A 144,179-nucleotide genomic window follows, 5' to 3' on the forward strand; every position below is an offset into this window, starting at 1 on the left:
TATATCTAGACTCTGTGTTTGTAGCGTGAGTTGCTAACTACCGAGAATTTGGTGCTTGAATCTCTATGTGCTAGTCCATCCGTGATTTAAACAACTAGAGAGTAGGACACATCCCATTTTTTCCTTAGCTCCTCAACATAACTGGTACAGCATTCTAGTTCAAAAAACAAGCTTGCTCACTATTAAATGCTTGCAAGTGTCTTCAATCTGTTATGGGAAAAGATTACTTTATATATATATATATATATATATATATATATATATATATGAAATACATAAGATGGAATTAATGTGTTGATTAATACCATATTGCCTAAGAATCGCTACATTGATTATTGAAATATTTTCATTTTGTTCTGCTGCATTTTCTTAAATATTTTTCATCATATTTCAGTGTGTACTTGAGAGTTGGCATTACCTATATTTTGTCTTGTGCCTCCACGCCTCCATGGAAGTCCTCAATGCCATTTATTTCATTTGGAGTTTAGAAAATGACAACTCTTAAGTGGGGTGCAATTTGCCTATTACCTCTAAATAAGTCTTGTAGATAATACTGATAAAAATTATCCTAGAGTCTTCATGGACTATAACCATGGCCTGACCAATCATTTAAATATAAATATTATAACTTCTATTTGCCTTCCCATTTAGTATAGCACTTGATGTTGAGGAGAAAGAGCATTGGTGTAAGAGTCTTAAGACATAAGTTCAAAGCATAGGTTTTTTTTATGCACTAGACTTTACTAGTGTTGGACAAATGAAACAAACGAATCTTTGAAAACAATATTAATGCTTTTGCACACTTATTGGGAAAAGTTTTAGTTTTTCATAACTTAAGTTCAAAAGTTATATTAATCTCTTTCCAGGGGTCAGATATTATATAAAGCATGGAAGATGAGAAGACATGGACGGATCGTTCAGATACTAAAATCTATTTTTTTATTTTCTTCTGAATTTTAAGATGAGAACACCAAGACCTAAAAAGTTTTGTCAGGGTCACACTAGAGAGTGTCAGAACCAGGACTGGAATTTCATGTGTCTGGGTCCAATCCCAGTGTTTTCTACTTCTTTCTTAGTGGTTTCCTAAGCAATGTGCTGCCTCAATAGCAAAATTCAGTAAAGCTTTCATCTGGAAATATCTACAGCAGTATTTTGATTAAACAACTCTTCTTAGTGGAGCCAGTCATAATCTGCAACATTGACTTCTCCTCTCACAGGCTGAAGGAAATAGCTCAAAATGAAGTACATCTCAGCAGCCTCCTGAAGCAAAGCTAACCAAACTGTAACTGGAAACACAATATTCTATAACCTGGCAATTTAACTCTCTGGTTATTTCTCTTTCTCAATGACCAAATGGGTATAACTCAGTTTCTTGCAGGTCTTTTAACTATAAACCAACAGGGATTAGTATGTAACCTATTTTTATATGTATTTTTTTTTCACCTTGATCCTATTGATCTTAAAATCAAAGATTGTGGAATAAGTTTCTTCCATGGATCCAGGTAATAAAAATGTCAACAGGAGCATACTGCTTCAGAAACATGGTATCCCTTTAATTAATGTTGCCTTGTCCTCCTTTATTAGTCGATAGAAAGTATGAGCATCTCATTTTGTTCCTGTATTGAAGGAATTTACCAAGTTTTCAGTGCCTCTGATCTCAAATTTACCAAGAATTGAATAATTATTGTAGTGTCTTATCTATTTCTAATTGTTACATAATTTGTTGACTCAAAGTCTTAGAGATATAAATGATTTTAGATATTATTTGATTCATCTATTTTACAGATGAGGAAATCTATGTCCAGTGTTGTTTATATTTCAATGATTATTATTATTGTCATATCTCACACATTTACCATATTATCAAGACAAGTGCATTTCAAATTTAAATTTTTCTTCCCTGATAATGTCCAATGATTTATTAAACACATTTGGAATAAAATTATGTTTTGATAGAAAACTTCTAAAAAATTAAAGCATGTTACATATTTTACATAACCATTATGTTTATAAATTATCTGCACTTTTGTTATGGCTATTTTGAGGGATAAATGTAATATATTATTATTTTATTTTATAGATGATAACATAATCAAGTTAAATATTTTAAAATAAGTGCAATTATTTTAAATTTATATGTTCTCAAAAGTTTATTCCATAAAACATATACTTACATATAATGAAAAACCATTCTATGTATATGTGTATATACACACACACAACATGTATACACACAATGGTTTTGTTCATGACACACACGCACATAGTTATGTCATGGGCAAAGAAAAAAAAGGTTTAAAAACCTACAGAATAATGTTTCATCATTTAATTGTGAAAACCTGATCAGTTAATAACTCTGATTATTAGATCTCAATAAAAGTTGGATCACAGAGTTAATTATGATGGATGTAGGTATTATTTTTGTGTTCCTTTTTGAAGAAGACATGTTAGATAAAAGTTCCCCAAAGCTTTGTAAAGTACACACACACACACACTTCCCTAACTCCTTTAATTTTGGAACAGAATATTATATTCAGATTTCCTTCAAATCACAGGCTGCTCTGTGTGGCAAGTTCTAACAGAACTCAGTCAAGGTGAAATGCAGCCAGCTTTGGCTGCTAACAATGTATTCATACAGCATATGATCTCTGTCTGTTCAGGCTGCTTCTTGCTCTTGTCTCAGAATAAGAAAGGAGTGCTGCTTTCCTGGGGTATGCTATTTGAGAAAGAAAGTAACCTAACACTAACTGCAGGCGGGGTCAGAGTGATGTAACAGGAAGCTCTGATGTTTCCCTTCTGCTGCTGAGCACATACAATGTGACAACACTTCCAATCCACTCAGAACAACCCTCCCTCTCCAGCAGAGAGTATCACCTCCTGATTTAGGATCATCAGGCTCTGTTCACTGGACCTGACCCTGCCTGCAGGATTACATTGCAAAGCTTTCACTCTTCCCCACCTTGCCTGGGGGTAAATCTCTTCTGCGGAATCTCAGAAAATCAAATTCCATCCTAAGAATATTTCACCAAGAATTTCCTTAGAAGCTGTGCTGGGTAAGTACACTATTCAGAATAAATATATGTATCCTGAATAGTATTCTCATTTAGTTTGGCAATGTTCCTACTGTGGAATTTAATGACATTGAAATAATATTGAAACATATTCTCATTTATTTCACATTTTAAAGAAACTACAGTGTATTACTCCCAAATGTATACAAAATCTATTACTACTAGATGTTATTATGCACAGTGATATTCTAGAAGATAAATTTAGCAAGTAATAAAAATCTAAGTGGATTAAAAAGCATACTTCTAAACAAATATCTTAATCAGGGAACAATGCCTTTTAAAATTAGCTCTACTATTAGCTAAGCTTAAATTTTGACAGCTGGAAAACATTTTCCCCGCAGGAAGGGTCTTTAAACTTTTTATACAGTTAGTACTCTGAGAAGGGGGGGGAGAAGAATAACTACTTATGGGGTCTTGGAGTCTCTGCAAAATTGAACAAAATGGAGAATTAAAAAGAAAAGTAATCACTTTGGAATTATTATTATATGTGTCTTCTATTTGCCTTTTATTTGCACATATATCTCTGGCTATTGAACTAATAGAATTTTCACTGTTCATTGTGGCCAGATGTGCTTAAGTCTCTCTCTTACTAACCCTGAATTGTTTCCGCTGTATCTGATCAGGGGGTGGGCTACAAAAGAGAAAAAATCCCAGCTAGGATTAAGAAAATGTTATTTCCACATTAAGTATAATTTTACAACTCTTTAGCTAACAATGCATTGCTTCAATTTCTCTGGTATCTCTCTGCAAGCTTTTGGGGGGACGGCGTGAAATAGAGATAACTGTGAATAAAGAAAAGTGACAAAGTTTTTCCAAATAAGTATAGCAGATTATTAAACAGAGAAATTAAAGTGTGTATTTTTTAAAAAAGAATTTCCAGAAAAAAACTTAGAGTAATGTTGAGATGAAACATCTGTTAATGCTTCCTTCACCAGTACAGACTGTCCAGGACTATTAAGAAACTATTGCCTACTTAAGTGTTGGTATAGAGATGTCACAAATTTGTTACTAAGAAAAATTAGATGTCAGATTTGGGTTCAAATTATATTGATTGATATAATTTACTTATATAAAAATTAAGTGTCAGATTTGGGTTCAAATTATATTGATTGACATAATTTATCTGTGTCTATATTCTTTCTTACCTATGTAATTATACTGTGCAGAATGTCCTTCAGTGGAGAAATCCTGTACTTAATCACCCATAATCTGGCACATTAACAGTGTACAACAAACTTATTCTGAGTAACTCCCTCATAATTTTCTACTCAATTTTTCCACAAATTTCTCCAAATAATGGAAACTTCAATTAAGCCTTTTATTTTGTGATTCTTAAAAATATTGTGGCTGATTTCCTATCGCCTTTCAACCATTAACTGTTTTGAATGCCCTGACACATGTGTAGAATTAGAAAAAGTGTTTTTAGAATGTGACTTTGCAAATAGCCATTAGGTAATTAGGGAAGGAAATGAAAAGAACACATTAAATGCCTAACCCCATGCCATGGGTTAGTAATAAAAATTAAAATAGCATTATTTTTAATTTACATTATTTTCTTAGAAGGAGATATTATATTAATATAATATTTTTAATAAGGCACTCCCCACACATATCTAATTTTTATTTAATTGCTAACCAAAAACCCATAATTTTCTTCCATAACAATTAAATTTTTGTTAACTGTACTAATAGTGTGGTTTATAATTTTTATTTTCAGAAAATACTGTTGAGAAACACTAGGTAATGAATTTTGAAGGTCATTAGGCAAAGACATTATTTGAGAAAATAATTGAACATTTGAAATAAGAACTCATATTATTATATTCTAAATTTTGTTTTCTTTAATGATAAGAGAGTATCAGAGGATCAATGCATGCTTTCAGCCATAAAGAATTCACTTATTTTTCTAGATGCTATGGGATCGTAAAAGCAATGCAGAGTCTAAGGCCAGTTATAAATATGGAAAATGAAACATAGGGTTGAGAAATTGTAAGAATAATGTGAGTTAAAGTCTGTTTTACCTGCAATATTCAGTTATCTTTAAGAGATATGCTTTTGGTTACCACTACAAGGTCTTTCCCCCCCTAATATATATTAGCACATTCCAAAATATTGTTTTATTAAACTATGTAAAAATGTTAGAATATATAAAACTACTCATTCAATTTGAAAAAAAGATTGGGAAAACAGGAAAATAAAAAAGAAATTAGAATTGATTCTGTAGTTTTAAAAATGATGTTAAATGAATGACCACCGTGTATATACTTTACCTACTGGTGATGCCTAGGATACGTTTAAATGGAATCAACACCCTAGCATATTTATGAGAATCTTCACATTCATCGTATATATTTACCATTATTTTGTACACACCAAATTTATTTCAGTAAGAAATTCAAAATAATATTAAGACAAAAAAAGATGATTTTATATGCTTTATGCTAATGTGGATAAATTATTTGATAAACTCATAAAACTAATCAAACTTCTGTTAATAGTATTAGTATATATTTCTAACTTACATCATTTTTGTAACAACTATAACACTATGTTGCTTTCAACTTTTCTCTCCATGGTTAAAATTTGATAGTACCTTAATTTTTAAGAATTATCTTACAGATATTTATACAAAAATTAACAAAAAAAATTAAAGGATCAAAATATACATTCATGAAACAAAACTGATTTTATACTCTGTGTATGATTTTGAACACAGCTTGAAAAAATAATTCTGTTTTAGAGATATCATGATTACGATACCAACTTTTCAAAACACAAATATATTCAAAGGACATTATTTGAAGTCATTGGCTTTATTCTCTATCTTATCTTTGTTTCGTATTCAGAGATGCTATTAACCCCAAAACATAAGTTATATCATTGCAATGGTGTTAATGAAAGACACTCAGAGTCAAATTTGTAACACCTCTGTGTTCTTGACTCAATCAGACTATCAGAGAATACACTTAATATGAAAAGCCAGTACCCAGCTATATAAAACATTTGTCTGTATCTGGGTTTAAAGCCCACGCGTGAATCATAAACATTTATAATTTCTTAGGAAAGCTCTCTTTTTCTACCAAAGTACTTCTACCCTGCTGCATTATTAAATTATTTCAAAAAATCTGCTCATTTAATATAAGAAAATGTTTTGATGAAGTTATGGAAAATAAGAATGTACCAGAAACACAAGATCAGGGTTACATACCAACAAGATATTTCAATCATTTTCCCATTTATTCACATAAACAATCATTCCTATCCAAATTCCTTCATCAATAGCAGTTACACACCTCAAAGTATCTTGGGACTCCTGGGGGCGGGGTCAGGCAGTTAAACAACTGACTCTTGATTTCAGCTCAGGTCATGATCTCACAGTCATCAGAATGAGCACCGCATGGGGCTCTGCGCTGACAAAACGGAGCCTGCTTGGGATTTTCTCTCTCCCTTTTTATCTGCCCCTACTGCACTCTTTCTCTCTCAAAAATAAAATAAAATAAAATAAAATAAAATAAAATAAAATAAAACCTTAAGAATAAAAAGTATCTGGATGATTTTCACGCCTTTGATTTACCTCCCTGTAATTTGGTTCATAACTTGGAAGATGTATAGTCTTAATTAGTATAAAATCGAAGAAGTAAAAGGCAGACTGCATTTAATTGTACAGTTTGAAATGTAAATACTGAGCTAGTGTGATTTAGGAAGAACATATAATTAGATATATGATAATTAAGTCAACAAACCTATTTAAATAACAGGAAATATATTTTCATACATTATATTGCCATTTCGTTTAAACAGGAAAGTCTTCAATAAATCTAGATTATTATTTTTTCATGTCTAATTAGTATTATAATATTGTTCATTAAATCAGATTAATAAAATAATCTGCATTTTCCAGTATTTGTGTAATCTTAAATCTAATTGTTTTTACTTCAATAAATTATTTTACCAAAAAAATGAAGACATGAATTTAATTTTTAACAAAACAATAAAAGTCTTATTATTATTTAAAAATAAAGTAGAATCACTTACTGTGAACTGAGTTAGAGTCTATGTTTACTAGATTATTAGTACTAATTATCAGTTGATAAATTGCAAATATTTTCCAGAACCTGTTTCCTCCTTTTTTTACCTTTAAATTAGTTTGTTTACCTAGAAGAGACAGTTTTATACAGTATATTATCATTTGCAAAATAGTCAAAAGAGTGTATTCGTTTTTAAAATGTAAGACTTTTATCTTTTTATTACTTCATGCTTTTAATTAAATATATATATTTTTTACCTTGGTATCAAAAGGGCAAAAAACTCAACCCAACACAGACATAAATAAGTAAGCAAAATAAATAAATAAATAAATAAATAAATAACCAACCTATCTCTATGGTATCAAGGCTATACTATAGCTCAATGCTTTACTGAGGTTGTTGGATAGAGTCAAATTTTCAGAGACATCGTATTCCCCTTAACATGGGAATATATTTTTTAATTAAAAGATGCTAATATGGTATAAACTTTTATATAAATCTGTCATTATTTCCCTATTCAGGTTTAGGTTAATCTAAGCCCAACCAGGTTTCCATAAAACCATGGTGACTCCTGAACATGTCATTTGATCTATTAAATAACAGTGATACAGTGAAATGGCAACTATGTGGTTTATAAGAGTGCTGCTTCTCCTCACAGATTAGTCACATAGAGGTTTATTAGCATATTTGGGAGCACACCGGTGTTTTATCAATCAAAACTAAAATAAATTTGTTTTATATCCAAGTATCAATTTCATAAATTCTACAAATGAATATTAATTGAATCCATATCCATTGATTAACATGAGACCAAATGTTTGTTTAGATATTGATAGACCTCAATTTTGCTTCCTTTCCAAGGATAATATGAAGGGAAAATGGGAACTTTGGTAAGTACTAGAGAAGAATAAATTATGTTATAACTGAAAATAAGGAGGATTAAAGCTATGGGAAAAGATGTCATCAGTACAAAATGTGTTTTTCTGTTTTATTTTCTTGTTTTTTTTAACTCTAGTTGTTTTCAAATGTGAGGCAAAAGAGCAGACTTGATTTCACTTAGGTAATGGAAACCTAATATTAGACTTCCATGTTTAAATGTTTTATTAATCAGTCTACATATGTCTTTGAAAATTTATTTTCAATGAAGTTTTTTTTATTTCAAATCTTTCTTAAAATGTGCCAATATACTTTTTAGCTAAGGCAAAAAATATAACCTATGCATTTGTATTTTAGAAATGTAGTTATAATCACTGTTTGAAGCAACTGCCTGGAATGGAGTCTACTTCAGACAGTATTCATGTCATATACAGTTAGGACATTGCTACATTTGAAATCTGTTAAACATAATTTCATTAAACTCCCAGTTAACTAACTAAAATGTCTTGGAACTTGTCAGGTTTATTTTTGTAAATGTATATATTTATTGTCAGCTTAATCCTCTGGTCCTTGACATTATTAGATGAAGATACATTATTGAATGCACATATCTTAATATCCCTGAGGGAAAAATAACATCATTTATTATTATTGTTGTTGTTATTATTATTATTATTATTTTGCCTCAAATAGGAGTGTCAGCCTTCTCTGCTGCAGTACTCTCTCCCAATGTCAGCAGTGGGTGAATTTTTCCATACTGCACTTATACAAGAGAACCCCTTTTTAAAGGATGGCTTGCTCTGTTGAGATTATTTAGTTAATTTCTTTGAGGACTTGCTCTGTGCCATGTATATATATTGTTAGTTACTCATATATAAACTCATTTAGCCTTCCCCAAAGCCCCAAGAAATACTATTATCATTATTAGTATTAGTATTAGTATTTGCAGATAAGAAACATCAAAAACAAGAGAACTTTTAAGTAATGTGCCCAAGATCACATAACTATTCAAGTGGAGGTACCAGGAACTGAATCCTGGCAATCAGGCTCCAGAGCTCATGCTCTTAATCACTCTGCTTCCCTTTCCAATTGGTTGCTGGTATCTAGTCACCCCTAGTGTGAATGGATGCTGTTCCTAGAACCTTAGGTTTTAAGTGCAGATATATTGTGAGTTTTGTTCTAGTTTATCTCAATAAAGTGAATATCACAATTAATAAAGGAAGTCAGATAAATCTTTTGGTTTCCCAGTACATGTAAAAGTTATGGAAACAGTATAGTGCAATAGCATTATGTTTAAAAACAACATATATACCTTAATTAAAAAATACTTTACTGCTAAAATATACTAAACATCATCTGGAGGCTTGAGTGAGTTATAATCTTTCTGCTGCTGGAGGGTCTTGCTTTGATGATGATGGCTGCTGACTGATCAGGGTGGTGGTTGCTGAAGGTTGAGTGACTGTGGCAATTTCTTAAAATAAGTCAATGCAGTTTGCTGCATCCACTGACTCATGAATGATTTCTCTGTAGCATGAGATACTGTTTGATAGCATTGTACTATAGTAGAACTTCTTTCAAAATTGGAGTCAACTCTCAAACCCTGCAGCTGCTTTATCAATTAAGTTTATGTGCTATTCTAAATCCTTTGTTGTCATTTCAACATCTTCACAGCATCTTCATCAAGAATAGATTCCATTTCAAGAAACCACTTTCTTTGCTCATCCACAAAAAGCTCATCTGTTAAAGTTTTATAAGATTAGAGCAATTCCATCACATCCTCAGTCTCTACTTCTAATCCTCTTGCTATTTCTACTACATCTGCAGTCACTCCTCCACTGAAGTCTTGACTCCCTCAAAGTCATCCTTGAGGGTTGGAATCAACTTCTCCCAAACTCCTGTGAATGTTGATATTTTGACCTCTTCCCATGAATCATGAATGCTCTTAATGACATCTATAATGGTGAATCCTTTCCAGAAGGTTTTGGTTTGCTTTGCCTAGATCCATCAGAGGAATCACTATCCATGGCAGCTGTAGCTTTAGGGAATGTATTTCTTAAATAATGAGACTTGAAAATACTCCTTCATCCATGGGCTGCAGAATAGATGCTGTCTTAGCAGGCATGAGAACAATATTAATCTCATTGTACATCTCCATCAGAGGTCTTGGGTGACCAGATGCATCGTTAGTGAGCAGTAACATTTAGAAAGGAATCATTTTTTCTGAGTAGTAGTTCTCAACAGTAGGTTTAAAAAATTCAGTAAATGATGTTGTAAACAGATGTGCCATCATCCGAGTTTTATTGTTCTATTTTATAGAGCACAGACACAGTAGATTTAGTATAATTCTTAAGGACTCTAGCCTTTTTGGAATGGTAAACGAGCATTGGCTTCAACTTAAAGTCATCAGTTGCCTTAGCCCTTAACTAGAGAGTCAGTCTGTTCTTTGAAGCTTTGAAGCCAGGCATTGACTTTTCCTCTCTAGCTATGAAAGTCCTAGATGACATCTACCTGTAGGAGGCTGTTTTGTCTACATTTATAATCTGTTGTTCCATGTAACCACCTTCATTAATTATCTTAGCTAGATCTAGATAATTTGATGCAGTTTCTGTATCAGCAGTTGCTGCTTCACCTTGCACTTTTATATTACAGAGATGGCTTCTTTCCTTAAACCACATGAACCAACCTCTACTAGTTTGAAACTTCTTATTCAGCTTCTTCTCCTCTTTCAGCCATCATACAATTGAAGAGAGTTAGGATCTTGCTCTGGATTAGGCTTTGGCTTAAGGGAATGTTGTGGCTGGTTTGATCTTCTGTCCAGACCACTAAAACTTTTTCCACATCACCAATAAGACTCTCTAGCTTTCTCACTCTTTGTGTGTACCCTGGAGTAGCACTTTTAATTTCTTTCAGGAACTTTTCCTTTGCATCTACAACTTGGCTAACTGATGCAAGAAACCTGGCTTTTGACCTATCTCAGCTTTCAACGTATCTTCCTAAGTTTAATCAATTCTAGCTTTTGATTTAAAGTGAGAGACTTGTGACTTTTCCTTTCATTTGAACACCTAGAGGCCACTGTAGGATTATTAACTGGCCTAATTTCAATATAGTTATATCTCATGGAATAGGAAGGCCCATGGAAAGGGAGAGAGAAGGGGGAGCAGAGAGAATACACACACTTATTAAGTTCATCATTTTGTATGGGCATGGTCAGTGGTGCACAAAACACTTACTATTGGTAATAGGAAAGAACACTGATCCCAGATCACCATAACAATATAATAATAATGATGAAAACATTTGAAATATTGAATTACCAAAATGTGACATAGAGACAGGAAGTTAGCAAATGCTGTTGGACAAATGGTACTGATAAGCTTGGTACATGCAATGTTACCACAAACCATCAATTTATAAAAAATGCAATATCTGAGAAGCACAAGAAAATGAAGCACAATAAAATGAGATAAGCCTGTACATAGTAGGTAGAATTTGCAATTGGTAATTTCCCATCTTTCTGTATGCATTTCCTTCCACTATGTTCCTTCATCTATACTTGCTTAACCCTCACCTTCCTCTAAACCAAATGCCCAGTAGTTACTCTCTAGCCTCCAGTAGTCAAGAGTTGCTTGAAAAACAAAGATTTTGAAGAATTCTTTCTTCTTCAGAAAACCTCATGTTTGCTATTTAGCTTTCAAGCAATTGGATGTGACCCATACACATTATCTAGATAATCTCCTTTATTTAAAGTCAATTGATGGTAAATGTCAATCACATCTACAAAATAACTTTACAGAAACATCAAGGCTAATTTTTGATCCAACAACTGGCCACCATAGCCTGGCCAAGTTAACACATACAATTAAACATTGCAAGCAGTTAAGGGCATTCATCCATATTTGCTCTTTTTTCCCAAAAATTATTTAGGTTTTCGAATTTTGGAAACTCTTCAAACTTTCTGCTGGAATGATAGTTGGAATTACAATGAATTTATTAGTTGAATCAAAAATTAGTAATGTCTTAAAAATGTTAAGTCATCCAACTATGAGCAAGATAGAAATTCTCCAGTTACTCAGGGCTTTTTGTTTGTTTGTTTTTTTGGAAGGGGGTAGAATCTGATTTGGTTCTTTTTTTTTTTTTTTTTTTTTTGATTTGGTTCTAAATGTAGGTAGAAGAAATATTTAAAGCAATTATATTATAAATGAGGGAGACTAAAAGGATATAAGTTTTCTACATTCCACCCCCTCCTGCCATAATGGTAGCATGTTTTTCCCCTATATGGTTCACATAAGACCTTCCAAGATTGCTCATCCTTTTATGAAATTAAAGTCTGTTCTCTTTGCAGTATATTTTATCTGGGGAACTTTCCGTTCATATCAGAATTTAATACTGTCAGAGAACAGTTGTATTTTAAGTTATATGACTTCTTGCTATTAAGGAGTGCTAGGGTTAAACAGAATGATCCTCAGTTTAGCAAACACTCACAACGTGCCAGGCCCAATGCTAGATGTTAAAGGTAAGAAAGACAGGACCCCTGCTCTGGACAACATCAGCTCCACCTCAGTGCTGTGTAACAGTGCCGATTAAACTATAAACTCTTCATCTATACTGCTGGCCACCACTCTACTTTTCATCTTGTCATAAGATCAGGACTGAATGCCTGAGCTAGAATGTTTTGTAAAGTGACAAATCTTGATAAATCATATATTTTCTGTACATATTTATTATATTTGGGAAACCTTGGATTACAGATGAAACATTAAAAAAAAAAACCTGAAGTAAAAAACAGTCTAACGGATTCTACTTAGCTCACAATTGTATGTGCTTTGGCTAAGATATTCTGAAATCTCTTATTTTCAACTGCTTCTAATGTAATTTGGAACTTTCATACTTTAACAGAAAGATTTCCTTGTATCTAAATCAATTACAGATATCATGATTGGGTATCAGAAATTGTTTACTTTTAAGAGAGAAAGAATGTGGTTAAAGAAAGATATCCTTAAGAATAAAGCTTTGAAGCATGATTGGTTTCATTAATTTGAACAGGAAGGGCTTCAAATGAGATATGAGCAAGCGTTAAAGTCTAGAACAAACTGACAGGGGTAAAGTCCATAAAATGATTTTCCTAAATATTGTTTAATATTTTTATTAATTGAATTCCTCACATGAGTTAACTTCCTTAATTATACATTTTCCAAAAGGATTTCCTGTGCTGTGTTCCATGTTATCAGTTCAAAATTATTAGAAAACACTTACTGAGTCTTTTTGCTCATAAAATTAATACATGTCCATACTTAATGAACCAGATTCCAGCCTACTTCCTTCAAAATAAATACACCAAAGTTAACAAAGAGTTTATGTTTGAGTCATTGTATAACTCAAACACCCTTTAAAAACCCACTAATTATGTGATTCTTCAGATTAACTCTGAAAGCTGATTATTCACTAAATTCTCAAGTGTCATAAAAGACTACATATTTAAGGTTACAAAGTCTCAACTATATCACTTCTAGTATCATCCTTACCATTAAGGACTACATGTTCAAAACTTTTCATGTTACATAGCGCTTCTGAAGCTAGAGTCCTGAATAAGCTAAATAAATCTAGTTAATGGGTTTCGAACTTAGAAATAGGAGATTCCAGCTCATTGTGTCCTCAGAGGGTTTCATTAAGTATAACCACAATTTAGGTCTTGAAATAGCATCTGCTTTAAAAAAAAAAAAAAAAAAGATTAGATTTTTTAGATTAGATTAGAAATCTAAAAGATTAGATTTCTACATTTAGACAACATCCCACTCCTAATTACTCAAAATCATGTAGACTTCAAGGATAGTTCTCCATTCTGGCCTATGTTTTTGTTCCCAGTTATAACTGCATAGTTTTATAATCATGGAAGGGACACAACCTGTAAATATAATATGTGAGATTTTCTGTCTTTCCTATCAAATCCAACTTGAATAATTCTTTAGAATTAAATTTGTAGTAAACAACAAAGATCGTTGTGCATCATATTTATTGATACAAGATTATAATAGCAATTAATGAAAGAGTACTCATTTGAATGAACTAAGTAACTTTTTAAGTTTATTATATCTCCTTTACTCTTCATCACATACTCATCATTACAGCACCTGAATAAAAACAAAATGAATAAATAAATAATAAAATGTTAATCTTTATTACTGGTGGGCCTATAGTTCCTGGATTCCAGGCTTTAGTATTTCTTCTTTCTTCATCTCCAGGCAAATTTATTTCTTATTAAAGAAGTAAATTCTGATATCAACTGGCATAAAATTAAAGGAATGCAAGCAAATTATCTGAAACAAGATTAAAAATTATCTGTGGGTTTCTTTTAAAGAACATAGAATGCTCTTTTCTCAGAAATCCATTGCTGGCCTTTGCCAGATACAAACTTCCCTATAGCCTTTGCTCAGATACAAACTTTTTTTCTGAAACCTAACCTATTTAAACACAGCTACACCTACATGACCATAACCCTTTTGCTCATTGTCATTTATTTTTGTGTGTCCTAGCTTTTACCTAGAACACCAATCACATTGCAACAAATCATCAACTACAATTTACATATTTTCTGTTATTGTCCATTTTCTGTCCATTATCTCTAAGCTCTACAAGTACAAGCACTTCTTCCTGCTTTTTTTCCCCCACTAATATATCCTAAGCACCTAGGTAAGTGCCTACACAAAGTAGGTGCTTAAAAATTTCTTAACAAATGATTAATGAATGAATATGTTTCTTTATATCAGTCTCCACGGAAAACTAGAGACTCTACGTGATTTTGTCTGCAGTATCCAATAGATTCTAGAGCTGAAATTTTGAAGGTGTTGTAAACATATCCCATGGCCGAAGAGAAAATACTCAGAAACTAATTATCATTTTGTTATTCTTAGGTCAACCTAATATTTATTCCTCCACTGCCTTTGTAAAGGGAAATAAATTAGTAAAGATGCTTTTCTGTAACGTAGTTAGTGTTCAGGTTTCACTGAATTCCAAGGAGTGACCTCTCAAACTAGGGTAAATGAGAAGGTTGCTTGGTATTTTAGCACAAAATGTTGAAGCATTTCCCCAAATGGCCAAACAATGGCTGAATTTGGCAGAATTTCTTGTTGAAACTGGCAGACCTGCCAACTGTTGCCTCCCAACAAAAGTCCTACTCCATTACTTATTGCCTTTCTGGACAATAACACTAAAATGTCTATAGAAGGAGAAAAAAACGCAGCAGTGGAATTGAGAGAAAAGCAAATCAATCTTTTAAAAAAATACATATTGCAAAATAGAAATTCTGTTTAATTTACAAAAACTATACCGCGTTTGATAAGTGATGAGTTATGCACTTGAAAATCTACAATTTATCAACCTTTTAAGTGTTGATTTATAAATATTTAGAGATAACTCTAAAAAGAATGCCAACTGTCAATGCCCTTTCATCACTGTATAGCTTTTGAAACTTTCTAAATGTAAAACCAAAGGACTATTTTATAACGTGAAATACATATTTATCATTAAATTAAGACATGATTTGTTTGAGAGCATCATGATGGATTTTCACAAAATACATCTTCTGAATTGACTCGACTCACAAATTATAACAACACTTGTTTTTCTAATGTAGATTCTCCATGTGTTGAGATTCATATAGTAAATTTTATTTTCTTTTAAAACTGAGGGCTAGTCATTCATTCACCTAGAAATATCATAATTAGGTTTTTTCTTCTGAGCCCAGATATTCATATCATCTATGAAAATGATAATTTTCCTTTGAGAAAGACTGATTCTCAAATTATGCTCATAGTATTCAGAGAAAATATGTATATAAAATGTGTTGTAGTTATCTTACTGTCTTTCAACATATTATCTAATAACTCACTGACTGAACTTTAAACCACAAGCAACAAGACTATTTGGATTAAACAACTCTCCATTTTAAAGGAAGTCTTGCTCAAAACATAAAAGTAAATTGTCAAATAGCTTCTCGTTTCAACCATCCTTTCCTATGCTTTAACTCTTTGAACTTCCTGACACTGTTGGATATGGTCATTATCAAATAATGTACTTATAATAAAATTTTTATTACAAAACATAAGTGATAACAATGCCCTTTAATAAACTGTATTTTTTTAAGGACTAGCCAGCATTCAATTTATTTCTGGTATGTTTATAGATAGCACAGCAAACCAATATTCTGCAACACATTTTCTTTGTCCCATGTAGCTTAAAATAGACAAAATTAATAATAATAAAATAAAGCTCAGACCAACAGAGTGACAATTTTTAATCTAGATGAGCTTGATGAAAAGGTGGAAAAGGCACTTAAAAATAAACTTTATATCAATAAAAGCCCTGACAGAATTTTAAATTCAAGTACTTTGCACTAAATTAGAGTACAGGGCAGCCTGGCTGGCCCAGTTGGTAGAGAATGTGGCTCTTGATCTCAGGGTTATAAGTTTGAGACCAAGTTGGGTGTAGACAAAATAAAAATAAATTGTTAATAAATAAATAAATACTTTCAAAAACCAGAGTGTGCAAATGACTAATTTCTTACAGTGAGCAGACATACATCATATGTTTTGAAGCTAGTATCTGTCCTTACAATGACAAATAGATATTCCCAGTAGTCTTTTTTTCCCCCCAGTACTCTTATTCAGAAAGAAGCAGGGCCAAAATATTTGTTCTTTCTCATCTAGATTCAGCAGACACCACATATTGTTGAGAGCCTTTTCTAATAATGCTACCTTTAAGATGAAAAAGGCTGTTTTGAGGTTTGACTAATTGCCTGATGTAAAAAGTTGCTGTTGATTTAAAATAGTTTCACTAAATATTATAATTTGCTCTCCACTGCATAGTGGATTTGAATATATATCTTAATATTCATATATATTTTAGTAATTGTTAATCTCTTCTATCTGCTAGATCACCTTGACTGTGTTAAGTATCTCTATTCCAGGAGATTGATAGTAACACCAGAGACATACAATGTGAGCCTAAGCATAAAGGAATCTTAAATCAGTTTTGTAGTTCATGATGTTGTCCAAAACAAATGTTATTAACAGTTCCCTAATTAGTCCTATTTTAATGAATTCCCCTTTCTAACTGTCCTCACCTCACCTCTAACCTGTCCTCACCTTGGAGTAAATCCAGAACACTGCATTTTGTTACATGTCTGGTGACAATGTCTTTGGTAAATGGCAAGATGAAGGGTTTGGAGATTCACCCAGAAGTTGATGAAACAAGAAATGAAGAGAACAAGTTAGGAAGTGAAGGGCCAATCTGGAGAACAGAAAAAAAGAGAAGATTCAGAAAAATTTTCATTTACAGGATAAATATATATATGACTGTAGAATGTAATTAACTTAGTAATTATTGCTCACTGAGTAAAAGGAGTGAGAGACAGGATTTGAAAGTGAAATAAATTAGATCTAAAAACCAGGAGTGAAAAGGTAGGAAAAGAGAGAGGATAAAGGAGAGGCAATAAAAGAAGATAAATTGGTCCATTAAGATACATTTTATTTGCCAGAAAGTTTAGGAAATAAAAAATCCAGCACTGAACTGCACAAATTGAGATGTGGAGACACTTTGGATACAAGGCCATGGAGGAAAAGTTAGTATGCAAATGCCTTTCAGCTGCTTGGTCTAACAGTTAAGATAAGAAAACTTTATCTGCCCTTTTGTTTGGGAAATTGGATTGAGGGTTAAGCCTAGAAGTTATTCCTTCTGATAAGAGGTGAGGAGTGTTCATGAGAAGTTGTAAGAAGCAAACACCACCTCCTGGATGATAATTGTGTTCTAAAGCTTGGACCCAACTGCTCAAGACAATGACTGTACTTTAAGGGTACATAGAGTCTGACCTACTGGCAAGTCTTAGTCTGTCTAGGACACCTTCTCAAAAGGCAGCCCAGAAGTTGGGCTGTATCCATCATACCACATTTAAAGCAGCAGAACTGTTTGGTAAAATATAACCTTGGCTCATTCTAAACCTTCCAAATCAGGCTGAGATGGCTCAGCCTATAGAGAGAAGAGATGCTTACATGATCCCTGTGTGTCCTGAAAACAGTTTTCTCTTTAGTGAACTCCGGATATGATGAGAATTAAGGTATAAAAACACAATTAAGTTCAAATTTATAATAACAAAATAAAAGCATGAACATGACCCATGTTTTAAATCAAGTAATTCTCTTTCTGAATGAAATAACAAGCATTAATTCACATGAATTACACATAAATAACAAGACACATATATTACCTTCTCTTTTAATTTTGGCTTTCCTAATTATTAGTTTTGTGATTTAGGTGTATATTTTCCCTGTCTGAACCAACTTAACTTAATGGTCTTGAGAACCAGATAATAATCCAAAATACAACTTTACTGACCCTTTCCTCTTTCATTGGACTCGGGGATAAATACACATGCACACACATATATACATTAATTCAAGATATGCTCATCATTGGTGTTCCTTATTTTCCTCCATATCTGGAAAGTAACCTAAAATCAAATAGAATTCATATGCCTAAATCATATTTGTAAAAGTATGTGTTTAAATTGTGCATTGATTATGATTTAACTGTGAAATATTCCAAGGGGGTCTAATCTTAACAATATCTTGCCAAAAGGAAGTAAACTTTCAAATTGGATTAGTACTGGGGTGCCTGGGTGGCTCAGTAGCTTAAGCGACCAACTCTTGATTTGGCTCAGGTCATGATCTCACAATTCGTGAGTTTGAGCCCTACATAGGCCGCTGAGCTGATGACGTAGAGCCTACTTGGGATTCTCTCTCTCTCTCTCTCTCTCTCTCTCCCTCTCTCTCTGCCCCTACCCTGTTTGTCCTCTCTCTCTGTCTCTCTCACTCACAAAATAAGTAAAATAAACTTAAAAAAAATTAAAAATTGGATCAGTACTATGTGAGACAGCTGCTCTCCCACCTAGTGCCTTGACCTATCCCAAATATATTGCATTTTGATATTCTGATACGTAAATCCACAAAAAATGCATAATTACAGAGAAAGAAATCATATTCTTCATACTGTTCTACAAAAATGTTTTATAACTAAAAAAAACTTATACATATAGCTGATTATATATAGCACAAATATGTTGTTTAAGTCAATAAATTCCTGTATACCTGGAATCCAGCTTGTCCGTCATGTTCCTCTCCATTAGGTCACACTTACAGCCCCAGCAGTAAACCATTACCCAAACTTGTACTAATCATTCCTTTGCTTTACTTTATGGCTTTACCACATACATATGTGTTTCTAAGCAATGCGTTATTTTGTTTTACTTTTATGAAAGTGGAATCACTCTGAATATAGTCTTCAGAGATTGCTTCTTTCATTCAGCATTTTGGAGATGCAGCCCTATTAATGTATCTATGTAGCTGTGGTTCTTTCTTTTCACGGTTGCAGTGTTCTACTGTATGAATGTACCACAATGTATGTCCCTTTTCTCCTGCTGAGACATTTGGATTGCTTCCAACCATTTTACTATTGTAAACAATAAAGCAATGAACATATTTTTTACGAATCTCCTGGTACACATGTGTCTGAGTTTCTTCAGGGATTATAACTTACAAGTGGGGCTTTCAGGAATTTAGCAATTCAAATTGCTTGTACCAATTTATACTCTCATCAACAGTGTACGAAGTTTCCACTGCACCACATCCTTTCCAACACTTTGTATTACTGTCAAGATTTTAAATGGTTGCCAGTCTGGTGGGAGTAACTTAGTATCTCATTGTGGTTTTAATTTGCATTGTCCTGATTATGAATCACAGCAAATTTGTATGTAAAAAGAATTAAAATTTTTCTCAGAAACATTTGTTTTTAATTGGGTAGCAGTGACTTGATGTTGCAGAATTATGGTTAAGCCACTTTTGCTTATAATTATTTAAGAGAAGGACTATTTTGGGTTGGCTGGTCCAGGGAAAGGAAAAAGTGTTTTATAACTTTTAAAACTGGGAATGTATGAATAATATTTTTCACCATGAACAAGAACACAGACTGATAATGTGCAGAATTATATCTAACTCCCCATTTCCTTTATTCAAAAACCCCCATCAAAATATATATCAAAATCTCTTTTAAAAATAGAGGAAGAAAATGAGTAATTCCATTCAGATGCATGTGCACTTTTTCTTTAGTAGACTTTATTTTTTAAAAGCAGTTTTAGGTTCACAACAAAACTTAATGGAAGGAACAAAGATTACCTACACCCCCTGTCCCCACTCATGCACACCCTCCCTATCAACATACTGCACCATAGTATACTTGTTACAGTTGATGACCCTACAGTTGACACTTCATGATCACCCCAAATCCATACTTTACATTAGGGCGCACTCTTGGTGTTTAACATTCCACGACTTTGGACAAATGTATAATGACATGTGCTGTATGCTTTTTATAATCATTTGAATAGTTAAAATCATTTATGGAGCTACCATATCTTGAAAGAATTAGTGTCTCTCTTTCTACTGTGGTAAAATTATTTTTTACACATAAAAACATTATAGAAGGCATTGGAATTTTTGTCTTTCACGTAATCCTTCATTTTGGAGATGATTACCCTTTTATGCCCATCAGCTGAATTTAACCAATATATTTCTCCCCTGTTCTAATTTCCTCTTAAAAACATACTTAGGCTTGCATTTTTTTAGCTCAATTGTTGTGTTTCATCCTGGCATTATATAAAGAGGGTTTATCTATTATCCTTATTTGCTATATTTCTTTTCTGTGTTTTCAGGGTTTAGTTGATTTTGATTTCATTTTCTTCCTTTTTGAAAAAAAATATGTTTATTTATTCTCGAGAGATAGAGGGAGAGAGACAGAGTGTGAGTGGGGGAGGGGCACAGAAAGAGGGAGACACAACATCTGAAGCAGGCTCCAGGCTCTGAGCTGTCAGCATGGAGCCTCACGTGGGGCTTGAACCCATGAACCCAACTGTGAGATCGTGACCTAAGCTGAAGTCGGACACTCAACCAACTGAGCCACTCAAGTGCCCTCTTTGTATCTTTTCTTCTTGGATATTAATTAATCTTTGGTACTACAGATATGGATATTATGCAGAGGAAAGTGGAAGTAAGACTATGCTGACATTTATTATTAATAAGTACAACACATTTACTAATCAAAATTACCACATCAATAAATTTTCTGATAGCCAGAAGTGACTACTGACATATTTGTTCTTTTACTCACCCCAAATCACCAAAGGGTGAAAAGATTCTTTCATAGCATTTTCAGCTGGAATGAAAAATAAAATTTTTAGAACCATGCAGAAAAAAAAAACAGTAGTCCTTTCTATTTCATGTGCTACTTTATAGCAAGTTGGGAAAATTCTCAAAGTAAACTTCAACTTTGAACCTTCTGAATTCCATAGATATGCCAGTAAAGCCTGAGACTGACAAGAGTTTCTATTTTTTCCAAAATAGCTTGTAGAAACTCCAGATTCTAAAAATGTGCAATGTTTGTTGGTGTAAAAATACACATCTCCTTAATCAGACCAGATCATGATCCTAATTGGATCCTACACACTTTATAATAATATATAATAAATTATTAAAATATGTGAAGATGTAAACATTTACAAAGTAATACAAAAACGTTTTTTGAGTCATGAAAGATTTGATTGCGGAGATTGCTTTTAACATAGCTTTCTTAGTACTTTTGACTTTTCATGTAAAAATCCCTATGACTTCATAGAAATCCTTGGCAATAATTCAAAGATTATCCTTAGAAGTAGCAACAAATAGGGATGTCTGGGTGGCTCAGTTGGTTGAGCATCTGACTCTTGATTTCAGCTCAGGACATGATCCCAGAATCCTGCATTGGAACCCCATGTAGGGCTCCACGCTGAGCATGGAGCCTGCTTGAGATTTTCTCTCTCTCCCTTTCTCTCTCACTTTCTCTCTCTGTCTCTCCCCTCCTCTGCCCCTCTCCCCCTCTCATGTGCTTCCTCTCTCTCTCTCTAAACTAAAAAAAATTAAAAAAATTTTAAAAAGTAGCAACACATTGATGATCCATAAACTTAAGTTCAAAGTCCCTCAAATCACAATATGAACCATTGGAGGTACATAATTTGCAAACACAAATTTGACATCTTTGAAGTTCTATTAAGTCTAAATACCATGCAAATGCAAAGCAGGATAAACTCGATTATAGCTATATCTTGCCTTCAACATTAGTTTGAGTCTGGAAAGATGCATGTAAACTCCATTCATATACATTCTTTGTTTAGCAGTGGATGAATCTTACTTGTTGGTAATGTCCTATGTTTAAAGAAAGTTAAATGTTGTACTGTCATGATCTAGCCTCTGCCTCCCTCTTTGACAAGGTCTGTGACACTCTTTGCCCCTCATTCATTCCACTTCGATCACATGGGCCTACTTTTTATACTTTGAAACAGTTATGTCATTCCGTCCTCAGAACCATTCATCGAGTCATCCTGTCTTCTGGGAACAACCTTTCTCCTGAACATTCCAGAGCATCCACCTCTTCATACTGCTACGATCTTGAACAACAGGGACCATCCTCCATGTTTGTGCCTCTTAGAATCTCCATTCTTAAAAAATAAGGTGCCAAGAACAAAGTTCTTGATTACTTCTTGGTTAACATGGTGGCAACCTGGCAGCCTAAATGTGCCTGATACATCTCCTCCCAACTTCCCATTAAAGTTCAACATTTGAAATACAAGGTTTACGATTTTAACAAAAGAAGCACACTAGTATATAACTTTAAGTTAAAATCTCTAAAATCCCATTATTCACTAATAATATTAACAAATTCACAGGAATGTTCTCTTGTCATCCAGGGTTCTACGATGACACATCAACCACTTGTGATGCCACCTGTCAAATCTTTGGATGGCCCTACCTTCAGGTATTGCATACAGTCCAAAAGAACATTCAGCCCCTAATGAAAGTAACATGTTGGGTTTCCAGTGGAGTTGAGAATAATATGAACATGTTAATAATAGTAAGAAATATTTCACAGAATGATTCTTAATGTCAAATAACTTCTGAATAAAAGAAAACTTTGAAAGGTAGTCTAACAAAATACTGGTAAGGATAGACTTATGGACATCTGTCAAACTTATAAAGTCATTTCCTCAGGATCATCAGGTATGGATTTAGCCCTGAAGTTCTTATTTCCTTGACCAGAGAACTAGGGATGTTAAATTAATTTGAATGGGTCCAGCAGATATAGTAATATTAATAATCTGGTAGTATTTGCCACAAACATCACACACAAAGACACACATACACATACACATAATGTCTGCAGCTAAGCTTTTAATATTATAACTATACATATATATATGTTTCTATATATACAATAGAAAACAAGTTATGTTTAACGTTATAAAATAATAGAGCTAGGTTGCTCATTTGAACTAACTTTGGCCTGTAAAGTTCATTCTTTTGTGATTCACATAGTCACTGTTAGATTCCTATAAATGATTGTAAAACTTTCCTGTAATTGGAACATAAGAAGATATCATTTATAAATAAGGGAACAGGAAAATGGGGAAGTGGTATAAGCTGTTTTAAAGATTTAAGTTGTTCTAGAGACTATTTTTTTGAAGTCCCTGGTCAAATAGTTTCCATTTCAATCCTGGGCATTAATTACAAGTTTCAGGGGGCATTGGTGCTTCCAGAAAGATTACTGGTATAGATGGACTTGTCTTCTTATTTATATTTAGCATTATAGTTCCATGTCAGATAACATGGAACTGTTATTATGCAATTATTATTACACCTCACAACCCTCTTCCTGACAAAATTAAAGTGGTTTTCCTGTCCTAACTTATTTTTAGACTGCAAAGTATTTAACAATTAATCATGTTTCATCCTGATAAACTATAAGAACATTAATGAAAAAGGCTTCTAAATAATTTTATCTTGAATTCAAAGCTAAGTGACATAATTCCTTCTTCTGATTTTTAAATTCCGAAGTAATTCTGCTGGACCCAAAAATAGACTCTCTATAATTATTCTTTTTCCCACAGCATGTCTTTGGGAACTCATCATTGTTGTTCTGTCCTTTTATGTGTCAGCTTCCTCTGCACATTACATTTTATATGACTCACTGTTCCTTAAAACAAGGCTTGAATGCTCAAAATGCCTACTTACATCTGACAGCTGGATTTTTCTCCCTGAACTTTTTTATGTGAAGTGGAGCCAGATCAATTTTTATAAGCCCCAATTATGAAGACATATAGGAAAGAGCACAAAATGGAAGAAAATTCACTTAACTAGGCAAGAGCTGATCTTGACCTCTACCATCTGTGTGTACTAGTCATCTTCTTGTGAAAATTAAAAGTATTACACAATATTTTTCTGTCTTTCCAACTTATAAATTTTAACATGTATTGGATAGTGTGAAGGAGATAGATTGGAAATGGCTTGAAAATGAAAGGTACAAATATAAACTGTTTTCTGTTCATTAGATTGATCTCTGACTTGCAGAGTACTGGTAAGATTCTTTGTGAGCAGTCAATTGCCTCTTTTGTAGTTTTTAAAATTTTATTTCCAACAAGTACAGTTCAAGGTGAATGTGTGTTTATTTTTTTTTTTTTAATTTTTTTTTTAACGTTTATTTATTTTTGAGACAGAGAGAGACAGAGCACAAACGGGGGAGGGTCAGAGAGAGGGAGACACAGAATCTGAAACAGGCTCCAGGCTCTGAGCTCTCAGCACAGAGCCCGACGCGGGGCTCAAACTCACGGACCGCGAGATCATGACCTGAGCCGAAGTCGGCCGCTTAACTGACTGCGCCACCCAGGCGCCCCGGTGAATGTGTGTTTAAATTCCTGCAAGAAAGAGGCTGAATAATTGTCTCTGGGGAGATTAAAAAATATAACAGAGAATCAGAATTGCGGTTTGCCATCATATTAGTTTGACTCATATATGATTTAATTTTAACCTCATGAAAGCAGCACAGAAGTGAGACTTTGAAAATTCTTGGTCTTAGATCATCTACCATGGCTGTGGGATACGAGGCAAAAAGTCTCCTAAACTCCTACCTTCCAAATCTGTAAAATGAACGGGTTACACTATAAAACTTCTCAGGTCCATTGAGCTCTGAGATTTTGGAACCTCTGACCCTAATTATTCTGAATTAAAGATAGGAACTGGAGATAGAATACTATCTGAAGTTATTGGTAACAAATAAAGTGATTTGTAATAGCTCATTTCTAACTTTGAATATTTTTGCCCTGCTTTATTTAGATAATCATTGATTATACTCTGAAATATGACAGATGGTTAAGAGGTGGGAACGAGAAAAAAATAAGGAGAATATCTCTGGCTAGATTGAATTCAGGAAATAGAAGGATCTGTTTCCGGTTATCATTAAAATTTAATAATCTTCCTAAAAATTCTTTATGCCTCCAACATAGCAACAATATTAACTTTTAAATTTCTGACACTTTAATAGTCCACTTTCACATTGAAATCTTAATCCAACTAGCACTGAATCTCAGATATAATTTTTTCCTCCAAATTGATGGACAGTTGTACCAACACTTTGTATTAAATAGTTAATCTTTTCTATTACTGATTTGAAACTTAACTACATTGTTATATTTACTAAATTCTAGTAAAATTATTTTGGATTCAAAGGTCCATTTGTCTTGTTACTTGTTCAGTTAAACTTCAGAATTATTCATTACCTTGATTGTATACTCATTACCTTGATTTATAGATTATTTGGGAAACAATTAAACATCTTCATACATTTTAGTTTTGCATCTATTAAAACAAACGTCTATTTAGGGTGCCAGGGTGGCTCAGTCGGTTAAGTGTCTGACCTGCTCAGGTCATGATCTCACAGTCCGTGAGTTGGAGTCTGGCATCGGGCTCTGTGCTGACAGCTCAGAGCCTGGAGCCTGCTTCAGATTCTGTGTCTCCCTCTCTCTCTGCCCCTCCCCCTCTTGCGCTCTCTCTCTCAAAAATAAATAAATAAACAATAAAAAAATTGAAAAAATTATAATAAACATTTAAAAAAATTAAGAAAATCTTATTTTTCAGCAAATAGTTCAGAGAATCAGTAGTGAGTCAGTTTGATTAGAACAGTAGGAAGTAAATTAAGGTAAATCTGAAACTCAATGTTTGTAAACTGTATTAAAATATTCCAGAAAAATTATATCTTCAGTCTTTGGAACTATGCTCAATAGATCAACTCCATCCATGACTGTCTTACCATCCTTTGTAAGTTTTATTGCACACTATCCTGTTGCTCAGAGCCAAATATAGATAAACCAAATATAGATAATTTTTCTAAGAGATACGATTAAGGATCTATTATAAAAATAGGTATTAAGACATACAAAATATATTTTTAAATGTAATTTTTTAAAGAATCAAAAGATGTAATTTCTTTTTTTTTTAAATTTTTTTTTCCAACGTTTTTTATTTATTTTTGGGACAGAGAGAGACAGAGCATGAACGGGGGAGGGGCAGAGAGAGAGAGGGAGACACAGAATCTGAAAAAGGCTCCAGGCTCTGAGCTGTCAGCAGAGTCCAAGTTGGGGCATGAACCCATGAACTGTGAGATCGTGACCTGAGCCGTAGTCAGACACTTAATGACTGAGCCGCTCAGGTGCCCCTCAACAAAATGAATTCAGCCCAACTGATGAGGAACCTTTGCTATATATATACTTGTCATTTATGTTATCACATGCAAAATTGAGAATGAATCTAACACCCATCTCAAAATTCAGTGTTATTATGGATCAAGTGCCTTGGTGTCCTTTATGAATATGCTTTTCTGAAAACTCCTTGCTAATTCACTTTTTTTTTTTTTTATTTTTTTTTTTTCTTGCTAATTCACTTTTAACCAAACTGTCTTTTAGTGCCTAAAATTGTTCTATTTTGTATTGGTCCCTGAAATAGCCCTTTGATCTCCATAAAAAATTGTGTTCATATAAATTGCTTTAGAACATAGTAAACTTCATTGCAGATTTTCATAATGAAAAATTCAGGAGAGGTTGCTATGCTAGCAATGAAAACTTCAAATCACTTCAAATCAAATGGTAGACATCACCATTTTTAAAATGTCACTTGTCCTCTCAATATCATATCTACTTCCTGCCTCTCTCCATCTTTTTGGATCCACTCTGCCTTTATTCCTTCTGTTCATCACTCGTTTGCCTGATTCCTTTCCAGGAGGTACAATACTACATTTTCTTTTTTTTTTTTTTTTAATTTTTTTTAATGTTTATTTATTTTTGAGAGAGATAGAGACAGAACACGCGTGGGGGAGGGGTACAGAGAGAGGGAGACACAGAATCCGAAGCAGGCTCCAGGCTCCAAGCTGTCAGCACACAGCCCGATGCAGGGCTTGAACTCATGAGCTGTGAGATCATGACCTGACCCGAAGTCGGACGCTCAACCCACTGAGCCACCCAGGCACCCCATCAATACTACATTTTCTAATCCAGATTGGTGAAAAGGAGATTTCTTCTTATTTGAGCACCTGCTAACATTCATAGCCATGTGCCTGCTCTACTCCAACTGTTATTTTTACTATTATTTATTTATTAAGATTTTATTTATTTTATAAAGAATCTCTACACCCATTATGGGGCTCAAACTCACAACCCTGAGATTAAGAGTTGCATGCTCCACTGACTGAGACAGCCAGGCACCCCAGTGTCATTTTTAATGTATTTTATATATTAAAAAAAAACACAGTTATTTTCCTAAGAGGATTTCTGATGACAGTGCTAGAATAATCATTATTTAATATGTTATGATAATTTTCATACTTACTAATATTTAATTTAATAGATAAAAAATAAGTTGTTGAAATGTATAGGAATCATGCTATATGCAGTATAAATACGATAAATTTTAAAAAATCGTTTCCTTATCATTTGTTCCTTTTCACATTTGCTTTACATTAAATTACAGTTTAAGTCTTAATCATTTTTCTGACCACAGTACCCAGCATAATGGTTCTCAAACACAATATAGTTTTATTTACAGTAGAATTGCTTTCATCATTTAATATGTCTTACATATTAGACATATCACTTTAGACTAGTGATCTACAAACTGGGGTATGGATACCCCTAAGGGGTAGGCAGAAATAGCTTGTTTTACAGAAATCAATTCTAGATCTTTAACCTTCATTTGAACCCCATCCTAACCCTTGTCATTACAAAATTCCGAACGTCCAAGCTTTAGGCCAGTTCTTCATTTTTACCTCTCCTTTCTTATAGTCTTACTTCTTTACACACACATGCATTCTTTCACCTGTCTGAGTCTTACTACAAAGCATTTCTGCAAAGTGTAACAATCCCGTAGGCCACAAATGAGGATAGGCACAATGCAGACATTGGTTTTGCCAAGCCTCCTTCAAAATGAACTCCCCCCTCTCTTCATCTCATTAATTGATGTATTTATAATAAAGTTTTACTTTTTTTGTTTAAAAATCATGTATCAACATTTATAATACATTTACTATGATTTGATCTAGAGTATCAACTCTAGAGCCAAACTACCTGGTTCAAATCCTGAGTCAACCACTTTTTAATCACTTGGTAAAATTAATAAACCTACTTGTACCTCAGTTTCCTCACAGGTAAACCTAAGAAAAACATAATACCTACTATACATGTTTTTAATAATGTGATCATAAAGTCTGAAAACCTAAATATTACTTTTTTAACTATTATAATATAAATGAGAAAATAATTTATTATGTATAATTTATGTATCCAGACTTAGTGGTTTCTGTGTATATAAATATATAGATACAAGTAGAGAGAGAGGTATTTAGTACTTGGAATTTAGTAAACATTTAAAAAGTGTTAGTTACTATAATATCTACATCGTCATTATTTCTAAAAAAAAATTGTAATGGTAATGCAATCATGTAGGATTTTTAAAAACATTCATTGACAGTCATTTGGACAGGAATTTTAGTTTTTATTTTAGAGAGAAAGAGTGTGAAGGGGGGAGAGGGGCAGAGGGAGAGGGAGAGAGAATCTTAAGCAGCTGTCCCCACCCAATGTAGGGCTTGATCTCATGACCCTGGGATCAGAACTTGAGCCAAAATCAAGTCAGTTATTCAACACACTGAGACACCCAGGTGCCCCAGGAAATTTCACCAAGGTATGTATTTTGTTGCATAGAGGATTTTGAGCAGGGAAGACTTCATTGAAAATGTTCCTATGAAAAGATTAGGAGAAGTTTGCATAGTAGCCATGCAAACATGTCAAAGGAAAAGGAAAAACACCATGGTTCTTAAAATGTCACCTGCTCACTCAATGATCAGTTTTCTCTCTCTTTCTGGCTTAATTACAACAAGATTAACTGAATCTGGGGTAATGTGACTAGATACTATAGATCACACAGAAATGAGCTGTTGGTGCTGCTAGTAAGCAAATAAATATAAGGCTCTGTAAGCAATGCATTGAAACATACCAAAAAGGTTTCTCTTTTGTTGTTAAGGACAATAAATTATAAGGAGGTTAAGAAAGTTCCTTTACAACTGGGGCTTATAATTCTCTGTGTAATAATTTATATTTGCAATTTATGATCATTAACAAATAGCTTACTTTTATTATTTTTGATAATGATACATTTGCAAAAACATAAGAGGGTGCCATTAGATGCAGGAAAACTCCATAATCTTTTACCAAGATGCATTGACTCAGCAATCAGTTGAACAGAGAGTCCTGTATTGAAGGAATTTTTATGATATTCGAATCTTGTTCAGTGGGATAGTCCCATACTTATGATTAAGAATCAGGCCCTTCAGGCCAAATCGCAACCAGAGTCCATCAGACTTCAGATGAATTTTAATAGTGGATGGGGTGTGGATTTCCCCTATGTAGGAAAACCCCATGTTAAAAAAAAGAAAGCATCTCCCTGCCCTGACAACCAAAAACCTTGTTTGTTTCACTAAACTATTTTATTATTGTTTCATTTGTCTTCCATCCTATCTCCCAGGCCTTTCTTAAACTTCCTTTCAAAGCAAATTAGTTATCTTTTTATGGAATATATCAATTTTGACAAAATCTTTTCCTCTTCCTGAAATGTGCAAACCCTAGCTTGAATGTGACAAAGTAAAATTATCAATCAGATTAGGCCACTTCATTTATACCTATCAAGGTTATAAATGAGCTAGCTCTTAGCCAGTGCTTCCTAAACTGTCCATATTTATATATTTCTGAGGTTATCTCATTTTCTGTTTATGTTACTCCATCAGTCACAGTATACTTATAAATGCCAGATGGGCAAGTCCTCCACATTTTGTGGCTTGTTCCATTAATGTATAAGTCCTGCTAATGTTATATTTAATGATACATCTTTATATGTTTGCTAATTATTTAAAAAATGAAAAACATTTACATGTATCGCTTCCTGTAAAAGTGAGCAAATTTCTACCTAAAGTAGTGGGAAAATGCCTAGGACCTAGGAATTAAAAAAGGATGTGGCATATGAGGAAAGTACAGTTATTTATTGTATTTTACAGGAAATTCCTGCTGTGGCTAAAAGTTCTTTGCTCTCTCAAACTGCTGTAGATATAAGACAAAGGGAAACCCACACAAATCATTGTACCTTTTAATATGCTGAATCTAAAGTTTGCCTGCCATGAGAAACAGACTGTTAGAAACAGGCTCTGGATTTAAAGGAAACTAAAGCTGTGATTCATAAGCCTGGCAAATAGACCTGGCGACAATTAGTTAACTCCAACCAGCCTTTAGACCCATTTTTATTGTTTTAAACTGTTTTACATGACACCAAAACCTCCAGAAGAAAATTCAACATTTCTGTCAAATGTTTTGTCTACATGACCTGAAAGAGTAACAGAAATTTAAGTAACCAATAACTATCAATTCCAATTATAAAAAATTACCTCATTGGTCAGCTCCACATTTTAAAAACCAATTTGGCTATTGCTAAATGAGGCTTTCAGCAGGAGAGTCCCTCCTGATAAGAAAAAAAAAATGCCGTGCTGAATTTATTATTTTTTTATTATCACACAAATAGAGTAAAGTTGTTTTTCACATTTACTATATAGTTGGTAACAAATTCCAACTTCAAATCATTTGGGGATTCCACTTTATAGAGTGTGTTAATCTTAGTTACTTATTTCCAGAAGTTTATTAGTCCTTATTTACTCTCCATTTTTCCCAACCTCTTTGGCCATGCAATAAATGATCCAGAAAACAGTGCCCTGACACAGGCTGCCACACCACTGGGAGCACTAATACACATATACACATAAAATCACAACATACTTTAGAATTAATTTTCCCATCATAAGCATCAATTTTCTGAATCATAGCAGACTTTAGAATTTATGATTATTGCCAGGTCATAAAAATAGTCCTCAACATGAAGCGCCTGGGTGGCTCAGTCAGTTAAACATCCAACTCTTGATTTCGGCTCGGGTCGTGAGATCCAGCCCTATGTCAGGCTCCGCGCTAACAGGGGACACTTTCTCTTTCTTTCTCTCAAAATAAATAAACACTTAAAAAATATTTCTCAACATTATCCTATTAAGTCTTGTGTTTTCTTTGCAAAGGAGAAATAATATTGAATTCTTCTATAACATCTCAGATGCTACATGACATTTGATAGAATATCTGGTGGAAAATTATATACAAATAACCAACTGAGCCACCCAGGAACCCCTCACAAGATATATTAAATTAAAATCACAGACTGTCTTTTGGGTTTACATTTTGTAATGCCTGGTTTGGAAAGGTCTATATATCTGTAGCCAGAGAAAATTCTTCTATTACATTTTATTATTATTGTCTATTCCTGTCTTTGAAGATCAAATTTATCTTTGCATAATTTTATTAGTGAATCAAGGAATATCCACGTTTTCTCTGATAAGTCCTATCTATCATAATGTGAATTGTAATTTCTATTCTTTCTATAACTTGGAAGTCTTTGGTGCCATTTCTGGCCATAGAGCTTTAAAATGCCCTATTTTCACTATTCTAATACATTAGCTTTATTGTTCTATAGGACCAGAAGTATCCTTACAATTTTTTGATACAACCCCTACAGTTTTTAAATGAAAAACAGAGAAGCAGGCGAATAAAAAGATTGGTTAAAAGAAAGAAAATAGTAATCTGGTGTCACAACCAAAATAAAGACCTACTTCTCTTCAATATACTTATATTGACTATTCTATACGATGACTACAAACCACCTAATCATGCCGTTTAGAAGTTATCTATAAGCAACACTCCATTTTTCACAAAACTTAATTTTTCTCCATCTTCTTCTGGATGGTCTCTATATTGTCAACATGACACTAAGCATTCTCTGATATTTATTCTAGGATATTGTTAGATTTGATAAAACCATTTCACGATGCCCCCATTCACATTCTGTTAAATCTGAACTTTGGGGTTCATAACCACTCTAGTGTCCATTGAATTTGTCAAGTTATTTTCTAACTGGGGTCACATAATGTGCTGATGTACTGTAAACTTGAGGATAGTTGTTGCCTCAAGATCTCTCATGCAATTTTAATGCAAACTCTGTTCAAATAAGTAGCGCGATTGATATCTCTGTTGAAAAAAATTTGACCTGTCAAGTTTCTGAAACTGCTCTCCATATCCTGACATGATGAAAATGCTACTCAATTAACACACACATGTGCATAGAGACTTTGTGGCCACTGTGTCTTTTCCAGGTCTCTCAATGGCCATTTTATTGTATTTTTCTCTCTTTATGTGGCAACATATTTAGCACCAGGGCCTTAAGAAACTCATTAGGCAGTGAGTTTTTATATTGAAAAAGGATTGTGATAAAATATATTCTTCACAGAAGGTAAAACCAGACTCTTACCAGGGGCATCAAGCTGACTTCAAACATCGGTGGAATGGACAAAAGACTAAGCAGAGATTCTGTTCATTAAATGTAACTCATTTAAGTCATTTGGTTTTTAAATCTGCCTAAACCCATATGGAAATATATATTTTCTAAAAATGCTAATTTTTAACTGAAATCTCAGTAATAAAGAACACATGACCATTTGTGTATATAATTAGTTGTTCACATTTCATCTTGAAAATGCTGTTAGCTCAGTTCCCAGGGTTTTGCATATCCAGGATGATTTTCCTGAGACAGCATAGGGTAACAAATAGGAATTTGGGTTAGGGGACATGTTTCTAGTCTGTTCTTTGCCTCTGAGCAGCTGTGCTAATGTGGTCAAGACATTTCACTTCCCTGGTCCTGAGTGTCCTCATCTATAAATTAAAGGTTTTTGGACCTAACTGATCTTGTTTATATTGTGAAATGATGATATTTAAACAAAATAACAAACAAAAACTGCATATAATTGGTTCTCATCAAGTAACAGCTTTTGTTACTATTATGGTTATTATTATTAATGAAACCATTAGGTCCTTCTAACTTTAATTGCTGTGAATGGCATTGAGTTAAGTGTTTTGGCTGACAGTGTTCTGTTTTGAATTGTTTCAACAGTCTGTGTTTCACTAGAATTGTGTGCAAAAACATGGGTACTTACTGGGTGTATAATTAACGTCAAGATAAAATACTGAGCTAAAAGTATCTTCTATGATTAATTCTCCTAAACTGTCAACTGGTCACACATGTATGGCTTATCCAAAAGATACTTACTACATCATCTTCCAACTCACGTTACATACTTTATTGCTAATTCTGAAGAAAAAAAAAAAAGGTACTTCCTGGTATCAGAAAGATCTCAAATTGTATGTGATTGCTCATAAAATTAATAATTTCAAGGCAGAAGTTGCACAGTATTATTTAATATGGTCCATTTTTTTTTCTTGAAGAATACTCTAAAGCTCTTAATACAAGCAAAGAAACCAAGTTAAATGTAAAAGAATATTAAGGATTATTTATTTTACTATCCTAGTAAGAAAATGCTTCACAAACATGATCTTTTAGTGATGGTTTTGTTGGGTGGGAGGGGCAGAAGTGCTTCATATAAGCTTTAAAATAATACTAATAAATGTCAATATAGCCAGTGACTATTAGGGGGAGTGAAATATATCAGGTTCCAGAGGTAGTTCTGGTTAACAGTGTATGTTTAAGAGTAAGAGTCTCAGGTTAGAATCCTTGCTTACTTCATTAGTGAGATTACTTTGAGCTTTAATTTCCTTATCTGGAAAAAATAAGACAGAGAATATCATAATTTGTTACCTTCAGAATTGAATATGATAGTATGCTTATAATACCTAAGACAGTGTTTAGCGTGCAGTGAACAATAAATGGTAGCTATTACTATGTAAATTATTTTATAATCCTGATTTCAATACTTATAAATAACATCAGATTAAACCTTGGTTTATAGTAATTTATTTCCTACTATTTAGTTTTGATATTTTGGTAATAGATTATTGAATGCTACCTCATTGAATTCTTGACAATTTCTGCTTTCCTTTTATTAATTAGAGGAACCAGGATGAGATGCGTGGTCCAAACACCCTTCTTTCACCCACTTCCTACTACCCTCCACTGTTATCCCTATGCTTGAAAATATACTGAGGAATGTTGAATGTTGCTAAAGAAAGAAACAGGAGGTTGTTTTGTTTTGTTTTCTGAGACATAATCGATGATGAGGAAGACATAAAGACTCAGAGTATCGCATGGCACCTATACTTTATTGGAAATTTGAATTGGTTTGGAGATTCTAAGGACCTGAAGATGCAGACAACATTTTCATGAGAAAATTAGTAAAACTCTGGAAAGGACTTGTGCTGTCTTAGGGCCCAAGTGGCAATGGCAGCAGAGGATAAAGTTAGAGGTCATTTTCTACCATTTCTATATAGAACACAGAAGGACTATGGCACCTTGAGAAGTGAAGACTTTGAGAGGATTAGGTTATAGTCTTTGTGACATTATTGTCAAATTGAAGTAGTAAGACATGGCAAGATGAAGGTCACTGAAAGTGATTCTAAGGGCAGAGAGAATAGACAAAGTCAGAGTGCTAGGGAAAGAATGGTGTGGGTTGGTCCTATGAAAGAGACTGGCTTGCAAAGCATCCCCTTAGGGATTTCAAGAGACACTTGAGACTTTGCAGGATGCTGGAGGTCCAGTGTTCTAAGGTGCAGACAAAATCAGAAATTTGTGAGTTATTGATAACATGACTTGATATCCAGAGGCTTTTGGGGTCCAACAAGTTTTCAGTCACAAGAATAAGAGTTTATGTAGTCTTAGTCTCTATTTAGTCTTATTTGTAACTAAGATATTTCAATAGTATGGAACCAAGAGTAGGTTTCAAAGTGTTTGGATTTATGGAAATAATAAGTGAACTATGGGATTAGCTACTTGACTTTAAGTATCTTGTGGTTTCATGTGAATCATCCGGCAATAAACAAAGTGTGTGATATTTCCTAATAAAGTTATTTTCAGAAAGGAAAAAATGAGCATAGCTTCTTCCACATGGGAGGTCTTGCTACTGCTCTATATAACCCTAAGGATTAATCTGTTCATGGCTTAGATATTTATACCTAAGAACACAACATGTAAATTCTTGTTAAGTCCACAGTCACAAGTCAGCATTTAGTGGTTCAAGGGAAACTCAAATGGCTTTGAAACCCTTAACTCAATTGTTTCTTAAAACCCATGCAAAGCATTCAGTATTTGATATAAGTGTACTTATACTCCTAAACACATATTATTGATATACTTATGTGTAAATAATCTAAGATTACATATTATAAATGCTATTTCATTTCTTATCTGAACACTAGCCTTACCCCATACCTCTACTCACTTATAGCCCTCTCCTGTACATTTCAAAATTCTTTTTTCTTTTCCTCAAGATACCACTCAAATATATACACTCTTGAAAAGTAAATTCATATTGTTCATTATTTTCCTGCTGGAAGTACTTGACAAGAATCCATAGTTAGTTTCAACGTATTCTTTGAATAGATTTATTTTTTTATTTTTTATTTTTTTGCCCTGCCGAGCTCTTTGTAGTTCTTTGTAGGCAAACACATGAAAGTTGGCAAAGGCATCATGCTCTTTACCACAGGGACAGCTGCTTCTCCAGTACTAGTCCACTTTTTTTCTTTTAAAAGTTTTTGAAAAGAAGAAGCACTATAATTATGATCATTAGCCTATTTGAGCTCTACTTTCAACCAATTTCATTATAATGTTATCATTACATTTTGAGAAAATAGTTGTTCAATAAATACGACATTTTTCCAAGATATGCATTATGAACATTAAGTCATAATCTCATGAAAAAACTTTGATATCTTCTGTAACTAGTTCATTAGATGATTATTTTAATCGAACTGATTCTTGATACAAAAGACAAACTTCTGTCTTATATTCACTACCCTGGAAAGATATGATCTTTTACAAACATGAAATAACAGATTTGATTAACCTCAACCACTCCATGAAAATGATTTTTAATGTTCTTATTTTGAAAGCTCTCTCAGAAATGTTAGCATCTATTTCATTTTATAGATTTTGGAATCACAATTGAAGATTCAATGATCAGTAGAGGAAACAGAAGGTGAGTTGGCATATGAGCCTATCTCTGCTTCCAAAAAGATGAGCATGTGACTCTAGAACTAAGAGTTATTAATCACAGCATTTTCCAAACTACTATATTTTTTATTTTTTTGTAATTTTTTAAGTTTATTTTCTTTATTTTGAAACAGAGAGACAGAGAGACAGAGAGAGAGAGAGAGAGAGAGAGAGAGCATGGGAGGGGCAGAGAGAGAGAGAGGGAGACAGAGAGAATCCCAAGCAGGCTCTGCATTGTCAGCATGGAGCCTGATGCAGGGCTAGAACTCATAAACCATGAGATCATGACCTGAGCCAAGATCAAGAGTTAGACACTTAACTCACTAAGCAACCCAGGTGCCCCTAAACTGCTATATTTAATGCTTAATATTATGATATTCATCTTTATAATGCCTTCAGGCAGATGTCACAGATCCTTTTGAGATAAATTTATGCCTCTAGTTAAAACATTCTAAGGAAGGCCTTTTTAATGCATTTTAATTTAACCTCACATATAGTATTTTCTTAACACAAATTGTTCTTTTGCAATTAAAATATATTTCTTTGTTCTAAATTTTGAATAAATGAAATGGCCTATTCATCAATCAGAAAGTGTTTAAAATGAGATAATTTTTATAATACCATTTATAAAGCTCTTAGAAATTTTTCTCTAGGTTTCACTTTAGATTCAAGCTCTGAGAACCAACTAAAACCTAACTGTATTAGTCTTCTAGGGCTGCCATAAAAAAATAACAGACTGGGAGGCTTCACAAATTAATTTTCTCACAGTTCTGGATGCTGGAAGTTCAAGATTAAGGTGTTGGCTGCTTTGGTTTCTCTTTAGGCCCCCCTTTTGGGCTTGTAGATGTCCACCTTCTCACCGTGTCCTCACATGGCCTTTTCTCTGTGTGTACGCATCCCTGGTGTCTCTTCCAGTTCCCCACTTATGACCTCATTTAACCTTAATTACCTCCTTAATTGAGGGCCATATTTCCAAATATGGTCACCATTTGGATTAGGGCTTCAACATATAAATTTTTGGAAAAAAACAATTTAGTCCATAATACCAACAATTTCTAAGAAATTATTTCAAAGAAGGTGGAAGAGATAAGAATTATTTTAAAAATTTAGAATCTCTAAGTAAAAAGTAATCATCCATGTCTTCTATATGCCAATGACTCCAAAATTAAAATTGTTATGTATGAACTTCTTACACATCAGCCCTTCAAAATGAATTCTTCAGCCAAATATTTCATGAACTATTTATAATTGGAAACCCTTTTATGACTCAATGTCAAATTGATGCCAGAGACACTATTAGTTTCCTACCAGAGATACTATTAAATGCCACAGCAGTTTATGAAAATTTTTCTATATATTAGTATGCATACTTTTCGGATTTATACTCTTCCTCAGATTCTTCAAAAAGATTTCTCTTTCCTTGGTTCTTCAATGTTTTTCAATTATGCCCCTTTTCAAAATTTTTGTTTGTTTGCTGATCATTACATGAAAATAGATCTGCTTGTGGACATACACATTTTAAGAGGTGACCTTAGCTTGTTCTTTATTCTCTACGGTTTCACCAAAATCTCTTTCCTCTTTTTAGGTCAGGAATTTAAAGACAAGCCTGTAGGCCCTGATTTTAGCCAAATTCCCAACATTTAGGGGGCATTTATGTAAACATTTATCTAGATTTTTCTAATGTGGAATTGTCTCATACCCTATATCACATGTCTTGTTATCTGGAGCTCTTACACTTTGACAAGTAGAATTCATAAAAACCTCTTCTCCAGGAAGAAACAAATATATTGTCTCTATAGTGGCTCTTTGTTACTTCATTCCTTCCCTATAGGACTTGATTTGTTAGATTCACTCTTAACCAAAGAATTTATTGAGACAGCACCAATATCTACACCTAACCAAATCAATCCATCAACAAACAGATATATTTCATTTTCTGAGAAGTGGGATTCCTGAATGAATGGCAGGCAGTGGGAGGGGTGGAGAAAAGGGGTGGAGAGGGGAGATGTGTGTGGGGTGTACAAAAAGAATAGACTCATTTCTCTGGTTCCCTTAAAAAAACACCCACACTTACTAATTTCCTGATGAGTACAACTCTCAGTTCTATGAGCTTCAGAATTTGGTGCTGATGTGTGTGTGTTAACTTCTTATCTTTTGGGTAGGGGTTGGTTGTTTCTGAATCCAGCTTTATGTTAACTAGAATGCCTCAACTTTCCCAAACTCGCACTCTAATAACACAGGATAGAAAACAGACTGTTACTCTCCAAAATGAAATTTTTGCATAAGTAAATATTTACTATGCTGATGTCCCAATTTAGCTTTCCATTCCTCCTACTGGGTGACAATTATTGATATCCAATATTAAATTTGCCTTATAATAATACATAATAAGAACTTTTATTAAGTGCTTACTAATATGCCAGAAAGTGTTCTTAGCTCACTACATACTAATTTTTCATGTAATATATCAACCCAAATTGGATGTATTATCATTATCTCCATTGTATGCAGATATTGAGGTTATAGGGATCAAAGAATTTGCCTGTCACATAAATAAACAGTATAAATTTATATCAGAGCTCAACAAAATACAGACTTAATCAATGACTAACTCCAAAAAATAATCTTTCTCACTTCTCCCAAGATGTAAATGTGAACAAAGCAAACTCTGGGTTGCCTTCTGTGGTACTTTATATCTATTGAAACATAAATCAAAATTATTTTGTGTGTGTCAGTACACAAGTTATAGCTTCAATGAAAGATTATTTCAAGATCAGGCCAATGACAATGACTTTGCATAGTTTTTCTACTTCAGAATTGTTGAAGAGAAGAGTAATTTCCACATTTGCTGGAAACAGTCTACCTCAAACCTACTTTTGTTCTTTTGGTATATGAATGACAGTGTGTTAAATAATATTATAGTCCTATAAAATCTTCTTGCTTTCCTCTTACAGGAGGGGGCAGATAGGATTTAATTAACTGGTAAAAATATAACAATTATAGAGTAGTGATCAAATAGAGCAATTAATTTATAAGATTTAAAAAATAAGAGCTGACAATAATCACAAAAAATAATATATGATGTCAAGTAAAATGGAATGTTTGAATCTCTGAAATTTGAAATTCTGATATATAAATACTATGCCCATTTGATGTTCGTCCTTTTCTCCCTATCTTTTGTTACTTTTTGTGGCTCATATTTCTTCCCCTTCTGGACTATCTCTCAGTCTCTCTCTCTCTCTTTTTCTCCTTCCCTCTCCCTCTCTCTCACAGTTGCTTAGATCACAATAACATCTTCTTTATTGGTCCAGAGGAAAATCCTGGCCTTCTACTAAGATTAAATCCTGAATCAAAACAAATGAGTTTGAAAAGCTGATCCAGTGGAAGAGGGGGAAAAACCTTAATGTTTAAAACATTTTCCCAGGGGTTCCAGGACTATTCTCCTTCACAGTTTGGGAAACCAAGTCAATTAAAGGCATTCATATGTAAAACATTCCTTTACAAAGAGCTCACAGTGACTGTTACAGTCTTGGAGAGACTTTTACAGATTTGGAGAGACTTGGTATAGATTTTATATCTTTAACCAAGAATAATTATAAACATTTTATATGATCTGAATTAATTTATTTGTACACTCTTTAAAAATGTAATTGCTGCTTAATTTTTAGGAAAAAAATTAGGGAACATTAAATTCTGTATCTCTATGAAATGTTTTAGTTATGAACTGTATAAAGCATGGAGAAAGAGAGATCAGAATAAAAATGTTAAAGAAAACACTACACTTTTAATCTTATCTTTTTTCTTGGTCTACCTATTCTTATTCTTTAGCTATCACTGGAGTATAATCGCTTCATCCACTGTACAGTGATTAAAATACTTAATTTCTTTCACTGAAGTTTTTTGGTAACTTTTCTGAGATGAGAGAATTTGTAGATGAATTGCAACAAAATCCAAAAGTTGTTCTGGAAAAGCACAAGAGCAAAAATATAAAAATTGGATGCAGAAGGGAGTTTTTAAATTTTCACTTGTACGGAGCAAAGGACTCCAGTTCAAAGGTATACGAATTCATTTATTTATTTCTGCAGTAGGCCTTTGGGCTTCAGTATCATCCTGACTTTTTGAAAGGAAGATACACCATACATAATATAATTTTATGAGCATCATATTATTAGACATCTTTGGGGTATATTTTTAGATTCCCTTTTTCTAAATAATGCTTAAGATTGTTGACGTAACTCCTTTATTAACTAAGGCATTGAGAAGAAAAGAGGAAAAAAAAACTTATAGCTATAAGCAAAATCTCAAAATAAGTTTTCTAAGTATATCAATAAATATCAAAATAGCATTATTTTACCAACCATAATATTTTGTTGCATGTATACCTGAAATATATCAATGGGGAAAAGTTCCTTTTTTTTTTTTTTAGTTTGGCCTTTGATACTTAATGTATTTGCATTAACACATAAATAATAATAACAATATTTTCCCCTTAGAATAATAGAATTAAAGAACAAAAAAGAATTTAAGAATCTAGTCCAATACCCTTATTTTACAAACAAAACAAAACTGACACCACCAAAGTTAAATGGATTTGGTCAAATTATGTAGAGATTGTTTAGTAGCAGAAACCAAGACAACATATAGAGGTGAGAATATTAGGAACTTTAATGCACTATACACAAGAAGCCTTAGGTCACACCTGTTTGTTGCTAGAACCAGCTCTCACTCTGTTTCCTCTGTGATCCCCAGGTTTGGTCAAAATTAGAACCCTGGGATTACTCTCATTCAACCAGATGCTATTTGAATTTTTTAAAGCAACATTTTATTTAAATATATGCTTATTGCCAAAAAACCTTTAATATCAACCGGTATATATTTATATCTCACTCTATCTCAGCCCTCACTTTATACTCAAAGACCTCTCATTCTTTTATTTTTAAATTTGGATTTTTTTCTCTTAGAATATAAAAGTCTATGCTATCGCAAAATTCCAGGGCTAATAGGCAAAAACATACTACTAAACTTTTGAATATACACCATTTGAGAATTAGAAGAGGGGCACCTGGATGATGGTTAAGTGTCCGACTTCTGCTCAGGCTATGATCTCATGGTTTTTGGGTTCGGCCCTGCATCACGCCATGTGCTGACAGCTTGGAACCTGGAGCCTGCTACAGATTCTGTGTCTCCCTCTCTGCCCTTCCAACGCTTGCACTCTGTCTCCCTCTGTCTCTCAAAAATAAATAAATGTTCAAAAAAAATTTTTTAAGAATTAGAAAAAATAGTTCGTTTGAAAATGTTCACAACTTTTCCATTTTGATTGTCATAGTATATTTACCTACCAATTAAAAAACTTTTTTTTCAGAAGTATGAGAGAACACTTTTTTGACTAATTTAATAGTGCTTTTCTTTATTTTGCAAACGGATGGGACAGGGACACCTGGCTGGCTCAGTTGGGGGAGCCTGTAACTCTTGATCTCTGGGTCATGGGTTAGAGTTCCCTCTTGGGCATGGAGATTACTAAAAAAAATAAATAAACTAAAAACAAACAAACAAAAAACAAAATGGCTGGAACAAACCATCTTAACTTTTATTCTTTCTATGGACACATGAATTTTACTATGATCAGTTTTTGTAAATTATTAAAACAATGCTAATGATTGTAACTATGCACACATATTTGGTAATGGATAATATTTATTTATTCATTAAAAAGCTTAGTGAAGGTTACGACATTCCAGACAATGCCTGGAGACCTAAAGATTAGTAAGACAATGCCCTCAAATAGCACTCACATTTAGTGGGGAGGATAAAAAAATCAGACCTCACCAAGTCGAGTGTGATAATGTGCTATTAGAGGATGAGTAAAAAAGGAGCATTAGGCTATCAGTGGTGTAGGCATAACTTGGGGGGGAGACTCTGGAAGTAAGTTCAGAGTTTCTTAAGGATGGCCCAGCTAAAGTTAAGTCCTGAAAAGACAGTAATTAGATCCTTCGTAAAGAATTATTAGTATTGTTGTGTAAAATAGTTTATTTTTTCCAAAAGTCTACTCTTCTCACATTGGACTAAAAAATTTTTCAGTTGATTAGTTAACATGTGTGTTTAAGGATGTTGATTCCCATCACTCCTTCCCTGAGTAGGAAATAAAACAGGAAAATGGGTCTTATCTTCTAGTTTTGGCTTCCTCTCTTTCTCTCTTTCTCTTTTTCACACACCCACAACAGAAGAGGATCAAATCACATTTTTTTTTAAAGACTTATTTGGTTACTTATTTTAAGTATTAACCATAGCAGGGGCACCTGGGTGGCTCAGTCAGTTGAGCATCCAACTCAGTTAGGCTCAGTTCTTGATCACACGGTCTGTGAGGTCGAGCCTGGAGTAGGGCTCTGCACTGACAGCTTGGAGCCTGCTTGGGATTCTCTCTCTGTCTTTCAAAGTGGCTTTCAGAAAATTTAAATTACCTATGGGTTTCACATCATATTTCTTTGGAGATCACTGTTTTAAATATTTTGATTCAATTAAATTCTGTATAGTACAACAATCTATATATATTTTTTAAAGACCATCAAGTGGAGTGCCTGGGTGACTCAGTCAGTCAAGCATCTGACTCTTGATTTCAGCTCAGGTCATGATCTTGTGGTTCGTGAGATCAAGCCCCATGAAGCTCTGCACTGACAGCATGGAGCCTGCTTGGGATTCTCTCTCTCCCTCTATCTCTACCACTCCCCCACTTGCACATGTGCTCTCTCCCTTTCAAAATAAATAAATAAACATTAAAAAAAGTACTAACCACACCATTATAAACAATGGTCAGTTAAAACTCCATAGAAACCAACCAACCAACCACCATATTAGGTTCCCCTATACTTCCTCTTTTTTCCCCTCCTTTTTGTACCAACTGGTACCCCCTTTTATGCAAGGGCAGAATCCTCCTAAGATTTTCTTCATGATGAAGATATGTAGCAGAAAATTTCAGTTTCATTGTAAATTGAATATTCTGTACATCTCCACTAAAGAATTTATTCCCAACTCTTGAAAGTACATATTTTCTTACAAGTAATTGTCATTAAATAATAAGAACTAAATCAAAATTATGCAATTCTACAGAAAAAGAAAGTATTTTAAAAATCATTTTATTGTTTTTGTTTTTTTGCTGGGGATGGTGGTGGGTGGTCCAGAATCAAGCTTTCCCAATAAGAATGAAGTGATAAAGCTCAAATGAATCACAGCCCCATATTGGCAGTATTTTATATTAAAATAAAAGGCAACATTATGTTTTAAAACACAATAGTATATTTTATTTAATTAATAACAAATTATCAATTTAATTATTTCAATTATTTTTATTATATATGTATATATTTATTATTAAGTTTTAATTATTTTGGACAACAAGATAAACTTAATTAAGAGCTGCTGCAGACTTTTCTTTCTTTCCCCTTGAACCATTTATGATTTATATATGCACCATTTTATTTCCAACTAATAACCTCCTGCTATTTCTAGACAATGCCTCTGATACCTTCAGTTTCACTGGTTTCTTTATCAAAGAATTGATGAAGCAAATAAGAACCAAAAGTTGATAATGCAAAACCAAGTCTTTTTAGGGTATGTGTTTGTGATAAATCAAGAAAGACTTTTACTTCTTTGATAGTATTGTCCTGGGGATCTAAAAAGAAGATGTGAGAGACTTAATCACAGGTGTTTATTACCATTTTTAGATCAAAGGCCTAATATAGAAAAGAAAAGGCACCTCCTAACAGAGCAAGGGTCAGCAGTGTTATGTACAGAGCAAAGGCAGTTCTGATAAGACAAGTGCTTTTCGAAAGGGTGCCTTTTGTCACACTCTCTTGAATATTGTAATCCCATGTGTATGGTGACCGATAAAGTCCTTCTGCAAAGAAAGCTGACATTTGGCATTGTTTGTTAAATATCCATATATAATTTTACTCAAAATTACAAATCTTGTCACTGGGACCAATGAAAGCAAACCAAGGCATTCCCTTTCTGCTGCAAGGGAGAGAGAGATGACTTAAGTACTTATCACGTCCCAGATTGTAATAGGTGATTATGTGAGTTATTACATGTAACCCCCACAGTGTATTTAAGATATGTTGTATTATGCCCATCTGAAAGCTACAGAAACCCAGGTAGAGGTTGCAGTTTAGGTATCTGCCTACATTCTTAATTAGTAGATACTGCAGCTAGTATCCAAAACCAGAGATCCAAAAACCTGGGCTCTATGCCCTGCATTTTGCTTTCTGTTTTCCTGTCTTTTTTTTTCCCAATACAATTCCCCTACTGTTATTTAAAAGAAAAAAAATGTTATCTGCTGCGTAAAGCAGCCTACGGCTCAGATAGGTGTATTGACTCTTGCCCCAGAAGGGCTCATGTGAGTTTTCCAGCTATAGCCTCCATCCAGATGTCTGTCCAGTAGACTGTTTTTAACTTTTATTGACTTTCATCATCACTTTTTTTTTTTTCTCTGAGATTGCCAGGGTTATCACTGGTAAGAAAGACTCCCCGTGGGGAAACACGCCTCACTAGAAAGACAAACACACATAGTACTACAATCCAAGTTGCAATTTGAGAAATGGGCCTCAACAATGTATGAGATTCGTTTTGAAGTGACCAAGTCAGACCTCAGGATATTATGAATCTTTTCTTTTCCTCCAAAAGAAGAAGAAGAAAAAAAAGATCAACTTATTAGGTTCCTAGGGAACCATTCCATATGATTAACCTATTTTCCTTTTATTTTAACTTTTACTAAAAAACTATTAATTTTCTATAGTGATTTTTTTTCTCTTTATTAGGAAAAAGTCCTACTGTAGCAGACAGATTTTATACTTGACTTTTTGGGAAATCAACCCTTCTTTTGTTTCTTCAGCGTATTTTGCATTTACATGAAAATACATTGTCTTAAGATGCAGGGAGAGAGGGGGGCAGTCAGGTTATGAAAATGTTTTACTATTGTCATTAAGGCCTGTTACTCCATGTCAAGCGTGACAGGGCATTTTTTTCTTTAACACATCCTGGTCCAGTTAAGGCTGAGATTCAGAAAAAGTGCTTGACACAACAATTTAGCAGGAAAGAAAGCTATTTTAAAAGTCTTTTGGGAACATGTTTGTGAAACAGGAAAAAACATACCATTGAGTTGATAATAGCACCCCCGTAAAGGTTAGACTCACTGAAATGGATTTGCCATCTTTTTTCACAGGGAACGCGTTATTCTTAAGCAGCAGTTCTCACTTAGGCAAAGCTTAATTCAGCAAGGAGTTTCTTCCTGTGCAACTGCTTTTGCACTGGAAAATCTATTTTTAAATTACAACCCAGACTTAGTCACACCGGTAAATAATTAAAAATAAGCTTTGTTGGGTATGTCCAAAATGACAGCACTTTACAGAGCGCATCACGGGACTGTGTTCCTAGCAAATATCCAAATGGCCTATCCAGATTTCCACTCATTAAGTCCCCAAAGAACCTCCATTTCCTCACAGGTCTGCACCTTTGCCTTCCTTCACTCATACAACCCTTGCTTGTTCTGTACCTATGCCCTGTTTTTCCAGTCCCTTGTCCCAAGAAACCGTATCTCTACCCTCTATCAACACACATTCTTACTCTGAATTCCTTAAACACTGATGTTTTGAAATGTGCTCTAATTCAGTTCACATACACATCTCTTCGAATACACTGTCTCTTCCCTTCCTATGGTGACAGTCCTTCTGGATGAAATTTCATCATTTACTATTCTATGATATGATTATGGGTGTGAACTTTCTTTCAAGGTCCTCCCTTACTCATTTTGAGAACCATCTCGACAAAGACCCAGGCACTTTGTTCTTCAAAATGTCTCATCTGTATTCAGATATTTTCCCACCAACCCTTTTCCTCTGCTGTATCCCCTATATCAGTGATTGGAACTTACTCAGATATTCGTGTTAGAATTCTGAAAATCTGTTTAAGTGTTTTACACTCCCTAAATTCTCACATTCTCACAGATTAAATATTTTTAATATATCTGACAACTAAATATTCCTCTACATCCCCATTATTATTATTCTTAATTCTAGCCTTTATGATTATTTTCTTGCCTCTTTAGAAGTCACTACAGTATTCCAATTTGTCTATGTCTGCCCTTGTTGCCCTCTTTGAATTAATCCTCCTGCTTTCTAAATTTTTTTAATGTTTATTTATTTTTGAGAGAGACAGAATGTGAGTGGGGGACGGGCAGAGAGAGGGAGACACAGAATCTGAAGCAGGCTCCAGGCTCTGAGCTGTCAGCACAGAGCCCAATCCAGGGTTCGAACCCACGAACCAGGAGATCATGACCTGAGCTGAAGTCGGATGCCTAACCGACTGAGCTGCCCAGGTGCTCCATGCTTGCTAAAATGAAAATCTTATCACAGTGCTCTATTGCTTAAGACCCCTACTATCATTATTTATTTTTTGTAGTGGAGGTAGCAGATTTTTGGAATACATGTTATTCCTTCTCAGTTGGTACCCATGGTAGACATCACTGATGTATCAGTGCCTCTCACCAGGTTTAGCCTCAGACTTATCACTGCTTCTCAAGGTAGTCCTGCCTGCCACCGCAGCAAATCACAGCAGGCATCTCTAGCCTAAACTATCAGATAAAAACTCAAGAAAATACCATCTCTAATCTGTTTCCCTGTCTCCCTGGAAAGTCTCATCATTTATGTACCACTTTCAAGCACCTGGAGCTTCAAATTACTGATTTTTTTAAAACTCTACTGAAGTGTCATATTCTCTATGTCTCTCTCGCTTTCTCCACATGTGTGTGCATGCATACACACACTCACACATAAGCCACTCCCATGTAAGATGTGCCATTCCATCTGTCCAATCAGACACTAAAAAATATTTATTGAATACCTATAACACCTTATTATCCATATTTGTACATGAGTTTCTTCTCTTGTATGGTTTTAACCATCTCTAAGAGCAAAAACTATAACATTTCTGGATCCCCAGCACTTAATATTGCCTTTGGAATATACTAGGTTCTAAATAAATCTTTGAATGAATAAGTAAATAAATGAATATATTAAAAATTATTAAGACGGAACTGTTTCATGGTTGTTAGAAATAGAGATCCTATAAAGGAACAGATTTCAGTATTATCAACACTGTTTCTTCACAAAAATAATGGATAATGTAATCAATTTTAAATGAAATGTGCATTTACCTGAGACACATCCAATGATTTTTCTCTTTCCTTCCTCTGTCTCCCTTCCCCTCCTTCCCACTTCCTTCCTTCCTCTCTTCCTTTCTTTTTTCCATCCTTCCTAAACTTCTCTTTTACCTACTCATAGAAGGGAAATAGTTGAGATATAAGCTTTTTAACTTGGGTTAATTTCTAAGAATGGACTAAAGTTCATTACTTTTTCTTCTCTTTCTTGCTAATATTCCTGTTTGTTGTTTCTTTGTTATTATTGGTTGTAATGACACAATTTAAATATGTCACAAGTGGAATAAAACTATCTGCCTTTTTGTATATAAGCTGTCAGATTTCCCTGACTGTAAGAAAGTAAGACTGCAGAAATGTAAAGAAAAGAAATTACTGACAGGAGAAAAGAGATAAACAATTATAAATACTATTTAAACCTAATGAATATTTTCTAAGTTTATCACTTAGCTTTTGCCTCAATTATGTATAATGGTTATTTTTTATAAACTAAATTTTTTTTCTCAAAGGAAATATATTTTTGTGTATGAGTTGAGAAGTACTTTCTGAAAGCAAATTTCAAGGAAAATGTACTCTTCCTTATAAATCAAAACAGTTCTTAACATATAAAATAGAGTTAATGCATGCTCTGTAAATCAGGCAGGTTTTTTGTTCAGTGTGTTTGATTTTACAGTGTGAACATTATCTCTTGACAAAGGAGCGAGAGACAGGAAATTAGATGTCCCGCTCAGCACAAATCTTCCCTTATATACACATGCATTTTGTGTGGCATTTAATTTTTTAAAGAACAGCTTTATTAACATACAAATCACATGGACAAATCACAAAAAGGACCCTTGTACTCATTAGCAATCAGTCCCCATCATCACTCTCCCTTAGCCCCATGCAACCACTAATCTCTGTCTCCATATATTTGCCTGTGCTTCATATAAATGGAATCATACAATATGTGTCTTTTGTGATTGGCTTCTTTAACTTAGTGTAATGATTACAAGGTTTCTCCGTGTTATAGCATGTATTACTACTCCCTTCTTTTTATTGCTAGGTAATATTCTATTGTGTGGATATACAACATTTTGTTTATCCATCAATTGATAGACATTTGAGTTATTTGCACTTTTTGACGATCAAAAATGATATTGCTATGAACATTCAATTTTGGGACATATGTTTTCATTTCTGTCAGATATATATATGAGTGGAATTTTTGGATAATATGGTAATTCTATGTTTAACATTTTAGAGAACTGTTAAACTGTTTTCCAACCTGGCTGCATCATTTTACACTCCCATCAGCAAAGTTACAATTTCTCCACATCTTTCCTTTACATGTAATTGTCTTTTTATTATAGCTATCTTAGTGGGTATGAAGTGGTATCATTGTGGTTTTGAATTGCACTTCTGTAAAACTAATGATGTTGAGTATTTTTTTTTCGTATGTTTGTTGGTCATTGTATGTCTCTTTCTGTTTTTGTTTTTAAAGTTTATTTATTTTGAGAGAGAGAGAGAGAGAGAGAGAGAGAGAGAGCACATGAATGGGGGAAGGACAGAGAGAGAGGGAGAGAGAATCATAGCTGCCTCCACACTGCCAGCACAGCACCTGATACGGGGCTTGACCTCACAAACCGTGAGATCATGACCTGAGCTGAAATTAAGAGTCAAATGCTTAACCAACTGAGCGACCCAGGCACCCCCATTTGTATGTCTTATGTAGAAAAATATCTGTTCAGATCCTTTGCCCATTTTTTAGTTGGGTTATTCATCTTTTTATTATTGAAAATAAAAGTTTTTTTGTATATTTCAGATACAAATCCTTTATCAAATATGTGATTTTCAAATATTTTCTCCTATTTTGTGATTTGCTTCATTTTCTTGATGGTATCATTTGTATCACGAAAGTTTTTAATATTGATGTAGTCCCCATCTATTTTTTTGTTTCTTGTGCTTTTGGTATCATATGTATGGTATCAAATGTAAGAGTTGTATTTACTTTTTGAGCAAGCTATAAATATCTTGCCATAAGCACACACTAGTTGTGGATTATCCAAGAGTATGTACTGCTAAGTTATTTCAGATTTTTAAAAAAATCACTTCATGGATATATTTGGGGAGAAAAGTTTCCGAAGTCCTGTTGGCTGGGCTTGGTTTATGCTTTGGGAATGAATAACAATGTCCTGTTTTGTGAAAAGGAAAATAATCTATAGTTATTTAGATTACAGAATGGAGAAGAGTTTTAGGTCATCTTATTTTACAGTCAGGAAACTGAGGCCTAGGAAGCTCACTAACCTGGGAATATTCAGGCTTTGTAAGCTAAGCAAAATGCAAAATGGAACCTTCTTAGTAATCTTTCCACTGCACCAGCATTTCTGAAAATGTTAGTTAGAAATGTTTGGTTGAAAATATTTTGGAGACAAAATTCCAGATCAATTTTGTTTAGTCATAAAATGTAACTTACCGGTTACCTTGATGAGGAAGTTCACTATTGCAGCTGATTTCAGATATGGATAGATTCAAAGGCTCTAATAATGTCATAGGATTCCCCACTAATTTATAGCTTTCAGCTGATTGGTTCATTTTTTTAAAAAAAAGGTTTTTTCCATATGGTGGGAAGAATACATTAGGATAGCCTAATAATCATGCCCTACTTGCTTTGCAACCTCCAAGAAGAGAAAATCTTCCCTGATAACATTAAGAGAAAAGTCCCAGAGAGAATACTGATGATGTAGCTTGACTACATGTCTATGCCTAAACACACCAAAACCAGAGGATGATGCTAACCTGAACAGATTTCAGTGACTTCCTACCTCTGTGACCAGGAGGACAGACTCACCTGAACCAGAAGGAAGAGGTTCTCTACTGGAAAGAGGGGTTCATTTTATCAGGGGTAAAAGAGAGTTGTGCTGAATTAACAGATCATCAGAGTTCCTATGCTTCCCAAATGTTGAGATATGCTAGTAGGTATTGTATAAATTTGATTTTTTAAGAAAAATTGAAAGCCCCAAATGACAAAAATGCAACTCTGATGATGCGCTACTATGTTAACTTAAATTTCCAAGAGATTTCCACGTTTTCTGATTTTATTGCCTTTGGAAGAAAACATGTTTTCACATAGAATTTGACTCCTGACTTTGTGAAAGGAAAATAGGTATAAAACTCTTAGTCTAAAGAGCTGGAAAGATATGTTTTGTTTTTATGCTCTTTGAGCAAGCAATTCTTTCCATATTAGATCTCCTGGAGGGAGAGTGTTCCACCAAGTACAAAGCCTTTTTTTTTTCAGTCGCCCTCCTACCTTTTACTAATTGGACTGAGATTTGGCCACTTGCCTCTTTCAAATAAAAAGAAGGTGACCAAAATCACCGGAAAATGGCTAATCATGCCCACAATGGGAAAATTATTCCCATGAGTATGTACTTCAGAGTGTAAAATGAAGTCCCAAATTTAATCACAATTTTATCTGTCTTTATGGCTATTCAACTATTCAACCTGGAATGTTCATTAGATAAGCAACTAAGCATAATCTCTCTCTCTCTCTCTCTCTATATATATATATATATATAATTTTTTTTGGGGGGGGGGGGTTCCAATACAGTGTCAGTAGGGCTATTATAGTCAAATTAAACTCAAAGTTGGGAGATTTTATATCTTATTTTTAATTGCATTAGCATGTTATATTCTAAGTTGTGACTATTAGAGTGTATACAAACAATTTGTTAGACTTTTAGTTTATATAAGTTCAATATTAGGAAATATGTTGTTAACTAAATGAACATCATATTGGGAATATACTTGTTACCATTCACTTTATTTGTTATTTTCAAAACTGACTGAAATGACAATAAAACCAAACATATTATTTCTGAAAAAGATAAAAGAACTTGGGATGCATATGACCACCCTTTGAAATATTGGGTTAATTTTCAGTTATGATGCTATAGAAATTATAGCAAATAACTTAAAACATGTATAAACTTGGTTATGTTTTACAAATTTTATTGTGATATAATAATAGTTATGACAATATCTAACTTTACTGAGTTATAAAAAGTCTATGTACATTATCTCATTTTATTTTCACAACAGCTTTCTGGTTAAGGGTTTTTTTGCAAATGAAAAAATACTTATAGAAGTTTAACTTGAAAGTGTGACGATGAGTTGGGTTTTCAAATCAGCACTTGTAACCAGTACAACCACTGCCTCTACCTATCACAATTGTCCATTAGACTAATTATCAAATATCAGTTGGATGCTGTTTTTATTTCTTTTAATGTCTCCCTCAAAAAGGGAAAACTGTATCATTAGTCAGTAAGACAATATTTATCATATATATTTTCTTAGCACGTTGAATTTAATAGTTGTAGTAAAACCCAGAAGTCTCTTCAAAAATAAATGACTTTCTGGAGGTTTTTATTGACTTTTTAAAATTGGCTATTGGATGTGCTTTTATATACAGGGTCATTCATAAGACTTTGATGAATTAAGTGTAATAGTTTTTCTTACTATTTCATTGATTACCTTGTTGAATTTATGCATTGTTGAATCTTCCTTAACATGCCCTGTAATTTCTGGTGCTGTAAATTTTAAATTTAAAAGAAAATGTTTTTAATGTTTATTTATTTTTGAGAGAGAGAGAGAGAGAGACAGAGTGAGAGCAGGGGAGGGGCAGAGAGAAAGGGAGTCACAGAATCTGAAGCAGGCTCCAGGCTCTGAGCTGTTGGGGCTCGAACCCACAGACCGCAAGATCATGACCTAAGCTGAAGTTGGACACTTAACCAACTGAGCCACCCACGCGCCTCTTTAATTTTTTTTTTATGTAGATCATTTTCTGTTAAAGGCAAAAGAGATAAAAACCCAATGTATCCTAAATTCATAAATTGTTGGCTTCCAACCCAGGAACATTTAGTCTATTAAAATGTTGATGACAATAAGTGTAGCTTGACTTAGATGAACTAATCAGAACCCATTTCGAAAAGTGTGGCAAGGAGGCTTATGAAGTATGTTTGCTCTTCTAGTTTGATTCTCTGCAGTGGAGAAGACAGAACTAGACTTGCCCCAAATGGCCTTTCTAAAGCAAGAAGCTCTAAAATGTTGCAGTATATGTAGAGGTGAAATCAAGATGTACTTTTTTTTTTTATTTTTGGCTTAGATCTTTTTCCCTGAATTCTCATATAACAAAAGAAAAAAAATTATGTAGCCAAATGGTCTACTTTCCACTGTCTCAGATTCAAACTCAAACTCTTTTGGGCAACTTAGTAGGAGGATACGTAGAGAAAGCCTTCTTGAGCCAGAAAAGAAGTGTTAGGAATGACTTAGTTTCAAGGATATTTTGGATTTGGGTTAGTTTGAACAAAACCATTCCTCTATTCTAACCATGTTTGCCTTTTACATAAATTTGAAACCCTATCCAAGGCTCAAATTATTTTATCTTACTCTTTCATTTTACAAATGAGATATCTGGGAAGGTATGTAACTTGTTCAAGCTCATTGAATGACAACATATTGACTGAGCACTTCCAACTAACTTCCTGTCTTAAATGTTGGTGAAATTACCCCTCTTTAGAACCTTATGAATGAGTCCCGTGGACTGTGTTTAAAAGTAATGAACTAAACCACTAAAATCAGCATACGATTACTATTCTCCAACATCATAAATATTTTTATTGAGAAATCTTCGCTTACTCCCATCTTCCTACACAACTAGGTGAGAGTAGGTGCTCACTAATTAGGGTAAGATGACTAATTGAATGTCTACAAGTATTTCTTAATTTAAAATTACCTTACCAAAATGGCAAGTATGAGTTGTAAAGCTATTTACTAATGTAAGTTTTTTAAAAAGTAAAATATCCCAACTTAACTAAGAAAAAGAATTAAAAGAAGGAAATTGTGTGAGGAAAAATATAAATGTGTTTGATACACAAAACAGAAATGAAATATGAAAATTGGGTGGTTAGGTAAAATAACTGAATAAGCAACACAGAAATGTATCCTGCACTTTTTAAACCTTAATTATCCCAATAATGGCTCAATTCTCTAAGTCAGTATAGTGCAGGGCAAAGGGCCTGATTTAGAGTTGGAGATTCTGAGTACTTAGCCTGGGGTCAACCCTAAGCATCTGTGTGTCTTTGGCCAACTCACTAAGATATGAATGCTCTCATTCATTCTGTTGAGATTAACACTGGCATGACTAATTAAAATTATAGAGTAATAAAGATAATAACAATAGCTAATTCTTATTGGGTGTTTATTATGAGATGAGTTCTTTACATGTATCAGGTAATTTAACACTTAAAACAATCTGACAAGATGAGTTATGATAAAAATTCTAGGCAACATTGATTAAGCCACTCTTTGTATACTACTTTTCCTGTCAGGAAATAGGTTTAGTGAGTTGAAGTGTTGTAAGAACTATGTTTGAAGTGTTTGAAGCTGTGTCTCTCTGACTCCAGCACACATCTTTTAAATAAGTATGCAATATAAAAAAGGGAGCTAAAGATTAAGTACTCATTTTTCTAGTTAGGTAAACCAAGCAGAAAAGAATTGAAATACTTTTCTTAAAATCACATAACAATTTAGGAGCAGCTGGAAAGAAATATTCTATAGCTAATGTGATTGCCTTGCACTCTGATAAATGTATTTTAAAGTTAGGAAGAATGACTGGCCAGTTGTGAAGCAGAAAGTTACCACTTACATTTGACAGGAAAATGTAAGTTTTGATCAGGTAAGGATTTATGGTTAATTTTCTATCATGGCTGTAACATATTGCCACAAATTTAGTAGCTTAAAACAAAATACATTTATTATCTCACAGCTCCATAGGTCAGGAGTCCTGTGGGCTTGGCTAGGTTCTCTATTTCAAGTCTTACAAGGCCAAAATCAAGGAATTCTCTTCTGGAAGTTCCGAGAGAGAATCTACCTCCTGATTCATTCAGGTTGTACAGCTGGGGTGCCCATTTCTTTGCAGGCCTGTAGGCCTCTTTCTAGTCCTTGTATGTGGGTCCCTGGCAAAGCCATCATCTCTCTGTCATATCTCTTCTGCTTCCTTTTTATCTGTTGCATCTCTCTGACTATTCAACCTTCCTCTTCTACTTTGAAGTGCTCAAATGATTAGTTTAGTGTGGCAGAGTAATTCATGGTAATCTAGGATAATCTTCCCAGTTTAAGGTCCATAACCTTAAAATGACAGATTCTGGGGATTAGGGCATGGGAATAGTTGGGGGGTCATTATTCTGTCTACCACAGGATTCTTTTATCTGTACCACTGGTTCTCGACTCTAGCTGTATACTGGAATCACCTTAGACACTTGAAAAAAATGCTTATGCCTAGGCTCCAATCAAGATGAACTGAATCCAAATTTCTTGCAGTAGAATCCATACAGTGGTATTTTTTTAGGTGTCAGAAAAGTATAATATGCTTTATAGGACTAATAACATTCTCTAACACCAGTTTCTTCAACTTAATTAAATTCATTTTGTAAGCAATCCATTCAAAATACACTTTCTTTTCCATTTTTTTAAGTTTATTTATTTATTTAGAAATGAGTGAGGGAGGGGCAGAGAGAAAGGAATAGAGACAGAATCCCAACCAGGTTCCATGCTATCAGTGCAGAGCCTGACGAGGGCTCAATCCCACAAACTGTAAGATCATGACCTGAGCCAAAATCAAGAGTTGGACAGTTAACCAACTGAGCTACCCAGGCACCCAAAACACACTTTCTATGTATTCTTTTTATGGCTAGGTTTGGGAATTATAGAGGTATGTATAATGCATGTCCTACTCTTACCGTGCACACAATCTAGTGGCACAAACAGACACACACACAAAAGAATTACAACATAACAGGATGCATTTTATTTATTTTTTAATGACTATGTATTTGAGAGAGAGTGTGAGTGGGGGAGGAGCAGAGAGAGGGAGAGAATCCCAAGTAGGCTCTGCACTGCCAGTGCAGACCCTAATGCAGGGCTTGATCCCACAAACTGTGAGACCTGAGCTGAAATCAAGAGTCAGATGCTTAACTGACTGAGCCACCCAGGCACCCCTAGTATAGATGTAAAAAAAATTTTTTAATGTTTATTTATTTTTGAGAGACAAAGACAGAATGTGAGTGGGTTAGGGGCAGAGAGAGAGGGAGACACAGAATCCAAAGCAGGCTCCAGGCTCCAAGCTGTCAGCACAGAGCCTGATGTGGGGCTTGAACTCACAAGCTGTGAGAATATGACCTGAGCCGAAGTGGGATGCTTAACTGACTGAGCAGCCCAGGCACCCCCCCACCAGTGTACATTTTAAAATAGATATTTAAGTAATTTGCTCTGGGAGTTCTGAGACATTTCTTGTGCCTTGGAACATGGCAGAATATTTCTGCTTAATTTGTACTTGATAAGTTTTTTTGTTTTGTTTTGTTTGTTTGTTTGGTAAGCTCTACACCCAACATAGGGCTTGAACTCACAACTCCAAGATCAAGAGTTGCATGCTCCCCCAAATGAGCCAGCCAGTTACCCTCTTAGTAGTTATTTTTAAAATAATCTGGCAGGGGGGCACCTGGGTGGCTCAGTCGGTTAAGCGTCTGACTTCAGCTCACAGTCTGTGAGTTCAAGCTCCGCATTGGGCTCTGTGCTGACAGCTCAGAGCCTGGAGCCTGCTTCAGATTCTGTGTCTCCCTCTCTTTCTGTCCCTCCCCTGCCCATGCTCTGCCTCTGTCTCAAAAATAAATAAAAACATTAAAAAAAATAGTCTGGCAGGACCTAGAGACAGAGGAATGTAGATGTGTTCAGGTCTCAGCATGGTCTAATGAGAATGATGTATTAACATTGTGCTTCTCAAAATTTAATAGACCAATAATTTCCTTGAAGGCTTACACAAAATGCAGATTCCCAAGTTTTTCTCCAGAAGATACTGGGTCTATGGTGGGGCCTAGACATTCTGACATGTTCAAGAAGTTCCAGTAGTGATTCTGATGCAAATCATCCACGAACTCACAATTGGAGGAACAATGGTTCATGCTACATCAATGATTTGCTACCTGTTCATTCAATAGTTTAAAAAATTATGGAAGCTCCAAGTGAAATTATTTTTCTTTACAAACCATATAGTTTGACCTCCTTATATCACTAACAGATGTTTAGGAGAAAGAATCTTTCTGTTTTAATTTTCTTACTGCTTCATTTATTGAAAGTGTTAAGGACAGGCCAGGATAGGGGTAGGAAATTCAAACCTTATATTGTCATTTCTTTCTTAAATATTTGATTGTAAGTAAAGAAAGTAATTTGTAAAAATAATTCTAGCAGAAATTAGGTTTTGCCCAGAAATAAACAGTGAGGAGAAAATAAAAGGTAACCAGAATTCTTGTACTTTGACATTTTTCTTGAGTGGCACAATCTATTCTACATTGAATAAAATAACAGAAAGAAACTTCCATTTGCCATACAAGTATAGAATACTGGGGTTGAAGGAGAGTACTTATTCCCTATTTTGATTCAGAAATGTAACTTGTTGAATATGTCATATGGGAAAGACACGTACTAAATAGAAAATGCCTTACTTTGTTCACACAAAGGTTCAGGATGCTTCATGGCAATTGAGATATGTGTGGGAAATGCTTCTGTTAGCCTACTTTATAGTGACTGGATAAATAAGTGGAAAAAAAGAAAATGGCATAAGGCCCATAAAAATGCAAGATATGTTGGAAATGGAAGATTGGAAGTTAAAAGTTGTGGGGTTTTTTCTTAATCTTGAAGTGAACATATACTTTTAGTATCAGGGTTAGGCAACTCAACTAAAAATAAAAATCGTCATAAAGAAAATAAATTAATGAAATGTGCATATAGGAATATAAAAATTGAGAAAATAAAAAGTAGGTTTGCAAGGCACTACTATGCATTTAGAGGATTTAGGTTTTTGTGATAACTTAGTATTGATTAAGTCACACTGATTTATAAATTTTTTTATGTAGAATAAAACATGATTTCACACTGAAGTAAGCAAAAAAAGATTGGTTAAAAGTTTTGCACTTGGAAATGTAGATCCATGAAAAATGTCTTGTGGTACAGATCAATGGTAATTTTAGGAAATGAAACCAGGATGATATTACATAAAGCCCTAAGTGACTAGAAACCTATATTTCAAAAGTTCTTTGAAGTTTTACAACATTCTTCATTTCTTAATGTTCTTTTCTCTGATGAAATAAATCATTTTTAGATTATGTTGGTGATTTTTTGGCAAGAGGAATGAAGATCTTTTTATTGCATGTGTACACTAAAGAAAATTATTTTGTTTCTAGTAGTAGAACCAAATCTTCCACTTTGTTTAATTTTGGGAAGTGAAAATGAAATAGTACTGATAACATCCGTGAGGCTAGCAGTTAAAGAGAATGTCAGTTAACTACTAGCAGGATCATTATGATCACAAATCCACTTAAGAGTTCAAATTAGAGCTTTCTTAGTTTTAAATAAGTTCTTTTCCTACTACACAAACCTAAAGACACTTGGAAAAACCCACTAGCAGATTTAGTCATTTAACTGCACCCTTAATTACATACTTCATTTCTCCTTAGAATTGAATGGGAGCTACTACATCTCACAAGGCAACATGCAACTCAGTTGTCAGTAAATAATTTAACAAGATTTGAAAGAGATTTACAATGATTTGCTTAAAAGGTCTGGTCAGTTAATATCAAATGTATTTTAGCAAATGTAAATTTGGAGTAAGCTAAATATAGAAAAGAGAACCGCCCGCTGAATGAACATTGTAGAGGTAGCAGGCAAAGAACCATTGAGCTAAACTGAAGAATACAATTAAACATACTTCCGATGACAATCATGCCATTACATCTACCAACATGAGACTCAGTCTAAACTGACCTTCAGCTGTATCTGTAGGGGTGCTACCTGCATGCCCAGTCATGATCCTTCCATTATGGATCTACAGAACTTTTGGTGAAAGTGATCTTTCTTTCATAACTGCTGCTCCCCACGTGTGTCCGCTGGCAGGAAAATTTGATAGGTGTTTTGTCAGGTAGATGACTGAAATGAATTGGATCACCACACAAAATGGGCATTGTTAGACTTTATGGAGCGTACAGGAGTCCACCATGTGTTTGAAAAACTGCCACCCAACCTTGCTGCTGCATCCTTGATAAAACCAGAGGCCACAGACTGGCCGCTGGATTAGGAGTGCTACGAGTTTACACAGTGCAGAATACCCCCTGGTTACTAGTAGCACACGTTCCAGATCATTTAAGAATAGGGTGAAGAAGGAAACTATAAAAGTGGAATGATTTGCATTGGTAAATATTTCGTGAATTGAATAAAATCTTTAATTATCGGTGCCAGAATTATCTAGTGAACCCTAAAAGGAATTTCACTCAAATACTCTTTAGAACTCTGATTCTGAAGCCTATTAGATAAGCAACAAAAATAACTGCTCATGTTGTGTAAAAGTTTTTTCACATATATTGGGTTTGGCAAAATTCCAAATGTGTTTTTGAAGCTCTTTCCCCTTCCATTTTCCAGCTTATGTGCATTTTATAGTTCATTTAATCCTAACTCATGTATAAGTAATGAAAGCATTATTTCATAAAAATCTGGATTTACAAATAGAATAATATTTCTTTACATTCTTATTTGTATATTTCTGTTTTATATATATTTACTACAGAGAAATGTAAGCTACCAATGTTTTAAATTTGGCTTAACCTTTATAAAGACTTACAAAGCAGTAAATTACTGTTTATTCAGTATCTCAACAACCACAAAACTTGACAGATAAATAGTTTTGGGAACATTCTTTCATAAGAAAGTAAAAATGCTGATAGAGCAACATTTTTTTTTCTGATTTTCATTGTCAGTATGGATTCCAACACTATCTAAAGCCTTCTAATAGAAGAAATAGCAGTTAATTAATAGTTATGATTAGTTTCCTTGATTGCAAGTTTAAAATCCTAAAGTAGTTTATTGGCTTATTTTTTCATTCATTTACAGGAAATATAAATTAACCAAAGATACACGGATCAATCAGATATGGTTTCTGGCTTTGAAAAAAAACATATGAGCAAGGGAAATGGATATATGTAACTAAGACTAATAACACATTCCACGAAGTTATTAGATAAAGAAAGTTATTCAAAGGAAAATTAAACTGTGGTTTAATTTAAAAGTTTAGTATCTTAACCATCCTAGATGAATGGAAATTAACGTAAGTTTCTCCATATAATGGAAAACAGCAAATATTTGTGACAAAACTCAAATATATTGTAAGCAAAAGAGATTTAAAAAAATTAGAATAGCTTAATACAAATATCATTATAATAGAGGTATTTTCTTTGAAAATTTCTATTTCTCATGGAAATTATGCAGACTCATTAAAATAATATTAAATTACTACATCGATCAATATTTCAGGTCATGACCCCTGGATTTAAGAAATTCTTCAAGACAACATCAAATATGATCCGGGGGAAAATGTGATTTGAGTCTGGAGACAATTGTGTATGTAAGTATTGGAAAATTAGATTTTCTCATGGTAAAATGTAATAAAAACTAAAATATCAACTCATTAATTACTATATTGACAAAACTTTTATTCATTTTTTTCCTTGTTACAACATTTTTTAAAAATATCTAAAATTAATATAATGCCTCCTCATTTTTTAGTTATTTTTTTAAGAAGATCAACTAATAATAAAAACCCAGTATATCTGATAGAAGAGAAACGTTATTTGGAAGATTACTACAATTAAAAAGAAAAGCTGTCTACGTGAGTCATTGGTAAGGGCAAGCAATGACATAGATTCAAGTTGCTAGAAATTGGTGTGCTTTTGTTGCATGTGATTATAAAAATAATAATTTAATATGTGGAAAAACTTTTTATAATTCTTACTTTACCATTGGACCTATAATAAAAATCATGACAAGGTTCTTAACAAAATTAAGTATTAGTTCATAGCTTTCTGGCAAATATCTATTGATTGGATTTTTTAAATCTCTGTTGATAAATACTTCAGATACATTCACTTAAATAAACATTGTATTATGACTATATCATGATAATTTTTATCTCATAAAAGCACTGTCAAAGTAGGTTGCTCATGGACCTTACAGTGAGTAAGCAATCCCAGCAATGTTTGTCTTTAAGAATTAAGATGTTAGGGGGTGTTGTTTTAGAGGCCATTTTCATTAGCTCAGGATTGTATCTACCATTAGAAAAATTTCACAGAAATACTTTATGTAGTATTGTCCATTTCCTGTAACCTTATTTTAATATAGATAATTTAGGGAATATTTTAGTTCCCAATTAAAGGAAAAATAATTTCTATTAAATTATAAGGCCATTTTTGTGACGTATGGTTGTTGATTCTCAAGAAATTGGCCTGAGGAAAGTTTTTCCCCTTAAATTATTGAAGAGTCAGAAAATTAAAAATGAGGTTAATATATATAGGAGATAAAAGTGAGCTTTATGGTAAAATATTCTATCAAAATTTGTGCCTTTATGCTCTTGTGAAATTCTTTGTCTTGATACTTTAATTATTTTATTCCAATTTTGGTAAAAGCAAAGAAAGTAAGATGCTTTCTAATTACTTAAATTACTTATTATATGGTTTTAAAAAATTACCACTGAGTACCATATAAATTTATTTTATAAATATTGATTAATTATATTTCTTTCATTTTTATTTGCAGTTTGATTTATATTGTACAGCATATTTAATTTTGGCTTCAATGATGGAGAAAAAATGTATCCTGTATTTTCTGTTTATCTTGCCTTTTTTTATGGTAAGGATAAATACCTCTAATATATCTCTCTATTTATGATTATTTATTTTGACTTCCAATAAACCTATAATTAATAAACATTAATAACAACAAAATGACATATAGTTATTTGATGCATAAATTAAGTACATTTTTAATCAACAGAGCAATACTTTATTTTCTTTCAGTGTATCCTTTTAGGCTTTAATTCGCTAGGAGGCACTATAGGATGGTTGGGCAGTGAGGTGGGAGTGGGATGTTAAAGTGAGGAAGGTCCATAATAAAAATGTAAAAGATACCAGAGGAAGGTAATCGTCAGAGTTTGAAAGAAAAATGAAATGGCTCTATACTACATATATATTAAATAAAATACTTTCAACCAGACCTGTTGAGTATGTGTTAGATCTGTTTAAATGTAGATTCCAACCTGTTGGTTTTTCTCCCATTCTGCCAACTGATTGATTTACATTAACTGAAACCATGCACTGTTTTATGTTTTAATTTTTTAATGTTTTATTTTTGAGTGAGAGAGAGAGAGAGAGAGAGAGAGAGCGAGCATGAGTGGGGGAGGGGCAGAGTGAGAGGGGGACACAGAATAGGAAGCAGGCTCTAGGCTCTGAGCCCAACATGGGGCTCAAACCCACCAACAGTGAGATCATGACCTGAGCTGAGGTCAGATGCTTAACCGACTGAGTCACCCAGGCACCCCAACCATGCACTGTTTTCAATCAATTTCCTTATCCATTCATTCAAATGAGTATGAAGTGCCTGTTTTCTGATGGGCTTTATGCTAAATTTGGGGCAGTTGTATATGTGAGTGTGAGCACTCATGTGTGCCCTTGCATGCGGCTGCGGGGAAGGTGAGACTGGAGGTGGAGGGTAGACTAAGGATGACTACAAACCTATTGCCCTACCGGAGGGGCCATATTCCTTACACACACAATTGGATGTTTATTTACAGAAATATTTTGTTCACATTTTTCTCTCTCCCACATTAAAACAGGGACTGTACTCTTATCTCACTATATATATTAGAAACCGACAGATGTAATCTCATCTGATTCTGTGCCAGCACATAAATTTCCTGTGGTGTTTTCAAGCAAACCCCAAAAGAGGATTTAAACAAAGAAACTCAAGAAAAATATAGAAAACTTAAATGGGGGGGGGTGGGGGGAAACAAGCCTACATTCCTATCAGCATTTGTATTTGAAAACATTCTCCAGTCTAGGAGCAGTCCAAATCCTACACTTCTTAGATGTTATCTTAGGTAAATAGCCTAGAATTCAAGAAGCAGGACTCCTGTTTCTTCAGCTCCCTCCCTGCACTGAGCGTGCCAATGAACTGCACAGGCCAACTCTGGTTGCCTGCAGGTAATTCTGTATCAGATTACCAATCTGATTACTGTAATTTAAGGAATTGTGACCATTTTTCTTGAATTCATTCAGATAGTGCAAAGCTGTGTTTTTAAGAATAAAAATGATATTGATTTTATGCAATTCTATAAACTTCCTGAGAACAGGAGAAAAATACTAATTTTCTTAATGCTGTAAATTTACATTTATTGCTTGTGCAGCACAAATGCTGCACAAATCTTTATTAGGAAATTAAAACTAATCAAAGAATGAGAGAATAAATGTTAAATGGTGCTCAGGTGATAGTGAGGCTTGAGTGGTACCACACACTGAGGGAATATAACTACTTAGACTTTGGTAAATATGAATTCGGGCTAGAGAACAGAGAATCAAGTGTAAGGGAACAAAATAAGAGTAGAAAATTAATGCTTATGAATGATAATTAAAGGAAATAATGCAAAAGTGAAGAAGAAGTAAGGTTGAGGGAGGTTATACAGGCTTCATATTGCAAAACAGTAACAAAAAGTCATGCAGATATTAAAATGGAAGTGAAGCTTAAAATAGTACTACTAAATTGGAAGATCTTAAATATATATCTTGTCCAAAACGTTTATTGATGTACATACAGTAAAAATTCTATTTACCAATGACATAAATGAACTTCTCAATATTTTGATGATCAAAATCTGATAATAAAAATGGCCAACAGTTTTGAATATTTACCATGTGTCAAATACTTCCCGTTATTTTTTTTAAGTTTATTTTGAGAAAGAGAGAATGCATGTGTCAGAGCAGAGGAAAGGCAGAGAAAGAGAGGGAGAGAATCCCAAGCAGGCTCCATGTTGTCCGTACAGAGCCCGTAGAGGGGCTCAAACTCATGAACCCATGAGATCTTGACCTCAGTCCAAATTGAGAGTCAGTGTTTAACTGACTGAGCCACCCAGGCGCCCCATTCCCCTCTGTTATCTTGATACTATTTTATCCCATTAAAATTTTTTTTATTCCATTTTACAATAAGAAAGCAGAGCCTTAGGGACTTAAATATCTTGCCCATATTCACAGAGCAGGTGAAAAAGTAGAGGTGGATTTTCAATACAACTCTGTCTGTATTCCAGAGCTCACATCCTAGAGCCAGATCCTATAGGCTTCTGAGAACCGACTATAGCCTGTTTCCCAGAGCTGCCATTTACAGCTACTTGAGGTCACTTGAAATTAAACATGGTGGGGACATTTAAACCATGAAAATTAGCAAACAGTTCAAATCAGGGATTTTCCCCCCAGAACCAGTTAACCATGTAGCATATCACTGCAGCTACTCTTCTTCCACTGTGACAGACTGCCTCTGACAGACATTCTCACAATTCTTATTTTTTTTAAATCCCTTAGATTCTTGACATAGCAGAATCAGAAGAGAACATTGATGACTTAACTGAGATCGGTGTCTATACTAGAAATAAAATCATGACAGCTCAGTATGAATGTTACCAAAAAATTATGCAAGACCCTATTCAACAAACAGAAGGTAAACATGACTACTTAATTTTAAATGCCTTTGATACCCTTTTAAAAGAAAACTACTCCATTATATCATTTATGGGTTTCTTAGGTCCATTGTTAAAAATGGGTTAGTTAGCTTTCCTGTTACATATGCATTCTAACTTATGAAGAAATTTATGACATAATTTATCTTGCTCCTTTTTAAAAAATTCTAATTCAAACTATGTGCAACAGGAATATTTTTAGTAATGTTTTTTATGGTACAAAGATATTTAAAATATCAAATGTGTGTCTTTAATTAAATCAGTGACTTGATCTTCAGCTTACGTAATTTGTATTTCTCTTTCACAAGCTGCTTGATAGGAGCTTGCATAATAATTTTTTTGCATAATGCGTGCTTTGTATAATACATTTGGTCTAAGTGCTTCTGTTTCTATTAAGATATTCTTTAGATATTTTTATAACATTATTGAAGTCCTGCTAAGTGCCAGATATTTGCCTGGATTCTGAAGATACAAAGATGAGTAGCACAATTAGAGTTGCTAGATTTAGCAAAAACAAAATAAAAAATCAAGACCAAAAGCAGGCCATGTATTTTTATCTGGCACAGGTATATCTTCAAAATGTAAAACGTGAAACTCACAATGAAACATAGCAAAATGTAAAGACTTTAGATATTTCTTTTTTTTATTTTTTTAATGTTTATATTTACTTTTGAGACAGAGGGAGACAGAGCATGAGCGGGGGAGGGGCAAAGAGAGAGGGAGGCAGAATCCAAAGCAGGCTCCAGGCTCTCAGCTGTCAGCACAGACCCTGATTCGGGGCTAGAACTCGTCAACCGTGAGATCATGACCTGAGCTGAAGTCAGACGCACTGACTGAGCCATCCAGGCGCCCCTAGACTTTAGATATTTCTAAATTATCAGTGGATACAAAGATCTTTACATTTTTGGAAAAATATTTGATGGTATAATATATAATGTTTCTTATATAAATGAAATATTGACAGTAGGTTATTATTAGTATTTGTAACTGACAAAATGAACTTGCTTGTGAGAAAGAGAAAAAAGTGATTTTCCCACATTGGTCAACTTTTAGAACTTTTAGAATTGTAATGAACAATTCTTAATGAAAAATCTAATGGAACAATATAATTTGATAATCTTTGGAGAAGTATTTAGATAGATCTATCCAAACTTTTTTTAATGAGATATTTATTCAGTTAAAAATATCTTGGATATATACCAGACACTGACAAACTATCTGATATTATGTCACTAGGGGTTAAATTATCCAGTACACAAACTGCATACAAATTCTGTTAACTTATCTGACTTATCACTTTATTCCATTAAACTCCAAGTTTCAAGTTTCAAATTATTGAATTAACCCCTTCCAAATCGTGTAGATATATGTAAAAGTAGTCTTCAAATCTCATTGTTGAACAACAGGAATATCTTTATGAGTGTTTCATAATAAAATAATTTTGTGATACAATAATTTTAGAATCACCATGTAATAAATCCTCCTCTTGGAGCTTCATAATGCACTTTGTAATTTTAAATACTCTAGCAAGTCTTGCAAGAAAGAACTGTCTTCATTTCAACTTTATGCTTCCCAAATCTTTTGACCACAGAAACTCTTTTAATGGAATACCTACTCCTGTCTCACTCAAATGCCATACAACACATGTGAAAAATTCTGCCCCATGTAATCTATCATACTGCCAGTGTTATCATTAATTAGATGGGATCTTTTGGACAGGTGATAGGATCTGTTTGAGATGCTTTCTATCAGGGAATTCTTCTCTGTTAGGCCACAAAATGCATTTTATTTAGTAATATATGAATGTAGACTATTTAAATAAGTGAAAACCACAGGAGAAAAAAACAGAGATGAAATGAGTTATTTTTTAATAGAATTTAATAGAATTACTTACTTAATAATTTAATAGAATTACTTACACTTTCAGGCCAGTAGAATTTTTTTCTACCTTGATGAAGATTAGATTGAGTCTGAGATTGTGGCACAAATCCGTTAAAAAATAATAAACATCTCATGAAACATTTGGGCTTCTATCTATGAGTACTTGCCCGACTAGGTGAAAAATTATTTTCTTTAATTATAGACTGTTATAACATTGGACTATTGGTCATTTTATTTCTCCATCCCTTTTTAAAAAAAACTTATATTTGTTCACATAAGAGGATCTTTCTCTTCAGTTTACTAAAAGGAAAATATGAGAATGTTTACATTCTACTCCATTTGAAATGGAAAGGAAGGGAAGTAAGAGCTACAATTTGGTAGAGGGGCCTGAATATCTGTTAGGGTCAATACTGTGAAATAGGAAGTGTTAGAGTGTTCATTTGTTTATCTCAGAAAATACTAAAACCTTGCCCTAAGAACACACATTTTCCAATTTCTAATACTTTTAAAAAGTTTTAAGTATAGGGACACTAAGTAACTACCACCCTTATGGTTAAGGACAGCCATCAAAGACCACTTGATTTATTGAGTGAATAGCCACCTTTGAGAACTGGAATTAAATCTAAACTTTTCAGTACACTTTTATGGATATTTCTAAATTTAATTTGGCAATAAACCCAATAATGACTTGATGAAAAACTTACCAGCTATGGATTTTATATGGTCTTCATTTGCAGTTGGTAGTATGTATTTCATGTCAGTATTAGCCCACCAGTAAGACTTATGTCTTCATGTATAACTAAAGGGATTATTAATCACTGATTTTTATTCTTCTCTTAAGGCATTTACTGTAACAGAACCTGGGATGGGTGGTTATGCTGGAATGATGTTGCCGCAGGAACCGAATCAATGCAGCACTGCCCTGATTACTTTCAGGACTTTGATCCGTCAGGTAGAAACAGAGATTTATATACAGATCCACTTGACATTAAATAAACTCTAAATTAATCGCATTAATGTTTTCTTCTTTTCTTTTTAATTAAAGAAAAAGTTACAAAGATCTGTGACCAAGATGGAAACTGGTTTAGACATCCTGAGAGCAACAGGACATGGACAAATTATACCCAGTGTAATCTTAACACACACGAGAAAGTGAAGGTATGGAATAATTATGAACTGAAATGTTATTTACATGATCTACTTACAAAGTTAGTTACTGATAGGGTATTGGAGAAAATTTAGCTAGTGTTCCATTGTGTTGTAAAGCCTTTTTATAAACAATGGAGAAAAATCTTTGTGGAAATAATTATTCATTCTGTCATTACACAAAGGAAGCAATCCTCCTAGGTAATAGTGTATTTACAAGTCAATGTGTTGGTATTGGAGTTTCAAATTTCCCAAAGAAAACATATTTTAAAAGGGAAAGAAAAGGGAACATATTCATTGGTATTGGAATTTCTAGAACTAAGTTCAGGAATTGTGCTCAAGTAAACAAAGTAAGTCCAAAAGGGTGTACACAGCTCTATCTGTCCCTCAACAGAAGGCTGTCCTTCTGACTGGCTGCTAGGTTACTCACATTCCCACTTTTAACACAATACATTAAAGTCAAGGTTAGTCACAGTTTGTCACAACAATTAAGCTTTGATAGAAAGTGCCTGAATACATTTGCACAGGTGTGAATATACAGGCAGTTTGTCAGTGATTGGAACGGAGTCCTGATTTCTTGTTCCTATTCTTTACCAGCCATATGACCTCAGGCAAGCTTATAACCTCTCTCTGCCTCAGTTTCCTTGTATATAAAATGAAGATAACAATAAACCTAGCCTCAAGGTTTTCATAAGGATTGACTTAATACAAGGAAAATTCTTAGAAAACTCATGGGTATATAGTAAGCATTTGATAAATGTCAACTATCACTATACTTATAAATCATGTGTTCTTTGCTTATTCAGAGAAGATTTTAAAGAGAAGTATAAAAATATACAATAAAATGGTAAGTTACAAATAGAATACAGAAAAATAAAAAAACAAAGAGGAAGAGTGAAACCATGTGAAAAAACATATTTGTATAGATTAGAGGCTCCTATAATTGCTATATTGAGATTAGTCTTGGGGCTTCAAATTTGTTAAAGGAACAAGAAAAACCCAGTAGGAAAGAAAGCCTTATCTAAAATAAACAAAAATAATTAATAGCATTTAACATTCACAAAGTGATAGAGTAAAAACTGTCAATGTCCTTCAAAACATAAAATGCTACTTTCAAGTATTACAAAACCTAGATCAATAAAATTATTCCTTCCTAGGTTTAATATATGATTTCTAATTTTCTACATTAAGAGGACATACAATTTATAAACGTTGATGTCACTTGATAAATTTGCACAGATACTCTTTTTTCCAGATGTATTTAAGTATCTATTGGTTTGTAAGCTAAATGGCAATGCGAGCAGAACACATATTTTTAGAAATATAACTTGTTCTATTGATTTGAGCTTATACACATGTGGGATTATAGTATTGATAGGAATCTTAATTGTTTTTTTATTCATACCAATTGTAGACTGCACTGAATTTGTTTTACCTGACTATAATTGGACATGGATTATCTATTGCATCACTGCTTATCTCACTTGGCATATTCTTTTATTTCAAGTAAGTACATGTAAAATATTTTTTAATTTATCAATTGTCTTTGGTGAATGCAGTGCCTTGTGCATGTTTATGTCATGTGCTGATAAAATATAGGAATAGATGATTTATAATGTTTAAAATAAATTGAACATTTAGAATAATCTGAAATATATTGATCTTACCTTGACTTTATAAAATGTATAGAGCAGAGATTGATGAAATATCTGAAGCCTAAGTATGAAGTCATGTGGAAAGAAGAGAGCCAAAATCAATATGTAAATGTATCTGTATTTGTTTTGGAAACTATCAAATATTATAGAGCTTATTAACTGAATTTTCAACTTCTAGGTCAATGTTAGTGTCAGTATATGTGCTACATTACAGAAACCAATGGGAATGTGGCAATGGGAATAATACATATTATCTAATAATAATAATAACCTAAATATATTATGGTTCGGTTATATAGGTTTATTATATAGGTAGATTGCAGTTTGAATTTTACTTGAAATTTACTTCTTTTTGGGGGAAGGAGAGTCAACTCCAATTTCTTGATTTAGACAATCAACAAATGATTTTTTTAATTGATAGGAAAGTAAATATCAAAATTTGCATGCAGTATTTTATGCATTAAAATGGTTTTTATAACTTGATCACCACCAGTTAATTATAGAATGCAGTATGGAGAGTGAGTAGCTGTATTTCATGGTGGCTTTATCACCATTGTCATTATCTTCCTCTTTCTCCTCCAACAATTGTCTTGGAGCATTAGCAGCTTCAAAATCAGCTAGAGTAGTAGCATACCACAATAATCCAAATCTGGAAATTATCAAGCCCCTGGATGTAACAGAGCACCAGCTTTTGGCCCACAGTCCATCGAATATTCAGAGTGCATCGAAGAATATACAAACCAACCAACCATTGTCTCTCATGGGTTCAAAATCACAGGATGTAGAGATTGCATCAGAACTGTACTGGTATTTTTGGAAACCTGCGCCTTTTTTTTTTTTTAATTTTTTTTTTTTTTTTAGTGTTTTTTTATTTTTTGAGACAGAGAGAGACAGAGCGTGAGCAGGGGAGGGGCAGAGAGAGAGCGAGACACAGAATCCGAAGCAGGCCCCAGGCTCTGAGCTGTCAGCACAGAGCCCGACGCGGGGCTCGAACTCACAAACCATGAGATCATGACCTGAGCCAAAGTCAGAGGCTTAACCAACTGAGCCACCCAGGAGCCCCAACCTGCGCCTTTTTAAAAATCTTCAAGATTAGTTACTTTGAGGTATCCACATGGAAACTTTTTAATGGCACTTTTAATTTATAACATCTAGGCACGATTAGAAACTGACTTTAAAAAACTCCACTCTGAATAAAGCTAATTAAGCATTAATTAAAAGTCAGTTGAAAGGAATTTTTATCCTAAAATATGGAAAACACTTCTTAAAGAATTATATTTACTATACTATATTTTGCAACAAGTTACCAAAAGGTTTTTGAGAAAACCAACTGCCAGTTCTCAATGCATTTGTAATTAGTTAGGTCATATCAGATGCTTACATACAGCTTATTAAAACTTCATGTCTTTACTCATATATACTCTTAGCTTACACAAGATTTTTTAAATGAATACTATCTTTGGAGTAGGAAAAACTTTGTTATGATTGTATAATAGATTAAAAATATCTCTTCTAAAAATAGAAAATAAACCATTTTCCAAAGTGATAATTTTTACAGTCCTCTGGTCCATAGTGATATATAATTTATGCTAATTGACAAAGTGAAGCAATGTTGCTGATGCTAACAAACTTACTGGTAAAATATGGTAATAAATCTTGGTTAATATTTAGTGAATTTAAAACACAAAATAGGGGTGCCTGGGTGCCTCAGTCGGTTGAGCGTCCAACTTTGGCACAGGTCATGATCTCACAGTTCATGGGTTCAAGCCCCACATCAGGCTGTGTGCTCACCACTTGCTCAGAGCCCAGAGCCTGCTTCAGATTCTGTGTCTCCTCTCTCTGCCCCTCTCCCAAGCACGCTTTGTCTCATTTTGTTTCTCAAAAATAAATAAATGTAAAAAAAAACACACACACACAAAATAAAATTAAAATTTCAAATTCTCATTTAGTGTAATAAAATGACTAAATAGTTTCACAAAAATATAGTTCATATCCTTTCTAATTCTAAAGGCAAATCTTTACAATTTAAAAATACTACATTTTAAAATCTGACTGTCTTGGCTCTTGGAACTAAATGATATGGCTAATTGCTGTTAAGTTTATGCAGTACTCCTAGAACTCAGATTTTTAGTTCACGAAAATTACGTATCCTCCACACCATAACATACCAACACATGGAAAGGATTAATTTAAATATAACTAGTGGTGGGGCGCCTGGGTGGCTCCGTGGACTCTTAAGTGCCCAACTTCGGCTCAGGTCATGATCTCGCAGTTCGTGATTTTGAGCCCACATGGGGCTCTGTGCTGACAGCTCAGAGCCTGGAGCCTGCTTCGGATTCTGTGTCTCCTTCTCTCTCTCTGCCCCTCCCCCACTTGCAATCTCTCTCTCTCTCTCTCTCTCTCTCTCTCTCTCTCTCTCAAAAATAAATAAGCATTAAAAAAAATTTTAATGTAACTAGGGCCACCTGGGTGGCTCAGTTGGTTATGCCTCTGACTCTTGGTTTCAGCTCAGGTTATGACCTCATGGTTTCATGAGTTCAAGCTCCACATCACGCTCTGTGCTGACCTCATAGAGTGTGCTTGGAATTTTCTCTCTCCATCTCTGCCTCTCCCCCACTCAGGCTGTCTCTGCCTCTCAAAAATAAATAAACTTTAAAAAATTTTTAAAAAGTAACTAATATTAGCCAAGTTTCTTTTTTTTTAACATAAAACTTAACAATTATGACTGAATATAAAGGAGGTCAGCCTCTATCCTGAAGGCATAAAATAGGAATCATAAGAGCTGTTTAAGACTGTTTTACAAATCTTGGGGAAAAAAGGTATGACTGTTAAATATTTTTAACCTTAGGAAAAAGAATTCATTCCTTAATTAAAAACAAACTTGAGGTGCTCTGGTGGCTCAGTCAGTGAAGAGTCCTACTCTTGATTTCTTTTCAGGTCTTGATCTTGCCATTTGTGAGTTGGAGCCCCATGTTGGCTCTGTGCTGAGCATGGGGCCTACTTGGGATTCTCTCTTTCCCTCTCCTTCTTGTCCTCACATAAGTGCATGCACTCTTTCTCTCTCTCAAAAATAAATAAATAAACTTAAAAATATGAATTTTTAATTTTTTTATTAAAGTTTATTGATGTTGAGACAGAGAGAGGGAGAACAGGCTGAGAGAGCAGGATAGAGGATCTGAAGCAGACTTTGCACTGATAGCAGAGAGCCCCATGCAGGGCTTGAACTCATGAACCATGAGATCATGATCTGAGCTGAAGTGGTGGGACTGAGCCACCCAGGGACCCCCAAAATATGTATTCTTAAAACAAACTATAATCTTGAGAAACAAGATTTGCACTTAAATTTGCATTTTTTAAAAAATAAAAAAAAATTAAGCATGTTACTAATTCTTTTTTTTTTACTAATTCTTAAATAAAGAAAAGAATATATAAACCTGTAATTTTAATATCCTATTGAGCAATTTCTTAGATTTTTGTAGTTTTATTTCATATTAATTTGTTTTTACAGTTTTAATTGCAAAGTATTTTAACTATTTTTATAATTTAGCATTATATAATTCTTTCCATGTCCCTAAAGAGTTTTTAAAATTCTTCAGTTTATTATTTAGTTATTTACTTGGCTAAATAATATTCCATTGTGTAAGCTGACAAAAGTTTATTAAATTTCCCCATGTTTTAAATAGTAACATTACTTCCAATTTTTCCTATTAATTAAAAACACTGTAACAGACATTTTCAGCCATAACTTTTCCCATATTTGGCACTATTTTTTTAGGCTACATTCCCAGAGACTTGGGATTTTTTTGGTCAAAGAGTATATATCTTTGTATGGCTCTTCAAATACATCATCTCAAAAGTATCTGAATATCAATATGCTTGAAAAAAATTCATAATACATACCTCCTCCTAACTCAAAGCAGTTTTTCTCCCAGAGTGACCCATCTTCAAGATTACCACCACCAGCAATCTAGGTGAGTTAGGGGCAATCTGTGGCACCTTCTCAACTTTCTTCCTAATCATTCTTCCTCATACTCTGGATTTCACCTCCTAACAGCCCTCCAATGGATCCAGTTAGTTTATCTCTGCTGCCACCACCACCAACCTTGTCTTAACTAGCCTCAGGAAGTTCCCCTTTACCACCTTCATTGAATTCTAAACAATGCAAGCCAGAATATTTTCAAAGCTTAGATCAAATACAGATATGATTTTGTCATCCTTTGCTTTAAAAAGCTTAAACTTTCTGCTGTAATTTATATGAAATCAAAATCATTAATTGATCCTATAGTTGAATATCTTGCCTATCTTTCCACCCCAGCCTAATTAAATTTATTCATCTTTCAGATCAGAACTTGAACATCAATTCCTCAGTGAAATTTTCCTGAATTCCTTATTGTAGTATTTCTAAAACTGTGACTAGCTACAGCGCATGTGGAGTAAATTTTTAATTACCATTTAGGAGACCACCTGTCTCTGTAGATTTAAAACTAATACAACAGAGATCCTTCAGATTAAATAATCTTTTGTTTTTAATTTTGCTTATAATAAGCCAAAATATTCAAGCACATTAAATATCTGAATGACATGAAGTTAAGAAGAATAACAATTATATAGCATACCAAAATCTGTAGTCAAAAAGAGAACAATGGTCTCCTAGAATACCAAGTCTTATGGTCCCAAACAAATTTGAATTTAGCAAGGATGTAACTAAACTCCTACACTAATTCCATAAAGTCGAATGTAAAATTGACAAAGCTTTTGTGAGTCTATGATTTAGTTGACCAAATGCTTGCTGTGAATTAATGAGGAAGCAATGGGACTGCCAAGTGAAAACAATGCTACAAGCCAAATTATCCCAATAAATGAAAAGTATCCAATGCCAAATCTCTAATCAGAGCAGTCATTTACTCTGTCCATTATGAACTGACTTTGTAAAGGAAAGAGGGTGTTACAAGAATTGGCTTATTAGGATAGTAAAGCAATTGAAGAAAATAATGTTCACTGATCAGGGAGTCAACATATCAAAAATGGTAAGCCAGAAAAAGACAAAACATAGGGGGCACAATAGATGACTTCAAGAATATCAATTACTGTAATTAGGAATAGAGTTTATATAATAACAAAAAAAATTTTGAGTCAATTTATAAAAAAAATTCTAACAGCTAAACAAAATATAATGAACCCCAATTGACCTATTGACCTTCCTGTCACTCAGACAGAAATTAGATGTCAGTCTAATCAGAATTTTGAAATGGGGTATTCCCATACTTGGTTAGACCTAATGATCTGTAATGTTACTTCCAAACCCAAGTCTATGAATGAGGAGTAACTTACTAAAGAGGATTAGAATTAAAAAATTAATACTTTTAAAATCAAAATACATAATTTCAGTGTCAGGAAAGTTAGCATTTGTGAAAGTATTTTGCAAACTAAAAGCAATCTATACAGAAAAACTTTATTATTGATTAGGAATTGAAAGAAAATCTGGTTTAATATTTTTATATCTATATTTAGGTTCTCAAAAGAAAATTATCTTTAACCTTTATTTATTATTGAGAGATAGAGACAGAGCATGAGCATGGGAGGGGCAGAGAGAGGAGGAGACACAGAATCCAAAGCAGGCTCCAGGCTCTGAGCTGTTAGCACAGAGCCCGACGCGGGGCTCAACTCCCAGACGTGAGATCATGACCTGAGCCGAAGTCCCATGCGTAACCGACTGAGCCACCCAGGCGTCCCTATATTTAGGTATGATTTATTTAAAAATGCAAACACTATTGGAGGCGTTAAGTGGCCAACTTCGGCTCAGGTCATGATCTCACGGTTCATGAGTTTGAGCCCAGCATCGGGCTCTGTGCTGACAGCTCAGAGCCTGGAACCTGCTTCAGATTCTGTCTCCCTCTCTCTCTGCCCCTCCCCTGCTCATGCTCTGTCTCTGTCTCTCTCTCTCTCTCTCTCTCTCTCAAAAATAAATAAACATTAAAAAAAATTTTTTTTAATGCAAACACTATTCAACCAATACTCACGAGTAATTTTCATTTTTACTTGAAGTCTTAAAACTTAAAACTTCAGAGTTTATTTTCTCTATGGAAAAACATTTTTTAAAGCTGGAATTATGTATATATATGCTAAGTACTTTAGCTTTAAAGATACAATCTGTAGATTCATACTTCATTTTAAAAGAGAAGCCAGAAATTTTTTGTTGCCCCAAATATTGTCCTCATATTACAATGTAAATAGGCCTTATTTTTTTTTAGAAAGAAAGCAGATTTTTTAATCAAGAGCACTGTAAGCAATAAATCCATGTATCTCTTATTTGCTAAAAATGTCACTCTTATGAATGATATATAGCATGCTACATAGGCAAAACCTTGTCAAAGCCAATGAGTGTCTTGACAGTCTACAGAATTTGGTTGTTGTTGGCTTCTACATTAAAGAAAAATTAAGATTTTCAATTACATTGCTTATGCTAAAAGTTTATTTAAAAACTGCAATTAACTGTTCATTCTCTATAATGAACTAAAAAAGATATTAAAAAAAAATGGTGTGTGAAAATGAGAAATGTGTACTTGATTTCAGGTTTATGTTAGTTTTAATGGATAGTGTAATACAGTAATTACAAATATGGGATATATTCAAATCTTGCCATCAGCTCTTACTAATAGTGTGGATTTAGCCTGGTTCTGCTTTTCAGTAAGCGTCAGGGGTTTTGTTTGTTTGTTTGTTTGTTTGTTTTTGTAATGAGTCATAATGTTTAAAATACTGGGCAAAGAAACCTTACATGGTACCTGGCCTGTAGCAATCTCTCAATAAATGGTAAGAAAGAGGTACTAACTGTGTCATTGGACTGTATCCAACATGTAGGCATAGAGACTGATATATATAGTCATCTAATATTACCCTTATCTATTCTATTCTTTCAACAAATTAAAAAAAAATTTTTTTGAGAGAGCATACATGCAAGCGGGGGAGGGGCAGAGAGAGAGGGAGAGAGAGAATCTCAAGCAGGCTCCATACCCTCAAGGAACCTGACACAGGGCTTGACCTCACAACCGTGAGATCAAGACCTGAGCCCAAATCAAAAGTTGGTTGCCTGGGGCACCTAAGTGACTTGGTTAAACATCCAATTCTTGATTTCAGCTCAGGCCATAATCTCATGATTCATGAGATCTAGCCCCATATTGGGCTCTGTGCTGACACCATGGAGCCTGCTTGGGTTTCTCTCTCTCTCCTCTCTCTGCCTCTCCCCTGCTCTGTCTCCCTCAAAAATAATTAAATAAACTTCTAAAAATGTTAAACAACAAAAGAGTTGGTCACTTAATCAACCAAGCCATGCAGGTGCCCCATAACATTATCCCTATCTGATAGTAATCCAAAGTGGAAAAAGAAAAAAAAAAAAAAAAGCTACTGTGGAGGTACAAAGAGCTATGGGAAGACAGAGGAAGGAAAGACTCATTCTGACTCAGAATCAGAAGATTCCTGAGGTGATAATCTCACTTTAACACTGAAATAAGTGTTAAATGATGGGTAAAATTTCCACAAGTAAAAACTGTAAACAATCAGTGAAGAGATTAGCTGGTTTTAAGTAGTTAATTAAGTTATCCAGACTTCCTCCCAATTTGTGTTCTTTCTACTTGGCTTAGTAATGTTATTTGACTTTAATTACCTTTTAAAAATGGAGAGTTTAAACAAAATGAAGTAAAAGTACAAATTAATTTTTCTTTTTTAATTATACATTCTTAGGCTTTAGATAAAACGTGAAAACCCCCCTTCAAGTAAGACCCAGGTGTAGCATTCTACATACTTTTTCATATATCTAGACATCCTTCCTTACACAACAGCGTATAAGAGTATGTTCTCTCAACAGGCACCTTTAGTGTCAGAACCCACCTTTGTCACTCACCTGCAATGTAGCAAGTTCTTTCATTTCTGTAATCCTCAATCTCATATCTTTAAAATGCAAACTCTATAGGTATCTATATCACAGGTTTGGTATAAGGACTGACATAGTATATGTTCAGTGCTAAGTGCAGTGTCTAATTTGGAAACACTATTATTGGCATAGTTATCACTCTTTCTTATTGGTCCATTAAAAGATTTTTATATAAATTTTTAGCCCTGATAGGCCTATTATAACAATATGGGCACTTTAAAAACAAAATCGAAAGACACAATTTTTAGTTTTGTATGTATGACATTTATAAAGAAATTGTTATGTTCATGTAGAAAAATAAGTAAACGAGTGAAAGATTTTATAAGTAAAATATTAGTATAATCATATTAGAAAAACTTAAGTTAGTCAAAAATAAGTAAACTCTTTATGCCCACAAGATACCATCTAGCTTACTCAGTACTTGAAACCATATTAAAGAATGTCTAGACTTTTATTTTAGGACACTTCTACTATATATTCCTCAAAACAGTAAAAGCCACTATCCGTCAAAAACAACTATCCACTGAGCAACAAGTAGTGGAAAGAATATCATGAAGTTAGTCCTGTGAGAGCACAAATCATCTCTGCGTTTTTTAAAACCCATTCCAGGGGTTAGCACAAGACCTTGCTCATAGTAGGCACTTAATACATTTTTGAGAAATGAAAGGCATGAACTGACTTGGAAGCTTATTTCTAAGACTGACTTTCCCATGACTTATCTGTGACCTTCAACAAGTCCCTTGAGTTTGTCTGGCCTTCTTTGTCTCCATCGACAAAGAAATTAAAATTCCTTAAAATTCTAATCAGTAGAAGAATCTGTGTAAAACAATATAGGATACTTTGTAAGTAGGTTGAAGAAAGGTCAAAACCACCTCAGAAAATACTGAATTGAATGGTTAATTAAGCATGTTCAAATAGTCAAGAGCACTGGAAATTTAGCTTTCTTACCACCAACCTGGAAACATCCTATAGGAGTTGATGTTTCACATATATCATTGTTATGAAAAAGCTATCAATATCTCTTTTCTGCTTCTTAACTCAGTTCCTCCTGCTACAGTCATTTCTGCTTAGTCTTTGGTAGAGGTGACATTTTTTTTTTCTGTTTGTTAATTCAGAGGTACTGGCCCATCCTAATAAAAACCAAGAACCAAATAAAAAGTCAACTTAGGGTTCTGTTTGTTATTTTTTATTTACAGAAAGAAAAGAAAAAGTCTACCACTCAGGCATGCTTTAAATTAGAAACAGAGAACACGAAACACTATTTACCAGATATACTTCAGTTTTATATTAGAGCCAATTAAAGGAAAGAGAGTGAGAGATAAAAAGAAAGGGAACCGAAAGGGAGGGGAAGAGAGAGACAGAGCTTTGGGATTTGCCAAGCCCTGAGAGGCAATGACTCTTACTCATAATGATCCTTGGAAAAACAAAGCACAACCCTTTAGATAAAATAAATAAATAAACTTTACCAGAATTAGTTATAAATTATATTTTAATTAATGTTTAAAATTTGAGAGCATAGCAAATCTTGCTCTTACCCAGATAAAGGGCTCTGTCTTCTTGCACATAAAAGAGCATATATAACACTGACTTGTAGGGGGGAAAAAGTGGTACTTTTTTTTTTTTTTTGACATCTTAATTTTGCTGACATTTCAGACATTGATTCCAAGTAATTCCAAAGCCAAGTTGCACATTTGCAACACTATAGACAATGATGTCATTTCTAGGTAGTTGAGATAAGGCCCTAAATAAAATGCAGCAAAAAATCTATCCAGTCGATAGGCTAAAGCTTTCTTAATAAAATAATCCTTTAATGCTTATATTTATGTTCTTCAGGATAAATGATCCAGATCTCACCTTTTTTTCCTTAGATCATATCTGAATATATTCAATCAATATTGTGAACACTTATCTCACTTCCAGTTTCTTCATATATCTCTTGAAACTAGATAAAGTATCATTTTCTTCTGTAAGTTATAAACTTTCTCCTGAAAACTGTTCATGATTCCATCTTCAAGTCAGTTTTAAACAAAGCTAACTATTTAAAGAAATTCTACATAGGAACATAGACAAGAAAGAGTCTTACTCTACAAACCATAGCCTGATGTATTTGTCTTGGCAAATTAGAACTTTTCACTTACATAAGTTGTTTAAAATCTGGCAAACCTGCCCCGTCAGAGGTTTGACAATGACTGAGTTCGGAAACAGTCATCAAGTGGTCCCTGAGTAACATACTTCTCATTGCCTATCCAGAATCATCCTTGCTCTCTCAACTTTTTGGTACATTTCATTCAATGTAAGTTTGTTAGGCACTATGGTTCTGAGACATATTTTATTCTGCTGCATGTTTCCCAGGTGTCCTTCAGCTTAACATTGAATAATGGTTAATTAACCGCAGTATTTCAAGTAACATTTCATTAGGTCACATGCAGTCTATTTCCAAATTAGTGAATTTCAATCAATGTGCTGAAATCCATCTCCCTCAAACTAAACACAGTGAGAAGTGAAAACATTCCTACTCAGTAATGTGAGTCTTGGTTGGAAAGTTTTTTAAGTATGCCCATTGTAATTAAATAATAAAAGCATTGCATTTCCACATTAGAGTATCAGAGCTGAGTAAGGAGACAGTAGTACAAGAAGTAATAAATTTACTCTAACAAAAACCAGTTACACTATGACATAATTGCTATTACTGGTTTATGGAGAAGAGTCCCAGGTATAGAAATTAAAGTAAATTAACTGAATTAAATAATTTGGACTTATTGAAAACAGCAAACTTATTACTTGAGTTATAACTGAATGTTAAACATCACATATTTCTGTTATTATTTCTAATAAATATGTAACTTCTTTATAGGTATATTTAATCGATTTTGCTTGTGTAAGTTGAAACAAGCACTATTTAGGCATCACAAATTTTCATGGAAATAGAATGACAAATCATTCTAAGAAAACGAGTGATTCACTGCTTGATACAGTCATTTGAATGGGTTAAAAGTTAATAATTTGAGATAGAGAACATAAATAATGATTTGAGATAGAGAACCCCAAACTGATAATATTTTTTGCAATTTGGTTTTCCACTCTTGCAGGCATAGTTATTTTCCTAGACTGTACCCATGGATATGACTATATATTAGAAGAAAGCCAAAGTAAACCCTTTAAAGTATAGCATCTTTTTAGTAGTTAGGGAAAACAAAACCCAAAAATGACTGAACAGTATGCTGCTAACATTTGCTAATAGAACACTGAAATGTAACACAAAAGAGTATGAGCTTCAGAATCAAAAATCATTTAGTAAATTATACTCTTTAATTTTCTTCACCTTAGAATAGAAAAAAAACAATGTGGAGTCTTGCCTTATGCCTTTTTTCACCCGTCCTTTGTGCCCCTTAAAAACTCTAAGCTCAATTTTTTTTTTTTTGAACTTTGACTCAGAGTAACTTCTTAATCTCCTTGGAATGCTTTTCTCCCATATTCTTCTCCTGTTTCATTTCTATCTTGTGTCTCCCCTGACTCTGCCCCAGTCTTTATCTATTTCTTAATCCTATTTTAATTTCTAAAAAGGATATAACACTACCAGGAATTACGTGATGTAATTTATGTGTGAATTTACCCTCCACCTGAGTGACATCTGTATTATTCACAACTGTTTCTTCAATACCAAAAATATTACACAATATATTACTTATACATCAATAAATAGTTATAAGTGATTAAATGAATACTGAAAGAGACAGAAGCTTTATTATTTTCTCAAAATTCAAAATTCAAATTCAACAGATCACTTAATAGGATTGTGACCTGGAGCAACTTACTTCAATTTTATTAAAGGATAATGATATTTCAGAGGGTTATTACATCATATAATGAGTGTGAAGTACTTACCTCTGTGTCTATTCTAAAAGCTCAATAAATGGTGGCTGCCATTATTGCAAATTTTATCTCTAAAAGGGTCTTTTGGGGGAGTGTAAGAATCACAGTCATTCAGAAAGCCTGTTTCTTCTCTTGGTTTCCTGCCCGTTAGAAGAGCAGGAGGAACTCTTGCATGGGGCAGCTCACACATGAGAAAGCCTTCTGGCCACACAAAATGTGCACATCTGTTCCTTAGGCAGCCCATATTCATGTGTTATCTTAACTGAGCAACCTTGAAAGGCAGGGGCAAAGGAGAAGGGAGCATGATAGAGAAGAGCAACCATTTCCCTCCAGAAGGACTTTCATTGAGCACTTTGGTTGAAACACTCTTGTACTCTTCCTAATCTGATTAAATGGATTAGAAGCAGCCTCCAAAGAGATCTATTGATAGAGGTTATGTGTATTTTGTGTCATACCTATCCAGGTGAATCCATCAACTCAAGGTTCCCTTCAGTAGACAAAAAATAACCACACTGATTTTCCTTTTTTTTTTTAAAGTTTATTTATTTATTTTGAGAGAGAGACAGAGTGGGGGGAGGGCAGAGAGAGAGAAAGAGAGAGTGAATCCCAAGCAGGCTCCACACTGTTAGTGCGCAAAGCTCGATGCGGGGCTCGAACTCACAAACCATGAGATCATGACCTGAGCCAAAGTTGGACGCTTAACCAACAGAGTCACCCAGGTGCGCCGACTTTCCCTTGTAATACATGTATTGATTTCTGCCTGTTTCTTAGCTATGTTCAGATTAGCCTGGACTTTCCTCTCAGATACATGGTTAATGTTGTCTTGGGAAAAGAGCTGAGCATTAAGAAATTAAATTAGATACACTAGCATAAGAAAGCAGTACTTTTTAGACTGGGCTATTCTTATATTGTTTATATTTCCTCTTTCCCTTACTAGTTTTGCTCAGGATTAGTATTGAGTGAAAGTAGTTTGGAAATTTCTATCTTAGGTCAAAACCAAATGGGAAGCAAAGGCAACATATTTTGTTCATAGTGTGGCAGAACTTTGAATATGGGACAGCATAATACTTGGGGCCTGTATGATAATGAAAGCAGTCATTTGGAGGCAACTCTGGGAAGGATGAAATGCCTAGGAAGATAATTCAGGTTGCTTGGTCTCCTGCTCTTCATCACATGTAAATTATCTTTCTAATGCTAAATCCTTTTGCTTTGTAACAAAAAGATGGCAATTTTTGTTTCATTGTATTACTTAAAACATGGGCAGTTTTAGGTTACTAAAACTTGATGCTATTTTATTGTTTGTGAGAGAAAACCAACATTGGAGAACTTGAATAAAATCAGCCATATGACAACTGTGTTAAAAAAATAGCTAACTTAACATGGGTGAGATATTATGCTAAAAACACTAGACATGATTTATCTCACTCCACCTTTCATTCAACCTTATGAAGTATTGTTATCCCTATATTACAGATGCAGAAACCAGGGATTAGAGTTTTTAAATAATTTGCCCTAAATCATAATATCAGTAGGTAATACAGTCCAGATTCATTCTCAGGCCAGGTTTCAAAACCCACTCTGAAATATGTGTACTGACTTGATACGACCCGCTTCTAATTGTTCCAAAAGAGAACTGAGAGGCATAGTTAGATTACACACGAGGTATGATGATTTGTTGACACACTTACATCAACTGCCTCTAACACTCTGATTGTCAAATTGCACGTTGAAATAGATTCTGGGGCGCCTGGCTGGCTCAGTCAAATAAGCGTCCAACTCGATTTTGGCTCAGGTCATGAAATCATGGTTAGTGAGATCAAGCCTCTTGTCAGTCTCATCGCTAACACTGTAGAGTCTGCTTGGGATTCTCCCTCTCCCCCCATCTCTCTGCCTCTCCCCTGCTTGAGCTCTCTCTCTCTCTCTCTCTCTCCCCCCGTCTCTCTCAAAATAAATAAATAAACATTAAAAAATATACTCTAAAATAATCATATATAAGAATATGAAATGGAAACAATCCAAACCCACAAACCACATTTTGTATTCTGTGGCTATGCTAGGATAGGAAGAGATACTATAACATTAAAACAAAGAGTGTTTTGTGAAACATTCTCCAAGTGTATGAAACAATTGTTTTAATATTTTGAGTAAAAGAAGCACATTTTAAAATTTACAGTAGGTGAAATTGGTTGCATTTGAAAAAAAATACCTGAATATTTTTAGAGTTTTATTTAAAGAAACCAATGTGTTTACCAAGGATGTATTTTGGTTTTCATTTACCAATTGATTTTATTTGTACTGATGTACTTACATGTGTTAATGAATATGTTTAGAGAAAAACAATATGCAGCACTAGAAACATTTGAGCATTTTTACCACTAGGCCTTGATAGAAAGCATGTGTGGGACAGCATCTGTCTGCATTTAAGTTGCACAGAACCTGGAGGAAGAAATGGAAGAACCTAAAGCAATAGCTATAGGCTAATATTACAGATAGTTGGACATATTTACACAACACAAAGTGAATTTATTTTGCAGTGGTTCAGTTTAAGACAACAATATGGACAGCTAAACTGGATATCAGGGTTCATAAAACAAAGTATTTGGCTTGAATTCTATAGGGTGGATTATCTATGTTGCCCATATTATTTAGACGATTTTGTAAAACACTCAAAATAAGCTTTATGTCTCTGTACTGAAATGATTTCATGCATCCTCTTAAGTATTTGTTTGGTTTTTATATTAAATATTTTATTTATAATAGGAGTTCATTCTATTATTTCAAACTTTTACCCATCATATGGCTTTATTTGTGTTCTAAAGGAAGAAATGCAGTATCTCTCTTTATCACAGAGTAAGAGAATAAGAAGCTGTTCTTTTTGTTTGTTTTTGCTACTAGACTCAAAATAGCTACATCTTTAGAAGAGAATAGATGCAGGCAGCTCGTTTTTACGTCCTTAACTTTCAAACGAGATTGAGGTAGGAGCAGAGTCATCAGAAAGGAGGGAATTCTGAAAGGAACAGAGATACACACAATCATAGAGGAAAAAAGGAAGCTTAAGTGCACACAAAGAAAGTTTAAATTACTTTCAGCTAATTAGTTAGCATTCCATTTTATTTATTTTTAATCTTTGCACATGTGAATATTACGAATCCCAATAGTCATAATATAAATGCTGTGCATTTTATGTCCCTTAGCTTATCTTTTGGCTCTTCTATTACGAATTGTCATTTTTAAAAGCCTTCTTTAGTGTTTGTTTTCCTTCATTCCAACTTACTCTTTACAAACATTTCTTATTTTCTGTCTAAGCAAACCTTCCTAGTATTTTGGCCATAATTTGAAAACTATGAAATTTTGTGTTTATATATATGTCTTAACCAACGGACCCAAATATAAGTGCATTCAGCAGAAAGGGGCAAAATAGCCCAGCTAAGGAAAACATTTTATTTTTCCCATGATGGTAGCTGAGTTATTCAAATTCTGTTATGAAAAAAAAAAGTGTATATTTGCATGGGTGAGCAGTTTTTCTCTAAAAATAATTGGCACTGCACAGACACAGAATAAACTCAAGGAAGGCATTTTAAAATAAGACCATGTGGACATATTTTACATGTTCATAATGCTCATCATAGACGAGTGATCAATTACAAAATAAAAATAAAAATAAATACATAAATAAACTATACATAATATAAATGATCCTGAAAAGAATATTCTTTACTAGGTCTTTTCTCACGCTCATTAATTTTCTTCACTCTCCACGAACATAAAACACTTGTCACTGCTGTGGTATTTTATCAAAAGAGAGCCATCTTTGTATCAATGTTGACTTTACTTAAATAGTAACAGCAGTCATGCCACTTCTCTGTTAAAAAAAAACTTTTGGAAATTCTTCTTTCTATAGAATATCATCTATGCTCTGTTTTTTGGTCCCTGTCTACACCTCCCTACCTCACGCACTGCAAAGTCAAATCCAGGACTCTCGAATGTGAAAACACGAGCAGGTCTCAGCTGTTTCTATTCTGAAGGGTTCCAGCTGGATTTCACATACTTGTCACATATAACTGTCTTATGCTCAATGATTGACTTAAGAGCCATCTCATTCATGAAGACTTTTCATTGCCTCCCTCATAGCACCCACTTCTGTGGAAGGCATGTAAGTGAATACGGATTTGGATTGAATTCACTTCTAGACCCTTTAAAATACTAAAGCTATATATAAAGTCACAGATCTATAGCTGGAAGAAATTTCAGAGACAATATAGCTTAAACTTTGCATTTTTAAATATAGAAAACCTTGGCATCCCACCCTAACTATAGTATCCTGGGCACATAGTTTACTTAGGATAAGGTGATATAGTGATAAAATTAAGTTAAAATCTTCTTAAAGTTTCCAAAGTAGAAGTCATTAGTTTGTGTTCTATAGGATAGATTATCTAAATTGACCATATTAATTTCTGTAATGAAATCCTTCCTCATATCTTCCTACATTTGTGTTTAGTTTTGATATAGTTATTCAGTTTCAAAAGGATTCCTTTCTAGTAGTTTAAAACGTTACCCATAATAAACCCTCAAATAAATGCTTCTTGAAGAAGAAAGAACTTGAGTTGGTCTTTGAGCATAAGTAATTCAGTCATATGTGGACAATCTGGTAAAGTAGATGTGGATTCAATCTGAGGAATAGTATTTCCTGTCATTAATAATGACTTTTCCTAAAATTTATTTAATTTATTTAATTTTACATAGGAAGACCTCCAGTAAAAGGTGGTAATATTTTCATATCTCACATATGACTGGGCCAATTAGAAAAAAATTCAGTAGAGCTGAACAATCTCATTGATTGCTAAGTCTATATTTTTATCAGTTTATCTATTCTGAATACAGTGTTATCTTTCTCATGCTTGGTATGCATACTCACTACCACCACACAGAGGCTCTATAAACAGGACAACCACAATCATAAACAGGCTATATAAACAGGAAAACCTATGTGGTATAGTGAAAAGAGCATTATCTGTGTGAGAATCTGACAGACCCAAAGTTTTCAAATTAATTAGTTGTAGGATTTTTTAATCCATTATCTAACTTCACTGAATCTCAGTTTCTACATTTTTCAGAATAAATTAAAATATTAACCATGGTAAGAGATTAATAGAAGAAATTTATGTAGAGGTCCTGTATAGGCAAATTTCCTGTTCCTATGTGTGTCTCCCCATACTGAAGCAACTCATTTGTCTCTGTTTTAAAGCATTATAGGTTTTCCCTAATTAAGATTTTATTGAGTGAATCTTGGGGAGAAAAAAGAATTTTTCCATATTTGGAGCAGCTGCTATGAACTGTGAATGTATCTCATTTGAACTATTATTAAAAAAAATAAAATATGTGATTTCTCTTGCCTTTTAGGAGCCTAAGTTGCCAAAGGATTACCTTGCACAAAAATCTATTTTTCTCCTTTGTTTGTAACTCTGTTGTAACAATCATTCATCTCACTGCAGTGGCCAACAACCAGGCTTTAGTGGCCACAAATCCTGTAAGTAAAATGAGATTGTATCCTTAGGTTCAAAGGTTAGAGGGAAAGAAATGTGAACAGTGGTGGGTGCGTGGGTGGGGGGGTGTCCTGATATATGTAAGTGTGTATAAATACATATGTGTGTGTGTGTGTGTGTGTGTGTGTGTGTGTGTACACACACAAAATAGGGTCTGGCATATGGAGATATAGGTAAATATAGGTATATATGTATATAGGTATATAGGTAAATATAGGTATATATGTATATAGGTATATAGGTAAATATAGGTATATATGTATATAGATGTATATAGGTAAATACATCTCAATCTTTCCCAGGTTATAAAAGTTGACTATCAAAAGGAAGAATACATTTCTATGCTTAAATTATTTATATATAGGATACATATACATATCATATATAAACTATATATATATATATATATATATATATATATATAGTTTACCTCATTTTATGCTTAGGGTCTTGCTGCTAGTGGGACATAAGAATTTATGACCACATAACATCTACTCAGTTGAATTTTAAAAATTAATCAAAGCAAATAATTGTGTAGTTAGAAAAAACAAGACATGGTAATAGAAAAATTCCTATCCTACATTTGGGATCAGGCTGACTTTAAATAGTTGATAAAACTAGAGGAAAATGACTTATACATTAAACTTCTTTACATTAAATTTTTAAAGGACTCTACTAAGTCTTCATTATCTAGGCAAATATTTATAAATTGTTTCTCTATAACACCTTTGGAAGTACAATTTTTTTCTTTAAAAAAATTTTTATTGAAGTACAGTTTCCACACAATGTTACATTAGTTTTAGGTGTATAACATAGTGATTCAACAACACTATATGCTTTTCTCACCACAAGTGTAGCTCTCACCTGTCGCTGTACATCACTATTACAATACCATTGACTATATTTTCTATGCTATACCTTTCATTCCCATGACTTATTCATTCCATAGGATGGAAGCCTGTGCCTCCCAACTCCCTTCACCCATTTTGCCCATCTCCCGGCTCTCCTACTTTCCATCTCTAGTAACAATAGCTTGTTCTCTGTATTTATGGGTCTGTTTCTGGAAACACAATTTTTAGGATGAGTATCAAAAGATACACAGAAATAAGCACAGAGACTGTCATAATATAAAAGCCATATTTTAAAACATAAACGCAAGTTTACTTATACAAATGCACACATTTTATGTAAACTATATGTACATGTGAGCTATATTTAAATCAAAGTATCTCCAAAAATAACAAACATATATTCAAGTATTTAAAATCATCTGCTTTTGTAATGTTTGTAGAATCCATACTACAGTTTTGGATATGGATTTTTGGAGGAGTGGATATGTATTGTGTATATAAAGTGTTTTTTTAAAGATTAAGTTATCTAGTTACTGAAATCAGGGAAGGGAAGGAATTTCCACTCAATGGGCCAATAAACAATACTCTCCTATGTGTTTTATGTCTGTATTGGGGTTATTTCCAAAATGCTAAGATTCCCTGCATTGTTTGCACATATGTATCCGGATTGCTTCATCTTGTATATGTTCCACTCTAACATCACTGGGTGAGGAAACACACTGGGATATAATTAACAATATAAAAAAACTGGCTACTGGGCTATCATTTAAGAGTGAATTTCTCTAGAGCAAAGAGATTAGGAGTTTTGTCAAGAAGCTGCAGAGCAAGAGATGATAAATCTTACATTTAGATATGAGGATATTGTATTTAATGTGCAAATTGCAAGCTATAATATAGTTGTTCTTCATGTATTCTTGGAAAATTTATTGTTTGTTTATGTCAGCAATGCCCTTCATAAAAATATGTTTGTGAAGCATGTTTTAAGTCTTTTTATCATGGTGGCTGATAGATTTCTATTTTTAAGGGAAGTTAGTAGTAAGAAGCCCAATTAGATGTGCATATCTAAAAACTATAACAGGTAAAAAATTTGAAGCTGAAGTCCATTATTTCTATAGAATATAATTGAATAGCTCATTATTACCTTTGAGAAGACTTGTTAATATAATGTTGTGTTTGACATCAAGATACTTTATTTAAAATTTAATGTTATGCATTCTGCCAATGTATTTAATGGGAGATGAAGTTTTATCAATGTCCTTCAGGTAGAAAGCATTGTGTATAATCATGAAAACAAAATTAGAATTGTAAGACTTGTGTTCAGGGTGTAACCTGGGTTGATATTATATGAATATTAGCAAATCACTTAACTTCTCTCAGTTTTCTATCCATGAGATATGTGCCTAGTGATAAATTGTGTCACACAGCATTAAAGATTAAATAAAACAATATATAAAAAATACTTTAAGCTACCTAATATGCAAATGTTATGATTACTATTCTATGTTAACAAAGTATTTATTTTCCATGTATTTCACTTCCAGCTTTCTTTTTAGTGAAAAAAATATTTATATCAAAAATAATGATAATTGCCACTAAATATTTATTGAACAGATAATTAGGAGCTCATGAGAGTGACTGGCCGTATATTTCTGGGAGAGCTTTAAATTTATTCTCCTTTCTAAGAGAGTAAAATATATCTCTTCCTTCTTCATATTTACCCTGTATTTGAACCTTCCTCTTCCTATCCCTAAGAATAGAGAAGAGAAAGTGGAGATCTCAGAAGAGGAAGGAAATCATATTTTTTTCTTCTTTTTACTTACATGAAATCCTCAACCTCATTTATGAATAAGATAAAATATGGCTTGCTAGATTATTATTCACTAAGTAGTTGCATTAATAGCAGTTATATGCAAGACTTTGAATTGTTGGGCACTTTTCACGAAAAAGCGTATTTGGAAAATACACATCCACTAAATGTAATAAATTTGGAATTTACACATTTCTTGGGATGTATATCATTATATATCTTTAGAGTCAGTGGCTAAAAACTTTTGAGGCACAGTTAGATCAGGATGAAGACTGGCATTTTACAGTCTTAATCATTAGCGCATGAGATTTTGTGTAGAGGAGAGAAAATTCCATATTTCTGTATAACTAAGTTAAACTAGACTATTGCTTTACATGTGAATTCATAAATACTGATCACTTTCTTCTTTCTTTTTTTCTCACAGATTAGTTGTAAAGTATCTCAGTTCATTCATCTTTACCTGATGGGCTGTAACTACTTTTGGATGCTTTGTGAAGGCATTTACCTACACACACTCATTGTGGTGGCTGTGTTTGCGGAAAAGCAGCACTTGATGTGGTATTATTTGCTTGGCTGGGGTAAGTGCCATTACAGGTATGTGCTGCCTCACCTTTCAAGAAAGCTCTTGGAAGATGCAGAGTTCCTCTGAAATACAATTTTCCTTATTATTAATCATTCTTAAACAACATCAGGCAACTAACCTTTGATTATTGCTGTAAGTTGAAATATTTTTAAAAGTACCACTGACTCATTGTTTTCAGTAGTCAAAAGGTCAATAATACAATGTTGTTGTTTTTTTTTCTATTTAATATTCCAATGTGTATCTTGGCTGAATAAGCAGTGGCTAACACAATAGAATTGGAATCATGAATTAGGGATCTAGTCTTTGTATTATTCTGAATCTCCTTATTCCTATGTGCAAAATGAGGGCATTGGGCTTAACCAGCTTTGAAGTTCCACTCTGAAAAAGTTTGTTTTTTAAAAAATATCATTTTATTGTAAGGGTAGAGGGATCAGTTATTGAATAAAGGCACACAAAAGATCTATTTTTCCACACAATCTTCTGACATGGTATCATTCACAAAGCAAATAATGATACACTTTTAGCATATTTTCTTATCTTTTTCTTCTTATTTTTAAGTTTTTTTTTTAAATTCTGGTTAGTTAACATACAGTGTTATATTAGTTACAGGTGTACAATATCGTGAGTCAACAATTCCATATATCACCCAGTGTTCATCATGAAAAGTGCACTCCTTAATCCCCATCACCTACTTAAACCCACCTCCCCTCTGGTAATCATCGGTTTGTTCTCTGTAATTAAAAGCCTGTTTCTTGATTTGTGCTTCTAGCATGTTTTTATTTTTTTTTTAAAGTCACATTTAGGGGCGCCTGGGTGGCGCAGTCGGTTAAGCGTCCGACTTCAGCCAGGTCACGATCTCGCGGTCCGTGAGTTCGAGCCCCGCGTCAGGCTCTGGGCTGATGGCTCAGAGCCTGGAGCCTGATTCCGATTCTGTGTCTCCCTCTCTCTCTGCCCCTCCCCCGTTCATGCTCTGTCTCTCTCTGTCCCAAAAATAAATAAAAAAAATAAAAAAATAAAAAAATAAAGTCACATTTATTTTATTTATTTATCCTGAAAGAGAGAGAGAGAGAGAGTGCAAGCAGGGAAGAGGCAGAGAGAGATGGAGAGAGAGACTCCCAAGCAGGCTCTGTGCTTTCAGTACAGATCCTGCCACAGGTCTTGAACTCACAAACCATAAGGTCATGTCCTGAACCAAAAACAAGAGATAGACACTTAACTGACTGAGCCACCCAGGTGCCCCCTAGCATATTTTTAAAAATAAGTAGAATAATGCAAAATATATAATGCTTAAAATGAATTCAATTGGGCTAGTTTCCGGAAACATAACTGAAATTATACTTCCCTATCATATATCAATCTGCCTATCTATCCGGCCAGACAACAAATAGACACTGATAGATGGAGGTATGTACACACACACACACACACACACACACTCTTTAGTATATTCAGTATATTTAGTAAGGTTACCTTTATAAAACATTTTTTCATTTCATTTTGGAAAAATTTGATTTAGAATGGTAAAAACAAATATCTGATATATATAATCTTTCTCTTTTTCTTCACCTCATCAGTCTCAACTTCTTCCCACATCTGACTATCTACTAAGTATTGGCCAATTCCATATCATAGAAAATATATATGAATTCTTTGGGCTCCTCGGTGGCTTAGTCAGTTGAGCATCTGATTCTTGTTTTCAGATCCTGTCATGATCTCATGGTTTTTGGGTTCAAGTCCCATGTCAGGCTCTGAGCTGACTGTTCAAGGAGCCTGCTTGGGATTCTCTCTGTCTACCTTTCCCCCACTTGCACTCCCTCTCTCAAAATAAGTAAAGAAGTAACTTACAAAAAGAAAATCTATTGAATTCTTCTAAGTCTTGGGGCTTAGGCAGTAAAATTATGGACTTAGGCTCTGAAGTCCATGGATTCAAAATGACTTCTATTAGAAGAAACCACACACACACACACACACACACACACACACACACCCCTGAATATATAAATAACAAATACTTCATAATATTTATTCAATAAACATATAGTGACCAGTTACGTTTGTTCCGAGAGTACTCGGAGTTTCATATTTTATGACACATTTTAGAAATTCCATCTACAGAGAAAGTTGCTTGTTTATTTTCTTTTCATTTGATATTTACAGGATTTCCACTGATCCCTGCTTGTATACATGCTGTTGCGAGAAGCTTATATTACAATGACAAGTAAGATAATCTCTCTTTCTGATTTCTATTGGAACTAAGTAAAATAAAAGTCTTCAACATAATTTTCCTGTTTTTTCCCCAAGCTGCTGGATCAGTTCTGATACCCATCTCCTCTATATTATCCATGGTCCAATTTGTGCTGCTTTACTGGTATGTAATTAAAATTTTCCTTTTTTCATGATGTTCATATTTCAACTTTATTTCCTGAATCATTTGGCCTATGATATCTTTCAAGATCCTGGGGGAAATAATGACATGTTCACAGTGTCTAATTGAAGACAGTGTAATAAAGGTGTTGTATGTGAAGTGAAGGCAGGGACAGAACAGGAGGTAATTCCTAAGGGATGGCCAGGCACCCAGGACTGGCAGTGGGAAGCTGTTAATGGGGCTAGACCCCAAGAGGGGTCAGAACAGTGTTACCGGATTTAGACCATCGCTAGGAGGAGTGGCCCAACAGGAGGTCTCGATTTGAGTGGAAGAACACAGCCACTGCCAAAACCACAGCCTGGTAGGGAAGAAGAAGGAGGAAGAAATACCAAAACTTCTCTTTTCCTATGCTCTGATTTCTTGGTTCTTCCCTTTGGCGAAGTGCAGCAAATATCAGAGAGCAAGAAAGCTTGAACGATGATGCAATCTTTAGAGGTGCCTCTGAGTTTCCTGGGGCACAGAGCAGAAGAGAAGGGCAGAGGGTATAGACGATGTGAGTAGGAATGGCAAATGGGAAAAACCCACACACCTTTGTTGGTAGTAAGAGTAATAGTCCCATAGAGAAAAGACTTTAATTTGGAAAAAGAGAGTATTGGTTAAACTATTGTTTTATTATTATAATGATCATCACTTAATATGAATACACCAATTGGACATTTTTAAGTGTGGTTACAATGAAACAGAAGTCACATTCAATGCTTTTATTACATTGTTTCAATAGGGAAATAAATTAATCCAGATTAACATACTTTTTTTCATATAGCATTAGAGACCAGAATGTAATTACACTCTCTGGGATGGTAATTACAACTGATACTCAATTATATATAAAAAGATAAAGGTGGTATGTTTCTCAGCCAAAATTCAGAGCTTCCTAAACCTTGTTTTCAAATGCTTTGTTTTAGACAAATATTCTTCTATTATTTTACTATATTTGCTAGCTGTAGGTTAGTATATTATTATGTTTGAACACTGTTCAAGCAATTGTCAAAAACAAGTCACAATTAAGAGGGAAACTTCTGGAGGCTGAAGGCCTGGGCTTGAACTCCTTTTCCACCTTTGACCGGCTGTATGACCCCAGGCAATTAAACTAATTACATTGTGTCTCAAGTCCTTCACTGGTAAAATAAAGAATATTATAGTAGTGATTTTTAAATCCTTTTAACAAAGAGTTAAATGAGGTAATACATATACAGTAATTAGCCTGGCATGTATAAAGCACATTAACAAATGTCAAACCTCTGATTTGTGCCTGGCCACATAAGACAGCCAGTTCAAAAATCAACACGTGGAATTTATTATATCATTTATGGAAATTTTAATATACTGTAATGTAGACTCTAGTGAGAATTTCATAGGCAGAAACATTTCCTTCCCTTCTGCCCTGCACCTACTGGGGACATGCACGACACACTGTGTTTAAGTTGTACCTTGAGATATCCTAGTATTCTTTGAAAGAGCCTGCACCGAAACCTAGTTCTACCACATCTGGCTGGGTATCTCAGGGCAAGTTCTGCTTTGTTTTGTTTTGTTTTGTTTTGTATTTAACCTCTCAGTGCATTTGTTGTCTCTTCCGTGATTAGGGAATAATAAGAACGGATACCTCATAGGTTATTGTAAGAATTATATGAGATGCATCCTGCTAACCCAGTGCCTACAATACAAAAAAAAAAAAAAAAAAAAAAGTACAAACAAAAAAACAAAACATAACAAAAAACTGTCCCAAGAAAATGCTTTAAAAAGTTTCTTGTAACTTCTACATAATACTCTGATTCTGTTCTGAGGAGAGTTAGAAGAAATAAGACACGTTTTGGGGCCACCCAGGAGCTTACAGAACATAAGGCAAAATTTATTACAAGAGATCTGACTATTCTGCAAAGGGGTATTAATTCAAATGCTTAAATCAGAGAGGTTCAGGAAATAAGTAAAGGAACCTTAGCAAATGAAAAATGTAATCGTAACTAACAAAATCCTTAGAAAAGCCTCTCCACATCAATTTTGGGAGGGAAGAGTAGATGGTACAGCTAGGGTAGAATATCACACAGAAATATAACCCATCTACTCTGTAGGAAAGGAAGTGAAAATCCACATTATTTGCATAAAACAGTTTCCATTTTCTTGGCTTAACAAAACAGCAGGAGCCTATTTTTCTACCAGGATAAATTGTTCTGTCTGTTTAATTTCGAGGGCTCCTCACTGGTTCTGGCCAATTCCAAGGTCTTGGGAGGGGACTTAGCAATTGTTTATATGGTCACATGCTTAAGTACATTTTTTATAAATAAAATATTTCAACCTCAATCGGTTTCTTTCCACTCAGACTTCCCCTGTCACATTTCCCCTTGAGCTGGGTGGAATTCAAGTGGCTACAGCACTTTTGAGATCCTGCCAAAGGGAAGCTGAGAGGGGATACATTTAATTTGTGTTTAGTGAGAGATATTTAAGTCCGTTCAGTACATAGTTAAGTGATTGCTGGCTGTTCTACTATCGGAATGGCTTGCAGGAATCCTCCAACAGCTACGGTGCTGATGCACCCTGTTTCCCAGGGTGGTACCGTGATATGAAAATGTCCTGTTGTGCACACCAGCTATGTCATCTTTATGCATATTGGGGTAAAAACAAGTTTCTTTTCTTTACCTTAACTAGTTTTGCGCTAAGATACATGAGATTTAGACCTGGTTCGTCTGAAATGGAAGATTCTTGTTCTATTCTTATTCAAAATAAATGGGAGTATTTGCAGAAAATAAAGTAGGGTGACTTTCTAGTTTCCCATTTCACATTTTAAATTAGATTTGCCATTTTGGAGAAGCAGTTTGCAGTTAGAAATTTTCATTTAATGGACACCTAAATTGCAGCATTTCTACTGATTTTATAATTTATGATTTTCTCTGTAAGGATTATAAAATATTTTATATTCTAAATTTATAAGCAGATAAAGGGCATTATTATATTTTCTTCTACGGACTGGTACTGATTTCCATTTAATCAACACTTTTAAACAACAATGAGTATTTAGGAAGGGAATATATTAAGAAGGGTGGAATAACAGCTGATGTGTTGATTTGTCATGTTTCCTTCTTACACCTGTTGAAATGGCTTATTCTGCTTTTGTCTTTAGCAGAGATATTCCTGTGTCTATAACTCATGTTACTTTTCATAGATGTGTTTCCATCAGGATTGTAGTGAGCTGTATATCTTTGGAGCATATGTTCCATTAGATTCTCTAAGAATAGTAGTAGGATATTTTTATGCCCAGTTATTTTCATAACACATGCCTCAAATCAGCAAAAGCATTTGTTCACTGTTTTCTGTATTAAATGAGATACTATAATTACTATTCCAACTTATTAAAGTATGCAGACATAAAGTATGTATGTATGTAGCTTAAAAGTTTTAGATTATTAAAGCACAGATACTAGAAGTCAGGGTGAAGAAAAAGGAAAGAGAACATAGCATAATAGCATAAGAGTCCTGAGGGGCTCTTCTGGAGTTAATGCCATTAATCCTATGGAAGGCATAAATATGGGCACAGAGAAAAATAGTCAAGTGTAAAAGATTTTGACTTAAATGAAGATAAGAAAGTGGTATTCAACCTGAGAGAGAGAGAGAGAGAGAGAGAGAGAGCAAAAGAGAGAGATATATTAAAGTAGAACTCTGTCCATTGCCTGAGTAACTTAGTTATCCTTGCTGTATTTTGATGTTTTATGTCTCCCTTTCAAAAAGAATGTTTTGTCTTGGGGAAAGTTGTTAACACACAGCAAATATGTAATTACAGAAAGAAATTAACAAAAGTCCCTGTGGGATGCCAAAATTATTTTATCTCTAGGATTATCTGGGTTGAACATCAGCTGATTTAGTGTGTGACCAGCCTCCTCAGAATGATAAAAAAGCTTACGATACTATACTGGGGAGTTATGAAGATTATTGCTACAAAAAGAAACACAGGAAGAAGGAACCAAAAAGATGAAAATGGTTATTTTATGGTAGAATATGTATTTGGAAAGTTCCAGTATGGACAGTGATACAGAGGAGACACTTTAAAAAATTAGCATTTGTCATAAACAATTATTTCCTTTGAGCTGAAAATGTTGAAAAGATTTAGTTTTTGGACCACAGTGAAATTTTAAAAAATTACATAAGAAAATGAATTGATAAAAACTCTCATATATTATTTAACTGAAGGTGTTCTACACTAATTCTGCCGTAATTTTATTTTTCTAAAGTCTAGGCCCATTAAAGTTGATGTACTTGTTAAATTAATAAATCACAATTGTAGAAATACAAGTTAATATATTGGACATATATTCTTGGTAGTAGAACATATTCTTGTACGTTGAAAATAATCTAAGATTGGGACTCCTGGGTGGCTCAGTCAGTTAAGCATCTGACTTGGTCTCAGGTCATGATCTCATGGTTTATGAGTTCAAGCCCAACGTCAGGTTCTGTGCTGACAGCTTAGAGCCTAGCGTCTGCAGATTTTGTATCTCCCTCTCTCTCTGCCTCTCCCCTGCTTGCACTCTGTCTCTGTCTCTCTCTCAAAAATAAACATTAAAAAAAAATAAAGAAAAGAATCTAAGATTTATAAATTCAAGGATCCTTCAAAAATGCTTCTTAATATTAAATATGAAATAATTTTCATGATGTCATTTTATTTTTTTAGGTGAATCTTTTTTTTCTATTAAACATTGTACGTGTTCTCATCACCAAGTTAAAAGTTACTCACCAAGCAGAATCCAATCTCTACATGAAAGCTGTCAGAGCTACACTTATCCTGGTGCCATTACTTGGCATTGAATTTGTGCTGCTTCCGTGGAGACCTGAAGGAAGGATTGCAGAGGAGATATATGATTACATCATGCACATCCTTATGCATTATCAGGTATGGTGCTCTTGAATCAGGAAGGCAGCTTGTGAAATTTGGTATTAAATTGCATGTGGCTTTGGTTTTAGTCTTAACTGTGTACGTAGCAAGTTGGTTACAAATAATGTATCTTTTCCATCTGGAGTCAGAAAATTCTATTTTTCTTTTACAGGGTCTTTTGGTTTCTACAATTTTCTGCTTCTTTAATGGAGAGGTATGGTGATTGTTTTTATTCCTTTTATCATTTTATATTTGCAATGTATCTTTTCCTTAAAAAGAGAGAGAGAGAATCACACATTCCCTAGGAACAACTCCTTCAAATTCCATTTTGATCAGGAAAAAGAACCACAGGATCTCTTTTCATGGATGTAACTCTTCTACCCAAAAGCTTGGGTCATACTGGAGTTCAAGAGTAGGGCAAAATCAGCCTCACTTTAAAAGAGTCTATCATTTACTTTGATTTATCTAGTCTTTCACCTACCATTTGAACAAATCTTTTTTAAGTCTGGCCTTTGTCCTAGGTCCAGTGCTAGGCAATCCACACCCTCATAAAACATACACTGTAATATGAAATAGAATTGACTCATTTTCATTTCCCCCCTTTCTCTCTTTTTTTGTTTTGCCTAGCTCACAATGTGGTCTTTGAAAATAGTTTTCTGGTGGTTACAAAAAGATTTAAAAAAAAATTAAACTCTCAGTTATGCAGGGAGGACATGCAGTAAGTTAGAAAACTTCGGAGAAGAGAATGCTCTAATTTGTAACATGGCAACATGCTCTTGGATATTTCAACATTTTTATCCTAGGCTTCCCTAAGTGGAAAGTTTCAGGTGTTTTACAAACTGGTACCATATTTCTTATGCATATGAATGGTGTTATGGCTCAGTGGTTTGAGCTATATTGATTTAGCTCTTTATCTGTTTTTAATCTACCGGACAAGTTTTAATCTGTTAGAGGACTGGAAAACTCAGCAAAATTAGAAATCTAGAGAGCCACCGAGTGAGACTCAAATACTTGGTAACTGTGAAGCTTATCACAAAGCTTCAGATGGGAACCATGTCAACCAGTTGGTATAACTTTATGAGAACTATTCCTACAAATAAATCAACATTGGAAATCATGTACATGTCATGAAAATCTATAAAATATTGGTTTTCTTTGCTTAACAAGAATTTATTTCTTTCTCAGCAAATAATGAAATTTCATGTTTGATTTTATCAAATTGATTTTTAAAAATTTTTATTTCACTTAATTATTTATATTGGAGTGTAGAACTGTCAAACATGGGAGGCTATATTTCATATCTTTAGGTGGTGCTTCCATGGTGCTTCTGCTATATAGTAGACAATGGTGACTCTTTCTGAAGTAGATGAGAAGCATAGATAGAATATGAAATTAGGAAAAATAGAGAAATCATTTGTTTTGATAATATAATTCAAATAGCATTGATTATGTACCTCTATAAATTTATGACTGCATAAACTGAATTAGACAATCCTATTTGCTGCCAATATAGGATTTTACAGTTAAAGGTAGATGAGAAAGAAATAGACAACAGGCCAAAGAACATGCATGGAATATGAACAATACACCTCTGCATCTGCAGAGACATGACATGTTATTCTAAAGGGTAATTTTTAAGTGTACAAAACATAATCACTAGTAGAATATTTTGTGATAGGAAGCAGTGTAGAATAAAAGCACAGACACAGCAATGCATTTAAACCCCCAAGATTCTACTTTGTTCCTGGCTATAATAATTTGGGCAATATTCTGAACCTTCTGGAGTCTTGGTGTCTACTTTATTAAAGGAGTTAAAAAAAAAAAAAAAAGCAAGTTCCTTACACAAGTCTCACAAAGATTAGTGTAGGCTAGGAATCTAAAATTTTATCACCATGCCCCACCCTCAACAGATTATCAGTACATTATAGATTCCTTATTAGATCTTTCAAGTCATTTATTTTCAAAAATATATATACACGTAGGAGCATTAATCATTTTGGAATCAATCTCAAATTGGCCTTTTTATTTGGAAAGGTTGCCCAGGGAATATCTAAACTAATGCCTAACAATCTTGTTGCACTCTTTCTGTGTAAGCAAAAGAGACAGAGACCTTGATCTTCTGCCATGTCCTAAAACTGAGAAAATTTTGGCAGCAAAAAATTACAATAATACAAAATCTTTGAGCCTAGTTGTTGCCAAATCCTTTGGTTCTTTACAACATCTCCAATATCTGTCCCCTTTTCTTCATCTCTCAAAATGCAGTCTCTATTTGTGGATGACTCATTTCTCATCTTAGGAAATACTACAATCCCTCCTTTTTTGTCCTTTTGCCTCTTAGTTTTTCCCACTCTCATAACATGATGACACAGCTGCCAAATTCATTTTGTGTTGTTCCAACTATGTCATGTACTTCTTAAAATCACTTGCTCCAGCTTAAATCTCCTTCTTGCTTTCCACGGGAGGTCAAATAGCTTCCTTTTAGCTTAGTCTTTATCTTTTTCTTTTCTTTCTTTCTTTTTAAGTAACAATTTTATGTATTTTTTTATCCAAAATATTCCTATTTGCATTTCTCACTAAATAATGGTGGCTTGACAAATTATCAGGCCACATTCATCTCATCTCTAGCCCACTCAGACAAAATGTGCACTGTTAGCACAAACTAGAGCTCTTGTCATTAGAAGGGCCCTCCCTTGCCTCAGGAGTAAATCAAACAATACCTGAGAGTATTTTTATAAAGTGAACAAAAAGATTTATCGATAATAATCAAACCTACATTCTTTAATGAAAACTAGGTAGCATTTTTATATGAAGCTCTATTAAATATTTTTTAATTGATTTCGGTTAAGGAGTTATAGCTTCCTTATGAAGCGCTAATGGGCATATAATGTTGTAAGGTTATATTCTAAACAGTGGGGTTTACTATTTATATAATACTCATGTGTAAGGCAATAAAAAACATTTTCATATCTTTAACGCCTTCCCTTCCAATGTCAATTCTCCTTGTTATCTCTTCCCATCATAATTTTTTCATTAAAAGTGTACTAAGAGTGGTCACTTTAATGTTCTGTTGAATAGATGTGATATATATTAGAGGAAGCAGATGAAAAACTTAAGTCCTTATAGAGAATAATATAAACAAAAGGAAGTCTACAAGGCCCATAGGTCTTTAATTAGGTTCACTTTTTAACTTCAGTAAAAATGTCCCCACAGTTCAGGAAATTGACCTTTCATGGCTTTTCTGATGATTTAGTTGCAAGGAAGAAATAGGGTGATGATTGTAATCAAAGCAGATATTTCAAGAGCAAACAGATATTTCAAAAGGCATCTTGGCTGTTGGAATTTAATTTAAGCTTTCATTTTTAAAAAAGTTATACATTCACAGCTATGATATTTCTTCTTGTCAACTTCTTCCCAACATTTATGTAGAATCTTTTGTATATAGCTACCTTCCATTTGCTTTCAAACAGAAACTATATAGGAAAGGTATTCAGTCAATCCATCATTTAGTAGCAAAGGGAAGAGAAATGAATTTAGCATAAAATAAGGATCAAAACCAATTCCCATCAGGAATATCTAGATAATCTGCCCGTCATTTTTGTTGTAAATCTTTGAATATTTAAAAGGCACATTCTAAAACCATTTTCATCTGTTGTTTGCTTATGCTCTTGAAGACATTATGTATGCAGATATTATTTAAAATTACTTTATTTTTTAAGTGTTATTTATTTTTGAGAGACAGACAGAGTGCAAGCAGGAGAGGGGCAGAGAGAGAGGGAGACAAAGAATCATAAGCAGGCTCCAGGCTCTGAGGTGTTAGCACAGAGCCCAACACAGATCTCGAACCCACAAGTTGGATGCTTAACCAAAAGGTGACAGATATTTACCCACCCAGGTGCCCCTATTTTAAATTGCTTTAATTTAAATATGCTATTTGGAGAATTAAGAAAGACATTACTAAACCATGAGGGAAACAAAATATGATTTTTTTTGCAAGATAAATATATTCATTGTCCCATAAAGGCTTTTATTTCTTTATTTGTGTACGAATATAAATTATTCCTTTCCGACATAGTTAATATATATAAAGAAATAAACTTGAAAGTCCTGAAGAATATATATAAAGAAATAAACTGGAAAGTCCTGAGGTTGTGAATTTCATAAAATACAATTTTTAAAACCAATTTATTGCATTTCTAATTACATAATTTTTAAATTCTACAATAGAGCTACCCGAAATTTTAGTAACTCATTTGGAATTCTAAAGAAACCCATTGACTTTAGGGAGTCCCTGGGTGGCTCAGTCAGTTAAGCAGCCAATTCTTGTTTTTGGCTCAGGTCATGATTTTCATGGTTCATGAGTTCAAGCTTCACATCAAGTTTTGTGCTGACACTGCTGAGCCTGTTTAGGATTCAGTCTCTCCCTCTCTCTCTGCACCCCCCACCCCCGGCTCATGCTCTCTCTCTCTCTTTCTCTCTCAAATAAATAAATAAAACTAAAAAAAAGAAACGGTTTGACTTTCTATTTGTGTCTTCTGTTTTTCTACATGCTAAAACATAAAGTGAGACAGTAAAACTTTATGTCCATTTTAAGTGACAGAGAACAGGAGACTCAAAGGACTTTGAAGTATCCCACTGAGTTCTCTCATTAAAAGATCTCCTGGGAATAGCTATTAGTAATAGATTGTTCATAATTTGGAGAAGTTTTCTTGATCTATTATATAAAACAATGAAGACTTAACTAAGCCATCCTATTTTAAAGTTTAATATTAATTTTTACACATGATTACAGTGAATGAAAAGTTGGGGAATTTTATATATTAGCAGAAAGTTAAACAATTATTGCATGAGTATGTTTCTAGTACATGGATGACTGGAAAGTTGTTTTCAGTGATGCTCAAATTCCCTGTGAGGAAGCAAAGGGTCAAAGAGCAGTAGATAGTGTGGGGAAGACAGTTCAAAGCTACACATGTTTTGGACAGATCTGGATTAGGTCACAGGGATGTGGCTAATACACTCGTAACCTAGGAGCAGAGTCCCACACCAGTGTGCCCAATCATCAGACACCTGGAAACATCCAGGTTGCCAAACTGGAGATGTATTTGAATATTCTCATTTCCACTCACTGATTCAGTATGAAGAAAATCACCTTTGTGTCTCATGTTCGATTCAAACCTAGGTCACTATATATGGCCTACAAGTCCTGATCTCTAGCTTTAGAGAAGAAGGAAGCCAGTTAACATCAAATTCATCCAGTCAGAGGGAGATCCAAAAACAAAAAAAAGTGGAGTGGTAACATTCCTAAACGTTTTCACAGGCTCATCTCATTTGTCATTACCTGTTGAACGCTTTCTTCCCTCTGGCTAGTAAGCCTCAGGAGGACAAAAACACTGATCTTTTTTTTCCAGAATGTAGCACAATACCTGGCATGTGTTAATCACTCCGTAAAAACTAGTTGCTGCTGCTGTTGATGATGATGATGATGATGATTTATATTCCCTGTTTCCCTAACTTCTTTTTCTTTTATACTTCCTCTCTTCTTTTATACTCTTACTAATTATCTTCTCATTCTATTATTTAAGATACTGATATAAAAGTAAATGTTACACACGCAATCTTACAAAAGGGGGTCTGGATTAACTACTTGTTTGACCATAATACATTCATATGCATTATTAAAGCTTCAAAGATAAGGCATGAAAAAAATATCGAGGGAATCTAAAATAAAGAGCAAGGCAACGAATTTCCTAACTGTAAATTTCCTAATGTTTCCAATTTAATGTTTTAATTAAAAAAAAGCAATATTATTCACTAATTAACATCAATGCTTTTGGTTTTTCTAAAGTTTTACATAAATTATTATATTTTACTTTTAAATACAGTATCTTTATTTCAGATAATGGATTGCTCTTGTCCTTTCTGTTTCTTTTTGATTGATAGGTTCAAGCAATTCTGAAAAGAAACTGGAATCAATATAAAATCCAATTTGGAAACAGCTTCTCCCATTCAGATGCTCTTCGCAGTGCGTCTTACACAGTGTCAACAATCAGTGATGGTACAGGATACAGTCATGACTGTCCCAGTGAACACTTAAATGGAAAAAGCATCCACGATATTGAAAATGTTGTCTTAAAACCAGAAAAGTTATATGATTGATTATAGAGGGAATACTGTTTAACTATTTTGGGTCACTCCTAACTCAAGGACTTGGATCCATGACTTTACAACCAGAAGACTTCAGTATAAAATGAATTTCTTGAATACCACAAAGAAACGCCTCACATCAATTCAGTAGTATTTTGTTAAATGTTTAACAACTAGCCCTTTGGGAGGGGAAAAAAACCCTTGATTTGTAATGTTTTTCCAGTTTCTATGGTGTATTCCCACCAGGGCTAATTTCGGTCTACCAATCTGACATCACCGAGTGTGAAACTGGGAAAAGATGAGGACAGTCAACTCTTGTAGGCTGGTGTGTGCCAGCTCTAGTACACCACTGCACGAATTCACATGTGAATAAGACTGTAAAGTTCATATACGCATCGGGCGTGATTCTACTCTTGTTGGCTAAACAGGCCTAGCTGAGGCCTATAGACTTAGAGGGAAAATTAACTTTTCATTTGTTTGTTTTAAAAATCTTCATCCCATATTCATTGGTGCAGTTGATTTTTTTTTTAACCAAGTAGGTATTCTAACCCTTTTTGTATTTACCCTTTCAAATGGACTGCATAAAGAGGTAATTATTTCTGTTGGCTTACCCACTTCTCCCCAAGAAAAGCAATAGAGTAGAATTGCTATTGGCTACTCATTGGCTGATACATCACAGTTATATCCAATGTCATATCTGTTTTTGAGGTTTGACGAATAGTATGTCAGACATACAATCCTACTTTGGCATCATCAGGGGGATATCTTGGTTGATATTACAAAACATCCTTGTCAGCTACTTTCCTATCTTACTACACAAGTGGGAGGGAATCAGTTTCCCTGTATCTGTAAATAGAAACTTTGCCCCTTCCATTTCTACTGTGTAGACAAACTGGCAATTATTTTACATGAAGGAAATCAGTGAAGGATTTCTTATTTTCTTGGAAGTTTGTAAAAAAAAATTTGTTATGAAAAATAAGCTTGTAAATACTCTGTTATTCTATTTTATAGTCTGAAATCAAATGTGTACAACCTAGGTAAGTTTTTAAAAAAACAAATACATAATGTAACAATGTATGCATGTTAATATCTGATACTGTGTCTGGGCTGATTTTATAATAAAATAGAGTCTGGAATTCTATATTTGGTAAATATTTTAAAGACAACCAGATGCCAGCATCAGAAGTTTGTTTGAGAACCAAGAGAACAGAAATATCTATGATAAGATATAAAATATTTATTTAAAAAAATCAAGCCATTGTTTTATTATATTAGCTTAGGTGATGCTTTCATACCTTAATAATAGGTATGTTTGACATATTTCTCCTTTTATTTTGACGATGAACTTGCATTCTAATCCAGTAACGTTAATGGATTCCTATCGTAAAAAATGCCAATCTGCCATTCTTATGGTTTTCACACCATTAAAAATATTACTTTTCTGACGCTTACTGCATAAACATTTATGGCTTTGGGAGTGTTCAGACTTTTTAAAAAATTAGAGGAATAGAATATATATACATATATATCATCACAATGCTTTATTAGAGCTACTATGATAATATGATACTAGAAATCAGTGAAAGACTTGAATACATCAGTGAAGAAGAATTGTCAGAACATTTCGGGAGTAATTAAATTAAGATGGAAGAAAGCCTTGCTAATGAATTAAAGTGACATTTAAATGGGATTCAGTTGTTCCCCTAATGTTATTTTCCACTGGAATTTCTGAAAAACAAAAATGCCTTCAATTAGTAAAATTCAATTTGAGGAGGACAAGTTACTATGCATATGTGCTTTTCTAGTGTGTCAATTTGCTTAAAATGGATTAAACTAATGACTGAGTAATCATAGATTCTTTCTTAACTGTCAATAGATTGTGAGTTCTGAAGTCATTTGTAATTGTCCAGGAAAATTATCTAAATTAGTAAGAACTAACAGATTAAATGGCTTGGTCAATATAGTTATAATTCATCTGTACACATGCAAAGATTTTGTCGTTTGTTTCTAAATCTATGGATTTTACAGCAAGCTGTCACAGGAAGGAATGCAGGCTGTTCTCGACTTGCCACTGTCTAAATAATACAAAAATTCCTTTAAATAAACTCACTTTTTAGCTACTTATTCTTCAAAGATTCAAATCCTTTGCTTCATACTGCTCACATATTTCCACATTCTTCCAGACAAACTGTCAAGTCTCAACCATAAATGACAGTAGAAAATTCTGTCAAATTCTCCATCAGCATTACAGTAAAAATTTTACTGTCATTTTCCAGTGTTTCTTTTATTCTGTTTTTTTATCATATTAAATTTAGATCAGATTTCTTTTATGGCTCACAATTGTTTAGTGCACAGTTTTTAGATGAAGGCATCCAATAATTACTCAGTTTTGTAGCCATATTTTCTTACAAGTAGTATTTTCAAATATTAGACTTCTCTAAAGCTGAAGTGATAACTAGGATCTCCTTTATATCTTACTTATAAAGAAAAGATAAAACAAATACTTTTTAAAACCAAATTTTTGGGGTAGCTAAACACTAATTTGGGGAATTTCTACCTTTCAGAATACAGATCTGCTACTTTTCTGTAAGTACTTGTGTAAGTCAGATTTTAATTAAAAAATTCTAGTTTGTCCTTTTTCATTTTCTAAAGTTATTTTCCAGTGAATTCATTCATAAAATATCCATTCTGGAATTTGGTGTTTGCTCAAATGTAACGCAGTGTGTACATAGTATTAGTGGTAGGTGTAGTGCTGTATTTATTGGCTTAATAATTTTAAGTGTGAACTTCATTGTCTTTTGGTTTTAACCTGCTAATAGAAACCACCACTTCTTTTATCTGTAAGTCACAAACGAGATATTTTGATCAATTAAAATAAGTCATATTATATCTACTTAATGTACATCTCTATTTTTTGATTGTATGAAAATATTAAAGTTATGAGTTAAAGTTGATTTTCACGCATGTGTACTGAAGTGTTGAATAATTTATACACATAACTGTTTATAGCAGTCAGTGGAATACTACTAAAATCAATGACTATATCTCTTTTGCCCTCTTTAAAATCTACAATAAACCAGTAAAACATCCCATAAACCAATTTTTTAAATATTATGAATTTGAAAAAAATTGTGAATTTGTTTTTCAAGCTAGAAAACTCTAAAGAAATAAAATTCTAAATAAGTATTCAAATTCCTTTCTAGGCTGAAAGAAGTTTGGAAAGGATGCCCAGAAAGAGGAAAATGTACAGGAATTTCTCTCCTTTCTCCATTATGTTCCATTGTGTAGTTTTGTATTGAACAGAGGAAAGAAAAAGAAGGAAAATAACTATTTAGGGATAATTTTAAAAGGGGGAATAATCATGACTCACAAATATAAAATGAAAACGTGTCCCAGATTTTGGTTAGTTCTTTCATTATTGACGGAACAATATATCACAATTCATGGAAAAATTCAAGTATCACGTGTATAGAAGAATATAAGATATGTTGAAATGAGTTTATAAATAGATGCTCTATTCTTATGGCAATAATCAGTTACGTTCTATTGAATAACTAGTATGTATTTCTATAATAGAGAATAAATGTACATCATTATCAATTTTATGCAACTAACAAATCTGTAAAATAGCTCAAAATAATGAAAGGTAGAGATAACCTAAAAGGATGCATGAGAAAGTACTAGAAAAGGCACTTCACTGACTCTAACATGTATCTTGACTATATAATGAGAAAGCAATATGTTGCACATGCAATAAGTACAATAAATATTTGTATGTATGTACATATATACATATATATAAAGAGAGATGAGGGTGTCTGGGTGGCTCATTCGGTTAAGTCTCTGACTCTTGATTTCAGCTCAGGTCATGATCCCACGTTTTGTGGGATTGAGACCTGCGTCAGGCTCTGTGCTGACAGTGTAGAGCCTGCTTGGGATTCTCACTCTCTCCTTCTCTCTATGTTCCTCCCAAGCTCATGTGCACAGCCTCTTCCTCTCCCTCTCTCTCGCTCTCAAAATAAATAAATACACTTAAAGTAAAAAAGGGGTGAGATGATAGCTATGGACACCCCTTGAATGCTATTCTAAGCAGTAGGAGAATTCAGAAATATAACAACACACAAAGTAAATGTGCACAGATACATATTTCCCATGTACACATATAACAACCAGGTAAACGCCCCAGTAGGGTAAAAAGGAGCAAATTTGTAATAGCATCAAGAGAAGGTAAAATAAATAGGGACAACTTAAATAAGAAATGAGTGAAATACATTTCAATACTACGAACAATCACAATAGAAGACATCAATCAGTTCATGGAAAAATACATGATGTTCTTGAAGAAGAAGATCACCATAAAGATGTCAATTTTCCCCTAAAAACTACATTGTAAGTATATATGATCCAAATAAAAATAATGGTAGTTAATTATTTTGAGACCAGACATGATGATTCTAAATTTCATAAATAGTCATGAAAGCTCTAAACAAGTGTGTGTGTGTGGGGGGGGGGGGGTAGAAAGGAGATAAGCCTTGACATATTTTGTAACCTAACAGTTAAAACAGTGGTAATATCACATGATAAAAAGAGAGAATGGGGGAGAAGAAGTGTCTAGGTCACTCTTTTTAATATTTTGCTGGAGACAGAGCCAAAAATGATAATCCAAACAGGGAGTAAAATGACATTATCACCCAGAAAATCATGAATTCATTCTGTCTTACTCTCTCTTCTTTACAAGCATGCCATCCCTGGAATACCAAACGTAAGAAATGGGCTTATTAACAAGTTACATAACTGGTAGGGTTGCTGTCTTGTCTTTAAAAAGGCAAATGTGTTGAAATCATCACCTGGCAAGTATAGATGTCTGTACAAAAAAACCATCCTTGTTAATTTTTGACTGGGAAAGAAGTGAAGATGCCAGTTGTCTCTTTCAAGCTACAAGTAAAAGCCTAGAATTTCACTGATATTAGATTCAGGGATGCTGAACCATCCCTCTGGAAAATCTAGGAGTACTAAAACCCCAAGGAACACCCCTTAGCCTACACTTACAGCAAAGTTGAATGGATATTCTATCGTTTCTAAATTCCATCTACATTCTTTTCCTTCAGACCTCAGCTGGAAGGCATTTCTCTGGCTTGCTGAATTCCCAAATATTTTTATCATGTAATTTTATTTTAAGAAGTTTCTTAAACATTTTTTCTATTTCATTTTGTCCTTTTTGGGGAGCCTGGGTGGCTCAATCGGTTGAGCGTCCAACTTCAGCTCAGGTCATGATCTCACTGTTGGTGGGTTTGAGTCCCGTGTCGGGCTCTGCACTGACAGCTCAGAGCCTGGAGCCTATTTCGGATTCTGTCTCCCTCTCTCTCTGCACCTGCCCCCTCGCACTGTGTCTGTCTCTTGAAAATAAATAAATGTTTTTAAAAAAATGTCTTTTCAACTTTCCTTTGATCTCTTTAATTTAAAAAAAAATTATTTTATTTATTTTTTAAAGTAGGCTCCACACCTAGTGTGGGCTTGAACTCATGACCCCAAGATCAAGAGTTGTATGCTCTAACTGAGCCAGCCAGGCACCCCTCCCTTGACCTCTTTATCTTAGCTCAGGCTATATATTATATTCTATCCCATTATTGTCAAAAATTTTCTGGACACACATTTATATATCTAATCCCCAGTCTGTTATTGTCTATTTCATGTCTTAGTCTTCTCAGGCTCCATAATAAAAATACAACAGACAGAGTGGCTTAATCAACAGAAATTTATTTCCCACAGTTCTACAGGTTGAGAATTCCAAGATCATAGTGCCAGCAAGGTACCAAGATCAAAGTTTCATTCTGAAGCCTCTTCTTGAGGCTTGTAGACAGCTGCCATCTTGCTGTGCACTTATGAGACTTCTTTGGGCAAGTGGAGAGAAAATGAGAGAGCAATATATCTTTCTACTTAAAGGAATACTAATCATATTAGATCGGGGCCCCACTTTTATGACCTCATTTAACCTTAATTACTTCTTTGGAGGTCCAATCTTCAAAAATGGGGGTTAGAGCTTCAATATTAATTTGGGGGGGGGACACAAACATTCAATGCATAACACTCCTTTATTTCATCACAAGGTCTGTATACTACTCAATACCTCATAATAAAGGAAACAAAATACAACAACAAAACTAAAATTTACACTTGCCCTGTAAATCAGATAATGCTTCCTTTTCTGAAATAGGACTTCTGTAAAAGTTATCTTATTGCCTAAGTCTAGTTCCAGAAAGTTGTTGATGGCTATCTTCTTGATCTGCTTTCTTCATAGGATATCATCCAGTTTCCTCACAAACTTCTTCCTCCTTAAAGTTCATTTAGGTCACTTTAGCCTTTTATTTCTTCATGCTCATGTCACAAATGCAGCCAGAGTCATTTTTCTCCTTTTGATTTTGTGTCCAAGAAGCTTGCCCAGCTGTGTCTGTCTTTTAGTTTTAGTGTTATTTACTCCCACAAAGTTTTGGTAAGAATGCTTTTCATCTCCAATAATATACAAAGAGCTACTTTTTTTTTAATGTTTATTTATTTATTTTGAGAGAGAAAGAGAGTGATCAGGGGAGGGGCAGAGAGAGAGGAAGACAGAGAATCCCAAGCAGGCTCCTCACTGTCGGTACAGAGCCCGATGTGGGGCCTCAACTCATGAACTGTGAGATCATGACCTCAGCCAATATCAAAAGTCAGATGCTTAGGGGCGCCTGGGTGGCTCAGAAGGTTGAGCGTCCGACTTCTGCGCAGGTCATGATCTCAGAGTTCATGAATTTGAGTCCCGTGTCAGGCTCTGGGCTGACAACTCAGAGCCTGGAGCCTGCTTCAGATTCCTTGTCTCCCTCTGTCTCTGCCCCTCCCACCCTCATGCCGTGTCTCTTTCTCTGTCTCAAAAATAAATAAACATTAGAAAATTAACAAAAACAAAGTCAGATGTTTAACCGACTGAGTCACCTGGGTGCCCCACACAGAGCACTTTCTACAGAACACCTGTTTGATCCAGGTCTACACACCCAGGACACTTTTCCAGACTGCAATTTACCTTCTGGCATATGCTCCATAAATTTAGGCTAACCATATATTCCAGTTTTCTGAAGCATCTAGGTTTGTTGCTTGTTGTCCTGGTATCTATTTCAGTTTAGCATTTGCAAGACTGGCCTTAGATTCATGAGAAAGGGGCTCTGTTCTTGTCCTGGCACTTTAGAGACCCCAACTCTGGTCTTATTTCCATGTGAGAGGGGGTTATCTGAGGCAAGAAAACATGTCTACCTGGAGCTTAACTCTCCCCTTCTAACCATGTCCTGGGCATCTTGGGACCCCAGAGCTTCCAGCCCAAATGGTTTATGCTCATACCTGGGAACTATACAAGTCTTTTGGCTGCATTCCCCTTTCTGATGATGGACCATACCTCCTCTGTGCCCATCTCTCATCTCAAGGAGTGGCCCTAGGATCATTGTTTATACTGAGAAGTGAATAGACTCAATATGCAGGCTGAAGGGTGAATTTGCATCTGCATGAGAGGCCCTGCCAGTGTTAGGAGGGGCTGGGGATGGACAGAAAGAGCCTTCTGAGGCCTGGGGCCAGCTCACCCAATATCAGCATGTCCTCATACAAAACTCCAAGGATTCTGAGAATTATGACATCTAATTTGAAACTAATCTTCTTGGGTGTTTTGAAAATTTATTTATAAAAATAGAAAGAGAAAGCTACTGAGTAGTTTTGTGGCTTCCTTTGTATACTTGAAATATGTCAAATATATGGGCTTCAATTTGTACGCTTGCCTCAGGCTCCACAGATATTAAGGAAGAGTCTGAGACATTTTCCTAGATAAACATCTCTTGGTTTGGATAATGAATTATATGTTCCCTAATTCACTTCTACTCTAAACCTTCCCTGACCCCAACTGAAAAGTACTTATTAAATGGTTAAGACTTTTTTCTTTTTTTTCCCCAAAGATCTATTTCATGCTTTTATTATGTATACTAAAGCCCACAATTATCTGCCATTTTCAATAATTCACAGTTCAATAATTCTTGGCAATAACCATGAAAACAACTAGCGTTACTAGTGTTATTCTAACAACTCTATTGATCAAATATTATACCTCATGGTCCTGTCAAGCATGGGCCATTCCTGAAAGTAACTAGCAATCTTTACCTTTTATTTGTTAAGTGTAATTGCAATAGGATTCCTTCAGAAGTCATAAGCTTTGGGGCACCTGGGTGGCTTAGTTGGTTGAGCATCTGACTTTCGATTTTGGCTCAGGTCATGATCTCATGGTTCCTGGGATCAAGCTCTGCATAAGGCTCTGCATTGACAGTGCAGAGCCTGCTTGGGATTTTCTCTCTCTCCCTCTCTCTGTCTCTCTTCCCTCCCCTGCTTCCTCTCTCTCTCTCTCTCTCTCTCTCTCTCTCTCATGATAAATAAGTAAGCATTAAAAAAAAGAGAAGTCACAGCTTTTTTCACGGATAGATTTTTAAAACCAGCTTCACTGTTGTTCTAAAGAACATTTAAGTTATTTATTTCCTGGAATTAACCTAATAATAAATATCTACTGTCCTTCCAAACATGGCCTTATGCATCAGAGTTTTGGGGCAGTTGTTCTTTCTCTGGAGACAGTGGTTCTCATGAAGAAGCCCCTCGCTGAAAGCATCCTCACACTCTCTCCTGCACAGAAGCTCTATCTGGCTTTCTCCTCTTTGCTTTTATTCAACTCTCCAAATATAAAGATTATGTATGATAAATAGAAACTAACATAAAACACTGGTTTCCCCCCCCCCTTTGTCCTATAAAAATGCAGTCAGTTCTGTTTCACAGTAGACTGAGACTTGCCCTGTCTTCCATCTTTCTTAAATTTTCTATCTGCAGCTGCCAACAGACATTTCTCTACCCATCACAAAAGCTGAAGGAGAAAACTCAGCACTGTCTACCACTAAAACACTTTGGTCAATTCCTGCTGCTACTGATCTTTTGCAGATATTTCTATCCCACTAAGATGCTCCTGAATTCTTCCTACCTGATAGTCTGCTTTGTGCCTTCTCACAGCCAGCCTCTGGCTTCCCGAATTGCTGTCACATTTGCAGATGTTTATGTTCTTCTACTTTCTTTTCCTCTATTCTACCTGCCCAGGTGTGTTACCCCCTTTCCCTGTTTTACACTGGCTCTTCTATATTGAGAGCTTGGGACAGGGTAGGCACTCAATAAATATTCATTCCTTTTCCTTCATCTATTAAAAACTATATTTGAATCAGTAGGGCAAATGTAATCCTCAGATAATTAAACTGAGCATTTGAAAATTTATGTTAATGTCTCTCTGTTTCCATATTATAAAGTTAAGACTAGAAATAGGAGTCAATATTTGATACCAGAAACAGTATCAAGCTATTCATACCAATAAGAAACAACATAGAAGAAAATAATTTATAGGAAAGCCCATCAGAAGACCTTTTATTGCCCTTTAATAATCAGGGTAAGGGGGAAGAATTTGTCAAATAAAAGGAGCTAAAAGGCAAAGACAAGTCTTTGAAATAATGGCTTCTGAAATAAGGGATTGGCACAAATTCCTATTGTACAATGTCCCATCTACAAAATAACAGCATGTTCCTTTCTTGACAGTCTATTGTCTCTTCTGTCTCATGATGAAAGTAGATTTATCCTTTTATACTCTGATTATTTCCTGTTTGAGTAGTCTGTCATCAGTGGATAAAATAGAAAGGATCCCTTCTTGTTCTTTTTATTCAATGGATACCACCATTCAGCTATCTCAAATGGTGGGCAGGCCAGGTCTCATTGGCTCCCTGCCTCTCTGCAGCTATGCCAGTGAGGCCAGAATGCAGAACCAGAAATGTGGAACTAAGTGGAAGTTAAGGCCCTGAACTGTGCTCCATGACCTTGACTTGTTTATGTGATCTTTGAATATCCATTTCCTCAAAGGAGCTAGCAGTGAAAACACAAAGAGCTGAAAATTCACTGTTTCTAAGAGGTTCTAAGGAATCATGGGAGGTGTCAATTAATACATAAAGTGACAGGTAAAGATTGGCAGGGTGTGTGGAAAAAAATTTTAAATTATAATGAATACAAAGGTTTTGTATGATTAAGCAGGAAAATATGTAGCACTGTTGGTAATTTCCAGTAAACTATTAGATCAGCTATGCTTTCACTGTCACAGGTGTTAGACCACGAGGTGCCCTGGGGGAGAACAATTTATTCTATGGCTTCCAGAACACATTTGATTCATATCCTGTCTCCTATGTTGTTTTACAATGTATCATATTTATTATATGACAAAATAAGCATTTTTTTGGATACACTGCAAATCACCCATCTTATAAGGCTTCTTTTCTCCTAGGGGGTTGTGGATAGAATTCAGGAGATCCATGGATTTAGATGCACAGAAAGTTCATGCTTGTATTTTCATTAACTGCAGGCTGAAATTCAATATATCCTTCCTTTATGAATATAGGAGAAAACCACAACAGTATTAGCAATAACTATGACTTCGTCACCAATATAAATCATAGATATGGATATCATTATATCAAATCATGATTGTTGCAGAAGTCTGGAAATAACATTTTTGATCACCAATATTTTAAAGCTGCGATCATTATTAGACTTACTCATTAGGTAAATGCATTTAATAAAGAAGTACATGTATAGTTGTATCACAAATTTGTTTTTAATATTTGGATAAAAGAATTGTAATATAACCTATTTCCTTGGTAAACTGTGTATTTTATTTTGGATATTTAAAAATATTATTCTGACAAAAGATCCATAGGCTTCACCATACTGCCAAAGGAGTGAAAGATACACAAAGTAGTGAAAAGCCATAGTTTAGAAGAACGGTGGTTCTCAAAGTTGAGTGTGCATCAGAATTCCCTGTAGAGCTTGTTAAAACACTGATTATGGAGTCCCATCCCCAGAGAATGATTCAGCCAGTCTGGGGGGACCTGAGAACTTGATTTTAGAACAGGTTCCCAAGTGATGATGATGCAGCTGGTCCAGGGACCACACTTTGTAAGTGACTGCAATAGCATTGCTTGGAAGAAAAAAATGGGTGGCTCTTAAAATCAAAGCCTAGAATTGTTTTTAAAAATCATATGGATGTTTGGAAATGCAAGCTGGTGCAGCCACTCTGGAAAACACTATGGAAGTTCCTCAAAAAACTAAAAATAGAACTACCCTACAGCCCAGAAATTGCACTACTAGGCATTTATCCAAGGAATACAGGTGTGCTGTTTCAAAGGGACACATGCACCCCCATGTTTATAGCAGCACTATCAACAAGAGCCAAAGTATGGAAAGAGCCCAAATGTCCATCGATGGATGAATGGATAAAGAAGATGTGGTATATATGTATATATGTATATATGTATATATATACATATATATATACACAATGGAGTATTACTCGGCAGTCAAAAGACTGAAATCTTGCCATTTGCATCTACTTGGATGGAACTGGAGGGTATTATGCTAAGCGAAATTAGTCAGAGAAAGACAAAAATCATATGACTTCACTCATATGAGGACTTTAAGAGACAAAACAGATGAACATAAGGGAAGGGAAACAAAATAATATAAAAACAGGGAGGGGGACAAAACAGAAGAGAGTCATAAATATGGAGAACAAACTGAGGGTTACTGGAGGGGTTGTGGGAGGGGGGATGGGCTAAATGGGTAGGGGCACTAAGGAATCTACTCCTGGAATCATTCTTGCACTATATGCTAATTAATTTGGATGTAAATTTAAAAAAATAAAAAAATAAAACAAGTTTAAAACAAATCATACGGATGTTGGCAAGTAATCATTCAGAAGAACTTGAAATTGATACCCATTAAAAAGAAATGCTCAAATGTTTGTGGTTTTGTTGTTGGTTTTTTTTGTTTTTTGGTTGTTTTTTTTTTTTTTTTTTTTTTTTTTGCTAACAGAGCACAGCAAATCCATTGTATAAAGATTTATGTCTTGAACAGTTGGTCTCTACACATAATGATATAAATCAAAAGAAAACATCAACACCATTATCAAAGATGAACACACTTTTACCTTAAGGAAAGAAATTTGCAAGCTGTCAGGATGCTGTATTCAAGAAACCAAACCAGACTAAATGTGTCTAGTTTTGATATTTTCAAGTGTACATCCCTCAAAACTCAGGGTCTCTAAGTGTGCCATGCATGTGAAGTCTCACTTCCCAAGTGAAGAATGAATCACTGTAACAATAGACAAATCCTTCTATTTCTTTTATACCTCCTCAGGTCACTTTTCAGAAACCTGTCCAAGATAGGATATTTTCAAATACAATTGTGTCGCTGTTGAAATGATAAATAGTGAAGGGATCTTTCCATCTAGAAAAGATTTAAATTTGGAAGGTTGATTTTGCATTTATAATTCAGTTAGTCTTGCTCCAAATTAGAATAGTTGCCTCCGGAGTTTTAATTTCCTCTTGAGTGTGTCTATTTCTTCTCAGGCAAAAGTATTTAAAATATGTATGGTGATAAACCTCTCGTCGTATAGCCTCTCCTCCTTGTGACTGTGGATTTTTAATTAACATTAGCTCCTGGGTTATATTTGTGTTAATGGATTCTATTATACATTCAGCAACCCTTCCTAGCAGAAGGAAGAAATAGATCCACAGACAAGAGTTGAAAGGAAAAAAAATGATAAGGTGACTGTGAATCAATGCATGTGGTATTCTCTGCATGCTATGTTCTAGAAATTGATGTCCAGCTCAGAATTCTAACATCATTCCATCCTCCTGGACCCAGGGAGTGTACATAATTTCGTTGCTTACACAACCATTCAATTCAAGCTTAGCTTCCATTTTAAAAGGTAATATTTGAGCACAGAGGGAACCAACATGATAAAAAGTATGGGGACCAGCATTAATGTCTATTAGGTAAAAGGAAAGGTGGACATTCAAACAATATGCCCGGGATGACAGGCAGTTGTCAGAGCTTATGGTGGAGCAACATTGCTAAATATGTGAGATAATCAGCAAACAAATAAGTTTAGTAAATTTAAATAAGTCCTGCCAAATTTGGCTGCAGGCATTTAGAATTTGAGAATTCCAAATAACAAGGCACTTAGATTTCTCAGAGGATAAGGCCTGGATCATTCCACTGTTAAACATTGTTTTTTTCTACTGACAAAAGAAATGGCAGGGAGAGTGATTGAAATACAGAAAAGAAAAAGATTTCTTAGTTTCTTTTTTTTAATCAAAATAAACGAAAGCTTTCATTAGTATCCAAGATCTCTAAAACATTCCAAGATGTATTCTAGTTCAGAGAAGCAGCAGCTGAGGAAGTGTTAGAACCATTATCATCTCTAATATTTTCAAGTGTAGAAGGAAGGATGAACCCTTATTAGGTAGTTAATGATAACAGCCAATCACATGGTTACTTTGATATTGTTCTCTATCATGTGAAAAGCAAAAAAAAAAAAAAAAAAAAAAAAAAAAAAAGTGACATAGCTCTGAAACTTACGTTACTAACTACTTCTTTAACTATCATTTCATGTTTCCCATTTTCTTGTCCATGGCATCAGTGTTTTAGAGCCATGGCTTTAAGTTAAACAAAGAGAGAAAAAACTCAGTGTGTCTATCAGGAAGGGAGAAAATTTTAGTTTTGGTGAAAATATTTTGGAATGATAAATGCATACAATTTTAATAAATCTAATAAAAAGTATTGATACCCCTAAAGGGATTTTATATTATAGTAGCCCTATGTGAACTTGTAAACTGAGGCTCCCAAGTTACTGAACTTGGGAACAAGTATATACCTAAGGGGTTTCAGAAAATCAGTTGCTTTGCTTTTCTGAATGGCTGGTAATAATTTATGGGAAATGAAAAAAAAAAATCAAATCAGAAGATGGAGGAAATGGTGAGGAGAAGTTTTGAAGGAGAGCAGGCTGGGTCATGTAATGTCTAGTTGCACAGGATTCTGAGTTAGAAAGGCCAATGTGCAAATGTTAGTTCTATTATGTTCTACCTTATCCAAGTTGCTCAAATTCCTATGTTTCTTTTGCTCCTCAGCAAGAAGGCAAAAATAATAATTTTCAGGATTTTGTATAAATTAAAGTAGTTAAGATATTTATAATGTCTAGTGGGCTACTAAGAAATGGAAGACATTTCAGTGAATGTAGTTTTAGGATTAGGTTTGTTAAACAGCTACTATGTATTACAAGTTTTGCTACTTTGTTATATTAATAATTGCTATTTATCAAAATTCTACCTGCCAAACTCTTCCTGGCTATTTCTTACATATTAGTTCATTTCCTTTTCATTCCTAACTATGTAAGGCAGGTATTATAATCCCTGGTTTGCTTATTATGGAATTGAAAAGAAATTAAGACATTTGTCTTAAGACCTCTGAGGCTGTAAGTGGGAAAGTAAAGGATTATATCTGGATCCAGACTTTCATGCTGTTAACAACTGGATGTGTCATTCATTTTAAAGATTAATAGTTAAAAATGTGGAGAAGGTTTGTGTTTCTAAATGATAAATTAAAAAGTTCACTTATATAATTTCCATTGTATCCAGTAATTTTAGATAATGATGGTGGCTACTGATAATGAGTGTTTGGTGGGGATGATTGGGAGAATTTTCTATTGGATTTTCATTTCAAGTAACCAATATTTAGTTGAAACCATAGTAACCATTTTGATTGAAATCCCCATTTGACTCATATCTTTGATTCATGAAAAAGAGGTTATAAACCAGTTGGTGATAGATGCCATATAATGAAATACTTTTTTGATAGAATTACCATTGCTAGAGAGAAGATTGCAATGTAAAGCCAAAGAGTAACCATGATGGTCTGCTATTTTTTTTTTAATGTTTATTTATTTTTGAGACAGTCAGAGTGTGAGTGGGGCAGGGGTAGAAAGAGGGAGACACAGAATCCAAAGCTGGCTCCAGGTTCTGAGCTGTCAGGACAGAGCCCTATGCGGGGCTCAAACTCACAGACTGCGAGACCACAACCCGAGCCAAAGTCATACACTTAACTGACTGAGCCACCCAGGCACCCCCATAATGGTCTACTCTTAATGAAATACTTTTTTGGAAAAATTACTGATAGTGTAAAAGTTTCCTTATTTCACCGCAATGTATGTTGTGATATATACCATTTGTGTCCCAAGCACAACCACACTGGAAGATCTTTGAAAAATGCTTATTGAATGAATGAATGAATTAAAATCTTTTTACTGCTCTTATCAGGGGCATCAATATCCTCTTACTCCTCAGTCTCTGCAGAATTTGCTACACTCTCCTCTTCATCTTCTAAGACATCTTTGATTTTTTTTCCCCTACCTACTTTTATGATCATTTTTTTCTCTGTCACCTTTACTAACTATCCTCTTCTAACCATCTCTTAAATGCAAGTAATTTACTGGTTGCCCTTGATTACTTTCTCCAATCATACTCGCTCTCTCTGGGTGATCCCAATCAATGTTATGGCTTCAACTGTCACATTTATATTGAAGAAACAGAAGTAGGGAAGAGAAGGGGGGAAGTTGAAAAAGAAAGGAGGGAAGTAAGGGAGGGAGGGAGGAATGGATAGAGGGAAGGAGGGAGGGACACTGGCTCTGGAAATATCAATATAACTCACAATCATCCCATATCAACATGTCTAAAATAGAATTACTCACTAATCCTATTAATCCTGATCTTTCCCAGTACAGTAAAACCTTGGTTTGCGAGCATAATTCATGCTGGAAACATGCTTGCAATCCAAAGCACTTGTATATCAAAGGCAATTTCCCCATAAGAAATAATGGAAACTCAGATGACTTGTTGCACAACCCAAAAATATTCATATAAAAATTATTACAATACTGTAATATAATACAAAATAATAAATAAAATACAAAATATAAAAAAATAAACACATTAACCTGCACTTCCCTTTGAAAACTTTTGCAGCTAGTGTGAGGGAGATGAAAGAGGAGGGTTATTGTGTAGGATGACTTTCACTATCACTAATGGAATCACTGCTATCTATTGGCTCAATGGGATCTTTTTCTTTCTGTGCAACTTTAACAAGGACCCTATCCAATGACGCTTGCTTTTGTCTCCTTTTGAGGATTTCACGCAAATGTGACATTGCATTGTCGTTAAACAAATTCATCACTTGTACTTCTACAGCCTTATTGGGGTGGTGCTTTTCTACAAAATTTTGCACTGTTTCTCACATTTTACACATCTCACTAATCTCATTTGAAGTGAGGGATTTCTCTGCCTTTTTCTCCTTCTCCTCTACAGACGAGATGCAAATGTAAACATAAAATCTTGCAATTTTGGCCACTCACATACCTCATTTGTAATTCCTGATTATTTCCTTCTTAACTTCCACTGTAATCATCTCCTTCTTCTTACCACCTTTCTTTTCAACCTTTTTCTGCATGAGGGCCATTGTATACACTAGCACAGATGTTGACTATAGTACAGTATTTATAAATTCTTGTCATATACTGTATTTAAGGTAACTGGCAATAAGGCAGTAGAGGAAAGGGTCTATATCTGCGGGCACCCTGACCTAGAATGAAGCAAAGCATTCCTAAGCTTCGTCTTGTATTGAAAAGCAAAGGATTGTCCATAGGTGCTTTGAAGTGACAAAAAATATACACTAGTTCCAGTTGTGGGCACCTTCCAACATTCTGAAAAATCACTGATTTCTGCCAAACATGGTGGCCTGATACTGAGCATCCGAGCATGGAAGACGATCACCCACAATCCCTCAGAGAGAGAGTAAGAGAGAGAGAGAGACCATTGGCTCAGTTGTGGTCACGTGATATTTGGCATCGTGTACTGCTCATATTGCATGACACTGCTAATTTATTAGAAATGCTCATCTTGTGGAACACTCACAGAACAAGTTACTCCCAATCCAAGATTTTACTGTATTCTGTATTTAATGAGCATTGTGACATTCTGACTTTGATTAAGCTCAATTTTTTAAAATGTTTATTACTTTGAGAGAGAGTGTGTTCATGAGCAGGAGAAGGGCAGGGAGAGAGGGAGAGAAAGAATCCCAAGCATCCCTGAACTGTCAGTTCACAAACAGGGAGATCATGGCCTGAGCCAAAATCAAGAATTGGATACTTAACCAACCAAGCCACCCAGGCGCCCCTTGCTTAAGCTCAAATTTTACGAATCCTCAAACACACCCCCTTTTCCTGGCTATATATGTTCAATCAATCTCCATTACCTATCAATTTGTTTTCACCAATGTCTCAGTAATATCATTGTTTTCCATTGCCTTAGTTCAGTTTCTTAAAATCTTTCAGTTGGAGGATTATTTCTTCCTCCTATATAACTTCCTCCTGCTGATCTCTCCTCATTTTGGGCAATTATCCATATGCTGCTCCCAACAGTTAATATTCTTTACCCAGAACAAGTCAGACCATTTCATTTTTCTACCTAAGACCTTGACTTACCATTACCTGTGGTATAAAGTTCAAAATCTTTCATACAGAGCATTAAGTCTCTTGTAAACCAGGTGCAAGTTATTTCTCTACCCATCTTGCCTCTCTTCTCCATGGTTTTGAGGCAAGCACACAGACTTTCTCCTCGTTCTCTGAACACACAACATGCTTTCAGAACATTGTGCCCTGAATACCCTACCCCACCTCCTCCTCTTGGCAAATTCCCACTCATAATTCATGGCCAGTTGAGATGTATCTCATCCATGGCCTTTCCTCATTCCCTCAGGCAAGTAGTTGTTCTGTTTTCTTCTCCCAAAGGACTCATGTTCACATAGTGATTATATCAGTGGTTACAACTATCATAGTAATTGGTTTTGGTATCTGCCTTCTTCACTATATTGTTTTATTCCTCTGTGCCTCCATCTCTAATATAATAAATGTACCATAATTTAAATTTATGCATGCATAGTTACATGCCAAAATTTCACTCAAGTATCCTTTTAAATTTAATCCATATCTCCTTCCAGTGTAATGATTTACACTAGTTCAAAATTTTGATAAACCCTAATGTGTTAATTATTTAAAATAAATAATTTATTTAAACACCTTATGTTTTTTATAATGATGATCACTAATATAATCTGCATACCACCTTACAAGCATGTGTAGATTTGTCAATATGAATTCCATCTCTTACCCTAGGTTTGCCACTTAGTCTTAGTGCTGCAGGCCTTCATGACTGATCATTAGTTATGGTCTCTCTTGCTCTAAGTCTACAAATTACAGTCTATCCATATATATATATTTTAATATATATATTTAAATATGATTTGGCTTGAAGACTGTAAGTATGTTATAATTGTGCTATAGAGAATAAATATCCCCCAAAGAAGAATCCACTGCCTTCTCTGAGAGAATAAAATCTATGGCTGAGTGATGAAAATTTGTGTAAGACATTGAGGGTATTTCAATGATCTGCTTGACTTCCTTGCAAGGGTAAAGGATATATTCAGCAACACTGAAGTTTACTAAGAACTATTGTAATCAACTTCTATTCAATGGCAATTGCAATATTGTACATAATTTGTTATCATGGTCTTTTAAATTCACTCATTCTTCCAACACGTATTTATTCAATTCCTATAGTGTGCGAGAGATGCAGTTAGTGGTAAACAATCACAGACAGCTCACAAGCCTCACAACACTTACAGTCTTCCATCATCAGGTCTCCAGTGGCCAAGAGGTTTGCAAAGCATTGTTACTAAACATGATTCATAAAAAATTTCTATAATAAATTATAGATGAAAAGAGAAATCAGTATGCTATGTATAATGAAAAAAAGAAGTTACAGAATTTAGTAGCTAAAACAGCTGATAAATAAGTAGGATGTGAAAGTTTCAAAGAGTATACAGGAGAGATTGGGAAAATATTATTTATGCAATACGCCACCAAATTTTCTAAGCTGAAGAAAGTGCCAATTTCACAAATTCAGCAAACCATATCAGAAGTGTGGAAAAGGAAAAGGACTTTCTTTATCTTAGTCTTTGCCCCCAAATAATAAGTGTTTCATAATAGTATGAATGTACATGTAAAACACAGCCCAGAACTGTACTACCGAAGCCCTTAAACAAAAGTGTAGATTTCAAGTCAGTTCCAGTGAACAGGATCATCATGCCCTTTCACCCTAAAGTTGGTATTGTTTTGCCTACTGATATGCATTTAGGTATACAGATGAGAAAGAAGAGTGAGGTGGAAAAACAAATGTTCTTAATATGAGCATCATGAACGAGCTTTCGGACATGAAATTATTTGAAGCATTTTTTAATGGAGAAAGAGTCAATAACATTCATCAGATCCTCCAAGGGACCTATAATTACCCAAAAGTTTAAGAACTCAAAAAGCAGGAGAGAGAAAAAGAGAGAGAAAATGAGAACAGAAATGAAATAATCCCAAGGCAGTAATTAAGAGTACTTTGGAGGCCCCCAATTAAAAGAAAAAAAGTTGAAAGAATTCTGAAATAAAACAGGATATGTTAAAAACTTAATTACTTCTCAAAAATGTTGCTATTTTGTTTAGTATTTGGAACAGAGATAAAGAGACAATGGAAACAGAGAAACTTCCCCTATTATTTAGACGTTTTAGTGTTTGCTACAAATGATTTTTGGGAAAGCACTTTTAGATCTACAGCTATCAAAATCATCTTAATCAAGACTGGTCTTTGGTTTATTCATATAAATTTTACATTGAATTCTGTTCTTAAGGATGCCTGAAATTGTGGTTTGTATTCCTTATTATTATTTGATTTACTACTGAAGAAAACTTATTGTATGCAGATCAATAAGATGTTTCAGAAACAAAAGCAAAGAGATCAAAAGCCAAATATACCCATTTCACCTTGACCTTACTTTTCCAAATGATTAAAGCAGTGTTAGTCGAATTAAATGCAGTGAACGTCTACATACACAGATTGTGAAAGAACGGTGTTTGAATACAGCGTATGTGCCATCCTTTTCAGAGCCTTGAGAGTTTACTTAATAAATGAATTACAGCTCTTCTTTACTGAAGTCACTTCCTGATAAACAGCCAACATGAAGAAATAAATATAAGGCGGTTTGTGAATTCCAGGCTGCTTGGCTAGTCATAATCGGTGTGTTGTTATCTTGGCTCGAGGACAATAATCATAATTTCTTTCCTCTAAATAGCTGAATTCAATCCAACTCAGAATGTCATAAGTTTATGCATCTGTTATAACGAAAATTAAGATTAGTGAAGACGACCAATGCCACTGGAATAACTTTTTTAAAAGACCTTTCCTTCCCCTATTCCTCCTTCTTGTTTCATCAAATTGGAATAACTCCCAATTTTAAAGGACTCACAGACTGAATTGTACTTTCCCAGCCACTGTTTGTCCAGTGAGTTAAACAAACACATACGTAGTCAGAAAACATCTCTCCTTTTGTATATGTGGCTTTTTATGTGTATTAAGATAATATCGTTATTCTTTGCTTAAATCTATGATTATCATATCTTTATAAATATATCTATGTATTAGAGGTATAGATTGCTTTGAGTAGTATAGACATTTTAACAATGTTTATTCTTGCAATCCATGAGCATGGAATGCTTTTCCATTTCTTTGTGTCCTCCTCAATTTCTTTCATGAGTGTTCTATAGTTTTCAGAGTAATGTACATTTATAGTGGATGACAATTTCTAAGACATGGTTAAGTGATGTGATAATGATTATGATCAACAATTTTTGTTCAAGAACTGATTAGATTTGAACAAATAAAAATTGTTGATCTTTATATTGTTCATTTTTCCAAATATTATTAATTCAATAATATAAATTAAAATCATATTTACATCATTAGTTACTATTCAAAATGGTCAATGATCCCCGGGATTCTTAAAATTATTCAATTTGTTAACAGAAATTGAAGAAAAAGGCAAGTATGTGCCGAAGTAGAGAGAAAGAGAAAAGTCATATAGATCAGGAAGAATCTGAGGACCTTGAGGCCCTCAGCAATGAGCTTGGAAGTTCAAGAATAAGAGAATCTGCAAGTTAGGTGGAGAATTTTTATCAAGAACAAAAGAGCATTGATTTGAATAAAAACTACGTGATGTGACTAAAACTTTCACTAGGGATTATCCTATTGAGTAGACAAAAGAGGACAAATGAAATTAATTTTTTTCTCAGAGGAATACAGAAGAATATTTTGCAAGATTTTGATTATGAAGAGTGAGAGGAGAGGAGATGGGGAAGACTGAAAATCGTGCCCAAGGGCCTGGAAAGATGATGGTTGAAGTCATTCAAGAGAAGGAATAGTGAGAGAACATTTAAAGGAAAACAGATGGTCTAAGGTCAAACATGATAATAGCCATAGTAGAGAGGTTATTAATGCAAATTTTGAAATTATAACATTGTGTAGTACATTTTGTGTCACCAATGTTTTCATGTGAATGTTACCTCATTTGACTTGATAGACAAGAAGAATGGCCATGCAAAAGCAAGAAGAAAAGATGAGGTCACCCAAACGATAAATTATAATTTGGACTGTTAGGAAAGATTAGAAAATAGCTAATGCCATTTATTTAATGCTACCCTATGTCCTTGACATGTTAGGTTTTCCAAAATCTGGGGGGTTTTTTGTTTTTTTTGTTTTTTTTTTTAATTTTTTTAACGTTTATTTAGAGACAGAGAGAGACAGAGCATGAACAGGGGAGGGGCAGAGAGAGAGGGAGACACAGAATCTGAAACAGGCTCCAGGCTCTGAGCTGTCAGCACAGAGCCCGACGCGGGGCTCGAACTCACGAACCGTGAGATCATGACCTGAGCCGAAGTCGGACGCTTAACCAAGCCAGCCAGGCGCCCCCCAAAATCTGTTTTTTTAACCTTCACAATAAATTTTCAGACAGTCACTGTGGATCCATTTTGCAGAAGAGGAAACTGAGATTCACAGAGTTCTTGCAACTTGCCCAAGATCACATAATTAGGAAACAACAGAACTAGCATTCATCCCAGATGTGACTGGCTAGAAACGTAATTTATTAAGAAATCCTGGATCAATAAAAGCTGAGGGACCTTTCTGAAATAATGACAACAAAATAAAATTTCCTGGCTACTCATTTGCCATTCAACACTGTGATTTTAAATTAAAAAGTAAATGAATAAAAAATAATCCATAGATAGTTATTAAAAAAATTTTAACTGTGTATGACAGAATTTAACTAGACCTATTGTGGTGATCATTTTGCAATATACACAAATATTGAATAATTATGTTATACACCTGAAAGAAATATAATATGTCAATCATAGCTCAATTTAAAAAAGTAATCTATAAATCCTATGAATGAAGGAAAAGATAAAGTTAGGTGAATACATTTATTGAGTGTGTTCTATCAGGTACTTTACATCATTACCTTCACAGTTTCCCTGATTTTACAATTTCATTCCCTCACTTGTTCTTGTATTACCTAGGGGCTCAACAACAGAAGTAGGATACATGGTGTACATATTTCCCTTCCCACAGATGGATGGAAGTGAGAATAATAGCAGCTGACATTAACTGTGTGTAGTGCTTCTATATACCAGGACTATTCTAAGCACTTTACACATATTAACACAGGTAGTCTTCACAATGACATAATGAAGGGAGTACATTATGATCTTCGTTTTATCAATGAGTGAAAGAAGGTTCAGGGTAATTAAGGAGGTTCCAGAAGTTTTCAAAGATAAAGAGGCAACAGATCCAGGATTTGGATGGAGGTCCTCTACCTTTGCAGCCTCTGCTGTTAGGTGATACATTGTACTGACTTTGCACAAGTTAACAAAGGACATTTAGTGCCCCTACCATGGTTCCAGAAACCTGCAGAGGTCTGGAGTAGAAAAAACAATGTTCACCATTAAAAACAAACAAACAGAAAATAAAAACAGGTAAGAAGCTGCATTTCTGACTGCGATCCAGTCCCTACCAACAAAATGAAACAAAACAAATACATAACACAGAACAACTTACATATGTTTATGCTTATTATTTTACAAGTTTTTAGATACATGGAAGAAAAGAGATTTCACAAATATCATAACAAAGAGCAGTTAAATTAAGAACATAGATAACTCCTGTGTATTTTTTCATATCCAGCATTGAAATGCCAAGAAAGACTCTGAGAATGTCTAATTTTAAACAATCAAAGGGTGAACATACCTGAATATTCAGACAAACAGAAGAGGAGAAGAGGACGATGCTCTTTTGTTCCCTGGTATAATATGAAGAATTTATTTCTTAAAAATATGAATATCAGTGAAATTAATACTAGCCATAATTAATCATATAAAGTAATTCCAGGATCTTTTTTTCTCATTCTGAAGGCAAAGATATGTGGTTTTATGCTTAACTCTATACTTCTTTATCAACTGATGCTTCTTCCTTGTGTTGCAATAATGATATAAAAATTTTGAATCATAATTTTACTTAGGCATAAATAAAAACCTTAAAAAAGTGATACAATCCTTATAAAAACTGTTTCTGCTAAATATAGACTGGAAGAATTGAAACATGCTACCTGACATTGGATTTTTGTTGAAAATTACACTTAGGGTCCAAATATCGGACAAAGAAATACTGCATACGTCACCCCATTCAGTTCTGTAAAGTTAGACATTCTGAAAAGTTCCTCTGATGCCATTAATTCTATATACAAATTCTCCTTCCCCCTCCTACCCTTTGCACACAGCCACTACACAAAGCAAATTCCATGATAGCATCCTTATTCCCAACTGTCAGAATTTAAGAAAAAATATTTTCTTATCATTAATAATATGGTTGTCAAGATAATATTAAAAAAAATCAGTTGAGAAGGCTAAAAATAGTATCTATATCTAATGTGAGGGTGGGGGTTGGATCTCTTTCTCTATCTCCTAAAATCTACTATGGGTTTAGAGATCTTACATTGTGTCAGTATCAAATTTTGAAAGTAATGCCAAGAAGATCTCTCATACTCTCTGCTAAATTCCTTAAAAAATTAAATCATTTGCCTAATTTAATTTATAAATTAATTGACACTTTTATAATGTATTACTCTCAAGATTCTATTTGAAAAGCCATAATTTGTGGGTTAAATGAATAATTTTTTTTCTTTTTTTTTTTTTTTTTTATATATTTCTCACTGTATGCATATACATTTTGTTTATCCATTCATCAGTTGAGGCCATTTGGGTTGTTTCCACTTTTTGGTTATTATGAATAATGCTGCTGTGAACATTTATGTACAAGTTTTTGTGCGAACACATGTTTCCAATTCTCTTGGTTATATTCTTAGGAGTGGCTAATGTTTCCTTTATCTTTACTTTATTTTATTTTTGGGACAGAGAGAGACAGAGCATGAACGGGGGAGGGGCAGAGAGAGAGGGAGACACAGAATCGGAAACAGGCTCCAGGCTCCGAGCCATCAGCCCAGAGCCTGACGCGGGGCTCGAACTCACGGACCGTGAGATCGTGACCTGGCTGAAGTCGGACGCTTAACCGACTGCGCCACCCAGGCGCCCCAATGAATAATTAAATCATGTCCTACAGGTGTGTTTCATTGTGGTTAATCCTTTTACTAAAGATCTGAGGAAAAACGAAGGCCTTTCCTGATATAACCCATTTATTGACTGACTCTTTGTGAATCAGGACAAATATCATTTCCTCAGAACAGCCTTCCCAAACTTTCTCTATAACATATTCTCTCATCCCTCTTCTCCATTGAGTTAATCTTCATTCTACTAGCCTGTTTGGTTTATTTTCTTAAATTATTTTCATCTTTTCATTTATTTGCTTACAAATTAACGGTTTGTTTGCTTCCATGAAAATGTAGGCTCTATAATGCCAAGGATATTTTATCCTTGCTGACTGCTATCTCCCCAGTGCCTGGAGATAGACGCTCAGTAAATATTGCTTGAACAAATGAATTCAATCATGGAAATATTAATGATTGGCGATGATGATATGGAATATTTTTGTTTTAGGTATGCAATGTTATTCTTGTTTGCTGATGTTGCCACAATTATCTACCTGTTATTTTCAGTTTTACTAGCTATTGGAGGCAACTTATAATGATGTGTCAGTCAAGTAACGTGTGTGTAAGCATACTAAAGATTAATATGACAGATGGAGTTATTCCAGTGGTAAGGTTAAACTATTTATCTATCTACACATTTATTGACTCAACAAACATTTATTGAGTACTTCACATCAGTCAACTTGCTAGGTGCTGAAGATACAGTATGGATAAAATAAACAGAAATATATATAGTGTGTACCATCACAAAGCTTGTGATATGTTTGTGGAGACGTTGAACATAACACAAAAAATACCTAAAATTATATATTTTTTATAAAAGTAGTAATATGTAATATCTCACCCAGCCTAAGAAAAGAGGAAGACAGGATGGTAAGGCTTCCCTGGGGAAGTCACATTTAGAGGGAGCTCCAAGGCAGACAAACAAGCAGGTGCAGTTAAGGAGATTATTCCCAGAGGAGTGACCTAGATTTGGAAAATCAGTTAAATGTGATACCTACTTTACTACACTACATTTACTACATACCTGTACTATATTAAAATTTTGTCCTCAACATGGTTATGCATAGCTACAAATACATTATAGGGAATTAAAATAATTTATCAGTGGTATCTTCCAACTAGCCTATAAAAGTAAAAAGTTTAGAAGTATGACTTAGAACTCTTTTGACCTAATTGTATTACAATGATTTTATAGCCAAAGACTCATTTAATGGTATCCTTTTAGAACACCCAGCATAATTTTACAAGCAGGAGTTTTCCACTCTTTTCAGAAATGTATCTATTTTTCATTTTCATGAAGGGACAATATTGACATCTGAAATTCCCACAAAATTATAGGGAGTCAGAGATCCTCATTAGGACTGGGTAGTTTATCAAATCCAAACTCATTAAAACAGAGAGTAGAATAGTAGAATGGTCATTACCAGGAGTTCTGGGGTACAGAAATTGAGGAGATGTTTAGGATACAAACTTGCAAACAGTAGATAAAGTTCTGGAGATGTAATGTACAGCACAGTGATTACATACAACAATACTGTATTATAAACTCAAAGCTGGTAAGAGCCTATATCTTAATTGTTCCCACCATAAAAAGAAATGATAATTATGTAAAGTGGTTGCGTGTTAGCTAATGCTACAGTGGGAATCCTAGTGCAATACAGAACTATATTGAATCAACTCAGGTACATCTTAAACTTAGGCAATGTTATGTGCTAATTATATTTCAATACTTGATTTTTTAAAGATGGATCAGTTTATCAAGAATAATCAGTTGGATAGCAATGGTTTAAGAAGATAGACACTGCCTACTTTATGTAAGTCTCTGAATGCAAATTGCCAAAAAGGACAATGGCCTGGCATGGTGACTTTAATGGGTTCTTTCCCTTTGAATCTACTCCTTTTCTCATAACCAAATGGTTCCAAGCAATCAGGAAGTTAATTTTGGCTTTAGGAAACTTCTTTTTGTTCCCTGACCAAGAGGAAAGACTTTTAATAAAAAAATAAATATTTTGGGAACAAAATAATATTTTTACTATTCCTAATTATGATTTAAAGTGAACAAGTACATGCTCATTTAATACAAATAATATGGAGTTCTAAATACTTAACTTTCACTCTGAAGTATAGAGAAAAGTGAAAGTAAAACTTTCAAATGTTGCTTTTTGGTCTGATGTATTAAAATGTAAGAGCATTCTTATCTAAAGAAATAAAAAACCTGAAAATACACTATGATTCATTAAGTATAGGTAACATTTTTCTAACACATAGGAGTATATTTCTTTTCAGTTTAAGTGCGGTCACCATTACAACACAAGAAAACACAGAACTAACTCAAATATTTTAATATCCAAGAATGTAACACAGATTTTTATAAGGAAGATATGGTTCTCTTAAAGGCAGAAGCATCCCATTCCCATTCATATTGGCTAAATGTAATATAAAGTGCTGGTTACTTCAAAAAGTCTCACGTGTTATTTAAAAAAACAAGCCAGATCCCTTATAGTACAGTAGAAGGGAAATAAACTTAAGGACTAGTATAATTATAGGATTCCTTTCCTTTTTGTCTTCTAAAGATGACATTGGAAGAAATCTGAAAATCACAGTTTTACTCAAAAAAAGTGTACATATCCCTCTAAATTGTGTAAGAATATTTTTCCTCCTGAGAATACTTTGGCTAGCTTATTTTCCTCATCCTTTATGTTACACGGAAATAGAGGCTTCATAATTTTTGGTTTCCTTTTGGTTTGGAACATTAGGGCACTTTGCAAAGATTCACAGCTGGCCAATTTTTCCCTAGCTTAATGAATATTCATCACCATTTGCAAAGATAGAATGACAAGGAAAACCCAGTTCTCTTAATATATAACAGAGTCTGGCCCACTCCTAATGATTGCTTCCTGTTTTTGAACACTGAATTACTCTAGTAGGGAATTAATGAAAGAAAACTTCTCTGTAAAAGAGGAAAAAAATTTAAAAATTAAAAAAAACAGTTGGAGGAGTAGGAATTGGTGTGATTATAAAAAGCATTCAAGAAGTTTAATCTCAAAAATGTTTACTGTTTCAGTTACTATTCCACTTGCTCTGCAATTGTGTTGTAACTCACAAATACAACTTATTGCATTAATATTAGTATGTGTTCATCTTAATTCACTTGAATGAATTCTGAAGTAGACTAAAAGAATGGTCACTTTGAACTTCAATACAAAAAACTACTACAGTGTTATACTATTAATTATTGAAAATAAAACATGCTTCATTGTCAAAACCCTCAGATCTTAATGACATTGAAGATCCTTTTTTAAAATTAAAAAAAAATAAAATAAAATAAAATTTTTTTAAGTTTATTTATTTTGAGAGAGAGAGAGAGGGAGGGAGGGGCAAGAGAGAGGAAGAGAGAGAATCCCAAGCAGGCTCCTTGCTGTCAGTGCAGAGCCCAACACAGGCTCTATCTCATGAACCATAAGATCATGACCTGAGCTGAAATCAAGAGTCGGACATTTAACCAATTGAGCCACCCAGGCACCTGGACACTGAAGTCCTTATTTGCGTAATGTAGTAGAGTCTTTTTCAAATAAATTATGATTACTGGAGTGACATCAGGAGATTTTTAAAACACCAAACATGTGGATATTGTATCTAACATCATTCAATTTTTAGGTTAAGAGTATTACTGAATTCAGAAAAAAAAAAAGCTCATAAAAACCTCTATTGCAGTAATGTAAAGTACAGTTTCATTTAAAATAAAACAAAAAAGTAAAACAACACAAAAACAAGTACTCACAAGAAAAAGCAATTTCTCATTTTATTTCTTTGCCTTTTTCTCATAAGGTCTTTTTTCTTTTATATTTGAAAATTGTTGAAAGTAAAGAATCATTATAAAATTGTATAATATACAATAATAACAGAAAACATTAAATGTGGAAACATTCCCTAGTGGGATATTGGTTCACCTAAAACATACAAAGTATAGTATACATGAAAAAGGAAAATAATAGGAACATTTAAAAGTTTATTTAAAATCTTACTAGATTATTATTGAAAGGAATTACATAAAATGAAGCAAACTGTGTAATTATTGATATAAAAGACAAATATTTAAATCAGATATCATTCTAACTAAAAACCAATATATTTTCATGTTCTTATCATCTCAAACTATTAAATAATAATTCTACACATAACTCTACTCCCTGGTGATTCTTTCACCGTGTTATAAGGCTGCTAAGTTTAAAACACACACACACGCGCGCGCGCGCGCGCGCACACACACACACACACACACACACACTCACACACAAGGTCTTTAGACTTTCCTGAATACTACAACAACAAACTATTTTTATTCAGACACTTTATATGGGAGAAAGCTATTTTTAGGATGAATCACATCCTGGTCTTCAAAAACAATGGGATAAAACTGGGTACTAAATACAGGGGCAATATTTCCACTGTGAAAGGAAATGTGTGTGTGTGTGTGTGTGTGTGTGTGTGTGTGTGTGTGTGTGTGTGTGCATGCACATGTGCCTGCACACATCTCTCCAAAAAACTATCTATAATTGAATCCACTATATATTTTGTAATCCATTTTATCACATGAATACTTTGGTTTTAAATGATTCCAAATTATTCATTTTTACTTGCTTCTCCTGGGTTCTTCAACAAATAACATTATATTAGTTATTAATGTCTGTATTTTGTTTTTAAAGTAGAGTTATTATTGCCAAATAAAGGATTATTAGGTTTACCTACTGTGTACCTATTTGTCCTCCTGAGTAACACTGAAATTTCCCTTCAAATCTTACAGAAATGTGTCCTTTACCAAAGGAAAATGGAATTCCTGTAAATCCAATGGTCTAGGACAGCTTGCAAACAGATGGGAGAGTCCTGCTGCTTTTGAACTTTTGCCACACAGAGTTAGTATACACAGAAAAGCACTCTTCCATGGTCACTTGTTTGTGTTTTCTCTAAATGGAGGTGTTGGTGTCCGGATGCATATTCTAAATGATCTTTTTGCTTTTTAAAAAAATACAAAGAAGTCCTGCCAAATAAAAAGTCTAAAAATAATACACATCGTAGTGAATGGGTATCTGTTTCTAATAACAACATGACATCTATAATATTTACCTATTTTTTCCTAGTAACAGAAAAAATTAGAAATTACTATGAAAGTTGTGAATGAAAAGAAACTTAAGAACAGTATTTTTGTTTGCTTCAGGTCAATATTTAACTTTCATTTAAAATTATTTTGCAATGTTAAAAATATAGTTCTGAAATTAACAGAAAATATGAATACACTATGTGATGCTCTACAGAAAATTTAGGCATCAAGTATAAAAGATTTTCATTCCAGTTGGAAATGTTTTTTCTAATGGCTAGATATTAGAAGTGGAAATTGTAAGAAGTATTTTTAGAGTACATATATCCTTAATTCACCAACTAAATTGTAGTGCTATTATACTTGAACATTTCATGCTTAAACATACTTTTTATAAATGCACTGTTATTAAAATTGAAATTCCCTTTTTGAAACAACATACAGATTTTGGTTTTGTCATTTGAAAATCTTAATTACATGGCCATTATCCAGATAATTAGCAAAAGCACTGCAGACTTGGTTAAAATAAAATATTAGAAACAAATTTGTTATATACTACAATATTACTTTTTTCAAAATCTCAGAACTTTGTTATAATAGCTAAAAAGAAAACAAAATTTCCTTAGAGAAACTAGTGAATCTAAAATATACTGTGATATGCTTTTTGAATATAGAGATGAAATTAGACAATGACCTTAGGAGGTTTCTTTTTGGTACTGAAGTGTTTAAAATAACATTTCTTAAACAAAACTTTCAACCATGATATCGGTATATAAGCCTATTGTTCTCAATGAACAAAGGATTGGGTAAAGATGATCTTCAATAATCAATTCTCCTAATTGAGCAATGTTGATTCTTGATCTTTATACCAGTAAGATTTAGAAGTGCTGCTTTACTGGGCACAATACACCTTGATTAAATTTAAGACAGAAGAATGTAAACAAATATAATTAGAAAGCATGGAATGTGGGGCACCTGGGTGGCTCAGTTGGTTAAATGTCCAACTTCGGCTCAGGTCATGATCTCATGGTTCATGGGTTCAAGCCCCGTGTCGGACTTTGTGCTGACAGCTCAGAGCCTGGAGCCTGCTACAGATTCTTTGTCTCCCTCTCTCTCTCCCCCTCCCCTGCTTGTGCTGGCTCTCTCTCTCTCTCTCTCTCTCAAAGGTAAATAAACATTAAAAAAAAACATTAAAAAAAAAGCATGGAAATGTGACTCAAATAATTAAGAAGCTAAATTGTGTACGGCCAAAGGAAACATGTGTTTATGAGGAAAAAGGAAATGATAATTTCATTTTGTAGGAGAAATTTTCTCTCCTGCCTAAAGCGCTTCAAAAAATGAGAAACAGAGACATTGGGGATGGGTAGGAAAGTGCTCATAATGTGTATTTTTTTTAGAGTGGACTTCTGATTTTGCCCCTGTGCAAATGTGACTATGTGGCAGAAATTCTTCAAATTCTCTGCGTTGGCAACTTTCTGACAGGCTTGCAGGGTAGATGAGGTTTTGCGGCACCTACTTCCTCTAAGGATGAGGCCACAACTCAGAGAATCCTTCTGCCATTGCAACAGCAAAAGAATTGTGTTCCTTTTGGCTATAATGGTCACCCCAGTCACTACCATTCAAGTGCAAAATTGTATGCTTTGTTGGAGTACTAAAAATTTTTAATCTATGTTGGGGTAAGTAATATTTGTACATTTGTTTAATAAAAATCACTTGAGAGCCTAGGATACTATCCTATCCCTGTCCTTGAACAGTTCAAACTCATGTAAAATTGTTGCAGTTTCATCACATAGGAAAAAGGCAGTGGAACTAAGATGGCTAGGTTATGAATACATCATACTGAACTTTGTTTAATTTTTTTAATGTTTATTTTCGAGAGAGAGAGAGAGAGAGAGAGAGAGAGGCAGAGTGGGAGCAGGTGAGGGGCAGAGAGAGGAGTCACAGGCTCCAGGCTCCGAACTGTCAGCACAGAGCCCGACATGGGGTTCGAACCCATGGACTACAAGATCATGACCTGAGCAAAAGCTGGATGCTTAACTGACTGAGCCACCCCAGCACCCCCATCATATTGACCTTTAAATGCCATGCTACAACCTTTGGCAATAAAAAGAAAATGTCAAAAGATCTGAGTTCCAACAGGACAAATCTGATAGCCATGTAAAGTCTCATTCCGATTCTGAGCATAACAAAATATCTTTACCTAGAAGGAATGCTATCTAAGACTTCAGAATCCATTCCCAACATCCTTTTAAAGCTATTGTGCATCTTTTGTGGACTTATTCTGTCTCTAATTCTGGCCTTCTGTGACTCTCATTTTGGTTCTGATTCTTAGACCCTGCTCTTGGCCTTTGTTCTCCTTGTTGAAACCTTACTGGCTCTGCCTCTTGTCCATATGACTTGCTCATGTTCATGTTGGCTTGGGTTATCTGAGAGAAGTAATGGCTATATTGCTGCCTGGTAGTTCCCTTCTTTGGGTGTTATTTCCTTCAGGTGATGTGTAGTTATACTGCAGGGAATTATTTCAAAGATTAAAATGTGATAAGGAGGGTAAAAACAATATTGTTTTCATACTTTTTATTTGTTTTATTGGCTACTGTCCCTGCTACAGAGACAGTTGATTAGTTTCTTGGGTCTACATTTCTCCACAGCTAACTGGTGCACCCACCCTCCCTGGTTCTTTGAGGTATACCCTTCCTCTCCTCTCAGACCCTTTTATCAAGTTCAGGTTTCTGTCTGGGCTGCACTTTGCTGCCCTCTTCTGCTCTACAGTCATCATAGTTTTGATCTGGCAGAAACGAATCTCTCTAAAATTAACTCTGTTCAGGTTCTACTATTGCCACCTTTTATATTCCTGCCTACAGTAATAGTTGCTATTTCTATTATATTTAGCAGGCTGAATATATACAATTACAGGGCAAAGCCCTGTATTTGTCTACCTTTTAATTAATGGTAGCAATAAAAGTTAACCTATTTCCATGATCATTTCAAATCTGTCCCAAATTCCAGAAGTGATCTATAATTTAATCAGGATTCAAGATAAAAGCATAAATAGGTACATAATAATTATTATAAACATATTAAGTTTCTTATTTGGGGGTTGCACAAAAAAAATCCTAAAATGCCATAGATATATTTGTCCATTCATCCACTCAACAGATATTTATGTTTATTACTATCCTGTAGAATGTATAATTTATTCTTTCATTTAACCAACAAAAAGCAAAATGACAAGAGAGTTAGGTGAAAAAACTGTAGAGGACAGTGAAGTAATTGTGCCTACAGAAGTCAGACTAAACTCCATCCTGAATACCTGCAGTGCATTACCAAGGAAGCAGAGAAGATATAAAGACAGGATAAAAACATTTTAGGCAGAGACAATGGCAAATTCAAAGACACAAAGTCATGTCATTGAAAGAAATTACTTCTTCATGACTATTACATAAAAAATATTCTTAAAGACATGGGAAATAAGGCTAGAAAAAAAGGCATGAATCAGATCATGAAGGTATTTGAATTTTTAGTAAAAAGACCTTGATTCAAACCTGTAAGCAGCTAAACAACGGGCATCCATTAAACCACTGTTAGTAGAGAAGTGATGTGATCAAAATAGCATGTGGGAGGGGCACCTGCGTGGCCAGTCAGTTGGGCGTCCAACTTCGGCTCAGGTCATGATCTCACAGTTTGTGGTTTCGAGCCCCGCATCAGGGTCTGTGCTGACAGCTTAGAGCCTGAAGCCTGCTTCAGATTCTGTGTCTCTCTCTCTCTGCCCCTGCCCTGTGTGCATTCTGTCTCTCTCTCAAAAATAAATAAGCATTAAAAAAAGTTTTAAAAGCACATTGGAATTGTATGTCTGACAACTGTTTGACTCATCAGCTGAAGGAGAGGATGAAGGCAGTGGCAATTAGAATAGGGGTGCAAAAGGCAGAATGATACAGACTTAGGTTGAAGGTAACTTGAATCTTAAATGAACCAATAGATAATGTAAAATAAGACACCCAAATTGCACATTTGACCACAATGCAATAAAACTAGAAATTAATAGCAAAATAATGAACACTCAGATTCAGACCTCTTGGAGATGTTGGGTATCTACCCATCTCCATGCCATTTTGCAAATGTGGAAGACACAGAGAAAATTTCAAACATTTTAAAATCAGAGGATTTTTCTAAAATCTAATGTTGTTTTTTTTTAATCTAATACCATGACAATCAAATTCTTCATATATTCCCCCATTGCATTCTGAGATTGAGGCTGTGTGTTCAGGTTTCCCTTATGATCTGCTTTCCTTTTACTCTCTTACTACTCTTCCTCATACGTGACAGCCAAAGTGGATTTCGTTCTCCCTGTAACATCACTACTCATGTTCTTAAAACTCTTCTAACTCCATTAATTGACTTTCTATCCATTTTTTTCTGAACTAATTTTACTTCTTTCTTAATCCTTTAGTTCTCCCTGTAAGTACTCTGTCTCTTCTCAGTATTTTCATACTCATTTGCTTATTCTCTAGAACATCTTTAAGCTGTATATATACTTTTTGTTTTTCTTTGGTTTCCTTTTGTGCTTGTCTGAAGCCTCTATCCTTGAAGTACACTTGAACACATAGTTCTATAACTTACTTTGTTTACCTCCTGAATTCCTAGCACAGGTCTCTGTCCAAACACAGTTTTCAGAAAATAATAACAAAGTGAGAGAGAAAAAGAAAAAAGAAATGGAAGGAGACAACATTGCTAACTTTAAAATAATTTTGAATAAACATTTAATATGAAAAGATTGAGAAAATAAATGTCTTTGTTGGCAGGAACTTTTCATTGTTTTGCTAAGACCTCATTAGGCAACTATTTTCTGGCAGGTAAGATCCCATATATTATGTGATTGTGGCTAAGCAGAGTAAATGAAATTCAAGGTGAATTACATAAGATCACCTTGGAAGCAGAAATCTAAAAGTATATGTGTCTCATGAACAGACCATTTATAACAGATTCCATGAGAGCTCAACTTGAAAATACGATGTTTCTGTTATGATGAAACACTATAGCACTACCTTTGTTGAATGAACACAGAAGCACATTCTCATATGAGAACAAGAAAGCCCTAGGGGTCCATCAAGTCAAACTGATGCACCATTCAGGCACTGTTTTCCTTATTCCCATGATATCTATCTCCTGCATTCTTGAACAGCACTAGTCACAGAAGCTCATTTTGCTAAGACACATCTTCCTCTCTCAGTCGTTACTTAAGATTATTATAGTATTTTATTAACTTTTTCCAGAAAGCAATATCCAGTTTCTCATCAGTTCCTCACGTGCACCTCTAAAACCAAGCCCATCTTAAAATAACTAAGTAGCTAAATTAATTAATTAAATAAAATAAAAAATAAAACCAAGCCCATCTTTCAGATTGATAGGAATCGACTGAATTAGTCCAAGATTTTATTTACAAATGCTTTACTCTTTTAAGTCGCTAAAATATGACTTAAAATGCCCTTGGGTTTAGAGTTAATCCCATTATAACTGTGGTACATATTTTAACAGATAAGATACAACATATTATCTGGGAAATATTATAAAGCTTTTTATTCAGCTGATCTTTTATATGACACACCAAGTTGTAAAAGTCTGAACTTTTACTCAACAGAAGATATAAATGCATAATTCTTTTTTAAAAGGTGATTTAAACACACATGTTGAAAACTTAACATCCTCATTTACTGTACCTAGGCACTAAGTACGGAATTTTAAAATTAGTATATAAAACAATATATGCATTCATTTTAGTTTCTTAAATATGTAAAAACTATAACTGGCAAGGGAATGATAAAAGCCAAACTAATTTGCCTCCTATGAGGAGAGAGAAAGGAAAAAAAATCAAGGGACTTTGAGTTACATGTTATATTTTAATTCTTAAAAATGAGACAGAGATCTAAAGCAAATATGGCCAAATGATTTGACCAGTGGAATATTTTGTATCAAAACCGCTATTTATTGAAGTCTCACTAATACCATTAAGTCCTTTATACCTATTATTATAACAACTTACAGGAAAAATACCATATTCTTTCCATTTTATGGGATTAAAACTGAGGCTGATAAGTTTAGTAAGCTTTCCAAAATTACACAGCAAATAAAGGTTGAACTGGGTTTGAACCCATGCATTTTGTCTCTTGAGGCCATGTTTTTAATCACTGCCTTACATAATTTGTTTTACTTTGTTCTCTTACTTTTCTGTGTGCCTGAAGTAGTTCATATTTTCAAACAAATACAAAAACAGAAAAATCAGAATGTAAATGTCAGTTAAACTGAAAAATTCCATTTTTTAAAGTTTACGTGGAAGCTTTGGCAACTTATGTTATGGTGTGTGACTGTTTAGAAGATTAGTAACAGACATCCGTAATAAGTTATTCTCATAACATAAATTAAGCACTCTTTCACAGAAGTATATCTTTAAGAGACAAAGAGTAAGCCCGAGCATTTTCATAAGAAATGTCTGAATTCTGATTAACGTATTGATACAGCCATCTTTTGGACTCAGAGCCTCAGGATATTTCCCCCCCTATGCATCTGTTTTTAGAACAATAGTTTGGGATTTTCTAAAAGGTCGATTTAGGAGTGAGGAGTATGATATTTTGATGTTCTAAATCCAGAAGGGATCAGAAGACTGGATATTCTGAAATATTTCAATGATGCCTAACTAGAAAATTGTTCAAATATACTTTTCCCTGTAGTACATGATTGGTTTAAATACTTGGAGCAAGTTACACAATCAATGGTCCAATACTTCCTACCTTCAGTTCTCCTGTTGTTCTCTGCCAAATTTCCTTTACTCTCCCATCCCACTAATTCCAGCCACTCCAGGACCTGTAAACGACCAATCTCTGTTTCGTCTGGTCAGCACTATTGCTATGCTCTTCTTGGACTCCCCTTCTCCGGGCTGACATCCAGAAAGGACCTCCAGGCAAAAAACAGACTATTCCTGGGATTATCTCATTTATTTCCTTCATTTTAGGTATTATAGTTTTGTAATATTTTTGTTGAAAATCTGAAAACAGTTACATCACATGTTTACTCCAGCTTTTTAATTATTTATCACGGGTGGCCACTTGAGCCAGCTATTTACTTTTAGATTTGTGGCGATCACAAAAGACTCATTCTTGATATACACTCACTATGTATATATGTATATGTAACAATTATTAACATTTAGGGAATGATTAGTAGTTTACAGTTTCACAACTACTGTCCATCTTGGCATATAATATTTCTAGCAGTTTTATGCTTTCCTTTCTGTTATGGATGAAGATGCGTAGTGCAAAGTAGTTAGTACAAGTAGCACTTGCCCAAGACCACCCAGACAGGATTGGAACCTAAGTATTTTAATACTAATTTCTGTGTTCATTCCATAATGGTGCAATGTCTCCTTAGATAATGGATAGAAAAAATGGGCCCAGGCTATTAGGGAACATATTACTGTCCACTCAAGCATTGGTAAGCTTAGGCTTCAGTGTATACACTCCTATTCCATCATCATGCTTTAATTCTGACAGACTAAGCTACAGAAGCCATCTGGAAAGAAGAAAAGAACTTTCCCCACCCATCACTTCCTCCCACTGACTTTAATATGACCCATGAATACTGTTAACAAATGCCAGCTGTCTTGACTCCATACAGCATTCAATTCCTATTTGTTTGCCTTAGCTTCTTGCAGCTATTTCGGGATGGAATTCATCACTGAATTCATCATTGACATTCTGAAATATTGAACTACAATAATTACTTAGGTTGACTTTATTTTGATCTGTTCAGTGCCACTGTATTCTTTTTACTTGCAAAGGGTTACAACTCCAACCATCATCATCATCATCATTAACAACTAAAGTTTAAGAAAACATTTCAGATATGATATATTGTTTAAAATATACTGTAGAATAGATGAAGAAATAGGTGAAGGAGATTAAGAGGTACAAACTTCCAATTATAAAATAAGCTGCAGAAATGAAAAGTACAACATATGGGATATAGTCAATAATATTGTAATAACGCTGTATGGTGAAAAACATATATACATACACACAAACATATAAGAGCTGTAAGAGAAGTCATATAAGAGAATCACTGAATAATGACAATTTATATTTTCTCTGAGAGTTTTATGTACTAGATTAGGAAAGGAAATTTTTGTCCCCTTGGTGTATATTTGCAATGTTTTTCAAACTGTTTAGAACAGCTTCTTTGTCTGTAAAATGAGTGGGTTGGATCCTTGAAGTCTTTCTGTTCCTTCATAACTTATAATTCCATAGAGAGATATACTTCTAGTGAAAGCAGCATGCAGGCATCAATGCACCTCTCACCTGCCCTTCGGTCTTTCCTCAGTGAACACAAAGAGTCTGAGACTGACTTAAAAAAATCTGAATTGAGATCTCCTCTTCTCAGTTAGGTACCCTTTTGCCCTTGGGAAAATTATTAAATATATATGAAAACACTATAGAGAGATTATATATATCAATTCCTTCACTGGGAAAATGAAAATACTTTGCAAACTGTGAAGTATTACACAAATGTGAAGAGGTCAATGTGATAATAATTAAGCTCAATAAAAGAGAAATAAATCCCTTCAGCTAGACTACCCATAGGTGTGTCTTAGCAAAATAAGTTTCCATTATTAATACCGCTCAAAAATGTAGGAGGTAGACTCATGGAAATAAGGGAAAATATTGCATACCAACAAGACTGTATTGATTTGTCTAGTAGATCATATTTAGAACAGCATCTGCAACTTGATCAATTTTATAATAATTAAATGTCATTTTTCAAGACTTGCCCACCTTTTGCATGTATTTATTTTGCAAGTAATTATTTTGCATGCTAAATAATTGAGTAAAATTGAAATGTGATTGTAATATTTATGAATCTTTCAAGTTTTCAAAGATGGCATTGATTTCTGCAGTTCCACCATAGAGAGAGTATTGTTTTGGCTTATTATTCAGGTAGGAGGTTCATTTCAGAGCTTTTTACATGATCTTTTTTTTTAATAGTAGTTCTTATTCCACAAATCTGGAAGCCATGTGGGAATTTTGCCAGTTTCTAAATATGTGTCTTCAAACAACTCGTCACAGATAGGGAGAACAGCCATAGGTTGTATCTGCTGACCCACTAGATCCATTATGATATGGACTTGGTTCCAATCAACATTTACAACTTGCCATCATTAATTCCCCTCCTCTGATCAGTGGACTATAAGAATGGCTCAGATTTCCAGTGATTAAAGACAATTCAAAGCTATTGTTTTAGTAATCCCATAGATATCTGAATATTTCCATTTCCCAATGAATGCACAGTAATTCCGAAAAATAGCTATTGGTCCCTTTGGAAAAAGCATGAAGGAAGATTAACAGTACCTAATTGTGGTAATTTCTCATATCCCTTTTCAAGGCGCCTGGCTTTACCTTCATTTAAGAGGTTCTGGGCCTTTGTTTGTCAAATGTATACAAAGTGGGTAAGTTCTTGAAACTGCACCATGCCTATTTTGATGATGTATAACAGGTCTAGAGTTAGTTGTGTTATGTGGGTTTTTTTAATATAGATATTTTAGAAGGCTGCCCATCTATTTCAGTCACAGAAACTGAACAATTAGTGCTAAAGGAAAAATCATTCTGACACTCTGATCGCCACCTGTCCCCTATAGCAATGATGCCCACCTTAACTCTTGTCCATTAAGCACAACTTAGTCTTTGCCATTTCCAGAATTTCCATTAAAATCAGGAAATATATTTTTTGACTCAATCTTGCATCATCATCCTCAAATTTCAAGAACAAGTAATGCCAAGATTTTTAAGATTTTTTAATGCATTGCTAAAGGGAGAGTCCTCTGGGCCTCTTGGTGGATGGAAGGGAAAGTCACACATGATAAATTCACTTTAATATTCTTATAGCCATAAACCTTTGGGCTCTTTAATATAATTTTAAAGAGGTATATAGAAGGAATATTCTTGGATCTAAACTTCATTGAATATGAGTTAAAGTTTCATCAGTCAACAGAGCAAAGTATTAGAGCCAATCCTAGTTGCTGCTCAAGATAACAAATTGATCCAAGAATCTCTGGTAAGTGCACTAATATTGACAAACTTGACTTACATGTTATGTTTTACTCTCTTTCATCTAATATCCTTAGAAAAATTCCCATTGCAGAAATTAGTGCCATTATCCTGTATATAAACTACTTTTTCCTGGTTACACTTTAAAATAAAAACTGGCAATACTGTGAATTCAACTCACTTTGTAATTTTTCACCCACAGAATCAAAATTTTGGGTCTTACTTTTATCTTCAGCAGGCTTGCAGCTATTAGAGTAAAATAATTAAACTTAGAGCAATACTAGAAGTACTCTGGTTGTCTAACAATGATGTGAATTAATTAAAATATTCAGCTTGACATTTTTTAACATATTTTTTAACCTTTATTTATTTTTGAGAAAGAGACAGACACAGTGTGAGCATGGGAGAAACACAGAGAGAGGGAGACACAGAATCCAAAGCAGACTCCAGGCTCTGAGCTGTCAGCACAGAGCCCGATGCAGGGCTCAAGCTCACGAATGGCAAAATCATGACCTGAGCCGAAGTCAGATGCTTAACCAACTGAGCCACTCAGGCACCCCAACATTTTATTTATATAATCTCTCCAGTTAAGTCAAAGGCCCTTTTTACTCAATTATGATTAAGTGCAACAGACTCTTGATTTCCCAAAATTTTGTCTTTGATATACACTTCATACAAGACAACTGCAGAAAGTAAGTTGAATGACTATCTTCCCACTGCATAATTTTGACTACCAGCCCGGAGTTTTCCACTAGCAATGAGGTCATCACTGCATTTCAATATAAGTAGGTCAAATCACAAATCCCAGATGCTTATTTTTGTGGATATGTTTCCTCATCCCATTCCTGATATCAAGAAACCTATCAGTCAGTGTTCAGTCAGGGGAAAAATAATTCTGGAAATTTAGCTGATGGTAATTATTTAGGTAGTGAAATTCATAATAAAGTTTTCAGTAGTGCTGGAAGACCAAGTGGTATAGTGGTATTGGAAAAGCAAAGGGGAGAAAAGGGCTTTCTGAAAAAATCAAGAGGCAGTCATCGAGTCTGAGGCTAAGTTGCTGCAGAGCTGCTATTTTCCATATTTCTCCTGGAAGAACATTAGAGCTTTCCATCTTATAAACAAATGAAAGGAAATGGCTCTTCTTGCCTCCTTCCCATCTTTCATCAGCCACCTACTAGTGTAACATAACAGGAAGGTTGGGAGTATTTAATTAGTTTTCAGTCTTCTAGCTCCCATGACAAAGAGTATAAATGGAAAGTGACAAGAGATGCTATTCACTACATGGAGTAAGTTTTAGATCCTTAGTTTGAATTCCATCAAAATTTCCATTCTGTAAAAATCACTATTTCTATATAGTCTCACTAATGTCATGTTCAGAGACTACTATCTAGGTACTAGTACTACCTATGCATATTTAAGGCTCAAAGATGTTCAGCAGTCATGAGTTAGAAGTCATACTATC

The 144,179-nt window shown here is 34.2% G+C and overlaps 1 protein-coding gene across 2 annotated transcripts; it reads left to right on the forward strand.

Annotated features, from left to right (window-relative positions):
- Positions 1–2,820: 2,820 nt before the first annotated feature.
- CALCRL (calcitonin receptor like receptor) lies at positions 2,821–105,984 on the forward strand. 2 transcript variants are annotated; one of them, XM_060622299.3, is made up of 16 exons: positions 2,821–3,053; positions 22,800–22,867; positions 60,098–60,188; positions 60,350–60,463; positions 61,376–61,468; positions 64,186–64,321; positions 67,063–67,173; positions 67,267–67,379; positions 68,782–68,873; positions 86,223–86,349; positions 89,448–89,601; positions 91,764–91,824; positions 91,908–91,974; positions 96,689–96,907; positions 97,062–97,103; positions 102,827–105,984. In XM_060622299.3, the coding sequence occupies exons 5-16, from the start codon at positions 61,415–61,417 to the stop codon at positions 103,040–103,042; spliced, it is 1,392 nt and encodes a 463-aa protein (XP_060478282.1). In that variant the 5' UTR covers positions 2,821–3,053; positions 22,800–22,867; positions 60,098–60,188; positions 60,350–60,463; positions 61,376–61,414; the 3' UTR covers positions 103,043–105,984. The 2 variants fall into 2 exon arrangements, with proteins under 2 accessions (XP_060478282.1, XP_060478283.1); XM_060622300.3 differs by lacking the exon at positions 22,800–22,867.
- Positions 105,985–144,179: the final 38,195 nt, after the last annotated feature.

This window comes from Panthera onca, chromosome C1, assembly GCF_046562875.1.
Source record: "Panthera onca isolate mPanOnc1 chromosome C1, mPanOnc1 haplotype 2, whole genome shotgun sequence".
NCBI lineage: Eukaryota > Metazoa > Chordata > Mammalia > Carnivora > Felidae > Panthera > Panthera onca.

What these genes read in the sequence shown, in the direction of transcription:
- CALCRL (XM_060622299.3), top strand. Translation starts at nt 61,415, where the DNA reads ATGATGGAGAAAAAATGTATCCTGTATTTTCTGTTTATCTTGCCTTTT. An exon ending in CCCTATTCAACAAACAGAAG is followed by an intron (nt 64,322 to 67,062) that starts GTAAACATGACT and finishes TCTTCTCTTAAG; the next exon opens with GCATTTACTGTAACAGAACC. An exon ending in GTATTATTTGCTTGGCTGGG is followed by an intron (nt 89,602 to 91,763) that starts GTAAGTGCCATT and finishes TGATATTTACAG; the next exon opens with GATTTCCACTGATCCCTGCT.